General features: G+C 42.2%; 1 protein-coding gene across 1 annotated transcript; it reads right to left on the bottom strand.

Annotated features, from left to right (window-relative positions):
- Nucleotides 1-31,371: 31,371 nt before the first annotated feature.
- On the bottom strand, nucleotides 31,372-139,782 carry GFRA1 (GDNF family receptor alpha 1). Its single transcript, XM_075215601.1, has 9 exons — nucleotides 139,425-139,782; nucleotides 133,205-133,507; nucleotides 123,163-123,246; nucleotides 58,610-58,946; nucleotides 44,071-44,180; nucleotides 43,573-43,707; nucleotides 40,604-40,797; nucleotides 35,414-35,467; nucleotides 31,372-33,991 (listed from the first exon to the last, which is right to left on the bottom strand). The coding sequence occupies exons 1-9, from the start codon at nucleotides 139,462-139,464 to the stop codon at nucleotides 33,842-33,844; spliced, it is 1,407 nt and encodes a 468-aa protein (XP_075071702.1). The 5' UTR covers nucleotides 139,465-139,782; the 3' UTR covers nucleotides 31,372-33,841.
- Nucleotides 139,783-144,179: the final 4,397 nt, after the last annotated feature.

Raw genomic sequence — 144,179 nt, 5'->3', positions numbered from 1 at the left:
GGCAGTAGTGATGGACAGAGGGCAGTAATGATGGACGGAGGGCAGTAATGATGGACGGAGGGCAGTAATGATGGGCGGAGGGCAGTAATGATGGACGGAGGGCAGTAATGATGGACGGAGGGCAGTAGTGATGGACAGAGGGCAGTAATGATGGACGGTCGGCAGTAATGATGGACGGAGGGCAGTAATGATGGACGGAGGGCAGTAATGATGGACGGAGGGCAGTAGTGATGGACGGAGGGCAGTAATGATGGACTGAGGGCAGTAATAATGGATGGAGGGGACTGGATTCAGGGATCTGGGTGCTCGAGAGAAGGTGAAATTTTCTTTGTTGCACATTCATCTATGATACATAAATACTATAAAAAGCAAGAACAATAATTTATTAAATTTAGTTATAAAAACTAAATTGCTAATATATTCAGAAGGCGGTGATGTCTTTTTTAGCAATAATAATCTATTATATGTGGTGAAGCTATTTCAAGTTAATTTAATTTTGGGGTTCCTGGAGAAATAGGTTTGTTATTAAATAGGATACTATTAAGTTCATGTTGGACTGGTTAGGGGGTCTATTTATTTAACATGGTTGATTTTAATTTAATGTTGGGGCTGTAGGGAGGCAATTTTATTAAATGTGAGTGCTATTAATTAAATTCTGGGGGTGGATGGAGGTCTGTTTATTAGAACACTACTGATTTAATGTCCGGCTGATTGGGGTGGGGAGCTATAGTGTTCACTCATTGCTCGGCTTTCCAGAAGGTGAATAGTAACTATCTCTTTTCCAAACAGGACCCAACATTCCAGGACCCGACCAAGCAGCAACTCAGCTTAAGACACCGGCAGCCGCACCAGGTAGGAGAGTGCAGCACAGGGCTGGAGAATGGTCTTGCGCTTGTAGAGGGCTAGGCATATCTCCACCTTGGCATGGCTCCCACCAAGATGCAGGTGGAGAAGAGGGGGGGGGGGGGCACCAGCATTCTTGCTAGTCCATGGCATTAAAAGTTATGGCACTGGTATAGATGCATAAATAATATGTTTGTAACAAGTGTATTAAGATTTATATAGCATAATTCAGAGTTATACAGGAGTTCAACATGAGGTAGAGCAGTGGAGAACACTGTACTTGAAATCACCTCTACAAGAGGGCAAAAACCAAGATTCTCCTGCGAGTTCCTGGGTAATTTAATCAAGCTCCGAAAAGCTTAGTTTTTTGGAACTTTACCCCATTGACCAATGTCATCTTAAGATGGCGTTAGCCACTTAATCCTACGGGGAAAGTATCGCAGGAGAGGGATCTTCAGATACCTCTCCGTTATCGCTGCTGCTCTCCCCTGTGCAGTAAAGACTCCGCCTTTAGTAGTAAAACATCATCCCCGGGAATGACTTGGGTAGTAAATTTCTACAAAAGGTCATCTGTCATTGTTATGATGACAGGTGACAATTATCTGGGGTCAAAAACCTGTTACTTTGCAAATAGGCCGCATAGAATTTTCAAAACATTGACAATTGCACTTTTTGTCTGTGAATTATTCCACAGTACAATAAACTCTTCCAATTTACATCTGTAATTTAGAGTTAATTTTGCGGTTCTTGGAGTAAAATGTTTTCCAATTTGATGCAGCGTTGTCGTGTGTCGTCCTCATTCCTAGGGGTGGATTTAATTCCAGACGAAGTTCCGTCGCAGTCTCGTGTGATGACAATTTGCGTTATTTTACCCAAAACATCACTGATTTTTGCTCGCACCTCTTACAGAGTTATTTTAGTTATTGGATTACCTAGAGATGGGCGCAGACACCTGAGTCTCTTACAGAACCTCCGATGCATTGAATCACCACCTCCGTTGTCTCATATTTGTGTAAATGTTAAAGTGATGTAATTACTATACAGTCCTGTGTGTTACTCCGTACAGCTCTGTGAAAGAGAATATTGCTCTAAATGTTAATGATATTTCCCATCATGCGTGCAGTGGATGACAATGTGCTCAGCACTTACAGATTTATAAGAATAGCTGCTTAAGAACAGGTATACCGCCTGCATGAACACAGGTGATTATACCGCACTTTTCTCATGGAGCAGCTGTCAGATGTCCCCAGATGGAATTGTGGATAAATTGGTTCAATAGAAGAGGGAAATATTAATCTTCCTCTCAGGACCTCACATGTCAACGTGCCGCTTGGTCTAAGCACAGAGAACCTCGTGAGATCCGTGTTGTTGACTCATTTTCTCGGTGATAAAACTGGTCTGTGAGCAGCTCGCAGAGAAGCCGACAATCTGCTTATTCTCATTGCAATTTCACCTGAAATGTCAGAGGACTGACCTGTTTATCCACCGCGCCATCAAATGCCATAAATGCTCCGAGTCGCGGATACAGCACCTGACCCAGATAAATCACTCTCAATTATTTGATAGCACCGTTCAGGGAGTCTGTATTGCAGGTCGCGTCATCTCTGCGGCTCTCTGCTAATGAAAATCTCTAGAAAAACGTGCCAGCACCATGGGGGTGTGAATTTGGGGACATAAGGAGCGGAATCCTTTCTGTTATATGCAAACAGCGGCCTGATATTAGACTGTAAACACGACTGGTGCATTAAAATAATTTACTAGGTTGTACTAAACGTCCCCGTGTTCCACTAACGCCCAAGACACGAGCTTCTGTCATCAAGCTGAGAGCTTCTGGTAAGTTTGAAAAGTGGAGATGTTGCCTATAGCAACCAATCAGATTCTAGCTGTCATTTTGTAGAATGTTCTAAATAAATGACAGCTAGAATCTGAATGGTTGCTATAGGCAACATCCCCACTTTTCAAACCCGCCAGAAACTCTTTTACGGTAAGTGAAATCACTGCCAGGACAGCCTCCTAACATCCTGTTCTGGGATGATTTTAAACAAATGATGCAGGAAAAATCATCTGTCGTTGCGATGAGACATGAAAATTAATAGGGCAAAAACCCATTCATTAAAAAATATGCCCCATTGTGTCTCCTATATCAATATACATGCAAAATATTGGATTGATATTTGGATAAATCACTGATTTAGCAACTTGAGAATTGTCAGAGAGTAAAATGATCAGAATACTCCGGGTGACACTAGATAGGTGCTGTCAGTCTGCCCCCTCTACCAGGTGCAGACGCAATACAGATAAATATTCACCCCCATATGTCATCCCGCTCCCTGCAGAGGTCTCAGTGAGCACCGAGCAGGAGACCGCGGCACATCAGGGATATTCTCACAGCTATCCAATCACAGCCATACTAGGCGGATACTGTCCCATACAAATGTTACAAATTTTGTAGCCCAGATGAAAACAAACCACCAACATCACATCACATTCAACAATTAGACAGATTAATTATGTCAGTTCAGCTAGTTTTGAGCTGAGAATTTTAATTAGTGGATCTCATTGCTAAGCTCCAGCGATTTTCCAGCTCTAACGACAAAAACGCAGAGATGAAATCACTGTGACACAGGCCTAGGGGCCTCATTTTCATTCTTCTTTCCATCCATTCTTGGGTGACTTTTATAGTTGCTAAAAGCTGCAAAATCTGCAACGTTGTCAGTATAATACGGAGCAATTGTCACATAACTTTCAGGGATGACTTGTCCGAGATACAGGCCAGTACTGGGGGCATCGTTCCAACAGCACTACAGCTTATTTTATGGGAAACACAGAGAAGCATTTATACAGGCAACTATCTAGCTGCAATGTGCCATTGTTTTTATAGGGATGGAAGAAAGAAGTTATATTTAGCAAAAAGACCACAAAAGAACAAAGTTGCATTAATTTGTCAGAATGGGGAATGAATTCCTGGATATTACATTTTTTCTTGTAAAAACAACAACATAATCCACGGCGATGAGCAGGAGGAGATCCCCCGGGAGCGATGAAGTGTGTTTGTTAAACAAAAGAGCAAAGTACTGTAAGGTGTCAGCAGGAATTAGTAAAGGATAAAGTCTGTCGTCTGCAGCGGTAGATAGGACACTAGTAATACATGAAGATACTCTGTTATTGTAGGGCTTAGTCAATAGACTTATTAATAACACAGAGGATAATCAATGATTAGGAGGTGTCACAGAATGAGCTGTTTGTTGAACCAGTAAGGCTGGGTACACACTACAGGGTTTCAGCTAATTATCGGCCCAATCACACGATCAACGACTGTTTGGCCCGATATCGCATTACGGTGTACGCTCCAACGCTTAATGATTATTAATCCAAAGCTCATTGCATCGTTTCATTTGATTTTTAAACCGGACTAATAATCTTGTTCAGCGATGGAACCAGGTCTGTCCAATCCTGCAGTGTGTAAGTATTCAGGACCAGCAGTGTCCATAGATCTCTATGCAGTGTGCAGTGTACTCAGGACCAGCAGTGTCTATAGATCTCTATGCAGTGTGCAGTGTACTCAGGACCGGCAGTGTCCATAGATCTCTATGCAGTGTGTATGCACTCAGGACCGGCAGTGTCCATAGATCTCTATGCAGTGTGCAGTGTACTCAGGACCAGCAGTGTCTATAGATCTCTATGCAGTGTGTACGCACTCAGGACCGGCAGTGTCCATAGATCTCTATGCAGTGTGTACGTACTCAGGACCAGCAGTGTCCATAGATCTCTATGCAGTGTGCAGTGTACTCAGGACCAGCAGTGTCTATAGATCTCTATGAAGTTTACAGAGTAACGATCTTTTCAGCCGATGGTTATGACAGATGAAGATCACAGATGAAGACGGTAAATTGTGTAAAATGTGTATAGTGTGTACACATGAAATGGAAAGCTTATCGGGACTTTATTTTTTTAATCATTGGTAAAATCGTTATAGATGTCACATTGGGATAAAATTTCTGTTTTGTGTCCCCAGCCTAAGTCATGAACATCATCTAATATATTGCAGACTGAGGGGCAGATTCAACTGTCTGCGTGACTGTAAAAAGTAATGTGGCCTGTGCACTATTACCCACGTTATGGTAATAGTGCGTGTAATTACCGTTAATACGATAATTTCAACGCCGGCTTTTTGCTTGCGTAAAATGACCGTATTAACGGTATTAGCTTTAACACCACGTTAGTCACGATTGAATTGAAACTGCCCCTGAGGGTCTTGGATTGCAGCATCCAATGTTGGTGCAGATATCGGTTATCAGTATAAAACTTTATAACACACCAGCAGGGGGGTGGGGGGGTGGGGACAGAAGTCACCAGTGTGATACTAATTACTACACAGCCTCTTATCATAGATCAGATCACAGATTGCTACATTGTGTCCGACCTCAGTTCCTATCTGAACATTCCATCTTTATTATTGAAATTGAAATGTTGGATGCAATTTATTTTATATAGTGCTGGAATTCTGTTCTCTGAAACTATATTCCTGGGAGGAGGTACCACATGTTCTCAAGTAAATATTATATACGTGTCCTCCGGTATATATTATATACGCATTCTCCGGTATATATTATATACGCGTTCTCCGGTATATATTATATACGCGTTCTCCGGTATATATTATATACGCGTTCTCCGGTATATATCATATACGTGTTCTCCGGTATATGTTATATACTTATTCTTCGGTATATATTATATACGTGTTCTCCGGTATATATTATATACATGTCCTCCGTTATATATTATATATGTGTCCTCCGGTATATATTATATACGTGTTGTCCGGTATATATTATATACGCTTTCTCCGGTATATATTATATACGCGTTCTTTGGTATATATTATATACGCGTCCTCCGGTATATATTATATACGCGTCCTCCGGTATATATTATATACGCGTTCTCCGGTATATATCATATACGTGTTCTCCGATATATATTATATACGTGTTCTCCAGTATATATCATATACGTGTTCTCCGGTATATATTATATACGTGTTCTCCGGTATATATTATATACGTGTTCTCCGGTATATATTATATACGTGTCCTCCGGTATATATTATATACGTGTTCTCCGGTATATATTATATACTCGTTCTCCGGTATATATCATATACGTGTTCTCCGGTATATATTATATACTTGTTCTTCTGTATATATTATATACGTGTTCTCCGGTATATATTATATACATGTCCTCCGGTATATATTATATACGTGTCCTCCGGTATATATTATATACGTGTTCTCCGGTATATATTATATACGTGTTCTCCGGTATATATTATATACGCGTTCTTTGGTATATATTATATACGCGCCCTCCGATATATATTATATACGCGTCCTCCGGTATATATTATATACGCGTCCTCCGGTATATATCATATACGCGTTCTCCGGTATATATCATATACGCGTTCTCCGGTATATATCATATACGCGTTCTCCGGTATATATTATATACGCGTTCGCCGGTATATATTATATACGTGTTCTCCGGTATATATTATATACTTGTTCACCAGTATATATTATATATATATATATGTGTTCTCCGGTATATATTATATAAGTGTTCTTCAGTATATATTATATAAGTGTTCTCCAGTATATATTATATACTTGTTCTCCAGTATATATTATATACATGTTCTCCAGTATATATTATATACATGTTCTCCAGTATATATTATATACGTGTTCTCCGGTATATATTATATAAGTGTTCTCCAGTATATATTATATACTTGTTCTCCAGTATATATTATATACATGTTCTCCAGTATATATTATATACGTGTTCTCCAGTATATATTATATAAGTGTTCTCCAGTATATATTATATACATGTTCTCCAGTATATATTATATACGTGTTCTCCAGTATATATTATATAAGTGTTCTCCAGTATATATTATATAAGTGTTCTCCAGTATATATTATATACGTGTTCTCCGGTATATATTATATAAGTGTTCTCCAGTATATATTATATAAGTGTTCTCCAGTATATATTATATACGTGTTCTCCAGTATATATTATATACTTGTTCTCCAGTATATATTATATACGTGTTCTCCGGTATATATTATATAAGTGTTCTCCAGTATATATTATATAGGTGTTCTCCAGTATATATTATATAAGTGTTCTCCAGTATATATTATATACGTGTTCTCCGGTATATATTATATAAGTGTTCTCCAGTATATATTATATACATGTTCTCCAGTATATATTATATACGTGTTCTCCAGTATATATTATATAAGTGTTCTCCAGTATATATTATATACATGTTCTCCAGTATATATTATATACGTGTTCTCCAGTATATATTATATAAGTGTTCTCCAGTATATATTATATAAGTGTTCTCCAGTATATATTATATACGTGTTCTCCGGTATATATTATATAAGTGTTCTCCAGTATATATTATATAAGTGTTCTCCAGTATATATTATATACGTGTTCTCCAGTATATATTATATACTTGTTCTCCAGTATATATTATATACATGTTCTCCAGTATATATTATATACGTGTTCTCCGGTATATATTATATAAGTGTTCTCCAGTATATATTATATACTTGTTCTCCAGTATATATTATATATTTGTTCTCCAGTATATATTATATACATGTTCTCCAGTATATATTATATACGTGTTCTCCAGTATATATTATATAAGTGTTCTCCAGTATATATTATATAAGTGTTCTCCAGTATATATTATATACGTGTTCTCCAGTATATATTATATAGGTGTTCTCCGGTATATATTATATAAGTGTTCTCCAGTATATATTATATACGTGTTCTCCGGTATATATTATATACATGTTCTCCAGTATATATTATATACGTGTTCTCCAGTATATATTATATAAGTGTTCTCCAGTATATATTATATAGGTGTTCTCCAGTATATATTATATAAGTGTTCTCCAGTATATATTATATAAATGTTCTCCAGTATATATTATATACGTGTTCTCCGGTATATATTATATAAGTGTTCTCCAGTATATATTATATACGTGTTCTCCAGTATATATTATATACGTGTTGTTCACTATGCAGGTTTTTCTGCGGTCCCTTATTTCTTGCCCTATAGGTGATGAAGTTACAAAGGATAAAAGAGCAGAGAATGATTGACAGGTCTCCTTCCCAAGAGGGTCTCTAACAGTCATCATTACTAAAACTGCTCCATGTAAATATGTTTATATTCATGTTTCATATATAGTATGTACTGTACACATGCAATAAAAAAATATGACTCAATACATTGTGTGAGCTGTCAGTGTGTCCAAACCATGTATGGGAATTAAATATTTGGTGTGTGCACTGTATGACCCACTGTCTAATAATCTCTAGCCCCCTCCTCATCTTTCCTCGCCTCCTCTCATCCAACATCCCTGCATGACCGTCTGTTTTGATTATGGAGCTGTGCACTATCCCTAAATAATCACAAGATTACAAGGCACCAGGATATTCCATAACTACATTACAGGAATATAACATGAGACAAATCGTCTGAGGGCCTTGCTCACAAGAGCTTACAATCTAATAGGGAATAAAGAAACCAGTACAGTAATGAGTGAACCAAACACAGACGATTTCTCTTGGAGCATAGAATTTAGTGAGTAACAAAAACAACTAATAATAATTAGACAATTATACATATACAATCCTCCTTCTTATTTTGTTTATTGAACCTACACTAGATATTGACACATCAGTCAATGACAGGTGCATCACATGGTTAATAAAACTTGTCATATTTTAGACGGATGAAGCCCCTCAGATGAGATATCTTTATTTACTTTCTGTGTTAATTGTGAAAAATAAACCATCACACTGAAAGGTCATTGTCTCACTCATTGTTCTTCCCCAAACTGGGAAGACCGTGTCATCCCGCTGCCAGATACATTAAATCTTCCTGCAAATGTAATACAGAGAATGAAGCAAATTTGTTCCTATATTGAGGTCAATATAATTTCCTGCTTGAAAAACGTAGGAGCCCCAGTATTAGAAGTCAGGTCTGGACAAATGTCAGAAACCAGACAGCATCATACACTCTATGTCTGGTATCTAACTTTCCAGGATACTTTATGGCTCCTACATTTCTCTGCCCAACATATATATTACTTTATTTTGTTCACCTGTGTTATAAACCATTTGATGCCTGGATGTATTTATAAGTTCTCCTTACACGTTAAGGACTAATGCCGCTATTGTCCTAACAGTTACTAGAAAACTGATGTTGGAAATTGTGTCACTTAGATCAGTGACCCAGAGCTGTGTGGGATGAACAGATACATATACATGAATTATAGTTATTTAGCCATCCTGACCCACAAACAAAATGTATACAACCAGGAATAAAATCACTTTATAAATAAAGACTGAGTATTACCTCATTTCTCTATAAAGGACAGAATATTGTCCCCAGTAAAGCCTGGCATTACCAAGCAGTGCCCACAATATCCCCAGTAATGCCAGCTTGTCGCAGCAATAAACCAATCACTAATCTCTGCAGTATGTGGGTGCAGTATATAGTAGCATGGAGTATTTCCCCGGCATGCCAGAAGATTTGCCCCAGCTGCTGCTCACCGTGGTTTTCTCTGCAGCAAATTCTGCACCCAGACAAAATGTGCAATAAATTCTAAACCAGCTCCTATGTGAGGCTTTATCAGGGAATCTCTGTCATGGAAAGTCTTCACAATATATGAGCTCTGTGGGGCAGGCTGGGGTCATCATCATCATCATCATTTAATTACATAGCGTCAGCAGATTCCGTAGCACTTTACAATTGTGAACAAACAGTAATAAGACAATACTGGGTAATACATACAGACAGAGAGGTAAGAGGGCCCTGCTCACAGCTTACACTCTATGGGTAACAGCTCTTAGAATTCACTAGGTGCCCCCCCCCCCCCACACACACACACACCCCACAGCATAAGACAGAGTCACTTAGTGTTGTATGGAAGATAATTTTGGGGCCATAAATAAGATATATTGATTATTGTTTAATATCACATGTTTGTAGTGGAGTTTGTGAGACTTCCAGGAGAAACGATATAGATATATATATATATATATATATATATATATATATATGGCTCTATCATGGCTCCAGGTCTGTGCTCTGGAGCCAGCTCCTTACAGTCACCCTGCAGCCCAGCCAGGGTAGGACTGCACAGCGGATTAGGCACACTCCTTCGCCATGATTGGTAATGAGGCCGCTGCTGAAGTTGTTTGATAAAATCCAACTTGAAAGCTCAGAATAATTCATCATTGTGTCTCTGATATTCCAGTAACAGTTCATCGTAATCCATTAATAATCCCACATTTTAGAATCTAGAGATATCCCTCAAGTCCCCCAACAACTGCAGGACATGATCACACGGAGCCGCCGCTTCCCTACCATGAACCACAGCGCTGAAGACGCTGGAACACGAGGAGCCGTGTGGGAGGGGAACAGGCCTGAGACGGGAATAAGCGGGAAAAGGTTGAGGGGCCGGATTATTAAGGACGAAAAGCCCAATGGGATTTTTTACTGCTTTGTCCTAAACAATAACGTTTCTATCGCCAGCAGCAAGATTCACGTAATCACCACCGGGGCCCAGGTACCCTCCTGCCACCCCTACTGGAATATGCAGCTAAGAGCAAGCGAGCACTCCTGATGAAGCCTGGAAGAGGCTGCTCAATTACAGAGTCATATTTAGTAAATTAACATAAAAACATATTCAATTAAGACACAGCGAGAGAAAACAAATCACCAATATCATCATTTCCATGACAAGGGCGTCCTTCTTGTGTGTGATAACGCTTAGATCTCGTCAAGCAACGCATCATAATATCATATTATATTATATTATATCACATTATATTATATCACATTACATTATATTATATCACATTATATTATGTATTACATTATATTATATCACATTATATTATATTATATCACATTATATTATATCACATTATATTATATTATATCACATTATATTATATAATACATTATATTATATTATATCACATTATATTATATATTACATTATATTATATTATATCACATTATATTATATATTACATTATATTATATTATATCACATTATATTATATATTACATTATATTATATTATATCACATTATATTATATATTACATTATATTATATTATATCACATTATATTATATATTACATTATATTATATTATATCACATTATATTATATATCACATTATATTATATATTACATTATATTATATTATATCACATTATATTATATCACATTATATTATATTATATCACATTATATTATATATTACATTATATTATATTATATCACATTATATTATATATTACATTATATTATATATTACATTATATTATATTATATCACATTATATTATATATTACATTATATTATATTATATCACATTATATTATATATTACATTATATTATATTATATCACATTATATTATATATTACATTATATTATATTATATCACATTATATTATATATCACATTATATTATATATTACATTATATTATATTATATCACATTATATTATATCACATTATATTATATCACATTATATTATATCACATTATATTATATTATATCACATTATATTATATATTATATTATATTATATTATATCACATTATATTATATATTACATTATATTATATCACATTATATTATATATCACATTATATTATATTATATCACATTATATTATATATCACATTATATTATATATTACATTATATTATATCACATTATATTATATCACATTATATTATATTATATCACATTATATTATATTATATCACATTATATTATATATTACATTATATTATATATTACATTATATTATATTATATCACATTATATTATATCACATCACATTATATTATATCACATTATATTATATATTACATTATATTATATTATATCACATTATATTATATCACATTATATTATATTATATCACATTATATTATATATTACATTATATTATATATTACATTATATTATATTATATCACATTATATTATATCACATCACATTATATTATATCACATTATATTATATATCACATTATATTATATCACATTATATTATATATTACATTATATTCCCCTCCTCATTTATTTTTACTTTGTAGATTTTTCCAAAAATATTGCTAATTTCACCCTCTTTTCGGTATGACATAACCTATGGAGGGGCTGCCTCTACATCATGATAAATTATATATATCACAAGAATTAAAGCAACTTTAACTTATCGTCCTAAGAAATACAGACATTTGCTGATGTAACCAACATCCAGCAAAAACCTTGATAGGGGTCTCGTCATTGATAAAGTCTCTCCAGTCATTAAAGAGTTAATCGATCCCTACTGTATTCCCAACAAACATCACTCCACTGCTGACGCTCCTTATAGGAAGAGATCAGACACTACTTACGCACAGAACTACTCCGGCCATGAGAGTGACAACATTTGCAGTTCTTTCTCCTTGGCAATCAGACCCCAGTGATTGTCTCTTGAGCTGATTGATTGCTCTGTCCGGTAAGTGCCGTCTGCTGGGGATCTTTTTTTGGATGACTACACTCATTTATTAATGCAAATCTGTCACATCTGATGCATATTTCTGTCACACAGTAAATAAAACACTTCAACGACATGAACGGTGTCTCTGGTTCACCCATCATCTATCACTTATGTTGGGAGAACATGGAGCATTTGTGGGAATAAGAACCTATTACTGCTCCGAGCTGGGTGCTGGTCGCACTCGTGTCAATACCTCTGACATAATGCTTAGAGGAAGCAAATCGCCTCTGTCACCACATTTAGTTTATAATTGGCTGTATCAGAGCAGGAACCTTGGTCTGCCGGGTGAGTGTGCCGTCCTGTATAACCAGAAAGTGCCTTGTCACACAACAGCGATGGGAATCAGGCCGGACAGTTCCTTCCCTGCTGCCACCGACCTTGAAAATTGCAATTTAGAGGATCTCACTTAAATTAATTCAGGCTGCTTTGAATTTTGGGCATTTAGATTCCCAGCCAACGTTTTTACAGAAAGTGACAAGATTCTCCTTGGGCGGCGGAGACATATTTATTCTTATAAGTCTTTACTGTAAATGTGAGTAGAAAGAGGACGTGATTAATCCAGAGACACAATGTAACACTCGCGGTGTCAGGTTGTCAGAGCTCTATAATAAGTCGCAGCTAAATGGTCCAAACTGACCTGTTTCCCAGAGGCCACTTATTACACTGCATTATATCAAGGCCAATGTGCCTTATACAAGGTGACTAATAGCAAAAGGTTTAACATTCACAAACTACACGTGGGGGTCATTGTCTTATTTATTATTCTTCTCCAGTGCTCGTCCTTAGTTGGTTTTAGTTTTGACAAAATCACCCTTGTGTGTTTTGGTTTTGGATCCCTATTTTATAATTTGGCTCTTTTTTTGTTCCTATATTATTATTAACCTCAATAACATTAATTTCCAGTCAGTTTTTGTCAAGTGACAAGAACACTGCTACAACTCCTGTTTCTGTGTGAGCAATGGCACTGAGCAATGTCACTGGAGAATGGAGAGTGACAAGAACACTGCTACCCCTGTTTCTGTGTGAGCAATGGCACTGAGCAATGTCACTGGAGACTGGAGAGTGACAAGAACACTGCTACCCCTGTTTCTGTGTGAGCAATGGCACTGAGCAATGTCACAGGAGACTGGAGAGTGACAAGGACACTGCTACCCCTGTTTCTGTGTGAGCAATGGCACTGAGCAATGTCACTGGAGACTGGAGAGTGACAAGAACACTGCTACCCCTGTTTCTGTGTGAGCAATGGTGCTGGATCTCCTGACGAGGGAGGTACTTACAGAATCCAAAACCTGTGAGATCCGACAAAGCAATGATTACATTTTCCTCGATTCAGACCCGAGGACGCGTGAAAGTACCAAACCGGCTCACAAGTCTACTCGGATCCCCTAAGTTTGGGTGGGTTCAGTTTTCAGAAAACCGAGCCCGAGCGTCTCTATCTGAAAGCAATTTCTGGGGCTTATACATCTATTAATACCTTGTAATAAAATGATTTTCCCCTTAAGATATATAATATATATAAATAAATTGGGAGCAGGGGAAATAGAGGACACTCAGTAAATTCATGCTGAAAACAGGGAAACACCAAACACCACGGAGCAATGTGATGTTTCCTGGGATCTTTCTGTAGATTTCTTCCACTTGTTACAGTGTTATAAATGTGGAAGAACAGACAAAATGGACCTAGGTTTTCTTTGGGACAGATCTATCACAATCGGTGAAATGGGTCGATTGGGTTTTTATTTCTCTTCATTTTGTACAACAAAGGGTTACAGCGGGGAATACTGCGGCGTTAAGATTCGCTGGCATTCGCCGGTGATGGTGGCCGCTTGTCTTTGTATGGGAAATCCTAGGGGACAGGTATTGTGGAGGTACTTGTACTGTCGCAATACACGTTCTGTGGGCTCCCGTGTGCGCAGATCTCCAGAGACTGACTATGAAGCGAACGGTTAATCCTTACGGCTCTGGGCCGAAGTTGAACGTAAAATGTTGACTTTTGCGTCTGTGCACTCAGGTTCCTTAAGATACGTGTAGCTGTAAATATACCGTATAAATACGTCTGACATCATCATCAACCGCTTCCACCAGGCCCCCTAAATGACGTATCGTAAATATGTGCCTAAGTCGATATTAAACGCACCTCTAAGGGGCATGGCTTAGTGGCGCCCGCACATCCTTACCATACTGAACGTACACGAGAAAGGCACTGATCCCCCTATTCAAGTGAAATTGGACTCAAGTGCAACATACACAAGTTGTGCGACACATTTTACCCAGGTCACAGGTTTATATGGAGCAAGTGGATGGGCATCTAACGCTACATGACACCCATGGGGTCAGCTCCATCTGTACAATAAAGATGGCTCCCCCACACCTGATGAGACAGGATGGAGAGGACTTGTATATCCCAGGCTGTGGAATGTGACGGTCTTTAATAAATCATTATCACAGACCAAAACACCAGGGAGGAAGTAAATACAAAATAATATATAATGTACGTTATTATCAGACTCTCTGCTTTACCTCCGTTCTCTGGATCACGAGATATCAGCGTATACAGCCCCCAATCACCAACCTCATGTTTATGGAATTTCCTGTCACTTTCCGTCATATTTTGAAAAATATATTTTTAATCCTCCAGGTCCTGCGAGAGCTGGACGCCATGAAACTGTCGTTAATTTCTCTGACTGGATGTTTTAAAGTGTTCTGAGCATTTCAAATGGTTTCAGAAGTTTCCATAAATCTGGCACCTAAACGATTTCTCTCCTCACCGGGGAAATTACGGGAAGGTCAGGAAGGGGAGAGTAACGCACTTTGGGGGTCAGTGAATTTATCATCCCTCTACCAGAGAGACAACCGTTCAGCTCCTGTCTCGTAAACACTGAAACAAATACAAAACCAACATCAAATTCATTTCAATTTGGTTCAGAATTTTGTTTTAATTAACAATAAAATCTGAACTCCTGATTGCAAATTGTGGTAAATAAGAAACAATATTGTGCTACAAATATGGGATTCAGATACCAGAAGAGGGTCACACATAGATATAGTAGAGATAACGAGTGTCCGGATCTGATTGCTATAGTATTATGTGGGGTCCGTTAGAGTATTTATAATTTCAACTGAGATAAAAATAAAGTATTGATCCTCCCCAAACCTACAACGTCAGAGGCTTCCCCTATAAATTGCTGACCCCCCCCCTCTCCTATCTGTATACATTGTAACAGCACAGAAATTCAGCATGTCAAGAAATGACAGTGAATATGATTAACAGATAGATTGTGATTTACTAATGTTACATCTTGGTACTGGTGACTTTATCCATGGGTTGGTCAATTAAAACATTATAGAAAACATGACTGAAGTAGTAACGGTGGGTGTGTTAGTACTATTCACTAGTGCAAGCTCAGCAAGCTGTGGCCCTCATGTAACTGTAGAACTACAAGTCCAAGCATGTCTTGCTGCCACTTCAGTGGCTTTGCCTGGTTCATGAAGTTAGAATAATTGTGATGACCGCACCCACCGCTGTGGAGGAGGGGTCAGGTGACCGGACCCACCGCTGTGGAGGAGGGGTCAGGTTACCGCACCCACCGCTGTGGAGGAGGGGTCAGGTGACCGCACCCACCGCTGTGGTGTCCGGTGGAGGAGGGGTCAGGCGAGCGCACAGCGCACGCTGCTGCTCCATGTGGGCGGTCTCTTCAGAGCGCTGGTGACATCATCAGTGTTAATCCCCCGCGCTCCGCACAGTTTTCTCCCACATGGGTTTATGCTGTTTGTGGTTTTGGGGTAAGAAAACTTATCGGTCAGCAACTGTTGGGCGCACCGGACTATGTCAGAACAAAAGAGAAATGCTGGGCACTGCCTATAGTGGGCAAGCTGTATTGTAGACATGACACCCTGGGCATAATGCTGGACATAGTCAGCATATTGTCTGCATAGAGCTGGTACGCTGGCACAGACTGTTGTGGGCATGGGACTGTTATGCATGGCACAGTCTGAATATATTAGGGATAAGACTGTGAGCATATGCCATGGATGCCGGGCATAATGATAATATTGGGTACAGTATATATATTATTGCGTCCCTCATTAAGCTTAAGACGTAAGGTGTGCAGGAGATGGCATCTCTCTGCATGGCTAAATATTACATTAATAGGGGAACAGGAGCCTCGAGCACCACAATATTCCCATTTTTCCAGCAGACAGCATGCGCTAAGTGTTATTATACCTCTCCAGTAAATGTTTTCAGCTCGGCGGAAGAACAAAAGCTACAAGCCATTTGTTGTGTGTTGACGTGGCAACTCTTCCACCCTCGGCTTGTTAGCAGCACTTAATGAACTCCTTGACGAGTCATTGACAGGTTTTAAATGAGTTCAGAAACTCCTAATTAATAGCCTGTATCGCCACCATATAATTATGTTATGTTGTACTAATATGGAAATGTGGTCCCACTGAGGCGTGTAGGCTGGGAACAAGCTTTGATGTGACTGCAAACACAAATACAACATTTTGGAAGAGCTCCAGAGTCGAGTGTGTAATATTAGCAGGATATGGAGGAAAAACGTTGCATTAAAGTTTCTTTATTCGTTTAATCTTTATTCGTTTCCTGCCTGTTTACCATTTCACTACCAAATTATTTTGCCATACACAGCGGCCTGTACCATGAGAGCCTGTAGGCAGCCCGTCCCATCTGTTTTTAAGGGAGATCTGTGGCCAGGGCAGACCTCTTTGGCTCATTCATTTATTTTGGCTAACCAAGACTGCTGTAGAATTCACTTTTCCTGAGGATCCAAACTGTCCCACAAGGAAAGGGTTAAATTGCTATAGAAAAGAATTTGTCTGTGAAAAAAAAATCACTAGTGGGGTATAAGATAATACTATAGTAAAAGAGGCAGCCAGATATAAGCGGAAACTATTAGATAATGTTTAATACATTAGCAGAGCCGTAACTAGAAATTTTAGTGCCCTGAGCGAGGGGTGCAACCCCCACCCTTCCAAGCTTGGTTGGAGTAGATGCTATCCTACCGTGGGGACGTGCCGAGCCCTTCTCCAATTCTGTGCTGCGCTCTCCTACCTGTTGTTGCAGCTTTGACTACCTGGTGCTGGTGCTGATGGTGTCTTAAGTTCAGTTGCTGCTTGGTCAGATCCTGGAATGTTGGGTCCTGTTTGGAAAAGACAGTTATTATTCACCTCAAGGAGAGCCAAGCAACTAGTGAACACTCTAGACCTCCCTCCCCTAATAACCCCCGACATTAAAACAATAACACCCATGTTTGATAATCAGGCCTCCTCCCAGAGATTAAATTAATATTATTCACATTCCATAAAAAGTCCTTCCTCTATCACAACTTAGTCAAAAATTCAATTAACAGCACCCAAACCTCTCCAGTATGAAAAATAAAATAGTCTAGTCATCCTACGATAAATTATTAGGCTCCACCACCACAATCACCCCACAATCAAATGAATAGCCCCCACTAATAAATAAATAGCCCCCACCAATGAATGAATAGTCTCCAACAAATGAATTGCTATTACACCCATTACATTAATAGCACCCACAAATAAATTAATAGCCCTTACCCCTTGTTAAATAAGTGAGGGAGGGGAAGAGTCTCACAGGCTGAGGGAGAGAAATAAGGGATGGTATTAGAACGATACTTACCACATAGCTGGAGAACAGACAGCTCTAATACGGAGGTTGTAGTTGTCCGTCCTGCAGCTTTGTGAGCTGGAGAAGATGGAAGGAGGCTGTCAAGGGGGATGCGGGCATCTTGTCAAGATGGCTCCTTTTACGCCTGACAGTAGAACAATGTTGCAGGACGGACAGTCCGGCCTCAGGGGGGGTGTACTGGACTGCACTGCACATGCCCTCTTTAGTCCACTTTCAGTAGGTTGTTTGAGTGTTGAAATAGTATAAGTGTAAGTGTGTGAATTGCGTATATGTAAGGATGCCCCTGGAGGGGCTGAAGATGTGCCCGGTGCCCGAGAAGCGGGCGAAGATGCCCGCGATCGCCGTGTCCCTGGAGGGACAGAAGATGTCGCCAGCTCCTGTGCCCAGCAAGAGGGTGAAGAAGGAAGAAAAAAGTGACTTACCCGTCCAGCGCTCCAGCGGCTTTAAGTATGGCTTCTCTCCTGCAGGTCCCATGCGCAGAGGAAGGATGAGCCAATCAGGGCTCATCTTTCCCCGCTGGCCAATCAGCGGCCGGATGCGCGAGCCAATCGCGGCTCGCGCACGGCCGTTCAAAAGATTGGCGCCGATGCGAGCCGATCAGCGCTCGCGCCGGCTAATGACGTAACACCGGCGACTATATAAGTCGCTGGGTGGCGCCATTTTGTCAGAAGAGAGTCGGCGGCGGAGAGAGAAGGAAGTCGTGGGACGTCCAGAGCGGCGAGTCAAGAACAGAAGCCGGCGCAGCGGAGATCGTCGGCGGGGAGCCCTTGTAAGGGCTAAGAGCGCCCCCGCCCCAGCAGCAACAGCAGACCCAGCACCGAAGAGGAGAAGAGGCGCCGCCGGCTGGAGGGTCTGGAAGACCCAGAGAAGGAAGAAGACGGCGTGGCAAGTTGAGTATCCTGCGCAGAGCAGGTAAGTATACTCAACGTTAAATTCGGGCACTAGGCCCGGGGCCACGGTCGGGCACAAGGCCCGTTGGCACGGAAAATTAGGGGCACTAGGCCCCGATAAAAATAGTGGGCCAGTAGGCCGTATTGAGTCGGGAAGGTGCAGGAGAACCGGATCGGAAGTGGGAGTGTCCCAGTGAGTATCACGCTCGATTCCCCCTTTCGATTAGGCCCTCACCGGCAGGTGTGTGAGGTACTTGAGGCGGGATTAGTCCTCGGACCAGTCTTGGTCTTAAGTGCCTGTAGTCCCTCGCATCTTGGCAAGAGCAAAGCGAGGAGGCGGCAAGTGGGCTTGGACTTAGAGTGTCCTTGTTCGTTGCCGTATTCTCGGACAGCCCTTACCTGGTAGGCACGGCCGTAATCTTTGTCTCTTTCCTAGAGGGACGTGGTTGGAGGTGACAAGGGTTGCGGCTGCGGATCTGCTGGGATCGGATCGCAGCTGGGATATCGGAGGCGGACTGAAGGTGACTATCGTTCATAAGGTAAGTTTGTTTGTGTTGCGTCTGTCCCTGTTTCCCCGCAGGGGGGCGTTACATTTAGAGGGGTAATTGGAAAGAATATTTTAGGGGGCTTGAGAAGGTAGAATTGATAAGCTGTCGGAAAGGTGAGTTATCTGCTAACGCTTGAGGGTTTGGCGGCTGAGGAAAGTCTTGTTATACAGGGGAGGGGTCCCACAGATAGGCTGCGTACCACAAAATGTCAAGAGAAATGAGTATAGTTGAGTGTTTCACATCTTTGCCAGTGTGGAGGGATCAAGTTGGGAGATACAGACGACCAGACAGATTGGAGCAGCCGTAGAAGAATGTTTGGCAAGTAAAATTTGTCTAGCTAAATGGATTGTCATCATCATCATCATCTATTTAATAATATAGCTCCACTAATTCCGCAGCACTGTGCAGAGAACTCATTCACATAAGTCCCTGCCCCATTGGAGCTTAAAATCTAAATCCCCTATCTTACACATACAAAGACTGAGAGAGACTAAGGGTAATTTTGATAGCAGCCAATTAACCTATCAGTATGCTTTTGGAGTGTGGGAGGAAACCGGAGCACCCGGAGGAAACCCACGCAAACACAGGGAGAACATACAAACTCCACACAGATAAGACCATGGTCGGGAATCGAACTCATGAACCCAGTGCTGTGAGGCAGAAGTGCTAACCACTGAGCCACCGTGCTGCTCATTGTGCTGTGAATGTCTGGTTAGGGAAAGATAGGTAAAGACCAGTTACACCGAAATTGTAATAGTTAAGGCAGACGAGAACACAGTAATTTATAAATGCTTGAATAATGATGGGAAGGTACCAGTGGTAAGGGAGAGATTATAAATATTAATTAAGGCACAGATAAACAGAAGAGACAAGTGACTGATTTGTGAGGAGCCGAGTGGACTGGTCGTAGAGAGGAGAAGAAGAGGGCAGACATTTCCTCTTTATTTGTGGGGTCACCAGAGGGTGCAGTGAAGCATCTGAGCAGGTTGTTTTCAGGGAAGAAGATCCCATTCCATATCAGATCTTGTCAACGATGTCCCGGAACCAGAACGTACGGTGAGGGTTAGTAGACTGGGCAGAGATGAGATATTGGGTGGATATTTGGTAATGTTCAAAGCATTTCAGTAGGCGTGATAAATAGAATATTTGAGGAAGTCATCAAGCCACGGTCATCACTGAGAGGAAAGAGGCGCTGGAGCCTCTCGCTCTTTCAGATTTGGTACTACCAGATCAGGACTAGAGAATGCAGAAATTGGGGAGAAAAGTTGACTGGGAAGGATAGAAAGTTATTGAAATTTCTGCAGGTTTGGTGGCGTTAGAAAGCAAAGAGGTACAAGTGGATTAGGAGAGATTGCATGTGATCAGGTCATGGTCTGAGAGAGGGGAAAGAGTGTTAAAGATAATCAGAAACTGAACAAATAACCAAAGAACACAAGATGAAGGCAGAGCCCATCACAGTGACTGATGTCCTGGAACGGTTCATCTGGGTGGTACTGGAGAAAGGTCCTCACAAAAGAGCAATAAGTTATTGGCTACATTTAGTCATTAGTTACTAATAATGGAATTCATGTCACCATAGAGGTTTCAGCACAGACTCATATTGCCAGGAACCTGTCTCTATAATGATTGATAAAAGCAGATTTTAAGTCTCAGCAGAGAGTTAAGGACTCTGCAAGTCCAAAACAAACACACAAGAAATCGGATCTCCAGCACTCAGCGGCGAGACCCAACCTTGGATTATACAAATGTATTCAATGAAGACTTCTGCTTTCTTGCTTAAAGATAGATTTTACACTGAATGCTGTTTGCTGGTCGGCAGGTAAGGTCAGGGGGATTGTGTTCCATGTTGGGGGCTTTTTGGGATGTTGGACTTGAAGTTTCTTTGCACCGTTTGCAAATTATAAATTGATTGAGAAACTATTTCTCCTTTTTGAGACTCTCCACATAAAATCCTAAGGGAATTTATCAATTTATCAAGCGGTGGGATCCGATGGGACAGCTCGTGTGAGTGTTCTGTAGCTACAAATAAATGGTCTCTTCTCAACGGTTTCTAAAGACCGTGGACTACATTGACTTTACGTCTTGGCAAATGATCAGCAAATCACATTGGTATAAGTCAACCTGAAAACAGAACCTTTAAATTCTCTTCTTGTTTATTTGGCAAAAATAAACTGAATTATTGTCCATACACCCTCCAGTAGTCAAATAAATGTGAACAATAGAAAAACAACCTTTTTTTCAGTCCTCCTCCGCCATCCTCTCTCCTATACTTGACAGAAGATATATATGTATATATATATATATATATATATATATATATATATATACACAATAGTTTGTACTCTGCTATGCAGGAAGTATAATAACCTTTATATTATCTTATTCTGCCAAGTTATGAGATTATCTATATTATATGTCATTGTAGTGGCAGGTTTGTAACCCTTTACAAGGACAGTGGTTGGGATCAGAGACTAGAACGTAGACCGAGGAGGGTCCTGATGGATTCCTGTCTAAACTTTCTATCTTTGAGGATACCCCAGGAGGTTCTGATTGGCTGGAAAGGTTCTGGCGGTCGCTGGAGTCCTGGATTATTGTACTTTTATTTTTAGAAATCCTTTGCTGTGGTGTAAAACTAGAACCAAATGAAGACAATAGGCCCAAATCTGACGTTTATACAAATGTGAGCATATTATTATCATGTTATAATATGAGAGCGTTCTGAGAATAAGTAACGAGGGTCTGGGGAAGCAGGTGCGGAGTTTGCAACAGATCACTAAAATATCAGCATAGAACTCCCACCTGAGAGCCCAATATAACAGCTGGAGGTGCAGCGGTTTATATTCAGGGATTTATACCACTCTCATCTTTTGCTATCAGAAGCATTTAGAATATTGTATCTTAGAAGCTTCTCCCCCCTCAGCATTATAGTCCCCTGGACTGGGCAATGAAGCCGGCAGATCTATTGCACTGTGACCAGTGTCGGACAACGCACGGGGCCTCTAGGCTGGGAGTCAATGCATAGAGGCTACAAGGGTCCCGCTGACTCAAGATACATCCAGTGAGCGAGAGGATTCTCCTTATCTGGGACTAGAATACACTGTTCACATGTCTCTATCCCTTCATATTTCTGTGCTCAGGATGTACAGCCGCAGCCAGCAATGTTATTATAGCTCCAGAGACTGCAGCTAGCATAGATACAAAGAGTCCTCCCACGCGTTTCTCTCTCAAAGGACCTGTGAGAACTACCACTGCCAGCATTGCATAATTTCTGGATGGGATTATAACTTACAATTTTGCATTGCAAATATCAGTAAACATGATCTTACAATCTAACAAGCAGGAAATTAATAATGACATTTTCCAGTAGGTCAAAATTAAAAAATACAGACAGTACCAGGGGCACATCTTTAAAACCTGAGAGAATCCCTGCAAAATAGGGACAGTTGGCAGTGATCCATTATGTCTGACCTGAGACACTGCAATCTGCCCCAGGCCTCTTACCCACTGACGTTGGAACGTTGCGTCTGACTTGTAATGTATGTGGCTGCATGTGGACATAAAACCCATTCTATCCTATGTGCCCATACACGTTTGCGTTCATAGTTGTCTACGTGTGGTCACGGCGCAGGTTTTTGGACACCGTTTGCTCCGTTTCAGTGAGTTCACATCCTGTAAACGTTCATTCATCTGTATGGAAGCTCATCTATAGGGTAACAAGACGCTTAGACCAGTGTTTTGGCTGCACAGCATGTTAAGCACCATTTAAATGAATGGGCCATTTAAATAAATGGAATTGTCCAACATTGTTAATTGTTTTCCCCTCCACATCAATAAAGATTAAATAAATATCTATTGATGTGGGATCAAAGCCTGGAGCCCCCAGGACCCCCCTCCCTGCCAGCAAATCACAAGCCGACATTGTTGGAAACTGCTTGTCATTGGCTGTCGGGGAGACTTTGTTTATTTAGTGGTGGACAGTTGTAGAGTGCGGATGCCCCATCTTCATGCTGTCTGATCTGTAGATTATAAATAAGCTGCGCTTTCCCATGCAAGTCAATGGGTTTCTTTGTAGTGTCTCAACTGGAAACCCCATTGAAATTAAATGGAAAAGCGCCACACTGATGTATTTGCAGGAACATATAAACCACATAACACACGTTTATAGGCTACATACACAGTATATCTGCGTTATCACATCTGGGTGGCACTCATATATAATATGATGTACAAATATATATATATATATGTTATAAAGACATTTGGCACCTGACGCTGTTATATTGGGGAGAGGATTTATATGTTCCTGTCCCTCTTATAACACAGTCATTATAGACAAATCCCTGTCTGATGTTTAATAGACTGCAGGAGATTTTATAGGGGGGCTGTTGGCCCCACGGCAGACAGAATATCTTGCATTACTTGTACTTCAATGCAAAGATCAGGACTGGAGGAGAAGACGATGGTCGCTGGGATATTTGTGGAATTCTCGAGCAGCCAGTTTCTGCCGTGAAAGAGTTAATGAAATAAAATTGTGCAGAATTGCTGTCCCTGCCAACAGCTATTGGTTTTATAACTGAATATTTTAACGTTAAATATTAAAGCTGAAATAAACCTTTAGAGGGGAGGGAAAAAAAAGTGAAATCTGCCTCAGCCAAAAAATGCTGAGTTCATTCTGTAAACTGGGAGGGATGAGCAGGCTTCTTGCTTCCAGGTTTTAATTAGAATTTAGGAGCAGAGGAGTCAGCATCTCCTTGTCTGCCGGTAGCTGCGGCTGATCCCTTTTTTCTGTGTCCGAATCAGCAACTCTAAGAAGTGGCCAAGTCTGATGTAAACACACGCTACGCCGGTCCCCCGGCAAACCCAATCTAGTTAGATAACAGAAGTCAACAAATTAACCAGACTAATGACTCTCGCTGTCAGTCCGCAGAGTTTAGATTAGTCGCCGTTGTGAGGAAAGGCGCTTTAGGAATAACACAGACAACAATCTCTAAAACTAATTCTTTTACTGGGAAACTGGGTATCTAAGACCGCGCTGGAACACAAAGTATTTATTATAGTAACATTATAAAGCACTTGGCGCTGGTTTGCTTGTTTACCCAGAATGCTTTGTTGCTAAGCAAATATCTAGTATCAGTCTACTGTTCCTGACGCCTACAATCAGTGGATGCCGCCATATGTTTGGCCTGAGACAATAGTCAGGCAATGAATTTACCATGAACTACTGATATCACTGAGGGACGAGGCTGCCCAAGCCCTGGACATGGCGTTCATCGGTGCATTGTGAATACTTCTGGATTTGAAGGGAAGTTGTCTGTTGTTGGTAAATCCTGATCTGATGTCCTGCGGCTCCTGTCCTGGAGATTCTGACATCTCTGAACACAGTTTATTAAATAGCAGTAAATGCATTTTTTTGACATTTTTCCAATTTCAGAAACATAAAGTGGAATCTGTTATAATCGGGTTTCAGCATTGTCCGATATATTAATGCACCTCTGTATAAACAAACAATTATGAATAATTATACAGCTGTCTGTATAATCCTCTCGCAAAACTAGGACGTAGTGACAAAACAATCTGTGGATCTACTGCTCACTTCTGTTGTCAGCAAACACTAATTTGCTGCATTTTATAAATTACCCTTCTGTGCAATTATTTTTGTGCTGAACTATTATCTGCTTCCAATTATAAGAGTGTTATGAATAGCAATTAACAGTCTATATTTAACCGGCTTTTTCCCAAACAATTTGCACTTACCTGTCAGTCATCTGGTAGCATACAGGTGACCTCATCCCAGGTAATTGCTTGCTGAATACCGAGCCCATGCTGAGGGGCGACAGACTGCACCCAGGGGTATTATACAAATGTAGTCTGTTTACTTTCTATATAAAACATAAGAACAACGAAAGTTGGTGGAATATATTTATGGGACCTGATTCATCAAGAAATGCAAATGCTGCAAATTAAATCTGCACATGCCCAGAAAGGATCATATGCAACTAAACGCAGCAACGGTCAAGTAAAGGACACTTACTACAGCTTATGACTTCTGGGAGGGAACGGCCCATAGTGAGTGTACAGTAAGGGCGTGCCAGGCTCAAGCCCACGCAGCCACGTCTAGTTCCAGCTTTGGGCATCTCGCAGTTACTTGTCTTTCTGCCGTATGTCTTGCTCCAGCTACAGGTTTAGTCTAAGTCCAGATCAGCAGTGATGACGGCTGTATACAGCTAGGACATGTGTGTGCACCGTGTGAGCAACTGTAACAATGTATTTTATGTTCAGCAGACAGTATGAACATCCTGAAAAATGTATTTCATGGGGGGGGACAAACTTTTTTTTAACGTTTATTTTTAATAAATGTATGGGGAAAAATAAAAATAAAACAAAACTCTTTTTAAAAACTGTTTTATCATTAATGACTATATTATTAACAGATAACATTAATTGAATAGTTTTTTTGAGTGTGTTCTTTTACAAATTTATATTCCACATATTCCTGCAGTAGAACAGAGCAGACCTACACCTGAATTTATCAGTGCTCGTATCTTCAGATCCGCTCCTTGTTGAATTTGGGGGCGTATGTATGTCCAAATTCTGTGCGCTTTAAACCAAACCACATTGTGCTCAGTGTCCGTACCTCGGTGAATCAGGCCCACGGTTGACAGTGAGGCACAGACCTAAACTTTCCATCTACTGGCCAATTGGTTTGTTATATTAGAGGATGGACAGCTTCCCCATGAAGGGGCATTTTACCAATGCTGAGGGGGGAATTCAATTCCCCCCGAAGTACCGCCGCGCTAAAACTATTATCGTTATTACGGTAATAGTGCGTGTAATTACCGTTATTAGCTAGTTCTAACGCCGTCTTTTTGCTGAATGCCGGGTTAACATTATCGTAATAACGGTAATAACTATAACGCGCCGATACTTCGGGGGAATTGAATTCCCCCCTGAGCGTGGGATTGCTGCATACACAGAACCACTTCTGGGGCAGATTTATCAAAGGGCGAACGTAGGAGTATTTGTTGCTGATAGAGCTTTTTTTTGCTGTGTCCTATACACATTATTATTATTATTAATAATTTTTATTTATAAGGCGCAACAAGGTGTTTGTAGCGTCGTACAGGGACAAACAAATTACAATACAATGGGAGACAGCACAGTACAGTAAACAGTAAGCACGGTAACTCAGTAAGCTCAATGCACAGCTAGAGAGGGCGGGGAAGGGGGAGGGAGGATCCGCAAACGACGGGGCCCAAGAAGGAGGGCGCGGAAGACAGGGAGACCCCCAGGGGGGAGGAGGGAGCGAGAGTGGACGTGGAGTGGAGCCTCGAGGAGGAGGGCTAAGTAGCTGGAGAGCAGAGTTAGAAGTGGTGGAAACAGGAGGAGAGATGACCCTGCTCAGAGGAGCGTACAATCTAAGGGGAGGGGTGGACAGACAGAGAGACGCAGGGGAGAGAGGGAGAGTAGGGGGACGGAGGCAGAAGATAAGGTAGGAAGTTAAGTGGGAGACAGAAAGGCTTTAAGAAAAAGGTGGGTTTTTAGGGCCCGTTTGAAACTGGACAGATTAGGGGAAGTTCTGATGGAGAGGGAGCTTGTTCCAGTGGAGGGGGGCAGCGCGGGCGAAGTCTTGGATACGCTTGGGAGGAGGTAATAAGGGGGGAAGAGAGGCGACGGTCAGAGGCAGTTCACCTGTTCTCCTCTCATCACACCTGTTCTCTCTCATCACACCTGTTCTCCTCTCATCACACCTGTTCTCTCTCATCACACCTGTACTCCTCTCCTCACACCTGTTCTCCTCTCATCAGACCTGTACTCTTGTCCTCACACCTGTTCTCCTCTCATCACACCTGTTCTCCTCTCATCACACCTGTACTCCTCTCCTCACAGCTGTTCTCCTCTCATCACACCTGTTCTCCTCTCATCACACCTGTTCTCCTCTCATCACACCTGTTCTGCTCTCCTCACACCTGTTCTCCTCTCATCACACCTGTTCTGCTCTTCTCACACCTGTTCTCCTCTCATCAGACCTGTACTCCTGTCCTCACACCTTTTCTCCTCTCATCACACCTGTTCTCCTCTCATCACACCTGTTCTGCTCTCCTCACACCTGTTCTGCTCTCCTCACACCTGTTCTCCTCTCATCAGACCTGTACTCCTGTCCTCACACCTTTTCTCCTCTCATCACACCTGTTCTCCTCTCATCACACCTGTTCTGCTCTCCTCACACCTGTTCTCCTCTCATCACACCTGTTCTGCTCTCTTCACACCTGTTCTCCTCTCATCCACCTGTTCTGCTCTCCTCACACCTGTTCTCCTCTCCTCACACCTGATCTCTCCTCACACCTGTTCTCCTCTCATCACACCTGTTCTGCTCTCCTCACACCTGTTCTCCTCTCCTCACACCTGATCTCTCCTCACACCTGTTCTCCTCTCATCACACCTGTTCTCCTCTCCTCACACCTGTTCTCCTCTCCTCACTTTTTCTTCTTTCATCACACCTGTTCTCCTCTCCTCACACCTGTTCTCCTCTCATCAGACCTGTTCTCCTCTCCTCACACCTGTTCTCCTCTCATCACACCTGTTCTCCTGTCATCACACCTGTTCTGCTCTCATCACACCTGTTCTGCTCTCCTCACACCTGTTATCCTCTCCTCACACCTGTTCTCCTCTCATCAGACCTGTTCTCCTCTCCTCACACCTGTTCTCCTCTTCTCACACCTGTTCTCCTCTCATCAGACCTGTTCTCCTCACACCTGTTCTGCTCTCCTCACACCTGTTCTCCTCTCATCAGACCTGTACTCCTGTCCTCACACCTGTTCTCCTCTCCTCACACCTGTTCTCCTCTCCTCACACCTGTTCTCCTCTCCTCACACCTGTTCTCCTCTCATCACACCTGTTCTGCTCTCCTCACACCTGTTATCCTCTCCTCACACCTGTTCTCCTCTCATCACACCTACACCTGCGGGGAAACCTGTTTGCCAGCTTTAAGCCACAGAAACCTGAGGTGGGAGAGACTGAGCCAAATGCGGGTGGTTGACACAATGCTACTACAAGGTAGGAGTGGGCAGAACACTATACTACAATGCAAACAGGGTTACACATCACTAATATATTGTAACCAGGGATAATTACGGTTGCAGTAACTTTTTCCTCCAAATATGATCCCCTCAATCTTTCTTGTGTAGGTTTCAGGTACTGTAGACACTGTGTAACTGTGTAGGGGTTCTACATAGCTCCCCCTTATTGTTAGGAGAAACTTCATCCTTCTTCATGCGTCTGTGCATTCATGTCGTGTGTATGAATTTTCCTGTATAAAGTGCAAAACAGCATCGAAAGTACTATGATAAAAAGGGCATATGTGATGAGACAGCCCCATATCACGAAATACATTGAGCAAGAAAAGAAGCAATGCTTGTGCCAGTGATAATGAAGTAAAGAAAAGTAGTGTAAATGACTGCTTATCCAACTAGCTTAGAATACAAAATTTAATGGGTGGCAAATATGTGCCAGTTGTGCATAATACAAACCAATCTGAGTTTGTAGATTCTGGTAACACAATGAAACATCAGACAACCTATTTCCAGAAATTGCTTGCAAATTTGTATCAAATGATGATAATAATGAAAAAGATGCAGTTACACAGCTAGATGCAGTTGCCAGTTAACAGGCACAAAAAATTTACCTGCCCCACCAACTGCATCTGAAATGCACAACTCCCACCATCATACCCACAATAAAATAAAAGATACTGGGCCTGATTCATTAAGGAAAGTTAAGCAAAAAATTGAGTAAGTTTTCTTACTCAAGTTTTTTGAACAAAACCATGTTGCAATACAAGGGGTGCAAATTAGTTTCTTTTTTGTACATAAGGAAAATACTGGCTGCTATTTCATGTAACACAAATACTTGATAGCTTATTTGTACACTGAAATTTAAAGTTGATCTAGGACATGTCCTACCCCAACTATAAATCTACCAGCACATTTTAAAGTTACCTCCTCCTCCAATGCAACATGGTTTTGCCTTACTTACTTAATTTTGCTTAACTTTCCTTAATGAATCAAGCCCACACTGTGAGGAATTAATTTCAGGCTAAACATCTTATGTGGTGTATAAAGGCTCCTGTCATTTCCCCGACATCACTTCATCTGAATTCCTATAATCTCGGACATACAGATAATTCTATTTTCGCTTAGTGTATTTGCAGCTCATTACATTTGCAAAATTCCAGGAAAACTCAAGTGTGAAAACATTGTAAAATCCTCATACAAACTTCCCAATGACTTCAATATAAATCAATGTCTGTAGTTAATTTTATTATTCTGTAATGCTGTTATGTCGCAGAGAGATGTTACACCCTGTAGTGAATAAGCTCCATCTAATGGCTTTATAATGTCTGGGGTGTCTCGGTTGGCTGTTGATTAAACACTGACTAGTGAGCCTGTCAGACCTGAAATAAAACATACAATACTATAACTCCTATAGAGAGACAAACTGTGTATTACAGTCACGCCAACTTTTTATTTATTATTTTTCTGTATTTGATGGAAATATTTAGAGATGAACAAATAATAATTTACTTATTCTAGTACTTTTACCTATTTCCTAAATTGTTGCCAAGATTTTACCTGTTACTTTAAGTCCCATAATCCTTCATAAATGAGGGTGGGGTCTGACAACTTTGGAGGTGTGGCCTAGCCCCAGCAAAGAATAAGGGGCCTGATTCATTAAGGATCTTAACTTGAGAAACTTCTTATTTCAGTCTCCTGGGCAAAACCATGTTACAATACAAGGGGTGCAAATTAGATTTTGTTTTGCACATAAGTTAAATAATGACTGTTTTTTCATGTAGCACACTGAAATTTAAAGTTGATATTTGTGTGCTACATGAAAAAACAGTCATTATTTAACTTATGTGCAAAACAAAATCTAATTTGCACCCCTTGTATTGTAACATGGTTTTGCCCAGGAGACTGAAATAAGAAGTTTCTCAAGTTAAGATCCTTAATGAATCAGGCCCAAGGAGAGAGAGGTGTCAATCAGAACTTCATATGGTGACTCTCAGCCCCTGTACAGATTGACTCCAAACATTTAGAATCACAAAATCGTGACAAAATCCCCCCCAACCCTGCTGACTTAAACTCTACCCACAATTGGATAAATTTGGGTAAAATTTGACTCATGTTTTGCTAAACCCCTCCTCTTTTGCGGCCCAAGAATCGCGATGTCCCACCAAAATCGGGACAGTAAGGAGGTATGCTTTAGAGGAGTAGCAGACATAGTTGACTACTCTCCCGGAATGTCCGGGAGACTCCCGAATTTCTGGGAGTTCTCCCACACTCCCGGGAGAGTAGGCAAACCTCCCGATTACCAAACAGCTCAAGAGTAAAGTGACAGGGTTGGGGCTTAGGACATGAATAGCACTGTCATTGTGGCCCTGCCCCCTGCTGTATGTAATTGGTCCAAACAATTGATTGATGTTAATGAGGCAGGGCCAAATGACACAACCCGCCTGGCCCTGCCCCCAACACGCCTACCTCCCCCCCATCTCCCGGAACACTAATTGCCAATGTTGGCAATGATGGTAGCAGACATCTAAATGATGCATATCGATTATACTGCATGAGGCACAGTATTGACAAGAAAAACCTGAGGTTAGAGCAAATGTTAATGTTATTCAGTTGTTCTCTCCAGAAAGTAAGAAGTCGGACAAGCAGAGGGGTGAATTTTGTACACTTTTATTAAAAATAAGTAACATCATCATAGTAATCACTAATAAGAAAAAATAAGTGAATGATTTTGGAGAATGATTTAAGTGCTCCCGTTACAATATGTCCCATTTCCAGCAGACAGCTCAGTGGAGAAGACATTGGGGACTATTCCTACTAGGCTGTAATACCTCAGAAGACCTGGAGGGGACTATCACAGCGCCATACTACAAATTTATCTTCCCAAGTGACCCTAGTCTTAAATATAATGACAACAACTGATATTTGGGGACATCGTCATAGAGCTCAGCAAACATTGTATCCGCAGTATTACTGGCAAATGAGCAGATAGCTGTTCTGCCCCTATCATTACGCTATCTATAGGGCATCGAATCCTATTCCTTCCAACGCTAAATATATACTAAAATATGGTGCAGATTTTTCTGTCCTACAAATCTGTCCTCAAACAATCACTAAATTAGAGATGTGACACTAGATTATAAAATAAGCCTAAAACAGAAATATGTCACTTTTACTAAGAGGAGAAGTTTTTATTGACTAGAACTTCAGAAGGGAAAATGGATCACGTGAAATCCGGAGATCTGCGCTGTGACGTGTGCGTCACATTGTGGCGGCATTGATGGAGAACCATTGCAACATTTGGTGGCTGCAAATAGAAGCCCCAGACATGGAATAATCCGCTGTCCCTTGAAGTCCTTTATAATACATGTAACAGAGTCATGTGACTGCAGAGCACCAGGCTGCGGATTTCACACCTGGTATTATACTAAATAACCCTTAAGGGTGTAAAGAAACCTTTATCTTGATGGATCATTAGAATGTTTGTAATACAGGACGGTGTCCACAAGCCGTGCGGAGGCCGGGAACATACATTGAGTACAATCTGCAGGTCAGACACCCTCTGTACATAGACAGCTCACTGTTCCAGGGTCACTAACATGAGGCCCCTCTCATTCCTCATGTTATGCCTCAGTGAGTAAAGGACGATGGTCAGATGAGATCTATTACCATGAAGGTAACGGTTCTGATTCCTGTTTATTCCGCTCTACTAATCAATCACAATCTCAGAACTGACTCTTAATCTATAAAAACTGAGAAAAGCATAAACAAGTGAAATCTTTTCGCTCCGGCTAGACGGAGAATATAAACTAATTTTGTTCAGAAAATCAAGCGCAGCCCAGATCCAGCGTCGCTTGTGCCAAATTCTCTTCTTCTTATTATGTGCAAAGTATTAATCTGTATATGCAGGATTATGAGCCCATGCTTCATTAAGGCAAACACAGCGCTCGTTGTTTCTTCAATGTGCACACGCATTGTTTTAAATTAAATGCAGCTGTAATTAAGCTCTGGGTATGTTACTCAGTTACGGAGAGATTCTAGACACACTTAATATAAGTCCAGTTATTTGGTAGCCGATATATGAATATGAATAAGCTGAAATGAATACAGAGAGGCAGAATCTTTGTATTAGACTCTGTCAGCGGACGCCTTGTGTGATCATCTCCATATCTACATTTTCAGGACATATGGCGGCTTCGCAATTTCAGCGCAGGGCTGGCAGGTGGCACAGGTACCAGGACACATTCCGGAGAGCCAGCGCAGAAAGCAGAGGAGCTCGCTATCTATGCGCTATAAGCCACATGAATATCCCTGCTAACTTTGCACGGGAAATACAATTTTTTAAAATGGAAACTAATTAAAATACTAAAATCATAGTTGTCTACTATCACCTGGTGCCAACCAGGCATTACCAAAATAGGATCTTTTCCTTAATAGCGCTGAAGTGCCAATTTTGTCCTTCTACGTCATGTTTATCTCTCTACCTTTGTATTGTAAAATCATCCCCAGACCTACAGATACGAGAGGCCGCCAGCCTTCATCCCTTCTAATACGCTCTAATGTTCAGGAACACATTTTTCAACAAAATATAATTTCGTTTCCCAAAACAAGCCTTGGTGAGTATGAGTGCTGGGCACACTTCAGGACCACTCAACAATATAACAGACGTGGAACGGAAACATTAAAAGAGAAATAAGACGAAGGAATAATAACCGTATACAAGCACTGGAAGAGACAGGAACCCACATCTCCACTGGTAGCAACGTACAGCCACTGGGATATCTACATTTGGCCTCGCTGAAGAAATAAAATGAATGAAAACAACTGGTATAAATGTATATAGGAGGTTTCCTTTTCCAGGGGTGCAAATAAAAAAAAAAACAGTTTCTCAACAACCAAATGTACAAACTGTATAGAACACAAGGCATGCCCAGAACGCAGCGGGATTGACACAGCCCCCTAGATACCACAAAAGCGCTTAGCGTTCCTCTGCTAGATTCCAGAATGCTTCATTCTCGTTCTGGAACGACAAGTTCAGATGAACGAGAGGGTAGGAGAGAGTGAATAATACTAATCATATGTAATATATATATATTTTTTATAAGTCCGTGGGTTGATGTTTGGCTATAAAGTCAGTGAGGTGAAGAACAGCAAGTGTAACGTGGTTACTATGAGGAGCGCTGTACACAGCTTGGATGACGTGACGGAGGAACTGTCCGTGGACGTGTGGTCGCTGGAGGATCGGCCGACCATGTTGTCTTTTCCAAGTGATCGCTGCAAGAGAAAGAGACGGAGACGTGAGGCATCAGTTACTGTATCAATTCAGGGATCAGAGGACTCTCAGTGGCTCAGTGAGCACTCAGGATTAGTACAATATATAGGATTAGATCAGCTGGATATTAACCTGATTATACCGTGATGTTAGGGGCAGGATCGGGGGTCTCTATGGATCACCAGTATATAGCTCAGAATACATGTCAGTCCTTCTTACCGCCCAGCTGGCCTGATGCGCTACAGTCCTGAATTTTGGAATTTGAAAGGGGCAGAGCTTACATAAAATTGGGAGGAGTTTTGTTGAAAATGTAGTGTGGGAATCTGTGACAGCGCAAGGTCTGTAATACATACTTGCCAACTCTCCCAGAATGTCCGGGAGACTCCCGAAATCTGGGTTGGTCTCCCGGACTCCCGGGAGAGCAGGCAAGTCTCCCACATCCGGCAAATACCTGGCAAAAATAATGCGATTCGCAGTGAATCGCGTCATTTTGACCCCACCCCCTGCATCAAAACATCATTTTCAATACGGTGGGAGGGACCAAAATGACGAAACTCACCGGGCCCCGCCCCCTTCCGCCCTCTAGTCACGCCCCCTGTCCGGGATCTCTCGGACTTCAGTGCCTAAAAGTAGGCATGTATGCTGTAATATCAATTCATTTTTCCCTTTTATATTTCGCTCTGTCCTTTGCGTACATTATAATCATCCTTCTGGGCGGGGATGGAGGGTGTGGGAGGAGTTTATGTCATGTGACAACCCGGGGGTCAATGTGGCAATTGGGCTGGGAAAAGTTTCAGTCCCCTTACTCTGCAGTGCCCCCTCCTTATACCATCTAATACAATATATTAATAAATATGTACAGAAATAAACCTACTCTACATCTTTCAGCCTCTTTCACCTCCCTGGGTACCGGTACAACCATTGCGTTTTGGTAACAAGAACAAAATTATCTAAAAAAATTAATAAATAAAGGTTTGAGCCCACTAAGATTCAGGGACCCGGGGCAATTGTCCCCATGATAATTCTCTGGGTATATAAAAGCCCTGGACAGGACATAGAGTCGCTTCCACGGGGCTAAAATAAAGATTATTCATATTCACCCCTCAGATTAACACTAATTTGGCTTTCAAAGTAATTTGGCTTAAACTTTTGAAAGAGCGTCCACTCCTGGCCGCATCCTAAAAATATATAAATATGAATATGAATAGAATTGTTTAGGTGTAAAATGTAATAACATATTATTGCCTTATTTATTATCTCCAATGTATAATCTTATTCTACCTCATTGCTCTTTATATATGGATGTACCCCATCAGCAGGCCACGCCCACTCACATCACATGACTACAGTGTTCCATGACAGAGGGTATACAGCACATCTAGGTATACATGTAGACATGGAAACGTGATGATATAAACTCTTACCTCAGCCAGACAGAGCTGATTGTCTACAGAGTCGTTTGATTTCAGTTTTTGTGCCTAAAAAAAATAAAAAATAAAAATAAAAAGACTAATTGAGACATTTCATCCTTTTCATTAGCGGCAGCGTCAGCTGCTCGCACAGAATGAAGAACGTTCCTTAGGAGATATACAAAGCTTTACTTGGTTAAAGGATTTTCATTTTAGCTGGTGGAATTAATTACATAGCAAGACACCAGGAATAAGCTACATGATCACTGGTATTAATTAGTTGGAGCAGACTCCTGGCAGCTCATTACAACAACTGGCTGGTAGATTGATGTTGGACGGACAGTTTCTCTTTGTTCTTATAATAATTGCTGGTGGTCCTGGAAAATGTATTTTAATGAAGCTTTCAGATAAATATCTGTGCAGTAAATGTAGATTTTCTGATCACTGTTTGTTTAGAGGACAATTCAACATATAAATATATGTCTACAATCCTGGTCCCCAGCGGTCAGTGCTTGTTGTCCCCACCGCGGATCCTGAGCTCTCTGCGCCAGTGACATTGGTGAGGTTGATGGGATGATGGGGGTAGCTGGTGTCATACATGCAACAGTAGAGATGGATGAAGGTTTCACTAACACGTCTAAGACGAGACTACGAGGAACCAGCTCAACACAAACAACTAAGGTGGAGAATTTACTAAAACATGTGATGGGGGATTGTGGTGTAAAACGTTTTATGTCGTTGCCTTGTCCAGTAATCTGTGTCCTCTATCAGTGATATATAGAATAATGTGAGCGCTTCACGACCCCTAATTCAGTTTTGAATGAATAATCTGTTTCTGTTTAATCACTTTAATGTTTCTGCTGTTACCAAACTATAACTGGTGATAATAACACGAACCTCAGAGCCTCCCGCTTGTGGCGGATGAGGGAGGCGCACACTGGATAATATGGCAGCTACTCCTGGTCTGGCTGATAAGGGTAGAAGACATATTCTGGTTCTGAGTGAACTTCTGCACAGAATTACCCTTTAAATTGTGACCATGTTGTGAACAAAAAACTGCTCTTCAATGTTATGTAGTTTCACGTTGGATGTATTCTATCACTGGATATATAACGCAGGGTGCTTAGTCCAAAAGAGAAATTAGACATATATTTATAAAAAGGAGAGAATGAAGTTCTCTTATTATGGGGGCACTCTGTAATACAAGAGCTTCGTATTCTCCTCTTTATAAGAGACTCTGGGATATTAGGTTTAACAGCAGACTCACATATTACAGTCTCAGTATGCATGTGTAATGTCATATATATACCATACATACATTATACATACACATATCATACATCATATACATGCATCACATATACATCACATGTATATTGTATATCATACATCACATACATGTATCATTCACATACATCACATGTATATTGTATATCATACATCACATACATGTATCATTCACATACATCACATGCATATTGTATATCATACATCACATACATCACATGTATATTGTATATCATACATCACATACATCACATGTATATTGTATATCATACATCACATACATGCATCATTCACATACATCACATGTATATTGTATATCATACATCACATACACGCATCATTCACATACATCACATGTATATTGTATATCATACATCACATGTATATTGTATATCATACATCACATACACGCATCATTCACATACATCACATGTATATTGTATATCATACATCACATACATGTATCATTCACATACATCACATGTATATTGTATATCATACATCACATACATGTATCATTCACATACATCACATGTATATTGTATATCATACATCACATACACGCATCATTCACATACATCACAGGTATATTGTATATCATACATCACATACATACAATTAGAACCAGGGCTGTCCAACATGCTTCACTGGGACTTTTGTTCGGCTCTCAGAGACCCTGATGTGTGATATTATCCTGCCCAGATCAAGTGTACAGAACAAGAATCATCCATACTACAAAATAATACTGAGACCTACAGCCAGCATCCAGGACTAGAGCTGACATACATAACTGTAAGCTCAGTGAATTCCATGGCGCTGTTATAATTATTATTACAGAGGCATTAGTGATATAAGTTCTGTACATACAGAGGCAGTAAATCTGCCTCTATCTCCTTTCCCGTTACGGGATCCGCAGCTCTTTGTCTTGTTACAACTCAATGTCCTCTCATCCTGTCTCTTCTCATTTCTAGAGGAAGTGAAGCCTCCGAATATTGGGGCTGTTTGTTCTGTAAAAAGTTTCTTTTACGGTTTAGTTGGCAATTAATGTCTATTTTTCACATGGCTTAGTACAAGTCACGAAAGATTTATGTCAGCGGCCGCTCAGCTTGTCCATGTTGCGGATATCAACCAATGATGAATACAGACACAATGGCGAGGCTGGCATCCCTGGCTGTCCGCACAGCACCCCTGGGGGGCCAGTACATGGCTGGAACTCTGAACCTGCTATCCGTTTGGTCTCCATGTAATGTAAAAGCTGCAGGGTGACGGACGCGGAGGAGTCGCCTTCAGACACACAGTTGTGGATTGAGCACATTTAGTTCCATCTGCTGTAATGTTGCAGAATCAGCCGATCCAGCTCCCAACATGATCCCCTCCGGCAGCACAATATGCCAACCGCTCTGCACTGGGTCCACCGTGAGATAAACTAAATGGTTAAGCGGGATCTGAGCTCTGCTTCCCAATTATTCCAATAACTCGGAGAGACGCTGAGTCCTCATCCTCTGTGACAGATGTTAGGTCGCTGAGCTCAGGATGTGTCACTAATATTATACTTTATTATTGTGTCTTTATGTGCGTTACATTGGGGATGGCTGGAGATAGCAGCAGAAGTCGGACTATATTGTCACTGCCTCGTGTCTTCTCTGTACGTCGTTGTATTTATAGTAATAATACAATTTATTGTGCGCAACCTGATTTGCAATATTATTCTATATTATTGCCAATATACATATTGTTTATTGAAGAATTGCTCATAAACTACTATGACAAGATTAGGAACTACTTGACCTCAAAATAGCTGCTGCACATGTAGAGAAAGAAGATCCGTGAAGTGTATGCTGAGTCAGTGTAAACTGCTCAGGTGACCTCTGTGATGACATCATTCTGTAAACACACCCACTATTGTTAAAAGTTTATAAATTACCTTCCTTCCATTCCACACACTGTCTGCAGGACCATGAAGGGACAGGTTGTATGAGAACTGTGCTATGTCTTTGTACCTCTGTAACTTACATTGTAACAAGTAAATACCTTTGTGCTACATCTACCGGTTGGAATGGACAATATTCATTTATTTGGAAAAGGAATTCAGCAGTGGTGTCATGAGACGTCATCTACAGGTCTGGTCAATGTATTATGAACAGATAACTCTGTGACAACACATGACAATGACAGCTCTCTGTATTGGGCATACTTATAGAGGAGGAAAAGACCCATTGCAAGGATTCACAGGGTGTGGCTGGTACCTGCCCTAATCACCTTTACCTGTCAGACTCAGGGGGAGGAAGACATTGGGTATGACACCTGTCAATGAAGCTAGAGTACACACACACAGTAATACACACATGTATACACACACACACACACACACACACACACACACACACACACAGTCATATACACATGTACACACACACATACAGACATGTACACATACACACACACAGTCATACACACATGTACACACACACACAGTCATACACACATGTACACACACACAGTCATATACACATGTACACATACATACACACACACACAGTCATATACACATGTACACACACACACACACACAGTCATATACACATGTACACATACACACACAGTCATATACACATGTACACACACAGTCATATACACATACACACACAGTCATACACACATGTACACACTCAATCATACATGTACACACACATACAGTCATACACACACATGTACACACACAGATACAGTAATATACACATGTACACATACACACACAGTCATACACACACACGTACAGTCGTATACACATACACACACAGTCATATACACATACACATAGTCATATACACATGTACACACACACACATACAGTCATATACACATGTACACATACACACAGTCATACACATGTACACACACAGTCATACACATATGTACACACACACAGTCACACACATACAGTCATACACACATGTAACACATACATAGTCATTTAAACATGTACACACACATACAGTCATACACACATGTACAAACACATACAGTCATACACACATGTACACACACACATACAGTCATACACACATGTACAAACACATACAGTCATACACACATGTACACACGCATACGGACACCCACCCCCGACACTGCACTGAATGCCCCCCAGGGTTTTCCCTGCTAGGTGAGCTCCTATTTATAAACGTGTTGATGTTCAGTGACGGGAAGCAGACTCCCTCCCGGCAGCGCACAAAGTATCTCAATGACAGATGAGTGGAAGACGCAGAGATTAATGAGGCACTTTCAGGACCATTCATTATCTAAGTGTCCTATCAAGAGCAGGAAACTTATTTCTAGCAGAGAGGTTGTATTTTGTGTCCTGCCGAGATGTTGGCACAAGACCCCGATATTACATGATGTGGGGGCTGGATCTCTACTGACCGTAATTCCTGTACAGAGCGGAGACATTTCTTATATCACACTCTACGGGGTGCGAGGGAAAATCAGTGGAGATTTCTGTAAGAATCCTGGGGCGCGATGTTCTGAGGAACATGGCGGCTAATCCCCCCTTTGTGTCCTCCAGCGCAGCGTCACGTACTCTGTGCTTGTGAATACTCACAGATACTGAATCGTCTTCCACTTTTACATGACTTTAATACTTCTGCTTCCCTCTGTGCTTCGTACCATGTATCGATATTATCAGGCAGAGTTTTTATCATTGTCTGGTGTACATTATAATATTCAGGACACAGAGGAGAACTGTGTCGTACCCAAGTGCAACAATGGAGGTGGCCATTATTAAATCGCTAGGAATTAATGACATGATTGAGGCATGAGACAAAAAGTGTCTCAAGCCTCAGTGATATCACGTATTGGTTCAGTCCCCACCGTGTGCAGGTGACAGAGCTGCCATCGTACACACCTGACTCCCCTGCTTACCTGTATAAGGTTGGCGCAGGCGGACAGGCCATTGTGTGTAGGGATCTCATTAGTGATGTGCATGGTGTCTGGGAAGCCGGAGTCCTTGATTTTGGTCTTGGAGAGGACTGAGGACGCTGATGTTGAGGTGTGAATGGCAGGATCAGGCTGCTGCCTCACGTCTGTACCGTTCCCGAAGGCCTGGATAGAGTTTCCTGCACACAGTAATAACCAAAAAGCAAAATAACTACACTGATACATTTCAAACACAACGTATAGGGCAGAGAGTGCGAAGAGACTACATGTAACCTATACATTGCTCTGGAAACATTGCTGGGACTTGTAGTTCCCCTACAGTGTGGAGAGATTCAGACTGTGTAAACCTGACAGCGGCAGTTCCCAGTGTGATTAGTGTGAATACAGAAACTGGCTCTGGCAGAATCACAGTAATTATACGTAATTCTCTTTGCAAGTATCTTACGAGAAAACCTCCTCACATGATCAGAAATGGACATTACACCAATTACCCACAATTCATGTCTGGACATAAGTGACACTTACCACAGCAGAACGGGGGGTAGTAGGGGGCAGACTAACGTAGGCCGTGTGCAGCAGGGTTAAAGTAGTCATTAGCTGTATCATCAGGACAGACTGATAGTGATGACTGTCACAGCATCATATCTGTGTTACCTACTACACGTATGTGTGCCACTAGGTAACATAACATTTGTATGCAAGTATAACAATATAAAAATGTATTGTATGTAGAGTACGCGTTAAGACCACCCTGATCTATGTAATCTAGAACACATTTTATTAATGATTATAGTATTATGAGTTTTACATTTATTTGATAGAATATTATTTTTGTATGCGTCCTGGTGGGACTATATTGCACATACACATGTGTGTTCTGTCTGTCTACATACAGCAAGTAACGTTCAGGAATAGAGCACTTACACCCAAATAGAAATTAAAACATATCTTGAGATTCACTTTTTTTTTTTTTTTTAAATCAAGTTGTGCAGGTTACAGCCAAACATGACTCAGCCCAAAGTGTCCAGAAGACATTGTAGTGTGACTCAGAGAGACTGCGCTTGTTCTGTACATACTAATGCTCCTTATGGTGAAAGATTTCTGTAATCACTGAGCAGATATAATCTCACTCTGGAGCCCCCTGTCCCATCCATGAACTTTCTGCTGATAATCAGGTGTAAAGAAAAATGGACGGACGCTGAGAATCACTTTGTCACTTCCGAACCATCTGCATAATTATAGCAACAAAGCAAATGATAAAAGTTTACAATGCAAAAGTTTAAAGTATTACTGCAATTTCAAAGGGACTGTATTCATAGCAGGAGTAAATGACCTGCGCTCACTTTTTTATTTTCCTCCTTCCGCAGTAAATGAATAGAAAACAATTTTAATCAGGTCTTCAGGGAATCCCGGGGATTTCAGATTTATAGTACAGGAAATCAAAACAGAATGTGCTGTGCGTTAATGTGCTATTTCTGCTAGTCAGACGGACAGCGCTTCACCTCTGTGTCTTGTGGAGTAGACAGGAGACCATACAGCGTTCTTCTACCTGAAGAGTGTAAGCTCTGCGGGACAGCAACATCTAACCTATTATGTCATGATGTATCCTACTGCAATAATATGTAACCGTGGGTTGCTCATATAATTGGATCTGATGATGACCTTCCCATTATAAGGTTACAGGCTTTCCCTATAACTTCTAAAATCCATGATAATATACGGTATATATACCCTATATATCATCAGCTATTTATGTAGCGCCACTAATTCCGCATTCGCTGTACAGAGAACTCATATCAGTCCCTGCCCCATTGGCGCTTACAGTCTAAATTCCCTAACACAGACAGAGATCAATATAATAGCAGCCAATTAACCTACTAGTATGTATTTTAAGTGTGGGAGGAAAACCACGCAAACACGGGAAGAACATACAAACTCCACACAGATAAGACCATTGTCAGGAATCAGAATCATGACCCCAGTAAACCTACCTTGTTTCTGCCTATATATGTTTTACCTTCACTACCTAGTGCCCTGTTTATTGGCATAATTTACTCTGAATTATTACAGAAGGACTTGTAATAATTGGATATTTTCAGCTCTGTAGTTTATGAAACTCACTGGTGTCTATCCAGGGTGTGTGGTACCGTTAATGAACCAATGCACTTTAATCCTTTCACAGATCGACTTGGAACGTACAATTCCAAGACTTTAATGTTTTCTTTACAAGAGAAAGGTTAATGACATTTATATTTATTTATTGCATTATTTTCTCTGATATATGAACAAATTTACAATAATGTTGCAGTCTAAATTTAAGATAACGTCTTCTATGCAGTAATAGCATAGACCATTTATATTCTTCTCTGTGATCCATTCCTCTCCCACCTAAGAGGAGTCCAAAACTTCACTCAACACAATTCAGTACAGCAGAGGTGGGAGGGGCTAATAGAATGGGGGCGGGTCTACAACGAGCAGTCTAGAACAGGAATATGAACCCTATCATAGAGCGTGTGGGAGAGTATGTGTAACTGCTGTCTATTATTATGCTCTCTCTTTGCACACAGCAGGCAGCCATGAGGGGCCCTCAGGGGCCCCTTGTCCTGCCCTTCCTCCTCCCCAAGCTCTGTATTATCTATAAAGACAAGCACAGTGTTGCTGCTTCAAAGCTTTTCTGCATCAATATATTTCTTTATAACTCCATTAGATAAATTATATAGGGTGGTTTAAAAATTGTTTTTAGTTTTAGTGAACCTCTTAGTAACCATGACAATAACGTTAGTGGTCTTATAACCATTCTGCACAGAACAGTTGGAACTGATCTCTATTAGATACAATGTGTCTGTCATGTAGATTAGCGATAGGGCTGTAATTAGTAACACAGTAGCTGTAGCAGTCTCCAGTGCTGGGAGCAGTGTGTGGTCAGTGACACAGTAACTCCTGCAGGTACTTACTAAGACAAGTGTTGTCCTTGAAGAAGTTTAAGAATTTCAGGCAGTCGTCAATGTAGTTTCCGCTGTTGCTGCAGTCACACCAGGGGGAAACGCTGAGGCTGGTGGACTCAATGTAATTTGGGGTGATACCTGTACCTGTAATTATAACAACAACAAAACTTAATGATTGTAAGCAGCACATTGTTACACTTAGTACAAGACTATGTGCCACCTTCTCTGGCCCTCCTATATTGTTCTATACCTGTCCTATTAATACAATTGGAGCCAGGTACATTTCACCTGCCAGGGCGGTAAAATAATGCCCAGGGCAGCCATAACCTCTCTTCTATTTGGTTCCAAATAAAAGAGAGAATTAGCCACATAATCAGACAACATACAATAATGACACTGAGGATCTTGTAATAACATAACATTTATACCGTCTCCCGATCTAGAGCGTTACAGGAGGACCGACCTTTAATACTCAGTGGTACTAGTATATAAATAGAGGATTCTTACCGATCAGCCCGGAATAGGCCAATAGGCATTCAGCGTAGTTCTCCTTCAGACATCCGCTGACAGAGCGCGGGTCGGACTGACAGTCAGTGAAGAAATGAGCCAGCCGGGATCTGTTATAGAGAAGGGGAAATATCTGTAGAAAATCTGTTGGGTGTTGCGGTAAATATATTGTAACAGACATCTGTAATAGACGGCACGATGTGATATCGTTGCTCAGCGTTAGCGCTAAGCTATGAGTGAGAATGGACTATTGGTGGACGCGCAGAGCATTTCAGTTGATGCAGAGGACCCTAATTGTCCACCTCACTCATAACACAAGCGCGCCCAGATTACAGATTTTTAAACTGTCCCCAAAATATCAGTCTACCCCGACTATTGCAGGACTCTGGGTCCAGCTGGAAATGGGCAGGGTGGATACAGTAAAAATGTTACGTAAACCCCTCCATTAATTAAAAGTTTTACATTTCTCCTCATTAAATGAATCATAATAAGAGTGAGGGGACATTACATGTTATTGTAGATTGGTGACGTGTTATTACATGTCCCCACTGTACATCTAAGGGCCTGGTGCATTAAGGCACGTAAATGCCAATACGTGCCATATTTTGCACAAAATCACACTGTGCAGGCCCAGAAACAAACCACACACCAGAGAACGCAGCAACGTCCAATTCATTTTCGAGTGTAAAGGACCCATACTACAGCCTACGATTCCATGGGCAAAACTGGGCGTATGTATGTAATCAATGTACAGTAAGGGCGTTGCCAAGCTGGAGCGCACACAGCAGCGTCTGATTCAAGCATTGGGCATCTCTCAGGTACGTGTTTTCTGTCGTATCACTGGCACCAGCTACAGGTCAGGTGTAAGTGCTGATTACTGGTGATGACGGCTGTGTATACAGCTACATGTGTTTGTAATCAGGAACAACTGTATAAATGCAATTTATTTACATCAGACATTAATAACATCATAATAAACGTATTGTATGGAGAAAAAATGAATAAAAAACAATTTTTTTATTTTTTAATGTTTTGTCATTAATGACTATATTATTAACTGGTGACGTTAATCGTTTTTTCTGTGCGTACTTTTGTGAGTTTATATTACTCATTTGTACTGGACGTATCCTGCAGTGTGATGTCTGTTAGTGCAGAGCGGACCTAGACCCGTAATCATCATCAGACGTTTCTTTATATCCGTTCCTTGTTGAATATGGACGTGTATATACTCGATGTATGTGCTATATTTAAAAAACTAAACAAAATGAATAATAGGTCCATTTTTGTTTATTTCTGCATTGATAGAAATGTGCATTGTTATATAAAGGCGTCTGCAACTACGTCCCCAGTATTGTCTAAGATCTGGTTTCACCACTTCCAAAGACATGTAAAAAACAAGTCATTTTGCAGCAAGAAAAAAATTCTATTGCCTCCTGCAGAGTGCAGCTTTCCAATCCTTGAATGTTATTAATTCTAGCAGTGGGTTAATAATTAGGCTGTCAGTAAGGACGCCTCTAATCCGGCTATCTCCCTCCATCAGAGAGAGATAAATGTTGCACCCCCAAATCCATCTGCTTTCCCGCTGGCATTACTGTCTCCCCAATGTAAACCCCCAATATCTACATTATATTACACCTGAATGATTCTCATCATTGGGAGTCACATACTCATCTACGTACCGGGACATAGGACCATGTGATATAAGGGATACTTGTTCCTCCGCCTCACTATATGTATATCTGCATTTTGCTGGATGAATCGGGACGATGAGGCTCACATAATTCTGCGGGGTGGTGGGATGAGTCCGAATTCCTCTCTAAGGGGCATATTGAACAAACTATCGTGCACTTACAGTAAAATCCATGTGTCTTGCATATATAAGAAAGGTGCATCGCTGCAGATATCGTGGATATCTGCTGCTTTGCATTCCTTTTAGTTTTTGGGAGCAATCACAATTCTACAGTATGGTGACTGCTCCTGGCCGCAATCTAACAAGTTCGGAAAAAGTTTTTTCGGTAACATTTTTCTTCACACTGGAATTGCACATGTGCAATTCCAGTGTGAAGAAAAATGAAGAGGACCAGGAGGAGATCTGTAGACATCGTGTTCCGAAGAGGGGGGAAGTGTGATTTTTTTTTATCACAGAGGCAGCAGTTTATTGGAACTGCTGTTTTTGTGATGCGTTTTTCATAAATTTGAGAAATAGTTCAATCCTTATCAATGCAATAAGGATTGAAAACTATTTTTCACTTTATGATAAGATTGATAAATGTGCCCTAATTCTGACCAATTTCCTTGACTTTTATTTATAATCTAAAGCCCGATATTGTGGTAAAATAGTCATCTTTGTTCCAGTGTAGTATTAAAGTAATTACACTGACAGACGACCGCTCTCTGAGTAACATGAACAGAAGAGGACCCAGAAGGTCCCTAATTTATTCTATAAAGTGTCTTTTTATACACCCACTGTCCACAACAGCAAACGGTGACTTATATAAAGGGGGTGAGGTGACTACTAATATCCTTGACATCTACAGTAAAGGCCATGGTATTACATTAATAAGCATTGGCTATTGTTAATATTTTTGTTGATTTCTACGGAGCCAAAAGGCTCCACAGTGCCGGTTATAAGTAACATCACAACCGGAGATCGCTCATATGCTAAATGTTACTTTTATATTACGTCAGAAGTTATCAGAGATGTAATATCATGGCCGTTCACCAAATAAAGGTGACGAAGACCTGATGCGTTTCCTGTTCATCCAGTACACAAGATACACTCATAGAACATGATACCGTATTAACGTTCTGCAGATAAATCAGGCACTGAGTGCCATGTGCACAGCATGGCACTAACTGCCCCCGAGGGAACATACAGATGTCTCACCCACTATGTATGAGACCCACTAACTGGCGCTGCCCAGATCTGAGCGCTGCTAGTAGGAAATCCTGGACCCATTCGCTATTGAATTTGCAAATTGCTGAAATTCGTCCACATTTCAGAATGGATTCCTCCATCTCTACCTGAAAACTGATTGAACTAATGAACTTTTGATTTTTGTATATTACACAGGTTCTAGAACTACCAGACACCATTTAATCAACATGATGGAGAAGTTATTACTGAGAGGAATAGAAAATAGCCCAAAAAGTTTTAATAAAAACCAGAGGTTTTCCAGTTGTAAAACATCACCTGAATGTTTGTGATCCTCCATAAACAGACCTACATAACGGGGCGCTACACTTACATAATGGGGTACTACACCTACATGATGGGGCACTACACCTACATAACGGGGTGCTACACTTACATAACAGGGTGCTACACTTACATGATGGGGCACTACACCTACATAACGGGGTACTTCACCTACATAACGGGGTACTACACCAACATAACGGGGTACTACACCTACATAACGGGGTACTACCCCTACATGACGGGGTACTACACCTACATAACGGGGCGCTACACTTACATAACGGGGTACTACACCTACATGACGGGGCACTACACCTACATAACGGGGTACTACAACAACATAACGGGGTACTACACCTACATGATGGGGCACTACACCTACATACCGGGGTACTACACCTAGATAACGGGGTACTACACCTACATAACGGGGTACTACACCAACATAATGGGGTACTACACCTACATGATGGGGCACTACACCTACATAACGGGGTACTACACCTAGATAACAGGGTACTACACCTAGATAACGGGGCACTACACTTAGATAACGGGGTACTACACCTACATAATGGGGTACTACACCTACATGACGGGGCACTACACATACATAACGGGGTACTACACCTACATAATGGGGTACTACACCTACATAATGGGGTACTACACGCAATCTAACTGGTTTAGGGAGCCGCTGAGTTGATGCAGGAAACTGGAGCAACCTGTTCCAGACAAGTGGAGAAGTGGAAACATGGATTTATTGATTTATCGATACCAACATAACCTTTGGCACCATCAGGAACATTTCAGGGGGTTATGGATTTATCCCATCCCTACAGATTAAAGAGAAGCTCCACACACTGATTTAACAACTATTCCCCAAGCTGATCAATGAGAGTGTTGCTGTTTTTAACTGCCTCCTGCTGGGAAATAAGTATTAAATGAGGTTTCCACCTTATATAATAAGGTTACTAAATCTGCTTCCTTTTCATCATTAGTACAAGCACCATTTGATCACATAAAGCGAGAACTGCACAGGCTTCTTGTGTGCTGCAGAATTCAGCTCAAATGTATCAAGTGAGTGCGAAGAGATCGTACACTGTTAGCTTTTGTTAGTAATGTATAAATAGCACAGTTCTTACCACAACCCAGCAACATAAACCTACATTTATCTATGTAAAATTTAGTCTGCTATGTCGGGGCCCAGTTTGTTATTCTGTGTAAATGTTTCTGTAACAAGTCACTATCCTGCTCTGTATTAATAACCCTACGTAACTTAGTGTCCTCAGCTGGTATGGATGCCTAGACCACCTACAAGGTCATTCATAGAAAGGACACTGCCCAATACTGATCCCTGTGATACCCCAGTAATATCTTTCGCCCAGTCCGAATATGTTCCATTTATAACTACTTATGTCTTCTCTCCTTCAACCAGTTCTCTCCCTATTCTCCCAGGACCTGGTGATCTCTGTGTTGAACCGTATTGAATGCTTTTGCAGTCTCCAAATATATCCTATTAAATACACAACGATGAAGTGTACAAGTCCACCCCCATTGCGAACCTAATGCTGAGGACAAGTACCATTTATTCAGGATTTCATTCTATCTACACTCTCTCTCCCACTTGACCTGGTGTTCTGAAGAGAGCAGCGAGGGGGTTAACTATGGGCTGTGAGAGATGTAATGAGCTGGGAATATATGTGATATGGAATGAGCTTTAAAGACCCTGGTGTAAAAAGTTTCTTAACATGAGCAAATGGTTCTAAATTGATTTGAAAGCTTTCATGGCCATTAGCTCTGAGGACGGCACATGATCAATGGTCGGCTCCAAGATCTGGAATCTGAGGAGCTTTGAGAGGTCACAAGAGAAGGAAAGACTCCTTTATATTTCTATTGATCAGTATACGCGTTAATGATCAAAGATGGGGGCATAGATTCCAAGTTCTTGGACAATTCTTCCCTCAAATATCATAGTTGGCCACAATTTGCCTAAACCTGCTCCAATATCGATCTCCTACTGATATAACTGGTACCACTGCCTTAAACTCCTGTATATTCAAATATTAAAAAATGTCACTAAAAACATATTCTTTAGATAGCGGGCCTTACAAAAAATCTGCCATCTATTGGTGCCAATATCCTGGAACCAGTTCTGTTATATAATACTTATTATCCTGTTCGATGAGGCAAGTAGGTGGTCTTCCCTGTACAGTAATGAAGATTCCTCCAGGACTAGGTTGGGAAGGGACAGGTTGGTTGGAAAGAGGGAGGTCTTGTTTGTGGTGGACAGGCTGGTGTTGGCAGTGGATGGGTTGGGTTGTGAATGGACAGACCAGGACTGGTTAGTGGATAGTGGGGTCTGGGGAGTGGTGAAGGCAAGGTTGGTAGTGGACAGGCTGGACTGGGAAGGACAGGCTAAGGCTGTGGAGCTGACAGACCAGGGTTGGTAGTGGACAGGCTGGACTGGGAAGGAGAGGCTAAGGCTGTGGAGCTGACAGACCAGGGTTGGTAGTGGACAGGTTGGACTGGGAAGGAGAGGCTTAGGCTGTGGAGCTGACAGACCAGGGTTGGTAGTGGACAGGCTGGACTGGGAAGGAGAGGCTAAGGCTGTGGAGCTGACAGACCAGGGTTGGTAGTGGACAGGTTGGACTGGGAAGGAGAGGCTTAGGCTGTGGAGCTGACAGACCAGGGTTGGTAGTGGACAGGTTGGACTGGAAAGGAGAGGCTAAGGCTATGGTGCTGACAGACCAGAGTTGGTAGTGGACAGGTTGGACTGGGAAGGACAGGCTAAGGCTGTGGAGCTGACAGACTAGGGTTGGTAGTGGACAGGTTGGACTGGGAAGGACAGGCTAAGGCTGTGGAGCTGACAGACCAGGGTTGGTAGTGGACAGGTTGGACTGGGAAGGACAGACTGAGGTTGGGGATAAATGTGCCAGGGTAACAGGCTGCAAGCTAGACAGCAAAATTAAGGAAATATTATCATGATATTTTTGAAGTTTTACTGTCCATATTCCAGCCTAATCAACAAACACCAAAGGAAGCAGGCGTGACATTTAAATGTATGAATATTCATTCCCCACTTATGTAATGTATAACAATGGTACCACTAATCAGGAAACTAGTGAGATGGGACACAGTGTGTCAGTCACTTTTATTTGTGTGTTATTCAGGAACTTTGTTGAAATGTTTTCAGTGACCTAATGTGCTGGAAAATGAAGTTTATACAGCTAATAGTTCCAATTTATCATTATCCAGAGTCACTATCGTACAGATAATACATCATCATCATCATTCTGCAGCGTCAGGCAGTCTGAGTTACAAATCACACAAAATACAATTGCACATAAAAGAGAACCAGTACATATAAGCCTGAGGATGGAGGTGCAGGCGTGAGACAGAGGGTAGAGAGGGCATCTGTCGTAAGAGCTTGCAGTCTAGAGGGAGAGGCCAATACTGAGACAACTGGAGCTAGTGGGTCTCGGAGTGGACTTGGGTCAGGAGCTGGTAGTACATGCAGAAGTAGTGGTGTCAGGTTGGGGAAGGACAGGCTGTAGAGAAGAGGTGAGTTTTGAGTGATTGAAAGATTGAAGGTTGGGGGAGTGTCTGGTCAGGCAGAGTAGGGCATACCATAGTGGCGATCAGCATGGGAGAAGACTTGGAGGTGGCAATGAGAGTTTTTTTTACCAGAGAGGAATAAGACAGATTGCACAGGGTGAGGGAAGTGTATCTTGTGACCAGGTCAGAAATGAATGATCGGGAGATGTTGGTGAGGGTTTTGAAGGTGATAAGCTGCTATTGAATGCTGGAGGAAATAGGCAACCGGTACAGGGATTTGCAGAGTGGCGCCGTGATTGTGAAGCAGTGAGAAAGAATGCCGTGGCATGTATGATAGAGTGTAGAGGGTCAAGATCGGTGAGAAAAAAGACAGACAGGTGGTTGAGGTGGTCAAGGCTGGAGATAATGAGAGAATGAATAACTCTGTACATTGTAACATCCTGAATATTCTGGCAATGTTTCGAAGCAGAAGACTAGAAAACAGCGCAAGGGACTGGATATGTGGAGTGGAGCTGTGGCCAGAGACAGTGATGACATAAGGGGCTGTAACAGTAGTTAGAGTCACACATGGAATAAGAGAGACAGAGGGAGGTCAGTGGAGCAGAGACAGATCTGTGGACAGCAACAAAACCATTCCTTGAACGGGATGATTTTGAGTCCTGATTCTAGGAGAAATCTCTCATAATTTGTTGCGAATATTAAGATTAATGACAGTTCTCTATCACGTGTGAGTACGACTATTACTACATATCTGTAATTGTAACGTGTGAGTATGTCTATTACAGCATATCTGTAATTGTAACGTGTGAGTACGACTATTAGTGCATATCTGTAATTGTAACGTGTGAGTATGTCTATTACAGCGTATCTCTAATTGTAACGTGTGAGTATGTCTATTAGAGCGTATCTGTAATTGTCACGTGTGAGTATGTCTATTACTGCATATCTGTAATTGCCACGTGTAATATATGAAACGTATAAGAAAGCTCGCTGTCACAATGTCCTTGGGATTTTGGCATTATGTCTGGAATCCAATTTCCTAATGTAAGTTTTGATAAAGCGAATACCATCTGCTAAAAAGGAAGACTTCATTTACTTTTGTCAAGGAGCCATGCACTTAGCCCAGAGTGTAATGTGAATTTCCTCCAGTCTATGTTGGACCAGGAACAGACGTGGAGCTGGCGCTGTGTCAGGGGCTGGGGGCTCTGAAGGTCACACAGAGATCTGGGCAGAATTCAGATTTTCTGTTGGATCTCTTCCATGTGCTTGTACTAGATAAGGAAAGTTTCATCATAAACATGACCCAGATAATGTCACTGTACGGGCTGTACAGTAACAGCAGAGATGATCTATCTTATTAACCTGCTCAGGAAGGTACAGGAGCACATTACACAGAGCCAATCACTGTACATGTTACTGTATGACATAGATAGATAGATAGATAGATAGATAGATAGATAGATAGATAGGAGATAGATGGATGGATAGATAGATAGATAGGAGATAGATGGATGGATAGATAGATAGATAGGAGATAGATAGATAGATAGATAGATAGATAGATAGATAGATAGGAGATAGATAGATAGATAGATAGATAGATAGATATGAGATAGATAGATAGATAGATAGATAGATAGATAGATAGATAGATATGACATAGATAGATAGATAGATAGATAGATAGATAGGAGATAGATAGATAGATATGAGATAGATAGATAGATAGATAGATAGATAGATAGATAGATAGATAGATAGATAGATAGGAGATAGATAGATAGATAGATAGATAGATATGAGATAGATAGATAGATAGATAGATAGATAGATAGATAGATAGATAGATAGGAGATAGATAGATAGATAGATAGATAGATAGATAGATAGATAGATAGGAGATAGATGGATGGATAGATAGATAGATAGATAGATAGGAGATAGATGGATGGATAGATAAATAGATAGGAGATAGATTGATGGATAGATAGATAGATAGGAGATAGATGGATAGATAGATAGACAGATAGATAGATAGATATGAGTTAGATGGTTAGATAGATAGATAGACAGATAGATAGATAGGAGATAGATAGATAGATAGACAGATAGATAGATAGGAGATAGATGGATGGATAGATAGATAAATAGATAGGAGATAAGATAGATAGATAGACAGATAGATAGATAGGAGATAGATAGGAGATAGATGGATGGATAGATAGAAGATAGATAGTTTGGAGATAGATGGATAAATAGATAGAGAAATATGAGATAGATAGATAGATAGATAATAAAGGATTGGTGTGTGGAGGGGGAGATAGATAGATAGAAGATAGATAGACAGATAGAGAGAGATATGAGATAGATAGATAGAGAGATAGATATATAGATAGATAGATACGAACTAGATAGATAGATAGATAGATATGAGATAGATAGATACATAGATCGATAGATAGATAGTTAGATAGGTAGATAGATACGAGATAGATAGATAGATAGTTAGATAGGTAGATAGATACGAGATAGATAGATAGATAGATATGAGATAGATATGAGATAGATAGATATTAGATAGATAGATAGATAGATAGATAGATATGAGATAGATATGAGATAGATATGAGATAGATAGATAGATAGATAGATAGATAAATAGATAGATAGATAATAAAGGATTGGTGTGTGGAGGGGGAGAGAGAGAGATAGAGAGACATGAGATAGATAGCTACGAGATAGATAGATAGATAGCTAGATAGATAGATACAAGATAGATAGATAGATATTAGATAGATATGAGATAGATAGATAGATAGATAGATAAATAGGTGATAAGATAGATATGAACTAGATAGATAGATAGATAGATAGATAGATAGATAGATAGATATTAGATAGATATGAGATAGATAGATAGATAGATAAATAGGAGATAAGATAGATATGAACTAGATAGATAGATAGATAGATAGATAGATAGATAGATAGATAGATAGATACTAGATCGTTAGATAGATATTAGATAGATAGATAGATATGAGATAGATAGATAGATAACAAAGGATTGGTGTGTGTGTATGGGGGGGGGGGGCAGATTACAATGGGAGGGGTCTGATTAGGGCTGTATGTCACAGATGACAACATCCCGTATGGCTGAATGAATTAATCCTTGCACTTGGGCTGTTATTTATGACATTTCAGTGCATTTTATAATATATGACCAAATTAAGCTCCTGCCTTATATAGTTAGAGACAAATAACTAGTTTATAGGACTTCACTGAAGTAATGTATTGAAGTTACTCTCTAGGACCACTGTATATAAGTTAATAGGATAAATAAAGTAACTCTAGCACTTCCTGGACATTATGGGTTACAGGTACACACACAGTGGAGGCTGACATTTTGTGGCGTATTAGATCATTAGTGGGTTCATCTGGATGACGGGTGCAAGAAGACGCTGCGTCCTCACGTCTCGTATAAATTGAATCTCTCTAATATGAAGGATGTGACTAATCCCAGATGAAGCAAACAGTCAGGTTATCGGAAATGCCGCGTGTCATCATGTTCCAGATTGGGAATTGTACAAGTCAAAATAATAAATCATTATTTCAGCATTATAGAGCGCTGGACAGCAAATTAATACAGAGCGTGGCATATGGAATGTAACAGTACCGCTAGGATACAGAGTCCTGGGAGGGGGTTAAAGAGGACGGGGAACAATCTGATACAACCCCCTTAGTAATATGGGTCATACTTGCCAGTCTCCCTCCCAGAGGACCCTCACTATTCAGGTGGGTGGTGAGAAATGCTCTAACCCCATTCATACAATGCACATAATGCAGGTAAGAGATATATTGATGCTGTGGGTTTAATCTTGGGCAGCACGGTGGCTCAGTGGTTAGCACTTCTGCCTCACAGCACTGGGGTCATGAGTTCAATTCCCGACCATGGCCTTATCTGTGAGGAGTTTGTATGTTCTCCCCGTGTTTGCGTGGGTTTCCTCCGGTTGCCTCCCACACTCCAAAAACATACTGGTAGGTTAATTGACTGCTATCAAAATTGACCTTTCTCTCTGTCTGTGTGTGTTAAGGGGCAGGGACTGATGTGAATGAGTTCTCTGTACAGCGCTGCGGAATCAGTGGTGATATATAAATAAATGGTGATGAATCTTGTGCTTTTCTAGTGCTCCACATTTTGCTTTCTATTAGTAACATTGTTTTTCTTTCATCTGCAACACAGATTTTATATCCTTTAACACATTCCAACAAATGTTGTCTATATGCGGAGGATGGCTGACATACGTACGTAACTGAACAGGCCATGGAGCCTGCTTATCATAAGATAAGTAGGAGTGATAGTAACAGTGCTTATCACCGCTATTTATCAAAACTATATGGCTGAGACAGGTGGGAGACAGTCAGCAGGTAGGTGATACTGACATGGTGCAGTGAACCCTAACAGTGCAGGTTTTCCAGGTGATAAGTGACACAATTATACTGCGGATCTGTTACAATGTGTCAGTCAGCAATAAATGCACCTGTGCTCCACAAAGGAGATATGGAAAATATGAACAAAAAAAGTAACTAGCATATATGTATATTTGTTAAAATAATGATTATATAAAATCTTGCAATTGTATTGTAATCTAGGCACACCTGCACAAACTGAGGATATCACGCTGCGTCTTGGCCAATGAGCCCAATATGACTGATATACAGTATATTAGAAGACAACAGCTGAAAACCGTATTGTGGTATAACTGAACTAAATGGTAACGTGTCACCTCTCATCTCCAGCAGAAAATACGTCTTTTGCCCTAATTATGGAGTCACAGATCTTTCCTCTGCACGCCTGGCTACTTAATGCTTAATTCACATAGATAATGAATCAGGAGATAATTAGATTAATTGCTTTGTTGTTCCGGTGATCTGGTTTTGATTTTGTTCTGAACTCTGTGACATAATTATTAGCTGATGGAACCTTTGTCCTCCTCCATCTATCACCATCTCCTGGGGGACAGGCTGCTCCTACTAGATATGTATGTAGAAGGTGGATACAGTTGCACCAAGCTGCAGCTAAATTTTATGCAAATCTAATTTGGCATTGGAGCAGGTCATGTCGTAAGGTGCGACCTTCCGGCAAAACAGCCGAGTTTGAGTTCTGCTTTTGCTTCTCCATTCTACACCGTATTTATAAGTTTGTACAGATGTGTAATGAAACCCAGCTGCAGATTGTGACATTCCTGAATTGTCTGCATGGTATATCTAGCACATTACAGCTCACGTAATGATAATCAGAATATATTTGTATTTACTTGTTACTGTATTTATGTATTATTTATTAGTGATGTATACACACATGTACACACGTAGTACTGCTTTGATGTGCTCAGCCCACCCCTCACTGACAGCCCATGACAGTGTGCCCTGCACTGTACCATCCATATTCCGCCATCTATTTTCCAACAGATCCCATGTGCACTGAGCCCTTTCTTTCCTTAGCGCTCTTCTCACTAAAAGCTGAGGGCATTAATGATAGGACTGGCGAGTATAGCTTTGTACTAAAGAGGGCAGTGTCATCTCCAAAAGAAATTCAATTGGTAAAGCGTCTACAAAATTAGTCTCCCTGGACAGCCAATGTGTATTTCTAGAGTTGGGTTCTGGAGCCCAGAGTGGAGTTCTAGAGCCCATAATCCAAAAATTGTTGACAGATCCCAGAGACTGGATAAAGTTATGTTCTAGACCTCAGAACCCATAAAGGGGTAATAGAATCCAAAGACAGAACTGAGCAAGGTTCTAGAGCCTAGAACCCAGAGATGGGTAACATTCCAGGACAGAAGATTAATTCCCAAGCTTCATGTTCCGGGCAAGATGTCCCAGTCTGAGCGTCTTGTGTCTGCTGTATTCACGGGATCTGCCCTGTTCCAGGTTCTGTGACTCTTTATATCCATGTGTCCTGCCTCCAAGCAGCATAAATAGTACTATACAGCAACTATTCATTTTCTGTGGTCTTACATGGAAACCCGGAGGGCAGGAACACAGGAGACGCTGACACAAAATGACATTTCAATTACCCTAATCTGCAGAAAATATATGCATGCAATCATCATTGACTGAGGTCCGCGCTGCCTGACGTGTGCACACTGGGACCTGTCAGCCACATGCAGACATGTTTTCATTTATGTGGCAGAATCAATAAACTATATCACAATAACATCATCTGCTAATCATAAGAACGACGGGAACTGCAACAAAGTCTCTAACTAGGGTAAAATATGCTCTTGGCTTCAGTTTATGTCTGTGCTGCCACTGAAGATGTAATTTCTTATTTGCTGAATGACGGAGGACTCTATATATCTGCATCGCTAATATCACAAACTTTATATTTCCATTTTGATACTAATATATGATACCCTGTAATAGTGTCATAGTGCAGAGTTATCACTGAGACGTGTCCAGAACACACCCCAGGTACAGGTCATTAGTGAAGGTCTGACAGGGTAACATCTGTCTGCAGAAGTCCTAGTCCTGTGAACAGCACCGTCACCATATCCAGGGGCGACAGGCCTTACGCTGTCTACAGAGGGGACACAGAGACGGCCCTGGATCCGGACCTTCAAGTTCTAAAGTATAGCAGAATATTTGATGTAAAGGTTTATGGTGGGTGGACTAATATGAATTGGCTGAATAACCATTATATGATCCTGTGTCATTACTATGTCTAATGACATAATGATATAATAATAATTAATGACACAGAAAAGGTATTTGTATGGAAAATTAATGAAGATGGGAAGATCTCGCATTATAAGCAGAAATGAGACAAAGCTTAAAAGTGTTCTGCGTTATATTTGCATCATGTGCACAAGTTCTCCTTCATTATATTTATTATATCCCAACCGCATCACCGCGCAGATTCCCAGCTCTACCACTATAAATTCCAATAAATGCACAATGTACAGAACCAGTGCAGGAAGTGGGTCTGTGTAACACACACCTTCCTACTGGCCTATCCTTGGAACTGGGACATTGGCTGCGGACTGTGTACAAGGAAGGGGGCGTGGTCATGCTGCACAGGGCGTGGCACCTCACCCAAGAGTGTGTCCAGCTCTTCCGAAGCAATGGAGTGTCCCAACACCCCTTCTCCTCCCCTAAAAACACCCCTACAGTGCTAGACAGAACTGCCACTGGTGAGCACAGTGTTGAAGGGTATCTGGCTGTGGGGCACACCTCCCAACTGTCCTCGAATTAGAACAAAACTTTTAATCTGTGGGACCGCAGAGCAGTCCCCTCAAATCAGGGCTGTTACCATTAAGTTGGGACAATTGGGAGGTATGGCAGAGGTCATGCTCAAGGAATGTGTCAAAGGAATCTAAAATGTTCTAATCCCAGACGAAACTGACTGTGTATGAGATTCTGCTACAAGTATGGCGTCATCTAAACAGATTATTCCACAGCAATATACATGGCATGTATTATTTACTCAACACCACTAATTCTGACATCTTTACCATACAATATACAAGAACAATACATAGTATAACATGTTTAGGCTCTGTTTAACACCTTCAGTGGCAGATAAAACACCTTGCTAGGCAGCAAAGCCCAGCGTGGAATTCAAGAGCTCCCAGTGGGGTTTTAGAGCCTAGGTAGATTAATGGTAATTGGCTGAGTGTCCTATGGTAATACTAAACATATCCATCTGTAATATGGTGGGGAGGAAATGTATCTGATATATACACTGTACCCAGGTAAAGGAGGGGGGGGGATATTTACCTGCAGATGTAATTTGTCTTACAGGCTTCCTGCAGGTTCAGACAGTTCTGTTTCTCCTTCTCCTCATATGAACATGCGGGAACGATGGTCTGACGCCGTCGCTCGGAGCAGGCCGTGTTCTTGCAGGAACAGAACAGCATGCCGTAGCTGTGCTTAGCTGGGACCTTGTCGAAGAACTGCCGCAGGGCCTTGTGGCATTTCCGCCGGTTGCAGACCTCGCCGGATACGCTGCTGGTACAGGGGGTTATGTAGGCCGAGCGGTACTTCTTACACGTATCGTCCAGGTTACAGGCCTTCGCTGCATCTAAACAGTCGTTTACCTTTGAGATCATAGGCTCTGCAAAGACAGAACAATAACAGAATTATTCTCTCTGACAACTAGCTAGGATTGGGTGCTTTTCGCCCCATTGTACTATATGTATATTGATCATTGTATTTTTCGGACACACGGTCACAATAAGATGTGATATATTTTAGTGCGGCAACATACAGGACACAGCGGGGCTCAAGCTAAGTTGAATACACAATGCGCTATTTAACTTCTGCGCAAGCACACAAAGCGCTAGTTCCGAAACCAGTGGTCTGTGCGCATGCTCACGTGTGAAAAAGCGCGTTATACGCCAAACACGCAACTTGCGTTTAACTTAGCATGAGCCCCAGTAGAGTCAGGAGCAGAGGAGGGAAGACAGGTAGACGTTCTATAATACCTGCACGTTCTGTAAGCAGTAAGCCTAGCAGTATTTATAAGATTAATTTTACACACAGGACAAGAGAATGGGCCCAGTGACATTACATACAGAATAACAACATGAGAAGGATATCCACCGGGAGAAGTGGTACTGTGCAATGCCCCTGACATTCAGAGAACAGCGTACAGGAGAAGTGGTACTGTGCAATGCCCCTCACATTCAGAGAACAGCGTACAGGAGAAGTGGTACTGTGCAACGCCTCTGACATTCAGAGAACAGCATACAGGAGAAGTGGTACTGTGCAATGCCCCTGACATTCAGAGAACAGCATACAGGAGAAGTGGTACTGTGCAATGCCCCTGACATTCAGAGAACAGCATACAGGAGAAGTGGTACTGTGCAATGCCCCTCACATTCAGAGAACAGCGTACAGGAGAAGTGGTACTGTGCAACGCCTCTGACATTCAGAGAACAGCATACAGGAGAAGTGGTACTGTGCAATGCCCCTGACATTCAGAGAACAGCATACAGAACAGGAGAAATAATGTTGTAGCGTTATCCTTATATACAGAAGCCTGAGAACTTCATACAGGAGAAGTGGTACTAGTTTTAAATTCCAAGTGCGCGAGATAGTACTGAGGCGGCTCAGCTCGGTACTCAGATCTGCTAAGTTCGGGTGTGTTCGGTTCTGAGCCTAAGCATCTGTAATAATCACATAATAAAATACACATATCCTCACCTAATACCAATGTCACACCGGGCATATAAGGTACTGTGCAGATATATACACTATGTAGATTAAGAATAGATCTTGAAAATTACAATTAGCATAAACCGTATTTCCATACATATGTTCAGTGGAACCAGGGGAGGGCTGGCCGATTTTAGCTCGGGGGGAGGGGGGGCAAAACTCGACTCAGCAGCCTATTAGGAATATTTTAAAAGAAAAAAAATGCAGGTGACCCAGTGACCCAGCCCAAGGTAACGCACTAAGGGACCAGCCCGGGGGGCAGATTTCTCCCTGCCCCTGAGTGGGACGCATCTCAAGATACTTTCATCTGAAACACAGCAGCACTTGTGCCAGCGTGCGCCAGGAGTACAAGTGGGTATACATACGCCCTGCAAGAGCGTAGAGATGCAGCGTGACAGTGTTAGTAATAAACGCTTAAATGACACGACACAATGTAATATAATGAAGTGTCATACACACGAGAGGGAACAGAGTCTTGACAGTTATTAATAAATGTGAAAGTGGCATTTTCAATTTAAAATGTAATTAAATACAAACACCAATACAAAACTCAAATACAAATTAGATTAAATTTAATTAAACACAAACATCTGTTGTTTTCCCCTTAAAAAAATCTAATGAGTATCTTCGCTCCTGCAGTAGTCGAAATGAAACTGTCAATAAAGTAACGCGTATAGACGGACGTGACTCCATATAATATAGCCGCAACGCTAATTAATTTTAAATACTATAAGCTGGAGGGGTCACTACATAATCAGCCAATCAGACGCGGGCAGTGCTGCTGATTGTCATCATCATCATGTATGTCTGCGCATACGCGGTACAGAAATGCGCATCTTACACAACAAAACAGACGTACATCCACCTCCTACTGAGCCCCATTGTCTTTCCATCTTAATTGTATTACTATATTTTACTTAAATGATCTTACAATAATGTATTTGTTACGTTCGTACCAGCTGCTGCAGCTGTCTCCTGGCTGATGAGAGGTAACACAGTGTTACAATGTATTCTGGGCCTCCCATGAAATAAAACGAGAACAGTCCGTGCAGAGAGTTTCCCTAAACAGGTATAAAATGAATCACAATTTGCTCTGTCAGCAGTTCCAGAAATTCCTTCCCCAAAACGCCAAAATCTCTCTAATTACTGTGTAATCTGCAGGGCATGTAATCTAGGATATGCGCTGAGCGCTCTCATTAGTGGCTAATTTGAGTAATTACTTGATTACTTGTGCCAGTTAGGAAAATAATATACAGAGCATTTGGAGGGGTGCATGGGAGGATGCCTGGAGGGGTGATTAGGGCCCCCACGGATATCGTCTGACGTCTCACCCACACTATGAGGAATGATATCACTGCAGATAGTTTATCACAGACACAATGTTCATTTATCATGGAATAAATACATTTATCGTGACATGGTGAGCAGTTACTTCCATCATTCATCACAACCTGACTAATAACACTCTCATCGTATCCTACTCTAATGCACTGTCCTGAACTGTGACATCAGTCCTCTGACAGCCGACAAATGGAGAAACAATGTATCAGTGTCACTGGTGAAAGGACTGATGTTATCTGATATTGGGACGTCATCTTTAATTGGTCAGTGGTTCAGTGCACAGAACGGAAAACCCAACAGATACAAATACAGGGTAACTCAGTAACTTTATCAGGATGCAACATTAATGCAAGATCGCAAGATTAATGATATGTGTATATATATATATATATATATATATATATATATATATATATATATATATATATTATATTATATATTATAAGAGATGTGCACTGACCCCCGTGTCTTGGTTTTGGTTTTAAAACATCCTTGTGTTTTGGTTTTGTTACAGGTTTTGCCCCAAAATATGAAAGGTTTTGGTTTTAGATTTAATGAAAAATAGGTAAAATGTTATTTTGAGCTATTTTTGCTCCCATATTACTAACAGTCCTTTACAATCTATTTTCTAATGATCTCTTCACAACTGGCCAAATTTACACAAATTTTGGCCAAAGTCTGCAGTGTGCCGGCTACAATTAGTGACAGTATCGGCAAACATACGAGGCAGTTTACTGACAGATACAATCACCGTTCCTGCTTTCATTTTCTCTTCATTCAATTCCATATCTCACATTATAAGTAGATGTTTTGGTCCTATATTTGGACCTTTGTCAAGACAACCACAAAGAATAGAAAAGACCGATATTAAAATAAACCTCATGTTTTGCAAATGTTCTGATATGGACATTGTCTAGCTGCTCACTAGAAGGTATCGTGTCAGATGACATCTGTTATCATATGCCTTTAATGCTTTCTATGTAACTTTGTATCCATTTTGTTGATTCTGTATTCAGACATTTTTTCTCACTAATTAAAGAGTTTATAAACAAGCAAAAACAAAAAAACATGTAGTTATTGACTTCATATGTAATCCTAGATTGTCTTCATCTGCAGCTCATGATTCATCAAAAGGTGATAGTCTGCAGATCACTGCAGAATATCTGAGGAACTTCTCTATGAGGCACGCCAAACAACATGCATTCCACCTTGGAACGCATAAACAGGGAGTGCCAAACCCAGAAGTGCCAAACCCAGAGGTACATAAAAAGGTTTTCAGTATAACAACCAAACACAGTGATTCCTAGGTGAGTCACTGGGACACCTACCTAGTAGGTGTGTATTCCCCATGAGTACCTAAGATATGTACGGAGGAGATACAATAACGCACCTCCACTATCACATGCACACTCCGGCGGTACGCGGTCCAGCTTGGAACACATTAAACAGAAGTGCAATGAAGCATTTCCTGTATAACAATGCGCTTTCGTTCCGTATTTTCCTGGAAACAACATTTTGCCTTGTTTTCAGATCTGATTTAGGAGCGAAGAATCAAGTAGTGTTTTGTATCTACTCGGAAGCCCAAATATCAGATCTGTCGGATTTCTCAGAATCCGAACCACACATCTCTAATAAATATATAGAGAGATATTCTACGTTCGCTGGTGTCTGCCCCACATCATCTCAATAACAGCCCGTTGCCTGCAAAACAAGGTAAGCTTGTACTAGAAGGAAAAATATGAAGATTATACTCGTGTTTCTTAAATTAAAAAATGATATATATATATATATATATATATTATTACAGCCCCTCTCAGACAACTTAATACCCAGTATAGCAGCCCCCTCCTCTCCAGGTACTAATTGCTGTAGGAGTAATTGGAGCTCAGAAGAGAACAGAGCTCATTTAACCTCCCTAATGGATTCAGTTCAAGGTCAGACCGCTGGCACAATACAACAGGCCAGAGAATGTGCACAGGAAAAAGCCCAATCAGCCTTCAGCCGGCACATTGGTCGCACTAAAGCTGGGTACACACTACACAGTTTTCGTCCAATAATCAGCTCAATCAGCCGCCATACGACCGCTCGTTCAAAAGACGGGTCAGTGTGTGTAGTGACACGATGGTCGAAAGTCTGCCCAAATGGAGGATTGTCGCCTCATTTGGTTGGTCGTACCGTTTAATATTTTCGTTCCAATCTCGTTTCCGTTGTGCAGTGTGTATAAACTTCCGACCGTTCAGGACAATCCTCCGATACTTCCTCAACCTGGGGGGCGTGTGTATGTAAATTTGTGATGCCTGTACCAGTCCCACGTGGTGCGGAATCCGCACATCACTGACTAGTGTTTTGTATCGATGTGTATTGCACCTGTCTGGCTGCAGATCATTACACGTGTATAAAGCACGAGTGTTATTACCCTTTGTTTCTATGTTGGCAATCAATTCACATTTAACCTTTATAAACTATTAAAGTTATAAAGTTATAAAGTACTGTAGCCATTGTAGGTTTACAAATAGGAATGAATGAAGAGACAGTGTTGCCTTCTGTTTTTTTGCCTTTTTGGGAGTTAACTATAGTGAAAGCTCTGCCCCTTTAGCCTAATGTCTTTGGTATATCGTTACATGCCCTGCAAATGTTGCTTCAGTGTGTACGAAATTGCAAACATTGCTCACGACAACATGGCTGTAAAAAGTCGCTAAAGGGACGTCCGCTCTTCCCTTTATCGTCCCAAACAAGGCTAGTGTGTATGCAGTCCATGGACTGAGCGATCGGACCATCGATCGCATGTAAAATCGCTCGGCATAAAAAGTTGGTGGAAATTTCTGTAGTGTGTAACCAGCTTAAGGGGTCTATGTACAACACTACGACCAGCCATAAACCGAGAATGGCCATGACAGCGACCTACACGATCTAGTAAGATATTAATGCAAGAGAAATCTCTTTCTCCTGTAATAAACTACTTTTTGTGGATTACCTCATAACACTGTACGGGGACAGCGATGCTATTTATGAAGCAGTAAAAAGCATCTGAGGATGGTGCTGCCTCACCCCGTCTTATGGGGTCCAGCGTAGTTGGAAAAGCCCCCTGCTGGGTCAGATCACGGTGTGCTGACTTTAGCCTCACATGCAGATTTCACATTCTGCATTCACTGGCAGTGTTCGGTGAAGGGTATAAGCAGTTAGTGTAGGAGGAGGTGAAGGGGGGGGGGGGGGGGGTATCCATGATCAGCCCCAGCACAGTAAATAGCAGTGGTACTGCACTATATAGCTCTGTGGATTATATGTGAGTGTTACCCCTGCTCTATAGAACTAGACGCCTAAATATGTTGTCTGTGGGGTATCAATAAAAGGAGGAGTATGCCATTGTATCGGTAATTCAGCTAAAACAAGATGGCCTTTATATTATTAACATTTATATTTATAGCACCTGCATACACCTTAGCTCTGTACACAGAATCATTTGCATCAGTCCCTGCCCCAATTGCGCTTACAAAATACAATCTTGTATTTTGATGGGGAAGGTGTGTAGTCCATCATTGCACCTACCCCGCAGTGGTGAGGATCAACGTCGTCCATCCACTTTACATGTTAATCCATCTGGTGGTCTGTAGACATAGGTGCATAGATACATTATACACCTGTGATAGTATAATGGCACTTGTGGGAACGAGCCTCTAATTCCTGACCCTGAGGAAGGCTGGTAACACCAAACTAGACTATAACTAACATCATCTTCAAAGTTCGGTGATGTTGGTAAAGTTTACAAATAACCAAGAAGTGCTGGAGGACAGAACGACTACCGTCTGGATTCATAACTCTGCACAGAGCCCTCCCAAAGACAGTGATTAAAATAAAATATTTTATATTTGATGCCCAGGTAAGTAAAAGGCTACTGGCCAAGGTCAAGGGGATATCAATAATGGCCGCTGAGGTTCTGACCACAATGTATTTACTCCCTCGCTCTCCTGGTCTCTCTATAAAGTCTTTTCTCCGCTCAGATGTGGCCGATGATCAAACCTCTTCATTTCAAGGTAACTCCATTACACAGTAATGAATGTTCTCTGCAGCTATCCAGAGGATTGTGGCGGCTGTGCATTAACTCTGGGTGTAGCCCTCAAAGGGGGGGTCTGTGCAGAGCTTAAGCTAAACATTAGACACAGCTTCTTGTTAATATTTCAAATGAAAAGCTTTCATGCCAGATAGATCACACACTAGGTTACTTATTGGGCGTCAGTCTTGTTTGCGCTGTTCTATACAAGTCCCTGGTGTGGCCACTTCCAGTATAATGTATAGGACTGGTGACAGACTGCGGATACTCTGGAACTGATTATATAGTTGAACGTAAGAGCATTGAGGTGTAGTAACTAGGTGCCTCATGCAAACTTTATCACACTGTGCAAACACACAACTAGCTCCAGAATTATTAGCTACACGTATCCGACACTGCGCTTAGAGAGGTGAGTCAGGGGCTTCTTCATGAACGTGGAGTACAGTAATAACGCAGAGGCGTACTTTACCCACACCATTTCAGCAGTGTTAATATTGTGGTTTCCACAGAATATTACAAACTACAAAGAGTGATCATATTACTACACAAGATAAAGCCTGGTACAAAGTATACAGCTTCCATATGACAAGAACAAAGCGTGCATCTAAGCACAATATTTACAGGTATTGTCATCTTACTCTTCTGGGCCTATATCAGAGATCCACGTATATGGAACATATCTACAAGTGAAATTAATTATTTCTTCTCTAAGAAAATGTTACAGATCAGAATCACTATATTTATAAAGTTCCAACGTTAATTTGCTCTTATTAAATGTTACTTTTGAAACGTGACACAATAGGATCCTGCATATCAATGTGATGTTCTGACTTTACTGTATGTTATAAATCTTGGTATCTCATACTCCACTCTTATTATTCTTCCATCGCAACCAGAAAACATTGCAGTGTGAGGTTACTGGATAATGGGGCAGAATATAATACAGTTTATTATTAGTAAGTGACTGGATTTGGCTTGTTCTCCCACACCCTGCTTGCAGGATCCAGGCCCCCTGATAGATCAGCAACAAAGGCCATTGTTTGCTGCAGAGATGTAAGCTGTAATTACACACATATGGTCGGCAGCCTGGAAACAGGTAGGCAAAGAGGGAAGAAAAATAAGAGCAGACTGCACTCGGCATGGTGCAGCAGCGACCAGAGATGGGAATGTTTGCCAAGGCCGGAGACAGCCTGTGGCATGTAATACCTGGGGTGCAGTAGCAAAGCTGCAGAGCAGTGGCAGGAATCATTAATCATCCGCACAGATAGTTTATATTAATGTCTCCGAATAACAAATAAACAGAGACGAATGGAGAAAAAACACAATTTAACCCGCTCATTGCAGTAACCAGAGGCTGCAGGATACAGACGTAGGTTGTTATCTGTACCTTGGTATACACAGGGTCATGCTGTCCCAATCTAGGCATTAGAGTAGCCATGTTCTGGATAGTCTCTGAAATGAGTATTATGAAGAAAGTATCAAGGTCAATTCTCCAATGTGGATTAGCGTCTCACATTACACATTTCATGCACTGACCACAATCATGAACATAATACAATTCTATTGTGTTTTATATACTCTCAGTCATTCCGTTATATATAGATTCTATAGCATGAGAAGATGCAGTGACGTACAGAGACTAGTAGAAGTGGTACTGTGCAGTTATCCAGACATAACACATAATAACACATACATACTGGTAGTTACACCTATCGTACAGGCCATGCAGAGAAGTGGTACTGTGCGTATGACCATACATATAGAATAAAAGAATAGGAACAGATATTAAGGATTGCACCCGGCATATTACACAAGAGAAGTTGCACTGTGCCGTTTTACTTACATACACAACTAGAACTAATATTAAAAGCTGTAGAAAAACAAGACAAGTGGGACTGTGCAGTCATTTTAAAAAAGCAACACTGTGAATGGCACTTGGAAGACACTCAGAATTCAGTATACATCTCTTGTATGTATAACTTGCAGTATCTCTGCCGCTTTCTATGCAGCCAATACAAGGCCGCTCTAACACAGTCACTTGGCCTCTGCCAATCTCCAGTGTCACTGATGTAGGTAAACAGATTATTTGCTAATAACTTTGACTTTGCAGGTCCCCTCCTCAGGCTCAGGTACCAATCGGAATGAAACTGACTTCTGTGGAGCGGAAAATCGCTGGAACACAATTAATAGAGCGGTTTGAGCAGGTGCTATCATTAGGTTTTCAATTAACCTTTGCCACACTCTACACCCAGATAACAGCCGCAGCTGAGCTGACTCCCATGTGCATGTTTACAAACAGCCTCCATCACAGGGGCAGGAGGAGGTAACACAGGTGTGAATCAGGCTACAACGTCCCATGACACTACACAGGAAACAGGCTTTCTCAACATGCAATATCAATTTATTTTTGTCTAACCATAACTCAGTGTACACTTGTCCCATGGTACTAAGCGTTGGAAAATATAGAAGAGGCAAATAAGGCCCCAGAAGTCTTCTTAATAATCAGTAATGATGTCAGCGCTACACTGTTGTCTGGAAAAAAATATTCAGGCAATCTTAATCACCTTCCGCCTCCTATAACTAATATCCTTGTCTGCTCTCTCTTATATAGAACTTTCCCTCCTTCTTACATCCTGCATTATATCCCTGTCCTTTTCTCTCCTACATCCTGTATTATATCTCTATCCTTCTCTCTCCTACATCCTGCATTATATCCCTGCCCTTCTCTCTCCTACATCCTGCATTATATCCCTGTCCTTCTCTCTCCTACATCCTGCATTATATCCCTGCCCTTCTCTCTCCTACATCCTGCATTATATCCCTGTCCTTCTCTCTCCTACATCCTGCATTATATCCCTGTCCTTCTCTCTCCTACATTCTGCATTATATCCCTGTCCATTTCTCTCCTACATCCTGCATTATATCCCTGCCCTTCTCTCTCCTACATTCTGCATTATATCCCTGTCCTTCTATCTCCTACATCCTGCATTATATCCCTGTCCTTTTCTCTCCTACATCCTGCATTATATCCCTGCCCTTCCCTCTCCTACATCCTACATTATATCCCTGCCCTTCTCTCTCCTACATCCTACATTATATCCCTGCCCTTCTCTCTCCTACATTCTGCATTATATCCCTGTCCTTCTATCTCCTACATCCTGCATTATATCCCTGTCCTTTTATCTCCTACATCCTGTATTATATCTCTATCCTTCTCTCTCCTACATCCTGCATTATATCCCTGCCCTTCTCTCTTCTACATCCTGCATTATATCCCTGTCCTTCTCTCTCCTACATCCTACATTATATTCCTGCCCTTCTCTCTCATACATCCTGCATTATATCCCTGCCCTTCTCTCTCCCACATCCTGCATTATATCCCTGCCCTTCTCTCTCCTACATCCTGCATTATATCCCTGTCCTTCTCTCTCCTACATCCTGCATTATATCCCTGCCCTTCTCTCTCCTACATCCTACATTATATCCCTGCCCTTCTCTCTCCTACATCCTACATTATATCCCTGTCCTTCTCTCTCCTACATTATATCCCTGTCCTTCTCTCCTACATCCTGCATTATATACCTGCCCTTCTCTCCTACATTCTGCATTATATCCCTGCCCTTCTCTCTCCTACATTCTGCATTATATCCCTGCCCTTCTCTCTCCTACATCCTGCATTATATCCCTGCCCTTCTCTCTCCTACATCCTGCATTATATCCCTGCCCTTCTCTCTCCTACATCCTGCATTATATCCCTGCCCTTCTCTCTCCTACATCCTACATTATATCCCTGCCCTTCTCTCTCCTACATTCTGCATTATATCCCTGTCCTTCTATCTCCTACATCCTGCATTATATCCCTGTCCTTTTCTCTCCTACATCCTGTATTATATCTCTATCCTTCTCTCTCCTACATCCTGCATTATATCCCTGCGCTACTCTCTCCTACATCCTGCATTATATCCCTGTCCTTTTCTCTCCTACATCCTGTATTATATCTCTATCCTTCTCTCTCCTACATCCTGCATTATATCCCTGTCCTTCTCTCTCCTACATTCTGCATTATATCCCTGCCCTTCTCTCTCCTACATTCTGCATTATATCCCTGCCCTTCTCTCTCCTACATTCTGCATTATATCCCTGCCCTTCTCTCTCCTACATCCTGCATTATATCCCTGCCCTTCTCTCTCCTACATCCTGCATTATATTCCTGCCCTCCTCTCTCCTACATTCTGCATTATATCCCTGTCCTTCTATCTCCTACATTCTGCATTATATCCCTGCCCTTCTCTCTCCTGCATCATATCCCTGCCCTTCTCTCTCCTACATCCTGCATTATATCCCTGCCCTTCTCTCTCCTACATCCTGCATTATATCCCTGCCCTTCTCTCTCCTACATCCTACATTATATCCCTGCCCTTCTCTCTCCTACATTCTGCATTATATCCCTGTCCTTCTATCTCCTACATCCTGCATTATATCCCTGTCCTTTTCTCTCCTACATCCTGTATTATATCTCTATCCTTCTCTCTCCTACATCCTGCATTATATCCCTGCGCTACTCTCTCCTACATCCTGCATTATATCCCTGTCCTTTTCTCTCCTACATCCTGTATTATATCTCTATCCTTCTCGCTCCTACATCCTGCATTATATCCCTGTCCTTCTCTCTCCTACATCCTACATTATATCCCTGCCCTTCTCTCTCCTACATTCTGCATTATATTCCTGTCCTTCTATCTCCTACATCCTGCATTATATTCCTGCCCTCCTCTCTCCTACATTCTGCATTATATCCCTGCCCTTCTCTCTCCTACATCCTGCATTATATCCCTGCCCTTCTCTCTCCTACATCCTGCATTATATCCCTGCCCTTCTCTCTCCTACATCCTACATTATATCCCTGCCCTTCTCTCTCCTACATTCTGCATTATATCCCTGTCCTTCTATCTCCTACATCCTGCATTATATCCCTGTCCTTTTCTCTCCTACATCCTGTATTATATCTCTATCCTTCTCTCTCCTACATCCTGCATTATATCCCTGCGCTACTCTCTCCTACATCCTGCATTATATCCCTGTCCTTTTCTCTCCTACATCCTGTATTATATCTCTATCCTTCTCTCTCCTACATCCTGCATTATATCCCTGTCCTTCTCTCTCCTACATTCTGCATTATATCCCTGCCCTTCTCTCTCCTACATTCTGCATTATATCCCTGCCCTTCTCTCTCCTACATTCTGCATTATATCCCTGCCCTTCTCTCTCCTACATCCTGCATTATATCCCTGCCCTTCTCTCTCCTACATCCTGCATTATATTCCTGCCCTCCTCTCTCCTACATTCTGCATTATATCCCTGTCCTTCTATCTCCTACATTCTGCATTATATCCCTGCCCTTCTCTCTCCTGCATCATATCCCTGCCCTTCTCTCTCCTACATCCTGCATTATATCCCTGCCCTTCTCTCTCCTACATCCTGCATTATATCCCTGCCCTTCTCTCTCCTACATCCTACATTATATCCCTGCCCTTCTCTCTCCTACATTCTGCATTATATCCCTGTCCTTCTATCTCCTACATCCTGCATTATATCCCTGTCCTTTTCTCTCCTACATCCTGTATTATATCTCTATCCTTCTCTCTCCTACATCCTGCATTATATCCCTGCGCTACTCTCTCCTACATCCTGCATTATATCCCTGTCCTTTTCTCTCCTACATCCTGTATTATATCTCTATCCTTCTCGCTCCTACATCCTGCATTATATCCCTGTCCTTCTCTCTCCTACATTCTGCATTATATCCCTGCCCTTCTCTCTCCTACATTCTGCATTATATCCCTGCCCTTCTCTCTCCTACATCCTGCATTATATCCCTGCCCTTCTCTCTCCTACATCCTGCATTATATTCCTGCCCTCCTCTCTCCTACATTCTGCATTATATCCCTGTCCTTCTATCTCCTACATTCTGCATTATATTCCTGCCCTTCTCTCTCCTACATCCTGCATTATATTCCTGCCCTCCTCTCTCCTACATTCTGCATTATATCCCTGCCCTTCTCTCTCCTGCATCATATCCCTGCCCTTCTCTCTCCTACATCCTGCATTATATTCCTGCCCTTCTCTCTCCTACATCCTGCATTATATCCCTGCCCTTCTCTCTCCTACATCCTACATTATATCCCTGCCCTTCTCTCTCCTACATTCTGCATTATATCCCTGTCCTTCTATCTCCTACATCCTGCATTATATCCCTGTCCTTTTCTCTCCTACATCCTGTATTATATCTCTATCCTTCTCTCTCCTACATCCTGCATTATATCCCTGCGCTACTCTCTCCTACATCCTGCATTATATCCCTGTCCTTTTCTCTCCTACATCCTGTATTATATCTCTATCCTTCTCGCTCCTACATCCTGCATTATATCCCTGTCCTTTTCTCTCCTACATTCTGCATTATATCCCTGCCCTTCTCTCTCCTACATTCTGCATTATATCCCTGCCCTTCTCTCTCCTACATCCTGCATTATATCCCTGCCCTTCTCTCTCCTACATCCTGCATTATATTCCTGCCCTCCTCTCTCCTACATTCTGCATTATATCCCTGTCCTTCTATCTCCTACATTCTGCATTATATCCCTGCCCTTCTCTCTCCTGCATCCTGCATTATATCCCTGCCCTTCTCTCTCCTACATCCTGCATTATATCCCTGCCCTTCTCTCTCCTACATCCTGCATTATATCCCTGCCCTTCTCTCTCCTACATCCTACATTATATCCCTGCCCTTCTCTCTCCTACATTCTGCATTATATTCCTGTCCTTCTATCTCCTACATCCTGCATTATATTCCTGCCCTCCTCTCTCCTACATTCTGCATTATATCCCTGCCCTTCTCTCTCCTACATCCTGTTTTATATCCCTGCCCTTCTCTCTCCTACATCCTGCATTATATCCCTGCCCTTCTCTCTCCTACATTCTGCATTATATCCCTGTCCTTCTCTTTCCTACATCCTGCATTATATCCCTGCCCTTCTCTCTCCTACATTCTGCATTATATTCCTGTCCTTCTATCTCCTACATCCTGCATTATATTCCTGCCCTCCTCTCTCCTACATTCTGCATTATATCCCTGTCCTTCTATCTCCTACATTCTGCATTATATCCCTGCCCTTCTCTCTCCTGCATCCTGCATTATATCCCTGCCCTTCTCTCTCCTACATCCTGCATTATATCCCTGCCCTTCTCTCTCCTACATCCTGCATTATATCCCTGCCCTTCTCTCTCCTACATCCTACATTATATCCCTGCCCTTCTCTCTCCTACATTCTGCATTATATCCCTGTCCTTCTATCTCCTACATCCTGTATTATATCCCTGTTCTTCTCTCTCATACATCTTGCATTATATCCCTGCCCTTCTCTCTCCTACATCCTGCATTATATCCCTGCCCTTTTCTCTCCTACATACTGCATTATATCCCTGCCCTTCTCTCTACTGCATCCTGCATTATATCCCTGCCCTTCTCTCTCCTACATCCTGCATTATATCCCTGCCCTTCTCTCTCCTACATTCTGCATTATATCCCTGCCCTTCTCTCTCCTACATCCTGTATTATATCCCTGTCCTTTTCTCTCCTACATCCTGCATTATATCCCTGTCCTTCTCTCTCATACATTCTGCATTATATCCCTGCCCTTCTCTCTCCTACATCCTGTATTATATCCCTGTCCTTTTCTCTCCTACATCCTGCATTATATCCCTGTCCTTCTCTCTCCTACATCCTGCATTATATCCCTGCCCTTCTCTCTCCTACATTCTGCATTATATCCCTGTCCTTCTCTCTCCTACATCCTGTATTATATCCCTGTCCTTTTCTCTCCTACATCCTGCATTATATCCCTGTCCTTCTCTCTCCTACATCCTGCATTATATCCCTGCCCTTCTCTCTCATACATTCTGCATTATATCCCTGCCATTCTCTCTCCTACATCCTGTATTATATCCCTGTCCTTTTCTCTCCTACATCCTGCATTATATCCCTGTCCTTCTCTCTCATACATTCTGCATTATATCCCTGCCCTTCTCTCTCCTACATCCTGTATTATATCCCTGTCCTTTTCTCTCCTACATCCTACATTATATCCCTGCCCTTCTCTCTCCTACATTCTGCATTTCATTCATATGCTACATACACAGACAGATACATTCATTTCAGTTTGTTAGATTTTCATGCAAGAACTAAAATTATATAACCCACAGTAACGCTCAGAGTCAGTATAATTATTATCTACCTAACTTACATATAGACAGATTATGTTTATTAATGCCACTATAACCCAATATTCACCTTGTTAGTAAAAGCAAATACTGCTTAGAGACACGTTACTCAGTTTCTGCAGAACGATGGATTATATTGAGCGCACTAGTAGCTCCTGTCAGTGTCAATATTAGATTATTGGAGCCCTTTGGATATTGGGCTGACAATTAAGGAGAAATCTTGAGAACAACTTGTAGTGCAGTGTATTCCATGTAATATTATATTCCTTGTAGTAACAGCATCTCTGTACTCCACAAAGGTTCTGTATACTTGATGTGATACATCTTAAGACACTTGAGCCAATATCTGTCAGGAATGATTGACACTGGAGAAAATTCAGCCTGAAAATAACATTGCATGGAGCAGAATCTCCAGAACAACTATGGTTAATCGGGTGGGGAAGGCAGAAGCTTAATGTTGGCTTGTACCACGGATGATACATCAATTTGATAGGACAGGCACACTAAACGGAGTGGCTGCAATCCCAACTCATTTCTGTTTTGGCAGCAGAGGAGAGCTTAATGATTCTGTCTACAGGATGCGGCCTCCTTCAAATGCTTTCTCCCACCTGATTACAATTACTTGGTATAAATCTCTCAATGATCAATTAGAGCAATAGCGGGCTCATGTATTATGTAATATAACCTTTGAGCTCAGATGGAATCTGTGTAGCGTCTGCAGTTCATTTACTTCCAACGTTCTGATCTAGCAACTGGCGAGACAGCGGATACTGCACTGCTGCCGTTTTGTGCTGTGCACAAGGCATCCTGTGCAGTCTGGGTTTTGTGTTTGTTTGCACTTGTGGTTTCCATTGGAGATATATTTTCTCTCGGAGACGACAGACCCGTCATTGTGATGACAAACATTTAATGGAAACAAATCTGGGTGAAGTCTGATTGATTCATTGCAGTATTTGTACCAAGTAGAGCAAACACCAGAGGGAATGGAAGCAATAGCGGATCATAAAAATTAGATGCACAAGTGTGAAAACTATGAAATCCTGGCTCCACTATTTTTAATAACAGATCCCAACATTTAAAAGTACAAAACTAGGACAAATTAGATGCAAACTCAGCAGCAATCGGTCACGCCATGTCCATAGCCGCTCGAGGCCTTGTCTCTTGTTTCTATCACTTCTGGCGAGTGCTGCTAAAGTCAGGACTGGTAGGAAGAGTTTAGAAGTACAAGATTTGCACTACACCACAGTGACCAGACACTGCTTGCAATGTATAACTTGCAGTAGACAGACATGAGCTGATTACAGAATGGTTGCTGTGCTTCAGCGAACATTTTGCACCTAAGTACCATGTTAGTAAATGTGGCCTTTATTTTGTAGTTTGGGCTGCACTGAAAAATGGACCTAACTAATAACGCCCCCAGCCTGATCACTCACTGTCCTGCTGAACGAAGTGCCACTTCCCATACAGAGCCGGGGGCATGAAAATAGTCACAATATTATATACAAAAGTGGCTTTTTTCCTGCACTTCTTTCCTAGATGACAAATGACCAGCACAGTATTACAGATATAGACCAATTATCCACTTCTTCTGTTTATTGTTGTGATTTATTGTTTTCCAACATTAATGCGCAAGTTGTTTTAATTCCCTTATTGTAGAAAATACAATAAGTTTTATCTCTAGATTGTGGTGTAATTAGAAGTCACTGGTCCTCGTAGCATAAGAAAACAATACCACTATAAATAAGTAACTGTATTGTTCATGATCTGAACGGCTGATCTATATAATATTCTGCTGCTGCTGATTTCTACTTCTGTCTCAATAAATCAATATACAGCCAGAATGAGGGGGGACATGACATATCAGACCCTAGATACCGCCCAGGCCACAGAGCAGTCATATAGGCTGTGGAAGATCCATTGTTTCCTGGTTGAAGGGTTGTAACAACCTAACACCTACATATACAACCATTTCCCACAAACCATGCAATCTATAACATGTATGAATTGTGCAGTGTGGACACTCTGGAAGCATTGTATAACAGACATCTCAGATTATCTGTTAATTTTGCCCTTTACAAAACCTCATGAGGCTCTAATTTAATGAAAAGTAACACTCTGCTTTGTTTAATTCATAGACAAGTCAAACTCTATAAGACGTACAAATCACATCAGACAATCCATTCTTTTCGTCCAGGCATTTCTAGCAGAGAACCGGCGAGTCATATTAGAAATTGGAATGGAATGAATGCCGGGACATTAAGATGATATGATCAGTTAGTAAGTCATTACCCTGCAGAGAAAATAGGGATCCAGAACAGATTACAGCCCCTGTAAATATATCATGTTTTCAAGTTCCAGGTATTTGACATCTGAAGAACAAAGTAATCCATCAACGCTCAGTCGCGGATCCATCAAACGCCGGTGCTGAAAACCTTAATAGTATGACGGTAATAATGTAGCTATAAAACCTGCAACCGATAATTGACTACTTTCACTTCAAGCTAACATGTCTGGAGCGGTGATTAATGTTCACCGTAACGTTGTGCTGGCGCTGAAGGACAATAAGTTTCCGCGCACGCTGTTCTCGGTGGATTGCTTATATTGGATAGGGCCCAGGAACAAACTACCGCAGCACAGGCAGAAGATTGAAAACGGAAAATGTCCAGAGGGCCTGACGGATGTGGGTCCCCGGGTCTGTATATGGCTGTAATTTTATGTGACCACAGGATCGTTTCACCTCTAGTCCAGGGACTTATGGCCAACACGAAGTGCGGTATACGAGAGACTGTCATAGTGACCAGTGCAAACTCTCTACTGTTACACACAAACATTATTATTATTATTATTGTTTTGTATAGCGCCACCATATTATGTAGCGCTGTATGGAGAATATTACATCACCCACATCAGTTCCTGCCCCATTGGAGCTTATAGTCTAAATTCTCTAGCACACACAAACTCATGACCCAAGTGCTGTGAGACAGAAGTGATATCTACTAAGCCACCGTGCAGATCCCCTCCAGTCTGATCTTTTACGTGTTTTGTTTTGTTTTTACTTGCAAGTTAATATTTTGTCTTAAGAGAAGACCTAAGAAGTCTTAAGAGAATATATTTGTTCCACATATTCTTCAATTCTTTTACTGTAAAACAGAGTCTTCACCACAACTATGCCAAGGACTTCCCTTTCTGTTCAGTGCGTCTTCCAGAGACTTCTTCTCTCTTCATCGTAACTGGTCCAGAAACCAGTCGGAAGACATAGTTTTCGTCTTTTGTCGTCTTGGTGAGTTTGTGCCTAAAGTTTGGAGATACCACTGGTACTGTGACATCTTGGAGCTGCCCCTGCAGCTCACCCCATCATTCCAGAAAGCACTGCATGAGATGACACTCTCTACCGCCGCCCTACAGTCGGGAAGGAGAAGATCTGTGGAAACCTTCATCTATTAAATATGGTATATAGATATGTAGAAATATCCACCACCAAGTCTGCCAGCAAAGCCAGAGCCATCTAACACAGGTCAGATAATTTAGAGTGAGGGGTTCACGTTCCCATTATGATGAGATATTTACAGAGAATAATGAGAGCATCATGAGACCAGTTCCACACAGATGTGGGGTTGACAATGTTCTCCTAGTGTTGTAATATAATAAATACAATGTATATGATAGGATACCGTTGTAATACAATTCCCTTGTACAGTAAATATGCACCTTTAATAACTATTAACTTACACAGACTAAGAACAGTGCAACTGAAATAGTCTCATGTATAATTGTAGATTGGCAGAAGAGAATCTGGATTTAATTAATAACCATCTGAAAGGAGGAATAATATGACTGTGCTCAGACATTCTTAGTACATAATGAACTGCCAGACACAAAGTCCCAACCACAAATCAGACATTTAACAAAAAGAAATTCCACAGCTTGACTACTGTTACAGTAAAGAACCCTTTCTATGCTGAATGTGTCCTGTTTCCAATCTAAGTGGATGTCCCATTGTCATTTGAACTGTCCTTGATATAGCTCATTAAACAAATCTTCGGGTCTTACTTACAATTCGCAGTGGTAGTGTGGCGAGAGCAGGGTTAAGTCAGCTTAGCATCCCCTCTCACCAGTATAAGTTATAGTATATGTCTCTGCTTATGTGTGTTTCAATGGCAAATCAAAGCAACTGTTCTTAAATGTTGCCAGATGGTTATTACCAGGCACCATCGTAATCTGGTCCATGCCAACTAAAAGACATACTCAGGGCCGTAACAAGGGCTGTGCGATAGGGGCCAGGGCTCAACTCTGAAGGGGGCGCAATTTAGGAATGTTTTAGGTTCATTTGGTTAAAATTGATGGCTAGGGGGGCGGCATTTGTCTTTCTTGCCCCAGGCGCTAGAATTCTAAGTTACGGCTCTGGACGTACTGTCACTTGAGTCCACTGTTGGTCTCCAGGCTGCTGGCACCACAGAGAATATTAGCATATTTCACAGGAAGTGTCAGTCAGCTGGTTTCATAATTTCACCCACAAAAAGACTGTAAATGGTTAAATGAGGAGGTGACTGTAGATGTCTGGATACAGGGGTAATCAGATACAGGGGTAATCACGCGCCATTGTGTGGACAAGTGACATTCCTTTTAGTTTAACACCTCTGCCAAGCAGACTTCCCACAGTCCAGTACTGCGAAGTGTCTGCTGACTACATCTGGGATGAGAGAGAATTGTGACAGCCCCTCTAGTGAGCAGGTCCCATTCCAGTGAGACTTTGTTATGTAAGTTCCGGCTTGTGGAAAGCCATACACTGTGGGAACCAGATAAGTGATAAATAAGGCTTTTCACAGGTAAAAGGAGTCTCCTACTTTTCACAGTACTGACTTGGGGATACGGGTCATCTCAGACTGGTCATGAATCATTGCTGGTACCCTGGATCTTTAAGCCTCTGCAGACATGTCACTTTGTAAGCCTGCAAAAAGAAGGGAGACATAGTGCTTTGTCTCTAACTTGCTGGTAGAGGAGTAAGTTGTGTGGCTCAGCAGTTGAATCGCTGCTTTGGGAGAAGGGTTACTATATGCTTCTTTATTATTGGGTTTATTATTATTATGATAGGGATATGTTTAGTAATCTTGCTCTGTAATTAAAATCTAATATTTGGACTGCTCCACAAATTTAGGTACACTTGCCTACTCCATACTTTGCAAGCAAAGCCGTCTCCTCCCTTTGGCCTGTGCAATCTTCAGCTTCTTGGCAAATTACACCACCTTGCTCTGTGCCTTCTCGCAATTCCAAAGAGGGACCTTGAGCTGCGTCTCGGACAGGTTTTGCAGCTGGTAGCTGATGCCCACTATATTGTGCTGGGATATATTTATATATACTAATCAATAGTGACCGCAGATATAGTTATACATATTAATTAGATCACCTCCAGCGGTGACCGTACACACTGCAATATGACAAATAATATATGCCAATTGTCTAATATCCAAGAGTGACAACAGCAATCCCTGATAATGATCTGGGTATCTAGAAATGATGAGGATCATTACAGGGCATGTAGGATAATGTGGTCAGACGAGCTCAAGTTTACCCAAATTAACCTAAAATATTTATTTCTCTGCACCCTGGGCAGTTGCCCCTCTTACTTAGCCCTTGTTACAGCCTTGATGGAGCCAGAAGTTGATCGGCTACACAGCCCATGGGTCATCTGCTTCCAATGAACACTCCGCTTTCTCGAGACAGTGTCTATAGACAGATCCCTCCATTACTTTCCCACCTCTGTTCTGCCTGGTTCTGATGTTATCAGGGATACGGAAGCTTTGCATGCAAACTTCATATCAAAATTTGTTGTTTTTTTCTTTCCCATAAAATGTTAATGGTGTTTTTTCAACAAAGTTTACTCTATTAAATTTCCTGTCTTTTTCTCAAAGTAATTTACATTGGAGCCTATTACCCTGAGAGTCATTGTAATTACTGAAGGAGTCTATGTGAAAGCAACACTGGAATTGTATTACAATAATTCTACCAAGGGGAGTCGCGGGGGCAGCAGCAGCAAGCGCTGATATGTGGGAAGAAATGCTCAGCGTGTGTACAGCACAGCGGAAGGAGGTCCTGAGAAATACCATGTAGGCAACAAAGAGCAAATATACACCTTGACAAAAATCATGTTATCTGCATGGGGGGTGTATGAAAAATGTACATGTGTGTACAGACATATGTTATATGTTGCCTGTAGTTACAATGTTACATGTCAGTTTAAGTTGTAATGTTACATATTAGTTACAATGTTACATGTCAATTTCAGTTACAATGTTACATGTCAGTTACAATATTCCAAGTCAGTTACAATGTAACATGTACGTTAGAGTCATAATTTTACATGTCAGTTACAGTCAGAATGTTACATGTCTGTTACAGCTACTATGCTACATGTCAGTTTCAGTTACATTGGGCCTGATTCATCAAGGTACGCAAACGCATACGCATCTGTGTTTCATACTTTGAGTGACGCAAACCGTTATATTTGCGTTGGAGTTTGAGTTGACTTTGAGTGCCGTATCTGCTCTGTTTGCGCTGCGTATGTGGTGTTCTACGTAGCTCAAGTCCCGCTTAGCAGATGCGTATGCATTTGCGTACCTTGATGAATCAGGCCCACTGTTACTTATCAGTTATAATATTACACATCAGTTTCAGTTACAATGGTCCATATCAGTTGCAATGTTATATGTCAGTTACAGTTTACAATGTTACATATTGGTTACAATGCTGCTTGTCAGTTTCATTTATAATGTCACATCAGTTTCAGTAACAATCTTATGTGTCAGTTACAATTACAAGGAAATGTCACGGCCCCATTTCTTACTATGGGCAAGAGACATTTGAGTATTGATAAAGGGCACAGCATACACGCTAAATATAAAACACAGCAAAAGATCATGGCCCTTTGTAATGATTCCAATTCTGAAAGTTTCATCCATACAGGAGATTTTTCTATGGTCATCAGATAGGATTTTTGCTAATGAAGATACCCATTCTTTTAAAATTGCTTTTAGATTGGCTGGACAGATCATTCACTGGTTATAATAGTCTGCAGTGTGTCAGAGGAGACACTAGGTTAGTGGGTGTAATACAATGATACTTCTCTACACCAGCGGAAGCGATATCCTGGGTCTCTAGGCGCTATGTGACTTATAAACAATAACGCCAGCCTGGCCTCTCCTGCAGCTGATTAATCTGGAGTCTTTATTAATATACACAGACTTCTTCATGATGAGAGATTAGTCATTTTATGAAACACCCAGGCAATATTCATTATAAAGACACAAGAGGACACCACAAACACCCATTACATACTGACACACTGGATTAGACAGTATGTAAACAGCAAAATTATTATACAATCTCGTCACACAAATGTAATAATAATTATAAATAAAATGTGTTAGTGAAGTACAAGCTGATTGATATGAAAGAGGATGCTGTGGCGTTTACATTCACACCCAATAAATAGATGTTTCCACTGATATGTAGCATAGTATAAGCTCTGTCATATAAGAAACATTTATACTTATTAATATTGTGCCTGCATACTCTGTAGCTCTGTACTATAAAGGCTTACACAAGATGAGAAATATAGAGAGGGTTCTGCTCACAAGAACGTGCAATCTATTTGTTAGCTGAACTAAAGCTTCTATACACACCTCTACTCAGAATGGAGGGAGGTTGTACCCACCTCTACTCAGAATGGAGGGAGGTTGTACCCACCTCTACTCAGAATGGAGGGAGGTTGTACCCACCTCTACTCAGAATGGAGGGAGGTTGTACCCACCTCTACTAAGAATGGAGGGAAGTTGTACCCACCTCTACTCAGAATGGAGGGAGGTTGTACCCACCTCTACTCAGAATGGAGGGAGGTTGTACCCACCTCTACTCAGAATGGAGGGAGGTTGTACCCACCTCTACTCAGAATGGAGGGAGGTTGTACCCACCTCTACTAAGAATGGAGGGAGGTTGTACCAACCTCTACTTACAATGGAGGGAGGTTGTACCCACCTCTACTTAGAATGAAGAGAGGCTGTACAGTACAGCCTGTACTCACCTCTACTTAGAATAGAGGGAGGTTGTACTCGCCTCTACTTAGAATGGAGGGAGGTTGTACGGTACAGCCTGTACTCACCTCTACTTAGAATAGAGGGAGGTTGTACTCGCCTCTACTTACAATGGAGGGAGGTTGTACGGTACAGCTTGTACCCACCTCTAGTTAGAATGGAGGGGGGTTGTACCCACCTCTACTTACAATGGAGGGAGGTTGTACGGTATAGCTTGTACCCACCTCTAGTTAGAATGGAGGGAGGTTGTACCCACTTCTACTTACAATGGAGGGAGGTTGTACCCAACTCTACTTAGAATGGTGGGAGGTTGTACCCACCTCTACTTAGAATGGAGGGAGGCTGTACCCACCTCTTCTTAAAATGGAGGGAGGTTGTACGGTACAGCTTGTACCCACCTCTAGTTAGAATGGAGGGGGGTTGTACCCACCTCTACTTACAATGGAGGGAGGTTGTACGGTATAGCTTGTACCCACCTCTAGTTAGAATGGAGGGAGGTTGTACCCACCTCTACTTACAATGGAGGGAGGCTGTACCCACCTCTACTTACAATGGAGGGAGGTTGTACGGTACAGCTTGTACCCACCTCTAGTTAGAATGGAGGGAGGTTGTACCCACCTCTACTTAGAATGGAGAGAGGCTGTACCTGCCTCTACTTAAAATGGAGGGAGGTTGTACCCACCTCTACTTACAATGGAGGGAGGTTGTACCCAACTCTACTTAGAATGGTGGGAGGTTGTACCCACCTCTACTTACAATGGAGGGAGGTTGTACCCAACTCTACTTAGAATGGTGGGAGGTTGTACCCACCTCTACTTAGAATGGAGGGAGGCTGTACCCACCTCTTCTTAAAATGGAGGGAGGTTGTACGGTACAGCTTGTACCCACCTCTAGTTAGAATGGAGGGAGGCTGTACCCACCTCTACTTACAATGGAGGGAGGTTGTACCCAACTCTACTTCAAATGGAGGGAGGCTGTACCCACCTCTTCTTAAAATGGAGGGAGGTTGTACGGTACAGCTTGTACCCACCTCTAGTTAGAATGGAGGGAGGTTGTACCCACCTCTACTTAGAATGGAGGGAGGTTGTACCCACCTCTACTTAGAATGAAGAGAGGCTGTACCCACCTCTACTTACAATGGAGGGAGGTTGTACCCAACTCTACTTAGAATGGAGGGAGGCTGTACCCACTTCTACTTACAATGGAGGGAGGTTGTACGATACAGCTTGTACCCACCTCCAATTAGAATAGAGGGAGGTTGTACCCACCTCTACTTACAATGGAGGGAGGCTGTGCACATATTAAGGTACTGTGCAATAATCTTTTCTATGTAACACTTGTCTGTAAGAGTATGCAGTGTCTCCAATGGATTTTGCTTCTGGCCAGGTTTTTATTTTCAGTGCTAGTTTTAAGTGGACATCTTTCATGCCTCCTTGTCTATAATTTGCTGGGGGTGATTGCTTTGGATGATGAGCAAACAGAGCAAGCATATTACAGCTCCAGCGACGGTTCTTCCAGAAATGTGGTTACTGTGGCTGAGATCTAGGGCACCGTGCGTCCCAGATAACACCGCCAGGCAGGTATCTGTAATATTAAATGTTAGAATCATTTATTTCAATTCCCTTTTGTACATTTAACTTCAGAATAGATGAGAAACCCTTCTAACCACAAATGAGCGTAGAGTGTCCGCAGAGGGCCCAGCTTCCCTCTCACAGATACTTAGATGCAATTGGCCGCTGTGTTGATGTATCTTAAAAGAAGTTTCTATTGATTTATTATGCTGCTTTAATAATAAAACCACTCTGGATTCAGGTCTCAGCCTGTGTGTGTCGTCCACTTCTCCAAAACACATTATCTCTGCACTGTAATCATCAAGGGGTAGCCTCACACTGAGATCCACCAGATTAGTATTGAACAGAAGACTCCTAAGTGGAACCTCTTTAACCTTCTGCGCCCAGTAATTGCTTCTGCCTGAGTTCACCGTAGACGCGCGGCAGATAAGCCAGTCCTGGTGGCTGCTTTCTGCATTACAGGCCTGATGCCGGGCAGAGAGGGCGCAGTATAGAGGAATAAATAGATATCTACACTCTGACATCAGAAACATTGTGTCCATCTCGTCTGCCTAAAACAGGGCAGCAGCACCGCGGTCCTGTGCCTACAGCTGGCAAAGAATCCATATCCAATGGTCATAAGAACTAAGCAGCAACCACAGGCCCGCGTTAGAAAGACCACATAGGGCATAGTCTAGGATGGCATTCTTCACCTTGAGTTTACGTTTGCTTCTCCCTGCCATCCTACATCTTGTGCTGTATCCATGTTGGGTTTCTTCTCGGTAGGGATGGGGGTATTGGGCAGTTTATAGGGAGAAAAGAATTGATGATTGGTGTGAATTGTGAGCAGACTATTCTGTAGAGGCTGTACTCTCATGAATAGGGGGGTAGCCCCCAAAAATGGCTGCTGGAAGTCATTTATTGCAACATAGAGGTACAAAATGTTCCCATTGTTCGGTATCAGACAACAATTCAGGTCACTGCATATTTCACAACTGTCCCTACTTAGGCAGGACATCCTGATTCGCAGCACCTCAAATGGGCGGCCTTTAACATGAAAGTGGGTGGCGTTGTACCATAATATGGATGATTGTGGGCGGATAAGGGCGTGGTTTATTATGTCCCACATTCGGGATTCTAAATGTTGGGACGTATGCATTGTGAGGAGTAGGACTGGCCGCATTCCCCTCCGTGCAGCAAGGAAAGCCCCTAAAGATGCTCCCATCGCTATTAACTAAATCTCGTTGTTGCCCTGCTCCGCATAACTAGGAGCAGCGTGCGCTGCCTCCGTATTTTGCCGGGAACGCCCTCACTATACTTTTTCCCTTCAGCATGTGCAAACTTCTGCTTTGTGCACACTGCCCCACTACTCAGGAATAAATCAACCAGAAGCAAGTGAGGTGCGCGGTGGGTCCAAATCTGAGTTTGCTCAGCAAATAGAGGATATTCTCTGTCTCATAAACGACCTGCACTGTATGTTGGTGAGTGGTACAATTAGTAACACTGGACATATAGAATGATTTTCCTGTAGAAACCAACCAGACATTGGGCTACATTATCAAGGAATGTAAAAAGGCGATTTTGTGCATACAATTCGCAATATCGTTCTGCACATTCCCAGATGCCACAGAACACAGCAACGTTCAATTCATCTTCAAGAGCAAAGGACACTTACTACAGCCTATGATTTCAGGGAGGGAACAGGGCATTAAAGGGGAGTTTGCCCATAGTCAATGTACAGTAAGGAGGTGCCAAGCTCAAGCGCACACAGCAGCGTCTGATCCAAGTTTTTGGCATCTCTCAGGTACGTGATTTTCTCTCGTATCACTTGCTTCAGCTACAGGTCGGGTGTAAGTGCTGATTACTAGTGATTATTATCATTAATGCCTATATTATAGCAGGTGACATTAACTGAATGTTTATTTTTTCTGTGCGTTGTTTTTGTGATTTTATATTATAATAGGTGTCCAGCAGTATTTATCAGTGTATTGTCTAGCAGAGCAGAGTGGACCTAGACTTGAATTCTTCACAACACATCCGTTCCTTATTGAATACGTATACCCAATTTACGTGCACTTTAAAACAAATGCACATTGGCCCTGATTCATTAAGGAAAGTAAAGCAAAGAAATGAGTAACTTTGAACTTGGCAAAGCCATGTTGCAATGCTAGGGGTGCATATTAGTTTATTATTTTGCACATAAAGAAAATACTGGCTGTTTTTTCACGTAGGATGCAAATACTTGATAGCTTTATTTTTATACTGACATTAAAAGCTGATCTAGGACATGCTCCCAATTATAAATCTGTCCCCACATTTTAAATTTACCTCCCTCTCCAATACAACATGGTTTTGGCAAGGTTCAAAGTTACTAATTTTTTTGCTTTACTTTCGTTGATGAATCAGGCCCATTACATTAATCAGTCTAGTACAAAGAGAGCTATTACGTGATTGGCTACTATGGGTTAGAGCACACTATATATACTATATACAACCTCTGGGCTCTCATCACACTGAGCAGGAAAGGGTTACGTGGGATATACAGCATGATACCAGAGCAGCCGTGAACCAACCTCCCAGCTACAAATCTTTTACAGAAGGAAGGGAACAGCCGATTTAACGCACACTTCAAACAGATCTGATGAGATGACACTTTATTCCTTCTGTGCCAATTAAAACCAGCCTCAGAGAGTTCCCATCCTCCGTCCTGCCAAGTCAAGTGTAGCCTCTTCCCAAATGTATTTTTCTTAGTGAGAAACCCATCGCCAGTCAGAAAACTTACATTAGAATATAGTCGTCCGCTGCCCGTCTGTACAGACATAATTACATATGTGGATTCTGAGTCACATTACTGCATTTATGATAAAAACACTATTAAATCACTTGAAATGTTCGGCATGCGATGTGTCCGCCCGCACAATCACGCTCAGGCATCACTATTTTACACCATGAAATGTATAGCAGTGTCCATTTCTACTCCCCAAAATACACTCAAAAGGGAGCTGAGCGAGTATGACAACAACATGAATTGCAGCAAGGCTGATGTAGCTGCGGAGACTCATCTCTGACTGCTAGGGGCCGCGCCCCGGCTTGTTGCCCTGACAGTCGAGATGTCACTTCCGGGTTCTGTGTCCCGGTTTTCACCAGGGCAGCAGCCAGGATGCGTTCTTCTTCAACACCGCGGCTCGGCTGATCTGACAGGGCACGTGTGCGCCTTGGTCAAGTAATTAATTACTGTGCGTCCTGTGGACCTCCGCATTGACTGGTCAACCCATGTATTTAAGGCAGGAGGGCAGGAGGGCTTAGCCTCCCTGCCGGTTATAGTGTTAGTGTGATTGCTGACCTGCACCGTACGGGCAGATGCCTTGCTGTCCTAGACCTGTTAACTTGCTGTGACCTGTTAGCTTTCTGGATATTCGAGTCTGCAACCTGCCCTGACCTTAGGCCTGTCCCTGCTCACCATTGACCCACAAACTTTGGCCTGTCCCTGGTCCTGCCTCGAGTATTTCGGTAGCGTAAACCCTGCACTGCGGCTATATTGATATGCTTCTACTACCTTAGAGTTTAAGTCCTAGTGGCTTCCAAGTACCTACAAACAAATTCTAGTTCTACGGGAAAGGCGGCTGCTAAAGGTGAACACCTCTATTAGCTTGGATCTAAAAGTTTATCTAATTAGCCGTAGTCCCAACATCACATTGACATTTAATAATAAACTTAACAAATGGTGTACAGATAGAAGACTCAGCTCACCCAAGAAGATGTATCGGGTTATTAACTAGTCAGATGTCTTCTCTATGATACACTGTAACAGCTTTGTAAAGTGACAGTAACGGATGTTTTTGTGTAAAATACCTTTACATTGTTGCCATCTATTACATCACTGAATGGTAATTGTAGTTGAATCACTGAGTAACATAGTAACAACATTGTAAAATCATTTCGTAGTCACCAATATTTCCAGGGGCAGTAGCGGCTTCAAAGATTTATCCCTTGAAATCTTCATCTGTGGAAATGCTCCGATTGTTCTTGTTCCTTGTGCTTTATATAGTTCATATTTATTGAAGAGGAGTAACTAAAAGCAAAACAAATATGTTGGGTAGAATACAATTCAGTAAACAGGACATGATGGGATCTTAGTGCCCTGTGGTCCATAGAGAATCGCAGGTGACGTGGTTAGATTCACTGGCTCAGTAGCAAAATGTCCCTGAAAATGATTTTGAAATGTTAGATGGACACTGTAAAAACATGCAAGACTATTTCTATAGCACCCGATGTGTCCTCATCTTCACAGCTAGCCGCCTCTAATATATCAGGAGAAAAAGATTTAGGAGCCCAGTAACACTCTCTCTCCCCCGGCTTCCCATGACTGCGAACACGCTGGTTTGGCCTTATATAAGAAGTACGTAAGGCTGAGCACAAGGAACCCTAATGAGAGGAGAAGTCATCTCACCATTTCAAGAAAGAACTTAAGGCCACTAATTAGCTGTTATTTTAGATGCAAGTTCTCAGCCACACAATTAACGTTTGTAAAACATTGTACTTTCAGCCTCTTAATGCAGTTTCCACGACCTTCAGCGGTGTTCCGCTCAGTGTAGACTGGTGTTATGACTGCTCCATGGTGTGAGGGTAACGGGCTATAACAGAATCACCCAGTGTCCAGGCTGCCTTATCTACATGATGTGCTCTCCCTCAGTGCGGCTTCTACTAAAACTACAAATATATAATGTTCTAATGACTTTATTAGAAGACGTCAAGACCCCCCACATACCTCTAATATCCAGGCCACATGCTGGAGGATTATGTTGATTCTCTTCTGGGGGACTGGAGGAAATATAGTTATGTAAGACTCCATATTTCAAGTTGGGGAATGGAGAGAGAATTGGGAATTGGCCACGTCATGTTAGGGCGTCAAGTCCTCTGGGAGCGTGCCTAAGGACTCTGACATGCTAGGCTACAATTCCCCCCTCTTTACCCCTAAAACATCCACATAATAAATGCAGATTGGACACTTGGGGCTAGATTTACTAAACTGCGGGTTTAAAAAAGTGGAGATGTTGTTTATAGCAACCAGATTCTAGCTGTTATTTGTATAGTACATTCTGCAAAATGACAGCTTTTATCTGATTGGTTGCTATAGGCAACATCTCCACTTTTTCAAACCCGCAATTTAGTAAATATACCCCTTGGTGTTAACATGTGTTTGACCTTAATTATCTCCTGGTTTGGGCAGCAATCACTCTTCATATTTCTGTCCTTACTGTCCATGTTTTGGCTTAAATATATCTTAAATAAATCTCTACACAAAAGGAGCACACATTTACTATAAAAAGTGGGATAATGTGATTTATTTTATCTTATTATTTTCTAAAAGGATCAGACACTACCACCAGGAGAGTTAGAAAGCCATCTGGACCACCAAAGTTTTAAGGACAATTTTTATGTTCCCTGAGCGCAGGGAATTAAATGGTAAAATGTAACTTCCACTGGGCTGGGTAAGTCTCTGTAGTGAATGCGTGAGCCGGCTAGCCAGATTTGGGCTGTCTGGTCCATTAATATATATTTTTAAATAGATTAAAAATATACAAAATTTATTGAACATTGAAAAAATGCTTAATTCAAAGAATAAAGCATTTTCAATAATATTAATCTGTAATGGTCATCCTGACATGGCAATATCACAACAAGTTTGCGACAGCGCATGTACAGCAACGATACTTGTTAAATAAGTTTCCCCATAATAAATATCCCCTGTTTAGTCCTGACAGATCCTCGGGCGTTACGTCCCATTTCATGCTGCTTTACAAATCTATCGGAAAACAAAGCGGATAATAAGGCTTATTCACAAAGATGCAATACAGAAATGTGTCTTTGAACAATTGTGCTGTTAGCGCACACTTGTGTACATGACTCCGCTGAGCAGAATCATAGCGATGACAACGGCCCATCTGAGAAGTTTTGTGACCCATAAATGCTGATGAAACATAGATAACAAGGTGCATTGCACAATGGTGCATATGTGACCCCGTGCTATGGTAAAAGTCCTTACAGTATTAGCAGCTGAACCCACAGATCGGCTGTCTTTCCTGTCTGTAAGCCGCAGTTGTAGAATTAATGACAGGCGCTGTCTGGGCCCTTGAGCGCTGTTGCGCGGGGTCAGTCACTGGCTGTTGGACTGCACAGGCCAGCGATTTCACAAGCTGGAAGCGCTAGATGGTTATCACCTGTCTGAGGTCTGCCGGGGGGAGGGGGTTTCACAACAGTCTAACGCTTAGATTATCTGCCTGTCACTGAGAACCATTTCCACAAGAGCAAATAAATCAACATGACACAGAGGAAGCAGAATGAACACACAATACTAGCAGAGAATGTGGTTTTTGAATCCTGGTTTGCAAATCATAAATAGAGAAACCCAAATTGTAATTTGATTGTAATTATTACATAATTAATTTTATGTAAATCTGCCAACTACCAAATATCTCTGCATACGGATATTTATTGAGCAATTCCATGTACCTAGTTTATGAGGCGAGCTGCTCGTGCCCAGCAAAACGCCATCTGTGACTTGACCGTTCGCCCAGCGCACACAAAGAACCACCGCGTTTCTCCACTCTCATTATACCAGACGTTTCCATTTTTCTTTTAATATGCTGCTCACTTTCACCTCATATACTATGTGGGAGGGGACATAGGGACTGTCTAGATTACATGCGGCACAGTCCATCTAAAAGCAGAATTGGAAGGTGCAACATCCATCCCACTTAATGTACAGGATGAGATAGTGAAGATTTCCGCACTGCAAGGAACGCTGTTCGAGATTCACCCTCTTCACCCTTCATCTTATTTCTCTTGTCCTACAGAATGAAATCTCTGGCACTATTCTGCAGAACTCGGTGTAACACTGCGTTTTCTCCGTAGTTTGCAAGGGACCCCCTCAATCTGCCCACCGCTTCCATAAACCAGTGCAAACCTCCGCTTTTCAGCAAAACCACCATCCTGTTCTACAAACCTAGGGCCTATGGCGATAATGTAGGCAAAACTACAAAAGTCAAAGAGCACAGCGCCGCCAACGAGGATTCTGGGCTGCACCTTGCTCTTTGTGTGGTTTGTGAATGAGGCCCAGTATATTGTAAAGATCAGTGATTCTTGGACGGGTAATTAAGGAAGCTGTAACAGAGAAATACCACAGATATCCCTTGTACTCATGAAGATAAGAGTTATATGTTCAGTATATGATCCATTTCAGAGACTCATTGAAGACTGGTCTGAGAATCACTGCATTAGGTAGAGAAACGTTTTGCCAATATATATGACTCATAGATCTATGACTGTAACAATGTAACAAGAACAGTCTGCATATTGCACAGCTTTTCTCTAAAATAACAATAATGTTAAATAACAGGACAGAGCTACAAATACTTCTGATAATAAGGGAACATTTCCTGAAGATCTTCTCTTGGTGAATGCAGCATTTTTCCTAAGCATCAGTAAGAGGGAGGTGAAATCACCCCAGTTATAGCCGTGCATGAATATCAGGTAAGACAATGTCAGTACTGAGAGGGTACAATCTGTACACTAGTTACTCTGTGATGGAGAATGAGTAGTGACACACTCGCCCTCCGCTCCTCCCGCTATGGACCCTCTTCCTTTCAGTGGCTGAGGGTCAGATAACCGGACACTATGATAAAACATTTGGAATGATGGTTTATCTGTCCACTCTATTACGTATGTTTATCACTGAAACGTTTTTCCTTCTGTACTGTCATCTTCCTTTGTAGGGAATAATACTGGTTATGAACATTGGGGGTCAGGAATTAACTGGATGGAATGTTGTTGATAAAGTTTTGTTTGTTTTACCATCCTCATAAACATTCCCAGGGTTATAGAATACACATAATATAGACTTTTTACAGACAGGATCAGCACTTCCTATTAAAGCTGTCGGGTGAGACTAGTGAACAGGTATTTTACATCCTAAAAACCTTGTATTGGAATATGGAGTGAGATGATGTATTCCTTCTGCCACAGATCCGCATTTATATAACTTCCAACATTTAGAATCCAGAAAACGGAACACAATAAGACCCAGCTCCAATATGCCCAAAACTCATGGACAGATTTGGACAAACCTCCACCCAATTTCCTGTTAAGCCTCGCACCTGTCAGCGAATGGGTATGTCCCTCCAAAATCTGGACTGTTGGGGGCTATGTATTTATAAAACATGACACACTCTAGTCCACTGAGGAACTTGGGTAATGAAATGAATTCTCCTAATCTGCCGGGAATTGGAGGTGTGTCGTGAGGAGCCCCATGCAATAGCAGTCAGACATGTGGTAGATATGACCACCTGGGCAGTGAGCTCCCAATACCCTTAGGGGACTATTTATGAAAGTCCACAATATAATTATGGTAAAATCATACTTGCCTATTCTCCCTGAATTCCCAGGAGGCTCCCGAATTTTGGGTAATCCTCCCAGACTCCCAGAATAGTAGGCAAGCCTCCCGGATTCTCTGAAATTCACGGAATTGAATGGCGGGGGCGGCTCTTAATAGCATAATTAAGCCCCACCCCCACTATTCAATGCCGTGAATTTCAGCATTATGTAGTGGGGGCCTCCTACCCCCTGTCACATGACTTCTACCACGGGATCTCCTGGGTAAGAAGTTTTGAAAGTTGGCATGTATGGGTGAAATAGAGTATCAGACCTATTTATTAACACCCTCCAGTGCTCACTATATGTGTGAGTACTACAGCCGACCCCATAGTTCTCTCTGGGGATGACCAGACAGGATAATTTATCAAGCTCTGAAAAATCTGAGCCTGCCGGTCAAGCCCTGCAAAAGGACTGTCGGATGCGCAGCCTTTGAGCGTGCATGGGCAATGTATACAGCGGGGGTAGATAACCTGGAAATAGCGTTTCACCACTGCGGTTACTTTTACAGTCTTTGCCGGAAAAGCCACTTATCTGAGGCGCTGTCCCGGCATCACTATGTTGGTATATCAGTCCGAATTTACATCTCTTACCACTGCGAAAAGTGTCAATATTAATTAATGGCACTAAATTGCAGATAAATATACCCCTATGTCAGATAGGCAACCTGTGGATCTCCAACTTTTAAGGAACTACAAATCCCAGCATGTACTACCAGCCTCTGGATGAAAAGGAACGTTGGGAATTGTAATTCCCGATTAGTGACCTCCTGATACAATAAATCAGTAATGCAGGCTGTGTCTCTCTGGCTGTTGTGGAACTACAACTTCCAGCATGCCCTGTGATTGTACAGCAGTTGGAGAAGTCTAGATTGCCTCCCTGCAGTACTAGATATGTAGAGTTACAGCATAACCTCGATCATCTCATCTTCCTAAAGAAGGAATTACAGACAACACACTTTATAGGTCAACACTACACACTTATATCTGGCAAGGAATATGTAATTAGGTCTGCAAATAACACAGTTTACAAGCTGTTCCCCATTATAAGCATTTGACTTCCTTACAAGCTGGGTGATGAGAGCCGCAGACAGATAAGTGAAGCCAGGGCCTAACCACACAGCCTAATTAACGCCGCGATCTGCGGAGAGACTGACGGCTGGTAGGATTCCCAGTGACTGCACTAACCACACATCACACTTCTGTCTAGTTACATGAACGCAGCATGTAGGTGGCCTGAGAGGCCGGCTGGGGCCACAAGTTACTTATAATAATGTCAACAGACCAAAATCTGGGAGCACTTAGTCTAATTATAAATATAAGAAAGATCTAGGGGTCTACGCATCAAGCAAAAACTTACTTAAAAGATGCGGAAATGGCTGTTTCTGCATCTTTTAAGCAAGTTTGCTATGTACTAACTGCCTAACGGAGGAGATTTCTATGAAATCATGACAACAACATGAGAGGTGCGGATACAGAAAGGAAATAGTGAGCAATTAACCTTTATATTAAGGAGCGTACATAACCTCAAGATGCTCACAAGGCAACATACACAGACAAACATATAGGCAGTAACGTCAGGGTCATCCGGGTGGTCTATGGTCAGTGCTCCACTATTAGGAACAGGTGGTCATGACCTGAGTTGCCAAAAAGATTCAGTGGTTGAGTCCTTAGAAATCTGCATCCTGTTTGGATTCTCTAAGGGGGGGAGCAGTAGGGAAGAGCGACGGGGATGGGGGGGATTTCGGGCGCTGGTGAGAGGGGGGGACGGGGGGGGACGGGGAGAAGATAGTAAAGAAGCGTCCGGGGAGGGACGTGATCCGCACAACCAATATAAAACATTTTTTATGTGTTCTTTTTTGGGAGTTATTATTTTTATTCCATTTTTAACTGTAATTTGTCTTGTAGCAGCCAAGTCCGGGCTTCCAGGTCCAGTGCGTACGCCCGAGCCGGCATTACGGGGGTCAAGCATGCGCAGAGGGTGCCAGGACAGGCAATAAATAGACATCTATGTGTGGGAACGTTCACCTACTGATGTGCTGCCTCCACACAAACCATCATAGGCAGATCCTGAGCCCCCCTCCACCCCCTCCACTAATAAAGCTTAAAATATTTCCCATAATTTGTACATTTAATATTTTATAACTCAAAATGCAAATAAGCAGACGCAGTATAGAGGAGCGGTGGAGTATGAAAAAACAAACACAGATATATGCGAGGTTATTAAGTGTTCATTAAATAGAAGAGTGCAGATAATTATCTAATCACCTTTATTTATGCATATCACTTAAACGGAGTTTAACGCACATAACTAACAGCCATTATCTGTCCATTGTGCACTTATTGTACAGAAACACAATAGAATATAACATAATATAAACAGAAAGCCCAATCTTCTCCCCCGTCAATGCTGAATTTACTAGGTACTAGCCTAGATGTATTGTGCAATATAATTATACCATCCCACATCTGCAGACATACAAATACAGACAGGTGACAGACCCCTGACACAGCGCTGGTTCTACCTGAACGCAGGTCCAGGTCACTTCATTCACCATTACTGATTATAACTCTGGATAGTCTTTTGGGCATTTTGCATTAATACCAGTTCATTACCCAGGGACAACCAACCTCGCACCCACCACAGCCAGATGGGCGCTGTTTTGAGCCTTCCACCCCTACCTCAGTACAGTCCATATGTTTGGACTCCTAGGGGTAAATGTAACAAAGTGGAGATCTGATTGGTTGCTATAGGCAACATCTCCACTTTTCAAACCCACCGAAACACACACAGCTTGAGGGTGTGACTTATTACAAAGTGGGCGTGGTGTTGCACAAACATGAGTGTGACTTGGAATGACCATAAGTAATGTTTATTTTGCTCAATTTTGCTTTACCAAAGCTTGGGAGGAAAAATTTGCACAGAGACCCAATGAGGCCGTTCCAACCTCCCTCTCTGTTCTACCATATTACCAGAAGAGACGTCCTCTCTATGGAGAACAGAGCGGAGGCATCAGTGGGGAGCAGGATGTGGGGGTGTCAGCTCCCATACCCTCCAGGCCCCCTAGCTGCTCCCATGCACCCACAATAGTTAAGCCCCTGGTGGGAGGTATGTACAGTGACAGGATGCCCCCTCAACGGCGACTTTCACAAGGACACTTGTTCAAAGCCTATCAGGGCAGGGCTTGTTTGCAGCAAATTGGGGGGTGGCTGAGTCAATAGCAGTTTTGAGCCACTTATGTTATACAGGAATCTTAGGAGAATTGTGGAATATGTGGCAGCATATAAATAAATGCCAATAATAATATTATGATATGATTAAACAGAGGGTTGGGACTAGATAAATATAGACATCAGTTATATCACTTATATCACCAACAGATGAGCATTGGATACATAGGGCCTGATTCATTAAGGGAAGTAAGACAGTACGTTTTCTCCTGGATAAAACCATGGTACAATGAACGGGATGGATATTAGTTTATTATTTTACACGTACGTTAAATACTGGCTGTTTTTTCATGTAGCACACAAATACTTGATAGCTTATTTGTACACTGAAATTTAAAGTTGATCTAGTACATGCCCTACCCCAACTATAAATCTGCCATCATGTTTTAAATTTACCCCCCTCCTCCAATGCCACATGGTTTTGCCAAGTTGTAAAGGTACTCATTTTTTTTGCTTTATTTTCCTTAATGAATCAGGCTCATTGTATCTACACAGCAGATACATATAGTAGTGAGATACATTTGCATCACCTTCCACACTGTATAAGCTGCTGTGTTGAGAGAGCGGCTTCTGTATCATCGGCTACACAAAATGCTGGAGCAGTAACAGAAATATGTATTATGTGATTTATAGCTGAACGGGGGAACACACACATATTCAATAACACCTCGTCTCAGACTCATATGCAATGTACAACCAGAGCGAGATCTCTGCGGATAGAGAACCTCAGACCTTGCGCTTGAGCAATTAACTGGAACACTGGAGAAATCTGCTGAGTGTCCGTTTTATACTCTGCGTTCGTCATTACTTTAATCACAGGTTATTTCCATTATAACGGTGTGACTGGATTACTTATAAATAACTTATGGTATGAATTTATTTAAAGGAAATAGTGCAGGACGCTTATAGGTATATAATTGCCAATGCACTTATTTTCCGGTATCACCGCTCTGCCTGCTACCCAGTAGCTCTGGTCAGTGTGATAGGCCAGGGGGGGATCCATCCACAGCAACCCGGATCCATAGGAAGAGGTCAGGAGTACCAGCCCAGGTACACCAGCAACGGGGTACCCCAGCAGTGACAGTTACCCGGAAGGAACCCGGTAATGGATGCTGGTTAAGGAGTCCAATGGTGGCAGCATTGTAAGCCCCTCCTACTGCGGCAAGAGGGCGCACTTGGAATAACGTAAGGGAACGGTAGCAAAGTAAGCCCAGCCAGTTCCCAGCAGCAACAGACAGGGTGGCATAGGCGGTCCATCCTGTCACAACCGGAGTTAAGTAAACAGCGGCTCTGCGGCGATTGTGGAACTGCAAGTCCCTGGTCATCCTGGCCATGGCTGTCAGGGAATGATGGGACTTGTAGTTCCACAATAGCTGCAGAGCCACAGGTTGCCCGAGCCTGGATCAGACCTCTACCCACTAAAATACATGTACACCAGGGAACACAGCAACAGGCAATTCATTTTTCTACAGCCTATGCTTTCAGGGAAGGAACATGGTGTGGACTGGGCTTATGCACTATGTCAATGTACAGTCAGGGCGTGCCAAGCTCTAAGGTACGTGACTTTCTGTCGTATCTCTTCCACCAGCTACAGGTCAGGTGTAAGTGCTGATTACTAGTGATGACGGCTGTGTATACAGCTACAACATGTGTTTGTAATCAGGAGCAACTGTAACAATGTATTATATGTACAGTAGTCATTCATAACATGATATATATATTTTATGGTGAGAAAAAAATGGAAAAACCCTCTTTTTTTTTTTCATATTTTGTCATTAATGACTATATTATTAACAGGAGACATTAACTGAATAATTAATTATTTTCTGTGTGTTCTTATAGAACTTTATATCCCACATATGTACTGGACGTATCCTGCAGTGTGATGTCTGTTAGAGCAGAGCGGACCTAGACCCGTATTCATCACCAGACGTATCTTTATATCTGCTCCTTGTTGAAACCAAAAGCCCCAGACCTGATAGTTCAGCCAGTTTCTGTTTGACAAATTGGAAAAACAAAGCTTAATTGCTGTTGAATAAATAAAAGGAGCCAGCACATAAGAATAATAATTAGTTTGTCCTATGAGATTTCCTGTGCTGATCACACAGATTATCAGAACAATAGCCGCATGGAATTACCTTATAAACTACAAACAATGGCCGACCACCAACAACAGCCAGGAACTGACCAAATCTGTCAGGAATATTATTATTCCTGGCTGACAATTGAGTTGGTCGGTGACAGTGATGCTTATGTGTGTGCAGACATTGGCTGCTCATTCCAAGGAAACCCTAAGGGATGTTAGACTTTGCAATCCGTCTACCCGAATGTGAAGCCATATTGAACACAGACATAAAACAGGAAAATACACACAAACATTGCTGGACGTTATCGGAAGTGGAGTATTTGAGATTAAGGCGCATAAAATGTCACATGTAATAAAGCTTATTTAACAAAATGCTGATTTGTGCACAAAGTGGTGTTACCCATAGCAACCATTTAGAGGTTTACTTTTAATTGTGAGGACAGATTTAATTAGTCTATTTACTAATCTTCACTGGTAATATGACTGACTGGATTTCTGTGACTCTACAACATATTTATCCCTTTTCATTACATATGCATACACATTTGTGAATGTTACAACAGACATTTCAGGTTTAATTTAGTTTAACAGGCTCTCACTGCACTACTTCTGCATGCGCAGAAGTAGCACGATCCCCCCTCCCCGGCCTGGATCTGGGAGCGGACTATTCATCAGTGAGTTGTTATGTCCTGAGGCAGAGATTCCGCAATATCATACAATAGGAACAATCTTTGTGACCCACTGTGCGATGGGTAAACATCCTTTCTATATTAATAATGCACAAATTCTTCCCCGTTTTGTGTATGAAGGAAGACAGATCAGCATTAAAAATGTATCACAACATGGAACTGAGTGGGCTGTTTGTAATTACTGCATTTGATCGCCTGCAATAAGTGTAATGAATGTTGTATAATTCTGGCTAATGATAGTGTTGTGCTCAGTCTCCTGGTCCTGTGTCTGGGTTGTCAGACAGTAGGATGTGCAGTGGTTCAGAGAGAAGACCAGGGCAGGGAGGTCAAAGGTCACTAAGGCCACATAGACACAAGTGTACCTTATTAGAGCAATGCTGGAAGTACCCTCATGGGTACCCCTGTCCCTAAGTTGTCTGAGGCTCCCTCCTTCTCGGGGGAGTTGAAGAGCCAGTCCCCCGGGGAAAGCTTCAGCCGACCTCGGGGTAAAGGGGACTGCCCGAGCCTTGCAGCGGAGCTAGTCCTGAAGACACTTTTGGCTCAGGGGGTCGGGGTTGTAAAGGGGCCCACCCTAGCTTTGGTGAAGGGGGTCCGAAGACCCTTATCTCCCTATGGGGCATTTTGGCTCTGGGGGATGTGGAGTAACGGGGCCCTTTCCCTTTTGGGAGGGGTCCAAAGCCCCAAGCCCCCAGCACTGGATGATTTGGAGCACCGCACCTCGGGCTTCAATATAAAAAAAAATATGCTGGAAGCCAGATGCCCCATCGGATGTAACACTCTCTTCTGCTCTGCTTTCCTAAATACAAAGCAGTACAGATAATGGAAAAATAAATTATTTAATAGTCTCTTCCATAACATATGTGGCCTGATTATATAGACTTGTAACAGCGCCACATTTTATTTTTTTGCACGAATTCTATATCACTCTGTGAGGTTTATTTAATTGAAGGAAACAACACTGCAGCCGCAGTCTGTCATTCGGCCGTACACAGAGCCTGCGACCAGAGCACAGGTCACCCAACACCGTCCATGCAGAACAATGTCAGGTGAAAATAAACACACTAAACATATTACAGATGCAATGTTCTGCATATACGTCAATTTGATGAGTGCATAGTATAAGATTTTATCAGCGTCCATATTTTGACAGGATGTCCCGACTTGTAGCCACAAAATGGGCTACAAGGGAAAGTAGGAGGATTTTGAATAAATTTGGTCATTTGTGAGTGGTGTTTGAGCACAAATGGGCAGAGTTTGGGTGGGGGCATGGCTTATTTTGCATCGCTTTCGGGATTCTGAATGTTGGGAGCTATGCTGATTGTCAGTAATTCAGTGCAGAAAAGCATGCAGACATGGTCAAGAGGTTCAGTTGTTGTTCAGACCAAACAGCAGAATGGGGAAGAAATGTGATGGAAGTGGAATGATACTGGTGCAAGTATCTCAGAAACTGCCGATCTCCTGGGAATTTCACACACAACAGTCTCTAGAGTTTACAGAGAACAGTGCAAAACAAACAAACATCCAGTGAACGGTATTTCTGTGGCTGAAAAGTCCTTGTTAATGAGAGAGGTCAGAAGAGAATGGTCAGACTGGTTGAAGCTGATAGGAAGGTGACAGTAACACAAATAACCAGGAGATACATCAGTGGTATGCAGAAAAGCGTCTCTGAACGCACAGCACAGCACAGCTTGTTGTGGATGGGCTACAGCAGCAGAAGACCACACTGGGCTCCGCTCCTGTCAGCTAAGTACAGGAACTGAGAATACAGTGGGCACAGGATCATCAGAACTGACAAAGATTGGAAAAACGTCTGGTTTGATGAATCCCGATTTCTGCTATGACATGCAGATAGTAGGGTCACAAGTTGGCGTAAACAACATGAATCCATGGATCCATTCTGATTTGCATCAACAGTGCAGGCTGCTGGTGGTGTAATGATGGGGAATGTTTTCTTGGCTCACATCAGGCCCCTTAATACCAACAGAGCATCGCTTTATGCCACAGCCTGGCTGAGTATTGTTGCTGACCATGTGCATCCCTGGCAACAGTCTGCCCATCTATTAGCTGCTTCCGGCAGGATAACGCATCATGTCACATAGCACATGTCACCCAGGGGCGACGATTGGGGGCGATCCCCCCACCAATGTGGAAGTTCACAACTGGAAAGGATACAAGAACGTACACTTACACCTTACCCTTTGTGCTATAGAAAAGTCTGCACTGTTTTTATATTGGCAAATGTGCAACTTTAATCATATATTAAATGGTTACCTAATTACCAGGGCCAAACGCAGGATTTGTAGAGGGGGGTTTCCACCTATGGGTGTGACCAGCATGCATGGGAGTATGGCTATAATATTAGACAGTGCTTGGCTACTCTCCAAGAAGATGGCGCAGTGTGATGAAGATGGTGTAATGTAATGAAGATGGCGCAGTGTGATGAAGGGGGAGCAGTGTGATGAAGGTGGAGCAGTGTGATAAAGGGGGAGCAGTGTGATGAAGGGGGAGCAGTGTGATGAAGGTGGAGCAGTGTGATAAAGGGGGAGCAGTGTGATGAAGGGGGAGCAGTGTGATGAAGGGGGAGCAGTGTGATGAAGGTGGAGCAGTGTGATAAAGGGGGAGCAGTGTGATGAAGGGGGAACAGTGTGATGAAGGGGGAACAGTGTGATGAAGGGGTAGCAGTGTGATGAAGGGGGAACAGTGTGATGAAGGGGGAGCAGTGTGATGAAGGGGGAACAGTGTGATGAAGGGGTAGCAGTGTGATGAAGGGGGAACAGTGTGATAAAGGGGGAGCAGTGTGATGAAGGGGGAGCAGTGTGATGAAGGGGGAACAGTGTGATGAAGGGGGAGCAGTGTGATGAAGGTGGAAGCAGTGTGATGAAGGTGGAGCAGTGTGATAAAGGGGGAGCAGTGTGATGAAGGTGGGAGCAGTGTGATGAAGGGGGAACAGTGTGATGAAGGGGGAACAGTGTGATGAAGGGGGAGCAGTGTGATGAAGGGGGAACAGTGTGATGAAGGGGCAGCAGTGTGATGAAGGGGGAGCAGTGTGATGAAGGTGGAGCAGTGTGATGAAGGGGGAGCAGTGTGATGAAGGGGGAGCAGTGTGATGAAGGGGTAGCAGTGTGATAAAGGGGGAGCAGTGTGATGAAGGGGCAGCAGTGTGATAAAGGGGCAGACATATCTGTTATTTGTTGCTCTCATTGTTGTGATTTTATAGCTATATAGTGTTTTGCTTAAAATAAAGCAAAGAACAAACCTTACCAACTTGTATTCTAAAATACATTAAATTGTGATACACAGAGTGTTGTGAGGCACAGGGCCTACAGGAGTCAAGACTGGAAAGGTGGAGGAGTCTGAAGAGGGGAGGAGCCATGACTGGAGAGAGGGAGGGGTCAGGATTTATCTATAAACCAATCCCCCTAAAAGAAATGTCTAGATCCGCCCCTGACGTCATCTCAAGCTGGTTCCACGAACATGACAATGAGGTCAGTGTACTCCAATCTCCGCCATGGTCACCAGATCTCAGCCCAATAGAGCACCGTTGGGACGTGGTGGAAGGGGAGATTGGCAGCATGAATGTGCAGCCGAAAAATCTGCAGCATCTGTGTGATGCTATCATGGCACCATGGACCAGAATCTCTATGGAAAGATTCCAGCCATTACTGCAGTGTGTATGGACACTTTAAAGAACATAAACTCATTATAAATCGCTTCAGAAACAGCAGCAGCCTCATTCCATGTAAGTCCGCTGATAACGAGATACATTTCATGGTGGGCGGATAAATGAGGACATGATTCACAACACCCAGGTCCCTTGTGAAAAGGTTATTAACGCCCTCGGGAAACGCACAGCGTCGTCTCCTGTTACAAAAAGTGGCTTCAAATCTTGTAAGGACAACTTTGGCTGCTGACTGTGATAAATGTGTAGGTGAACCCTGTAATGTCAGCCGTCGCAGGCGCTAAACACTTCCTCACCATATAAAATACTGTAAATGGTGCATGAAGTGCATTCTGCAGTCACTGCCCATTATCTCTAATGGGAGCTGAACTCTTGCGTTATATAGCAGGGACCTAGCGGGGAGTTGTGTCTGATGGGATCCCTGTCCACAAACAAGCAGCGATCCGGATACTCCTCTCTATATCCCGGTGACCCCAGTGTGATGTTGGTGTGATACTGGCTATACCTGACCTCTGACCTTTTATTCACTCTGCTCTGAAATAATTACATTCTGCCCCTCTGTGTTCCATTTCATTCCCTGAAAGTCTCTGGTCACCGTATCTGAGCTCCTTAACTTTAGGAAACCAGTCAATTTGTATTAATCCCATAGATTGCAAGCTTGCGGGCCGGGCCCTCTTACCTCTCTGTCTGTCTGTATTGTTTCATTGCTGTGTTTGTTCCCAATTGTAAAGCGCTATGGAATATGCTGGCAATATATAAATAAATATTGATTCATCTCTTTTCACCTGTTACTATGATACATTTGGGAGAAGAATCTCTGCTGTGTATTTCTCTATAACTCTGTATTATGTCCATTCTATAGCAGGTATTATATTGTGTATCCAATGTGTGAACATACCCAGAAGTGTCATAATACACCCTAATGATCCTACACTATGTCCGGCAGTAAAAGCTCATCTCTGTTTAGCACGGCAAAGGGCAATGCATTATGGGCAATGTTAAGCCCCCTCTAAGTAACTAACTTGTCCATTTTAATCTCAGTGTCTCGCTTCACCCTATACATCAAGCGGCTATTGCTGGAGGTAAGATACAATCTCTAAAGGATTGTTAAATATTTATTTCAAAATTTTGTATCTATTTTTTACCATTAGCCGGATCATGATTGTGCATATCTAAAGAAAGTGGTAACTTCATCCTTAACGTCCTGGTAAAAATCCTCCTTATCGCTGCAAGATGATACGTAGGCCCCAATATTACAAATATAATATCAGTACTAGTAATTATTCATACTCCTGTATTATGTACATAAAGACAGACTGATCATGTCAGGGATAAGACCTCTTACCTGTGGCCTCTCACACTTACTATGACCGTGACAGTGATTGATGACGGACGAAAAGTAAAATAGTTCATGAGATGATTATTATTCACTTTAACGTTCATGTAAAGAATGAAATCTGTTTTGATTCTATCTACTGGAGATTTCTGGTGACATATAACAAGGGAGTGTGAAAATACAACGGTCTGAGCTCCCCCCCCCTCCCCCCCATCACTACATTATAACTTAGCAGTCAACTTTATTGTAGTTTTTTAACTTTTGCAGCTTTCTGTAAAACAGCTGATGAGATAAGGGGAGTCCACGTTGACTTTTTTTGATCTATTTGAAGTCCTTTAACCCTTAAGAAAGACTTTTAAAAGAAAAAGGAAAACCCCAAAACACCTATTAGTGTTTCCTTTAGGAAATGTCAGGTACAGGTATAGGAAATGAGGAATTCTGTATTTCCAATTCTCCTGTACACAGAACCAGCACAAAGGAAAAAATCCCCATCTGGATGTAGCCTAAATGTTGTTTAAACGATAAGGCAGCAGAAAAACGCCAATTATCTTATAATCAACCAGAAATGGATTGAAATAAAAGTAACTGGAAACAACATGAAACTACACTGAGAATTGTGGATATTAACTTTGTTGTGGGGTCAGAGGAGAACATTGCGGCCCCCAGTTTGTATATCTCAGATTTATCTCCTGAGGTGAACAAAGCCTCTAGTGAATATATTTTTGCCATTGCAGCAAATGTTATTGTCTGAGAGGAGGAAATGGGCTGTGTTTGTCTATTCGCACATTTGGCTTTTGGGGGGACAGACCTAATATGGATGGGTGCTCGGCTCGCCCCCTCTCTTCCCTGCTACTTTCCAAAACACACCCACCTCCATTACAATCATTTCTGGATGGCTGCCAACACAAAGTTAAGAAGCAATATCACAATCCTTCTTTCATGACAGCCCATTGGGAAGCGTTTTGTTGAAAATTGCTTTGCAATCATTAATTCTGCAAAAGGAAAGGAAAAAAAAAGAGCTGAATCTATTTCTTCTGACCTCTATTGAGTGAGGGTCTTTAAATGATTCAAATTGCAGGAACAAAGAAAGCCCTCCTACAGCTGCAATCATTGTGAGCGCAGAAATACTCCGCTCCTTCCTGCTTTGCAAACGATTTGGGGTAATTTCTTCGAGGGGAAGAGAGTTGATGTTAACTTATTACAGAAATATAAATGGATACATATTTGTATTCCTGTTTGCATGCTGTTTTCATAGTAAGATTTAGTCATTTTCCTGAAAACAATGGAGGGAGTGAGAGGGTTACTATTGTTGTAGATTCCTTGCGCTGTTTTATCTTCAGTTGATATTTCTTCACTGTGTTTCAAATACAATAGACCCATAAGATGTCTGTCTGCCGCAGAGTGACCTTTCCTAGGTAAACATGGAGATATTCCTGCTTCTAGGAGGATTAGAAATGCAGGAAATTGAGGAAAATTTTGCAGGAATTCAGTTTTGCACTGGAACAGGCTGGTGCAGAGATGAGCGAAGTTCTAGCGATACAATCTTCGAGTTTTGCTGCACTATTCTGCGCTGTTTTGGTAGTTTACGCATTTCGCTCTATTTATAGTCTATAAATGTGCTGGGGTTGGGATAAATAAGGAAGAATTTGGTATAGAACAATTAGGGGCATAATTAATTAGGTTTCCTGTCCGTGGTAACGAGTGTTACCGTGGATCCTGCGCAATATTGCCGGTAATACGGTACCGCAATAATGCAAATTTTCCTACGCAACCCTATGGAGTGTGCACGAAAATCCACGTTATTGCGGTAACGTGGATTGACTTCGCGGCCCATTCCAGCGCGTTCCCGCGAACCGGAAACTTAATTGAATATTCCCCTTAGGGACAAATTCTGGCATTGAAATTTTTGAATTGCGTCACTCTGAGGCCAGTCTTCCACAGGACAGGTTTGCACAGTTTGCTTATCTCTAGTAATAATTGTGATGCGCTCACAGTATTTTCCATCTGAGAACGTCAGTTTATTGATGTGTAGATGACAACCCAAAATTCATCTCCTGACTCTCTATCCTAACTGTGCATCAGTACAGCATATGGAAGCTAACAAGTGTTATAGTGATACAAAAACTAGACTCTACCACATAACGCGTACCCCCCAATGTACCCCCAACGTACCTCCCAATGTACCTCACAGCGTACCTCCAAGCATACCTCCCAACTTTCCTCCCAACGTACCTCCGAGCATACCTCCCAACATTCCTCTCAACTTACCTCTCAACATTCCTCCCAACATACCTCCCAACCTTCCTTCCAAAGTACCTCCTAGCGTACCTCCCAGCACACTTCTCAACATTCCTCCCAATGTACATCACAACATACCTCCCAACATTCCTCTCAACGTACCGCCCAGCATAACTCCCAATGTTCCCCCTAACATACCTCCCAATGTACCTAACAACATATCTCCCAACATATCTTCCAATATACCTCCCAAAGTACCTTCCAACATTCCTCCCAACATAACTCCCAAAACTCGTCCCAACATACCTCTAAATGTACATCCCAACATTCCTCCCAACATACCTCCCAACATATCTCCTACATAACTCCCAACAAATCTCCCAACACTGTGTGAAGGTAATTGTTAGTGTCAGGTAATGCACAGCTCCCAACTGTTCCAATTTTGGATGGACAGACCATTTTTTGGACCCAAATTCCTCGGTCCTACCCCCTTTCCTCCCATATTGTCTCTCATTTTAGTTTGATATTTATATCTATATAATTAACAATGTTCCATATATGCCTAAACACTGTGTTACCATTCCCCTATATAATAATATGTGTTGTGTGGAGGGATTTTGTAGTATGCTCAGTCTGATGGCAGCTACGTTGGGAGGAATGTAGGGTGATATGTTGAGAGTTATGTTGGGGGATAAATTAGGAGATATGTTAGGAGGTACATTGGGAAGTATATTGGGGGATATGTTGGGAGCTATGTTAAATCTTTTGTTCACATACATGTAGGCTGAACTCTTCAGTTTACAAGTAGATAGGTTAGGAAAATCTGTATTACTGTATATGATTATTTTTCAACAAAAAAGAAAAGAAAAAGAAAAGCTTACAACAAATTTGCAGAAATAAGCCCATTCTTAATTGAGGAAAAATTCTTCTTTTCTTTAGAATTATGAGTCTGTTCCAGTCTTTCCTTCCTCTGCTATCTCTCTGAGGTTTCAGAGGAAGGCTTTAGAGAGTGGTGAAACTTTACGTCACATAGATTAATTATACCTCATCCATGGATCAATATTGTGTTACCATTTCCCACATCTCTTTGAAAAGTCAGTTAATTATGTTTTTTTTTGTATTCCTGTGAGAATAATCTTATTAAACCCTTTTGCAGTTAGAGTCTGTAAGCAGAAGAGCGTTAAGGATTAAACTTGGTGACTTCCTAATGAGTAAAGTGACTTCCTCAGACTGACAGGAGAAAAGATCTCTCAGCAAACAGCAACTGCCCGGGAGACCGGCCGCCCAGGCTGGGCTATCATGTAACCGCGAGAAAGTAACTATAGCACTAGCGCAGTAACCACTGTATTAAGTTACCTTGTTAGTCACCTCCGGAGGCTGCAGATGTTTACACTTTATGTAACCTGCGGCTCCCGCACAGGAAAAGGCTAATTACAAAGGATGGAGAAAAAACAAAAACAAAAAAACCTGTAATGTCTCCATTATACGCAGCTGCCAGACACATGTTCAGGGCCTCCGACGGACAGACGTATATTGGGGAAGCTTACACACAGTCCTTGTGCATACATTAAAAATGATAAATCTGTATTTGCCCTAAAATGTGATAGTTTTAGCTGAATGATGTAAAAATGTGCAATCTCGTCTATAGCAACTAAAGTACAAAACCCTCTTCAATGCGGCCTGTTATTGGCCAGTATTCTACGCAGCACGTATACGAGGACTGGTACTCTTCCCCTGCACGTAGTGGTATATAATCCCAGCAGAACTGTAAAACAGTTATTGTGCAATATTGTTACACAATGATGGGCAATAGGCGGCCCCCCGAGCCTTCACCTGCGGCCCCCAGTGTCTCCTGCATTATTGTCACGTGTTAGTTATAGCGTGTAACACACTGATATGTTATTACATAACATATTACTGACATTAAGGGTAATGTGTGACCCCTTAGAGGGACATGTATGTGGTATCTGAAGTGTATCAGGTTACCACCGAATATTGTTACTATTAAGCATTGTTTCTAATACTTAGTATTATTACTATCAGTCAGCATTATTAACACTACACAGCATTGTCGTCAACAACACCACCATCTCCTCTGTCACCCAACTTCGCTGCCTGGGTGTCACCTTCGACTCCTCTCCCTTTTTTGCCCCCCACATTCATTCCCTTGCCCAAGCCTGCCGCTTCCAACTACGCAACATCGCCCGCATCCGTCCTTTTCTCTCTCAGGATGCCACCAAAACTATCATCCACGCACTAATCATCTCCCGCCTTGATTATTGTAACCTCCTCCTCACTGGCCTCCCCCACTCCCGTCTCTCCCCCCTCCGCTCTATACTCAATGCGGCCGCAAGACTCATCTTCCTCTCACGCCGATCCTCCTCTGCCTTCCCTCTCTGCCTCGCCTTACACTGGCTCCCCTTCCCCTACAGAATCCCTTTCAAACTCCTCACCACCACTTACAAGGCTCTCCCACTCTACTGCCCCTACATCTCTAACCTCCTCTCCATACACACTCCTGCCCGCTCCCTGCGCTCAGCCAATGAACATCGCCTCTCCTCCACTCTGATCACCTCTTCCTACTCCAGAATCCAAGACTTTTCCCGTGCAGCCCCCCTTCTCTGGAACGACCTCCCTCGTTCCATCCGTCTCTCTCCTACTCTGTGCTCCTTCAAACGTGCACTCAAAACTCACCTCTTCCTCAAAGCCTACCAACCATCTACTTAACCCCATCTCCTCCCTTTGCTCGTCCTCCCTTCTCTCCTCTTGCCTCAACTGGCTCCTCTTGTGCCTGGTCTGTTTACCCTCCCTTAGGATGTAAGCTCGTATGAGCAGGGCCCCCTCCCCTCCTGTCTACATACCTGTTCTTCCGCTCCGTCTTTACTGCATATGACTGGCCGGAGTTTCTGAAGTATTGGTACTTTTTGTTCATTGTTCTGTATGGTTTCACCCTGTATAGTCTACTATTAGTACTGTGTGCGGCGCTGCGGATACCTTGTGGCGCCTAACAAATAAATGATAATAATAATAATAATAAAATAATAATTGTTACTATTGCTAAGGATTGTTACTAAAAAGCATTATAATATTAGTACTGGGTATTGTTACTACTAAGGGGTCTATGTATTATCATTAGACAATACTGAAGTTTTTGGTATCGCTGTGATAAGCAGAGATAGATGCTGGGGCGGCTGAGTGATGTAATACTGGCTAGCGGCGGTCAGAGTACTCTGGAGTCACCACTACTAGTATGTAGAAGCCGGGGCTTGGGCTGCCAGTTCCCCAGTCAATAAAATGAATATTAAAGGTTTTTTTTAAAGAACTGCAAAATAGAAAACGAAAAATATAATAAAATAACAACAAAAAAATAAAAAAATCCTTTATTATATGAAATGGGTTAGATATGGGGAATAAGTCACTGGCTGAGGATTATGTGAACAATCACAAGTCAACTAGTCTCATAGAAGGTCCTCTGACATGGGTGTAAGTAGACATTTGTGGGCTCCATAGCAAAGTTTATAAGGGCCCCCATGTACTTGAAAAACAAACACACATAGACGTGAGGCTTTGCCAGGATAGATTCCCCTCCATGGCAGCTGCACCTCTTGTTACTGTAGTAGTCTTTGTCCTCTGATGCACCAGCCTCTCCATAGACCAGGGGTGAATGCATCATCTGGTGTACAGACAATCCCCCCTCGCCGTCCTGTACATTGTAGACCTGGGAGTAGCCTCTCTGATAAATCTCAGCTTTTATGGGTTTGGGAGTTAAAGTGCTTTAAACATCTGATAAGTCTCCGCTATTACTGGTTTGTTCACATGAACTAAAATGTGAATTACCAGTGAATATTCATGCACTGAGTATGTGTGTTATGCTAATGTCCCCCCCGCCCCCCCAACCCGTGAGCACCCCAAGGCAAAACACTCAACGTCTCAGCCCGGCATCCTCGCAGCAGATTAATGAAGTGCAGGGCGCATGGTACATGCATCATCCTTGTACAGTTCTGTAATTGAGTCTTGTATTTAAATGAGCACTATCAATTATTAACATTATTTAAACCCAAAGATAAAAGCTGGGCTTGCTCCATTCATCAGCCCTGAACAGTTCCACGAGTGAGCGGAGCGTAAGACCAGAACGGCGCTGGGTAACGAGAGGCGGAGAGTCGGCACAGAGCTCCTTATTAATTCATGTCCTGGCCCTCAGCCGCTCCCATTAGTGTGAGCACTACACACCATCCTTCCTTCATGCCTAATTATGTTGTATGTTTTCAGCCGCTTGGAGGGGATTATATTAAAAAGTGCTGCATTAATATCTGTAATGTGCTCATGGTTCCAATGTCATCTGTTTCCCAGCTCCGTGGACAATTACAGATGATGGCGTGAGTGATTAATACTCAGAGAGGTAACATTACTCTCTCCAGGAAGTAGCACTCAGTGTGTTACAGTTTATGGTCCCAGACTAATATACCCCGGTCATCTCCTTTCTTCCCAGTACTTGGGGAGGTAATAAGACCCTCCGAGGTCCACCCACCACCCGGAAGCAAGATATTTTGAACAAATAAAAAGTTACTGCGAAACAATTGCTCTCCAGAACACAGTAGCTCTAAAAAATAAAATCTTTGGGCCTGATTAAAGTAAGAACGCAGCTTGAATGTGTTTTAACAAAGAGCACAGAACTTGAGCGTAGATTCGATCGTATCCAAGTGTATGTCACGATACGTCTCTATTTCATCTGGGTGTAAGTGCGCTCTGTGTGCGCAACGCTTGCTGCGTGTAGACACACAGACCGCAGTATAAACACATCTGTATGTACAATATAAGGTGACATCAGAAAGTAGGAAACAAAAAATTATATTCTAAAGTAAAAGAACATTAATGAAAATATGGATTTAAAAAAGTTATCATTTTTTAACATTAAATACATAAAGATGCTTTTAATGTGTACTGTACATACAATGCCTTTATCTAGCCTATCTTCCTTGTATACACATGTTCCATGCTATCTAGTTACACACATATGTGTAGTTTGTCATACAAAGACTATGCCGTGTCAGTTATCACTATCAGTCGACGCCTGTCCTGTAGCGGGTGCTAACGATGCGGCTGAAACAAGCGCACTGAAGAGCAACGCAGGTTTGAATTGGCCGCCTCTGCGTTGGAACACATCGGAAACGACTTATTGTAAATGGCTTCCGCTAATCAGCCCCTTTAACCCTGATCCGCCTCTCAAGTCAGAGGCGGTCGTAGGTGTCATTTGTGTTCAGACATGTATTAGGTCCAATTTTGAGCAGCGTCGTCACGCAGGATACGCTACGCAAATGGACATACGTCCCAATGTGTAATACAAAGGATGAAGGTGAGCAAATATAAGTGATTTGGAGACAATTATTATGGTGTGTAGATTCATTTTATAGCAAGAGAAAGAATACAGCACATCTTACGTGGGGCGATGAGAAATCATCCTCTAGCCCCTCACCTCGTCACCCATCACCCCGCTGTCTGCTGACACAATCTCTGCTGTACTCTGAATCCACTTTCCTCCAATTTCCAGTTATCTCATGAATGAATATCCCACAACGCACTAATGACTGGCTGGGAGGTTCTTGTATCCTCATATGATACCCATGAACAATATAGATTTGTGTGTGTAACTTAAAACCAGACAAGTATTAAGTTATTAAGTATTTGGAGTTATTGATTGTTCTTGTAGGGCAAGGTCACAGCGTCCTTGGCTCCTGTCCTAGCCGGGATACAATGTGATCCCACCATATCTCTCTGTGCGCTCCAATGTAACGACCCCCAGGAAGAGCAGACCTCCCTTATATATCGTCTCAGATACAGATCACTCTTTGCCTCATATCCTATACAATAAACACATATTACAAATGAAATATTCATAGAGCCCAAACTGTATGTTGAGTCTTTCTGTACATCAAACCCTTTAATCTGATGTTACAATGCAAAACACTTCAGGCACCAATGTAAAACGAGCAACTGACTGAGAATCGGCTGTTCCTCTACGGATTAGCACTATGGGGTGAGTAGACCCCTTGCTGTGCAGCCATGTGAGACAAGAGGGATTTGTCTATAGAATATATTCCAAGTATTTACATAACTTCCACCCGCCGCAGTGAATGTGCTCATACATAACGGACAGGATCGTCTCTCGGGATAGATGCCATACAGTGCAGTCCCAATGGAGGTTGTTAGAGAAGGCGCATTTAGCAAGCGGACCACCAGTAACATTAACAGTTACTACAGTGACTGCTAGAGGACCAATAAACATTAAATACAAGTTGCCAGATTAAAAATTACTAATGACGTTCACAGATAAATATGTAAAAGTTTGCACACATTGACATAACATGTGTGACAGTCTATTTACATTCATTATACAGCTGAGTACAAGTTATTATAATAAGTTATCACCTATTTCCTGCAAAACGAAAAAATAGAGCATAGCTGGGCTGCTCTCCCGAAATGTTTGGGAGACCCCCAAATTTGTGGGAGTTCTCCCGGACTCCTGGGAGAGCAGGGCAACCTCCCGCATCCTCACTTTGTTAGTGAAGTGGGTGGGGGTGGCGCTTAGCGACGCTATTCACAGCGAAACGAGTCATCGTGGCCCTGCCACCTGCTGTAATATGCTGAAAACGGCGGTGTTTCACTGAGGGGGTGGGGCCTAATGACGCAAATCACTTGGTCACAACCCCAGGACACAGCGCAAGATCTCCACTCCCGGGAGGGGAGATCTCAGAAGTTGTGTAGTATGAAATAGAGATTGTTAAAATACAATACCAATTTTATTAAAACATATAAAAAATGTATCTCAACAATTATCCGACAGTCCTGATGGATTTGTATGATTCAATATAAGCCTTATATATTATTTTGAAACATATAGTATATTAACTTTGTTGCTTCTCTCTAACAATAGGTTCACAGTCCTTGTATCCACGAATGAATCTGATAGAATTCTATTAAAGTAACCCAAAGTCTGAGAATATAAATGTTTTCAACAGATCCTGGAATCATATGAGTATCAAAAAGATTTGTTTAGAGCATGCGTGCTAGTGATATATTTCTAACTATGTCTTATTAGTGGATCAACTCCTCCAAACTTAGTTAGTATGTTTGTTTATAATTAGTTGCTTTAGAATTGCCTTATCAAATGTTAAATCACCAGGTTTCCGTAATATGCTTAGCTGCATTAACTCCTCGGAAGTAACAGAACTCTGTCGCATTATTTCCTGCAAAAGGTGGGTAATAAGATTACTGACAGGAAGTCTGTTGTGTGCTGGAAAATATCTCCCCCCCATGATCACAACATCTTCACAAATTCCTTCAATTCTGATAAACCCCTGACACGCATCACCAAGACCCACCTAGTGACACTAGGGAGATGGGAGGATGCAGGAGGATAAAATTCGGGAGTCTCCCAGGCATTCTGGGAGAGTAGGAAACAATGGCCAAAGGTTGACCACAGAACACATGACTACAAATAGCTAGAAAGAGAAATAGCATTTAACAGACTGAGTGTGAGCTGGAAGCAGACGCTAATTGCACAGTATTGTGAATGAAGAAAACATCAAGTGTCAATTGATCATGTGTCACGGTATAAAAATGTGGGTACCATGATACAGACTGCAGAAGGTAGACTACAATTTGCCATGGAGTGTGTTTTACAGCTGCAAGAAGCTGGCAGCAGAATATAAAGTAATGGAAATAAATATGGATGAGAAAATGGAAAATGAAACGTCAGCTGAAAAGTAGCAGTATTATGGCATGATGACAACTGCATTGTCACCGCACACAATGAACAGCCAATCAGGGGACAGACAACTGAGGTATCAGCAGACTGACATATACCAGCACTCAGTGACAACTGAGAGATACTTACACAATGTGACAACTCAAAGATTCTGTACTAGAACAATGTGACAACTGATAGACACTAAAATAATGTTACAACTGAACTGACAGATTATAGCACAGTGATAAAACGGATAAACATTTGTACAGTGTGACAACTCGTAGACACCAGCACATTAACATCTGAGACATACTAGCACTGGACAAAAATAGGTGGTACAGACTAGCTCAGGAAAAGAATAGGAGAATACAAGCTAATTATAGGAAACAATTGAAGGTGCAGACAAGTTATTAATAGGAATAGATGGGTATAGACAAGATCTGAAATGGAATAGGGGGATACAGACTCTAGGAAATAAGTGGGAGTACAGACTAGTTCTGGATAGGAATAGATGAGTACAGACTAGTTCTGGATAGGAATACATGAGTGCAGGCTAGTTCTGGATAGGAATACATGAGTGCAGGCTAGTTCTGGACAAGAATAGATGAGTACAGACTAGTTCTGGATAGGAATACATGAGTGCAGGCTAGTTCTGGACAAGAATAGGTGGTACAGACTAGCTGTGGAAAAAAAATAGAAAGATACATGTTAGCTCTCAGAAGTAAGTGGAAGTAAATATTAGTTATGTCTAGGAATAGATGGTACAGGCTAGCTGTAGGAAATAATTGGAGGTGGATAAGATTAGAGGGGTACAGACTAGCTGTATGAATTAATTGGAGGTCCAGTCTAGTCCTGGATAGGAAAAAGGGGTACAGATAGAGGGGTACAAGCTAGCTCTGTAGAATAATAATAGAGACTAGCTGTAGTTAGTAATAGATGGTACAGGCTAGCTGTAGGTAATAATCGGAGGTGGATAAGATTAGAGGGGCACAGATAGAGGGGTACAAGCTAGCTCTAGAGAATAATAATAGAGACTAGCTGTAGTTATGAATAGGGTTGTACAGGCTAGCTGTATATAATAATCGGAGGTGGATAAGATTAGAGGGGTACAGGCTAGCTGTATATAATAATCGGAGGTGGATAGGATTAGAGGGGCACAGATAGAGGGGTACAGGCTAGCTCTGTAGATAAGAAGTGAGCTGAGATAAGAGGGCACAGGTAAGCTGAGGATAGCAGTAACACGGCAGGTGTACACTTAGGCACAGTGATACAGATCTTGCAGTAATAAACCTTCTACTGTTCTAGGAGTTATCTGCAGGATAAGGGCCATCAGGAAATGTTCTCACATTGTTCCAGTCACACCTATATTGTAAATGCTTCTTTTATCTCCCTGTAACAATCACTGATAAAACCTAATTAGTAGATTATATGACTCTAAATAAAGAGTAGAACAGAGGTATGTATTTGGGAGTGATAAAACCCTGGACATGATCTGGGATGATATTACAAGCTCCCCTCCAGGAGACTCTTTATCTTATCTGTGTTTGGCAGGCATCGGTGCCCCTCCGGACTTTAAGGCATTGCCAAAGCCGCCTGGTTGACAGTTGTAGCATAGACTCTACGAATGTGTTACTGTCACCCAAAGAATCCTTTACTTTGGCTCTGAGTCTCGCTGCGCTGCCAAAACTAATCCCTCGCACACAGCAACAATTAAATAACTTCTGGGCACACAAAGGCAATAAAACAATTATTCTGCAGAAGGACAAACACACAGGATCCATTTCTATTACCAGCCATGTACCTCCATGACTGTACACTTACCTCCATGACTGTATAATTTCCTCTATGACTGTACACTTACCTCTATGACTGTACACTTACCTCTATGACTGTATACTTACCTCATGACTGTACACTTACCTCTATGACTGTATACTTACCTCCATGACTGTACACTTACCTCCATGACTGTATACTTACCTCTATGACTGTACACTTACCTCTATGACTGTATACTTATCACTATGACTGCATACTTACCTCTATGACTGTACACTTACTTCTATGACTGTATACTTACCACTATGACTGTACACTTACCTCTATGACTGTACACTTACCTCTATGACTGTATACTTTCCACTATGACTGTACACTTACCTCTATGACTGTATACTTACCACTTTGACTGTACACTTACTTCTATGACTGTATACTTACCACTATGACTGTATACTTACCACTATGACTGTACACTTACCTCTATGACTGTATACTTACCACTATGACTGTACACTTACTTCTATGACTGTATACTTACCACTATGACTGTACACTTACCTCTATGGGCTAGATTTACTAATCTGCGGGTTTGAAAAAGTGGGGATGTTGCCTATGGCAACCAATCAGATTCTAGCTGTCATTTTGTAGAAGGTACTAAATAAATGAAAGCTAGAATCTGATAGGTTGCTATAGGCAACATCTCCACTTTTTCAAACCCACAGCTTAGTAAATCTAGCCCTATGACTCTAAACTTATCAATATGGCTTTACATGTGTCTCTATGATTCCACATTTACGCCTATGACTCTACGTGTGCTTCTATCATTACACACTTACCTCTATGACTCCACAAAAGAGCAGTACAGATCAGCGCTTCTGAGTATGTGTGTTTGAGCGCTAGTGACCACACTGCATGCGCTGCTCAGAATAGGCCTCCAATATGCTCTTTTGAGTACTGAGCAAGGTGCCCAGGGTGTGCATGGCTGGATCAATTATAAATAACTTCTTGTATAAACAAATTGAAACTATTAGCGCAGTGCACTAATGTATATCATTGCAAATATACTGATTTTGATACTATGTTATCTTTCTGTATTAGAAATGTACTGATTGCTGATGCAATAGGCATGTGTGTGACGGAAATGTGTTTTTGCAACTGTCTGATATAGTCCCATCCCTGTTTGGAGGTACGTAATCATTATCAGCAAGAGCCAAGCACCCTGCCCAAATATTATAGTCTTTCCTGTGACAGACACCTCTGCAGGTAACACTGCGCTTCTAGTACCTCTCTCATATGTAACGCATTGCACCCATACACTAATACACTCATACCCCATACACCTATGCACCCATAAACTAATACCCTCATACACCCATACAGTCATACACCCATACACTAATACACTCATACAGTCATACCCCATACACCTATACACCCATACACTAATACACTCATACACCCATACAGTCATACACCCATACACTTATACACTCATACAGTCATACCCCATACACCTATACACCCAAAAACTAATACACTCATACACCCATACAGTCATACACCCGTACACTAATACACTCATACAGTCATACCCCATACACCTATGCACCCATAAACTAATACACTCATACACCCATACACTAATACACTCATACAGTCATACCCCATACACCCATACACTAATACACCCATACAGTCATACACCCATACACTAATACACTCATACCCCATACACCAATACACTAATACACTCATACACCCATACAGTCATACACCCATACACTAATACACCCATACAGTCATACACCCATACACTCATACAGTCATACACCCATACAGTCATACACACATACAGCCATACAGTCATACACCCATACTCCCATACACTCATACACCCATACTCCCATACAGTCATACACACATACAGCCATACAGTCATACACCCATACTCCCATACACTCATACAGCCATACATTCATACCCCATACACCCATACAGTCATACCCCATACACCTATACACCCATACACTAATACACTCATACAGTCATACACCCATACACTCATACAGTCATACCCCATACACCCATAAACCCATACATCCATAGACTCATACACCCATACACTAATACACCCATACACCCATACACTCATACACCCATACTCCCATACACTCATACACCCATACAGTCATACACCCATACTCCCATACAGCCATACATTCATACACTCATACACCCATACACTCATACTCCCATACATCCATACAGTCATACACCCATACTCCCATACAGCCATACACTTGTACACCCATACAGTCATACACCCATACATCCATACAGTCATACACCCATACACTCATACACCCATACTCCCATACACCCATATAGCCATACACTCATACACCCATACATCCATACTCCCATACAGCCATACACCCATACAGTCATACACCCATACTCCCATACAGCCATACCTCCATACACCCATACAGTCATACACCCATACAGTCATACACCCATACAGCCATACACCCATACTCCCATACAGTCATACACCCATACACTCATACACCTATACTCCCATACATCCATACACCCATACTCCCATACAGTCATACACCCATACAGCCATACATCCATACACTCATACACCCATACACCCATACAGTCATACTTCCATACAGCCATACACTCATACACTTATACACCCATACAGTCATACACCCATACAGTCATACAGCCATACACCCATACTCCCATACAGCCATACACTCATACAGCCATACACTCATACTCCCATACAGTCATACACCCATACAGCCATACACCCATACACTCATACACCCATACCCCCATACATCCATACACTCATACACCCATACAGTCATACACCCATACAGTCATACACCCATACAGTCATACACCCATACACTCAAACACTCATACAGTCATACACCCATACAGCCATACATCCATACTCCCATACATCCATACTCCCATACATCCATACACTCATACACCCATACAGTCATACACCCATACTTCCATACAGCCATACAGTCATACAGCCATACATCCATACACTCATACATCCATACACTCATACACCCATACAGCTATACACCCATACTCCCATACAGTCATACACCCATACTCCCATACAGTCAAACACCCATACTGCCATACACCCATATAGTCATACACCCATACAGTCATACACCCATACTCCCATACAGCCATACACCCATACAGTCATACACCCATACACCTATACATCCATACACTCATACAGCCATACACTCAAACACTCATACACCCATACATTCATACACCCATACATTCATACACCCATACATACATCCATACACTTATACATTTATACACCCATACATCTATATAGCCATATACCTATACTCCCATTCAGGGGTCTTTTTGTGTCTTGTTTTATTTCTCGCTTATCTTCCAGTAAAGAGTTACCAATAAATGAAAGTAATGTGGAACAATACAAAATCTTCCCAGCTATAAAGTCACAATACAATACTAAGGGATTTTAATAATGCACAACTGTCAGGAAATCTACTACAAGGACAAATATTGTTTTCTGATTTTTTCCCAGCAAAACTACGATCCTGGCCTGTAAGCTAAATGTGATTAAACCGTCTCAGCCTCATATCTCTGCATCTGATCTTATTACTTGTAGAAATGTATCTTTCATATGAAATATTAAGCCATCATGTTCCATACAAATTCCATTACAGGATTCTGACATTGGTAGAGATTCAGAAACGTTGTACGCCTGGGATTTATTCACCATACGGGAAGCGCAGTAATATTTCCATATTGAATTCTCTTGCAGGTGTCAGACTATAAATAACGTGGTTTTATATAGATTAAATATTACAACACAAACAGCTGTGAGCACAATATTGAAGTGATTAACGAGTCGTAATACATCAATTATTAGCATTGATTGCAGACAATGCACAGTCTTTTCTGGTGATTATTCAATTAGGCCCGAGACAGACAATAGTACGATGGTAAACATTTCATATTAATCCATAAAACGACAATTTAAAAACAGAAAGTTACACGTCTCTCCAACAAAAATTGTACCAGGATGCAGAATGTGAACGTCTAGAACAATAACCTATGACGACATGTATGACGTCATCAGCACAAGGTCATCTACTAAAGACTAGAGCTGGAACGGAGAGGGACAAGGAAGAGATGTTGGTTATAGAATAAAGAGCTGGGTGCAGTATATCAGACAACTCTTATGTACCTATACATGGGCATATGGTGGCACAGTGGTTAGCATTACGCCTCCCAGCACATTGATACTGACCAGGGCTCTATCGGTGTGGAGTTTGTATGTTCTCCACGTGTTTGTATGTTCTAACACTTGTAAAAAATCCTCCACTCATGGATTTCCACTTAGTGTACCCCAGGGTTACATTTATTAATCATGTTCAAAACACCCTTCTCATCAATGAATCCAATGTGTGCAGTAACTGCACTAGGACCATAAGAGGGAGGTTGGAGGGGTTGGATGGGATCCTATCAGAGGGTCTCTCTGCAGAATAGAACCTCAACACGGGACGGATCTCCTGCATGTCACCCCCGTGCCACATGTACATGAGAAGCCCCAGGATGCAGAGCTGTATTCCAGATATACACAAAGAACACACAACATGCAGTCACAGTGAGCACACTAACACAATAATACACAGGCGGGATATGATTATTATCACATTCTAGAACAAGTCAGGCAGGTTAGTGAGAGAGGGGAATGGACAGTAATAAGTGACTAAAAAAATAGGGGTAAGGGAGGAGGACAAATCAGAGGAAGGAGAATATTAATCAATTCACAAAACTCCACCTTGAGAAAGTTTTTAAAATCAGACTTGAGGCAGCCTTATCCAATAATCGCCATAATTCACAAACAGTGGTAGAATACACTACATTATTTTACCAGTGGATGGATTGCACCTTACAGGCTAAAGCAGCTGAGCTTCATCAGTAATGCAAAAATAAATGGTGATGATGATGATGATGATGATGATGAAAGGGCTTAATGACAATATCAAAGATGAACCAGAATGGGTCCAAGAGAGAGTCCAGAGGACGTCACGCGATGTCTATCCTAAGGAAGTCCTTGTAGACACAGAGACCAAGGAGAACCTATGTATTAGGAATGTTATGGGTCCCCTCAATGAGACAGAATGGTAATGCTGACAAGATAGGGATTGTATGTGTACCATGCTAGCTTTATGTGCAGGTATGCCCAGTACGTAAGACCAGAAGATATTGATGAATTGTTCCCTCTATGGATCAACAGTCTCCGATCATGATACCCAAGTCTCAGAAGAGTCATGTGTCACAACTGACCTAATAGCCGGGGGAAACTGAACAGCCGGGGGTTTAAGGTCCATCACTCCACATTCCAAAAACAAAACTGTAACAAAATTGCAACGCCCCATTCTGATAGGACGTGATCCTTTTCCACAGAGGAAACTGGAATTTCCCCAAGAAATACTGAACTGTTGGATGCTATGTCTGAGGGGCAACAGCTCAGACCCAGTTTACAAAATATGCAGAAGTGTACCCCTGGGTATATAGCTCCATATTTACCACCAATCAGAGACTAGGTTGGTTCATCACAGCAATGGAAAATAACAAGGACCCATTTCACATCACACATTACACACTGTCCCTCAGGCCCCTACCCAATCGGTCCCCACAGGATCCCTCTGAATCTTGTTGTGCAAATAGAGGGTTCTGAGTACAATGCATGGGAAATTATATTTTTATAAATGTTATATTCAAATTATGATTACTCTCACTATGCAAATTAGTAACATTACGTCCATTGCAGTGAGGTATAAATGAGGAATGATTAGTGTATAATCCGATGGCAGGTAAAACTGATTTACTGAGGGTTGGAGCCTATTAATCACTGTGCCAGGTTCCTGGCAGTTTTAGCGCCGTGCTTTGCATTTGCATCGGCCGAGAGCTTTTCATCAACATAACCAATATCACATTTACATGTAAATGCAATCCTTTTAATTTAATTGGTTTTCATAAAGCCGACTGAGTCTTGGATCCCTGAGGATAACGGGGAGATGTACTGTTCTTCTGAACCGAGTTCAAAGATTTGTGTTCTGCCACCCAACGTGAAAATAAATGGATTGTGAGGAGACAATCTCCCACTCGCCTCCTACCATCACCGCCAGTCTTTGAAATATCTCAAACAAAAGCGGAGAAATCCTTGGCTGATTTCAACCTCAAGTTCTGCAAGACAAGGTCTTAACATTGGGAGGGACAGAAGGACAAAAGAGATGAAGAATGTGTCTTCTCATGAGAGGCAGAGGGACAAACACCAGATCTTGCTGAATTCCATCCTCCGGACAACGGGTGGATCTAGCCCTTTGTAGCAAAGATAGCTGGACAGAAGGTCAGAGGATGGAGGGATTAACACTGCCACCTACAGGCTTCCCTAGTAATATTACATCAGAATGGTAGTCAGAAGACATCTGTATAATTCTGCATCCAGGAAAACTTTTCCAACTACTGACTATTTCCCTGAATATTGACCACAATAATTGCGACACTGCTTCTCCTTTTTTTCTTTTTTTTGCCTAATTGTCTGTCAAACGCATTTCAGTTGCCTGCCCTCTGTGAAACCAGCAAAGTAAAAGGGGGTTCCTGGTTTGTAGACAGCCTGGAAAATGTGCATTAAGGAAACAGTAAAATGGTTATTATAAAGTCCATCCGAACCTCAGATCTACCCCCTTCATTCATTTACAGTTTTACGTTTTTCCTAAAACACTGTTTGGTTTATCCTCAGTTATGTCATAAAAGAAAACGCCACACAAATGTTTTATGAATATGCATATACTCCATTTGATAATGCGATGATGTGCAAATTATTGCTATAAACATTTCGGCCTCATTCTGGTAGAACAATAAGAATATATTAAAGTTATTTTCTGGCCTGTGAGCTGGAGAATTCAGCTGACCAGTATGAAGTGAGGGTAGTAGTCTGAGCTCCAACACCCTTCCCTCCCCCCCCTCCCTCTCTCTCACTACAGCAGCCAGGAATACTGCTACTCTCTGACATTGTTGCAGTGTGGTCAGTTTCTGCATCTACTTAACCCTTTAATGCTGCAGAGAAGCTGACAATGTTTTCAACTGTAAAGGAGCAGAGATATGTAAAATATGCAAATCAAACGATCAACTGGAGAATATAAATGTACACAATCAAACTTAAGTATTATATGAATCATGAGACCGAGGGATATTGGGACAGTCTTTATTAGATGTATAATGTTTGTGTGTTTGCAGGTTTTTATTACAAGGTTGAATTGTGCCTATACATCACCTCCAAGAATCAAAAGCAAATCGGGTTCTTTTATTGGGAAAAAATGATGTGTGCTCACCCATAAAACTAAGCACCGCCCCAGATGCACTAAATAATACCCTCCTGCAAAGAGGAAATATTGTTTTTCCAGTTGCAAAAACTAGCGTTAGTGCACCTACTAACTACAGTCAGAAAGCTTCCAAATCAGCCTAATTCCTAAATGTGTTCACACTGTCAGACAGCGCCACGCTCCCATATATCCATGTGGATTGTTGTAACACTGGCACACAATGTCATAACACAGTAATTGTGATGTGGATTTCCAGCTTTGCGTAGCTGCAGATGAGTCTGGCTGTGTGTAGGTGGTGTTACACTTTGTATTATGGAACATTTCTAGACAGACATTGTTACATTTATTGCTTTACAGCAGCAGTCTTCAATCTTTTTTTGGGACCTAAAAGAATCAGTGTGTGCTTGTTCTGTGACCTCTAGCGTCAGCCTTTCATTCTTCTGTGACTTCAAAAGAGATTCACTGCAAATTTGGCAATCAAGGGACCCCGATAACTGATTCTGGGACCCCACTTTTGCATCTCTGATTTAAGGCACAAAAACAGCTCAACACACAGAGCTGCCAGGTCAGATCTCAGATCGTGGTGATCGGGGTCTAGAAACAACTGACCTTTGTTATGTAGGATCAGCAATTTATGTCCAGATTTCCCAGCATGCACAGCTTCAACATTATCACAGGGGGTGAAAATTTATAGTATAATGTATAATATTTACAGTTGTTCCAGGCAGTTGTTTTACAAGTATATGCAAAATACACCACACAGATAATAGTACACAAAACAATGCAGAGATGCTAAGATGTCTTCACCTGAAACCTCCAGCAAACTATATAGATGACACACGTGGTAGCATGACACACAAGGTAACATGGAAAGCAGTTTGACCATAAGATAATACAGAACCAGATTAGCTAAACTGCTATTTCCTACCAATCTGCAGCACAAGATTGCTTAATCACCAGAGTAGCATTGGGGGATTCAAAGGTCAAAGGTCAGAGCCCCTAGGCACTGGGTATAATAGGAAAACAAATCTCAGGTCCCACTGATCAAACACAACAAGATTCCATCAGAATCACATAACTGAACAACAAGAATAAAGAATATTTCACTAAAGGGACGGAATCTAATAACGCATTTAACAATATCCGGCGTTACAACGCCTTACCTGATAGGCTGGAATCCATTTTAAAGATGTCAGTGAGTCGGTTATTAACTGGTTCATATGGCGAATCCTCCAGCAGCTCGTTCCCTACAGGAGACACAAAGGAGAAATTAGTATCCTGATCGCATTACAATTGGACACAAAGGGCTAGATTTACTAAGCTGCGGGTTTGAAAAAGTGGGGATGTTGCCTATAGCAACCAATCAGATTCTAGCTTTCATTTATTAAGTACCTTCTACAAAATGATAGCTAGAATCTGATTGGTTGCTATAGGCAACATCCCCCCTTTTTCAAACCCGCAGCTTAGTAAATCTAGCCCAAAGTATCAAAATGGAGCATTAGTCAGAGATGTGGTGGAGACAATGGGCGCAAATGTAAATAACAGATTTGTGAAGATAAATTATTCCACTGTTTTGTCAGCACTTTATAACGTGATCTGGGAACAAGACACTGAAGAGAGAATCACCCCTCTGGGGTAAAGGGTATTGTTCAGCAGCTTGATGAACAGACACTAAATACAGATATTGTTCAGCAGCTTAATGAACAGACAGTAAATACAGGGAACTCATTGGTTGCCACTAGTATATCTCAGGCCAATTAGCACTCACTTAAGGATTGCTTGGACACCAGAGCGTGTGATTACTGAGGAAATCTAATAATGATGTCAATTCACATATAGGGGCTAATTTATCAAAGGGCAAAAGCCCAATTTTTGTGTGTTTATGCCGCATCCTGATAAAATGTGGTGCTAGGGGATTTTTATTCCCTTCATAAGTGTTGATATAAATCAGCCATACTGCCAAAGAAAGGAGTCTAATGATAAATATTTCCCATGTTATCTAGCAACATTTATATAATAAAAAATAAAAATACATTATCAGAGGCTGATTATAGATATATCTGGATATATCCTTTTGTTTCAAGTGTGAACACCGAGCAAGCAAATATCTCATAGATTAGAACTATCATTATCCTATGGAACAATTTAACACAACACTGCTTCAAATTTCCGTAAACTCGTTAAAGCGCCAATCGCACAGGGGGAAAAACACTGGACTTTCCTCCAACACTCAAGGCTTTGCTTGGACACATTTATATAGGTATGTATACGTATTATTACAGAAGATGTGACACTTGGTACCAGGCTCCATTGACAGGCTGCAGGCGGCGTTTCATCCTTTGTTTGTTGTGTTGATATAGGATAGATTGAATGGGATGACGGTACAGTATCTTGTATCGCTGCATGTTATACAAGGTAAAGATGTCAGCTTTAGCCTCTATAAAGAAGATGTATTGATCTGAAATCTATCCTCTATGGAGAGGTGTTACCTGAGGATGCTTCTTGATCAATCCTGTGAGTTCAGGCTCAGGGGAGATAAACACACCAGGATCTGCTGCTTTCAGCTTTAACAGACGTGACTTGTACACAGTAGAAGCCTGCCACATGAAAACTTTATTCCAAAGATAAAGCTAGGAATATGGATGTAATCTCTGGATTCCCATACATCTCAATGCAGTGTCTCATTGTGACTGGATCACTGATAAATAACTTCTTGTATAAATTTATTTAAAGGAAATAGCGCAGTGCGCTAAATTATATAATTGCACACGCACTTATTTTTGATATTGTGTATATTTTGGTAAGGGATATCTTTAATTTCTGAGACATGGGGAAGAAATTTGTTTCTTGTTTAACCTTGCTAGAGGGGATACACTATTTCTTAAGGTATATATCCAGGGCCGGATTAACCATAGGGCTAACTGGGTTACAGCCCAGGGGCCTATGGCATCCAGGAGGCCCTTGAAAGTGCTCAGCAGCAGTATTGATCGGTCAGGGGCGGGGACGCCCCCGGCGCGATCAGTGCTGCTGAGCACTTTCACTGCAGTACTTCCCTGGCGAGCTGTAGTCTCCTTACTGAGGAGATCTCGTGAGTCTCACTCTCACGAGACCTCCTCAGTAAAGAGCGTACAGCGAGCCGGGGAAGGAGGTAAGTGCCGGGGCGTTCAGCTCGGATCACGGGGGGGCCCTCACGGGGGAATGGAGGCCCCCTTAGCCCAGGGGTCTCCATTCCCTTAATCCGGCACTGTATATATCTGATTCAATAAGCCTTTGTGGACGGAAGTCTTCTGTGTGTTGTGATGTGGGGAAGTGACTTGTTTGGGGTTGTACCTTTCTTTGGGAATGTGTATTCTGGACTGTCTGAAGAGGAGCGCCATTCTAATTAGATCTATTGATGTGTGAAGGTCCAACATTGAAGACAGGAAGGTTTAATATTATTCTTAATTAAGACTGGCTCCTAGATTCTCTGCATCTGAAAACCAGCTGCAGGACATCACAGCATCTATAGAATTTCATAGATAAGCGTAAATATTGTTAGCTTTGCAATGCATGTAAATCCATGTTTGTGTAAGCACATTGTATCCTGATTCTAAAAATAGCCTATTTCCAAATCAGTATAAAAGCACTGTCTTGTACACTGAAATGTACCATTCTGATGTTCCATCTGACCTGGTACCTTCAACCAGTGTGAGAGCAAATAAACATAACTCTTTGCTTCAAGACCCTGCTTGACAACTTCTTCAATATTGCTGTAATCCTGTGACCTGCAGATTAGATCCTAAATCTAATCCGTTCACCGGCTGTTCCTGAGGTTGGACCCAGCTCTCCAGTACCAATGCTCTGCCTACTTTGGTCAGTGTGATATGCCTGGGGGGATCCATCCACAGCAATCCTGATCCATAGTAAGAGGTCTGGAGTACCAACCCAGATACACCAGCAAGGGGGTACCCCAGCAGTGACAGTTACCCAGAAGGAACATGGTTGTGGGTGCCATAAAGGAGCCCAGTGGTGGCAGCAGGCTCCTCCTACTGCGGCAGGAGGGGCGTATTTGGATCAACGAAAAGGGACGGTGGCAAAGTAAGCCCAGTCGGTTCCCAGCAACAACAGACAGGGTGGCAAAGACGGTCCATCCTGTCACACTCATTCTTCATGTTCTAAGCCTGACTCGTACAAAATGATGGATCCAATTGGCTGAGTTATTATTGATTCCACACATACAAGTAAATCACACAAATTCATGATGTAACTCCCATTAGGAGCACTTAGCACTAGTTCGCTAGATTGTAGTATCTCTGGTGGGAATGGATCTGATCTGATAATGGAAAATTCTGGGATTACTGATAATTCTCAATGTCAGGCTGTGGCAGTAAATCTAGTAATCCCAGTCTAAACTATGTAACAGATTGCTGAGTCTATTTATTAACAGATGAAAAGCCAGAGAGACAGCAAAAATCTGCGTTTTCGCCAGACTTAGGGTTTCTTGCAATTTAACTAAAGCCCTAGGCCTGTGATATCACCGGCTATCACCGACAGTGGCTTCCAGTGAAGATGCATCTACAGCCGTCTTACCACTGCCAGACTGTATCGCCAGGGAGCTGAACATCAGTTTTAGTGGTAAATTGGAAGTTTCCTTATGAAAGACAATGTAAGGGAGCCTCTGTAGGCCAGGGGCCACTAGTGTAACCCAAGGGAATTCTATGGACTACTCAAAATCCTCATCATATGGGCAGGATTGTTACACGTCTGGATACTGCTGTAACACTGATGGTGAATGCAGCATCTCAGACCCCCTTAGACACAAGCCTAGTGTGGCAGAACATAAGACCCATCATGTTAGAGCCATCTGTGGTATTATTGCAGAATGTAACTCCCCAAACAATCTACGTCTCAGGTACTGCTCAGTAATACAGCCCAACATGACACTATCCACATCCAGCACAAAATAATTCAAGAAAACATTTGGAATTAGAACATTTCTGTCCTGTGTTTGTTGCCTGGGATTTAAAACTGAGTTAAAGTCTATTCTTTTTATGTGCTGGGGCAATTTGACAAATTAACCTGTCACTTGCCAGGGAATTAGCAGCGTACAATGATAACCGTTAAGCCAGCTGTCTGACACAACACATGTGGCCCCTGGGTGCACAGAGCCCGTATCCCCCTCCTTCCCCCAGAAAAGCTGAAACAAAGCAGAGAGATTAGACGTCTTCCTCCAGGAGCTGGGGGAGACTGAATGACTTGCAGGAGGGTGGATAACACAAAGGAGGACTTTACAGCCATGATCGATGGAGTAACAGGGGGCTGGCTGCTGGCAAACTTTCTTCAATGCTCTTTTTGTTAAAAAAAACCAAAAAACCTGAAAACAAAATTGACTGTACCCAGAGCTGGGTTTAAAGAGTGACTTCATTGAGTAATGACACAAATAAGGAGAGATAATTGAAAACCTGTTTTTTGAGGAAATGGATTTTCCATGGAGTTTTGCACTTACAAAAGCACAGATGCAGCCGAGGCCTTTGGCACAATCTCCTGTGGTAGATCAGTGAGGGGAGCGGCGGTCTCTCCCTGCGCTGTGCATGGCTCATTGTCCTAACACAGACACCAGTTCTTCCACAAGTGGAATACCTCAAGCGCTGATCTTCTCCCAGGAGAGGTTCCGAGAGACCAGGGTATGAAGAGTTAATAGGGAGAAACAACACAGGGAATGTACAGATGTTCATGGATATGTTCCAAGTCAATGAAACATTTCTCTGGAAACGTATCACGTTGGGTGTAAGCGTGGCATAGGTTACAGCTTTTATCAATATTTTATTTGTGTAACTAGAAAAACACCAAATAGACCAGAAAGAGCATCCGTAATATAGAAAGACAATGTACAGTAGATAACATGAGCTCCAGGGAAAAGGGATTTTCCATTAGTCTCTGCCCGAGGAAGATTTTTTTATACTTCAAAACATGTTTCAGGAATCATATCCACTTAGGTCAACCTCATCACTGTTCAGCGCGGGGCCTCCAAAGGTTCCCAATATAATATACTTGTACCTCACTCTAAGGGCATATATTTATGTCTTTATTATCATAAATAATTCCCCACCTAATCTACTGGCAGCTTGGACCTGGAACTGAGGGAGAGTATAGACTGTGATGAGGCCTGGTACTGAGGGGGTTATAGGCTGTGATGAGGCCTGGTACTGAGGGGGGTATAGGCTGTGATGAGGCCTGGTACTGAGGGGGGTATAGGCTGTGATGAGGCCTGGTACTGAGTGGGGTATAGGCTGTGATGAGGCCTGGTACTGAGGGGGGTATAGACTGTGATGAGGCCTGGTACTGAGTGGGGTATAGGCTGTGATGAGGCCTGGTACTGAGGGGGGTATAGGCTGTGATGAGGCCTGGTACTGAGGGGGGTATAGGCTGTGATGAGGCCTGGTACTGAGGGGGGTATAGGCTGTGATGAGGCTTGGTACTGAGGGGGGTATAGGCTGTGATGAGGCCTGGTACTGAGGGGGGTATAGACTGTGATGAGGCTTGGTACTGAGTGGGGTATAGGCTGTGATGAGGCCTGGTACTGAGGGGGGTATAGACTGTGATGAGGCCTGGTACTGAGGGGGGTATAGGCTGTGATGAGGCCTGGTACTGAGGGGGGTATAGGCTGTGATGAGGCCTGGTACTGAGGGGGGTATAGGCTGTGATGAGGCCTGGTACTGAGGGGGGTATAGGCTGTGATGAGGCCTGGTACTGAGGGGGGTATAGGCTGTGATGAGGCCTGGTACTGAGGGAGAGTATAGACTGTGATGAGGCCTGGTACTGAGGGGGGTATAGGCTGTGATGAGGCCTGGTACTGAGGGGGGTATAGGCTGTGATGAGGCCTGGTACTGAGGGGGGTATAGACTGTGATGAGGCTTGGTACTGAGTGGGGTATAGGCTGTGATGAGGCCTGGTACTGAGGGGGGTATAGACTGTGATGAGGCCTGGTACTGAGGGGGGTATAGGCTGTGATGAGGCCTGGTACTGAGGGGGGTATAGGCTGTGATGAGGCCTGGTACTGAGGGGGGTATAGGCTGTGATGAGGCCTGGTACTGAGGGGGGTATAGGCTGTGATGAGGCCTGGTACTGAGGGGGGTATAGGCTGTGATGAGGCCTGGTACTGAGGGAGAGTATAGACTGTGATGAGGCCTGGTACTGAGGGGGGTATAGGCTGTGATGAGGCCTGGTACTGAGGGGGGTATAGGCTGTGATGAGGCCTGATACTGAGGGGGGTATAGGCTGTGGAGAAGCCAACCAATCAGATTCTAGTTATAATTTATTTAGTACATTCGACAAAAGCCATAATTTGATTGGTTGCTATAGGCAACATCTCCACTTTTTCAAACCTGCAGCTTAGTAAATATACCCCAGAGTGTTTAGAAATGTGGCTAGGGTTAACATTAGCTGGAAATAGTATGATTAACCAGCTCCAACTGTACTAACAAGATGAATTAGGCTCAGAGCTGCCAACATTCTTCACTCCAGTCCCCTCTATAACCTGTGACATCCGTAGGGTTTATGATGTCTTTGTGGCTTCTGTAGAACAGGTCTTGGTACCTTCCAGCTGTCTCCACCCAAAAATCTCCCATTATGTTCCAGAGTCGTCCTTTTGTAGTGGGAATTACATGTCACAGTGACGGAATGATCTGACATCTACATTATTTTGCTGCCCCTCGCATTGTGCGGACCTCCTGTACTCTACTCAGATAGAACACACGGCTGTAACTTACTCTGAGTGGAAACAGTTTCATTTCAATCCTTCAATTGTTGTGGCCCCTCCATGGGGGCTCGGCTGAGGTTTATAATGAACGCGTGTGTCCAGCACTTTCTACAGGCGCCGGCTGCTCAATACAATTGATTTTCTCTATGGATACAAAAGACAGTTGGATATAATGGGCTGACAATTTATGCCCTCTGTCGATATGTTCATGAAATCAGATTCAGTTCCAAGTGGTAGAGCTGAAATCCTGAAGGGGTTAAATGCAATCGAGGTTTTCATAGCCAGTGAAACATTATTTACTCTTAGCAACAGTACAGCAAAATGAAACCGCACATCTGCTGTTTATGATCCTCTTAATGCACTAACTGCAGAGGATGTTAACGATGATGGTGCACACGTTCAGTTATACTCCCAGCGCTGCATCAGACATAAATCACATTCACTACAGACCTAACAATCACCAGTGCTGCCTGCCCGTGAAGTAGGCAAACCATGCTGCTGTAGAACTACAAGTCCCAGTATATGCCCTGAGAGCCACGGATTGCCTTAGCCTGCCGTAAACCAATATAAATGCATTATTAATTAAGCTGCAATTCTCTCATCCAGAAATCCCCACATTCACCGGGGGCTGGGGGGCCCCTCAAGCCGGCCCCATAGTGGGCTACCTGGGACTGGGCCACCTGCATCTTTTTCCTTTAAAATGTTCCTAATAGGCTGCTGAGCCGAGTCACACCCCCCCCCCCTCCCCCCCACCCCAGGCCTAAAACTTGTCAGCCAGCCTCTGATGTTCACCTACCACAAATAAAAAGCAATAATTGTTTGTCGGTCGACTTATAAGTTGTGACTGGTATAACTCAGCGATGGTGGAGCTACAGATCTGTATTAAATGGCATTATATAGAGATGGAGGAACACAAGAAGTGACCCCAATAAAGAACCATATTGTCCATGCCTGCGAGGCACAGGCTGATTGTTCTGTTACAGGGTAATCTATTGACATCTGCTTAGAAAGGTCACCCCCCCTCCCCCGGGACCCCTTTCTTAGAGAGTTCTGGTCAGCAGCAGCCATCTGTTCTGTGGGCTGAAGAATAGACCCAGATCTTACACATGGGAGCGAGCACATGGCTGAATTGAATCATGAGGTCAAACCCTCGTTTAGTATCACAAAACGCAGCTTGAGTAGGATCAGCCATCCGAGAGACGCAGTGAGCGTGGGGCCCCCAAAGATCTGATGGGTCAGGGACCGTCCTCAATGAACAATGTCACGGGTCTTCATTGACAACGAGCTTTCAAAATGCGATTGTTTTCTTAGGGAGTCCACCCACCCCTCTCTGACAGACAGAACACAGCACACAATTACTGACAGGAGCTGGGTATTGCTGGAGATGACAAATGTTTCTATATTACAACAGTACAAACAGGAGAGGATAGAACATATACACCCATCCACCAGCGGCAGACATACTATTTGTATCCTAAATGGACTCACAGAGACTTCATACAGAACAGGAACGTGTTCTGAAAATATTTGTTTTCTTTGTTTTATTACATTACAGTAAAACATTAGTACTCCCAAGCCTGAGAATTATTGTGCTCAGCATTTATGTGTAGGGACTTGCAGCCATATTGTTTTTAATTATAACTATACCACAAGGTGGCAATGATCTACTGCTTACATTGCAATTAGATGCAAAATTTGCATTAAACCACAACAACCAATCAAACTCCTGCTTTCACTATATTAGATGAAAGCTAATTGCTGATAGGCTGGGTGGGTTAAGGCACACTTGCATCCTTGGGCAATGTCAGTAAATGAGAAGTGTTGTGTTTTTTTTCTCAGAGCAATAAATCAACTCAGTCTCATGTCAATGAGTAAAAACATCACAGATACAAAAGACTTTCTGTGCAGAGTAAAGCTGGGCACACACTACAGGTTCTTCACCGGATTATCGGGTTAATCACAGGATAAACGACCGGTAGGGCAAATATTGCATTAGTTTGTCTGCTCTCATGATCATGTTTTATCGTTCCAAAGCACATTGTGTCCGTTGATTTGAATTTATAACTGGACTAAAAATCTCTGTAAACGATGGAACGATGTTGGGCAAATCCTGCAGTGTGTACAGTGTAGGAGATCTCCATAGAGTTTACAGAGTTAAGACCTTTTCAGCAGATGGTTATGACAGATGAAGCACAGATCTGAAGGTAAGTTGTGTAAAACGTGTGTAGTGTGTACACATGAATGGGCTGCTGATCGGGACTGTCAGTCATCGGTAAAATCATTAACAATATCACAATGGGAGAAATTTTCTGTAGTGTGTACTCTTTAAATGCAGAAACTGTAGGGATTTCATACAGCAGTATATAGAGATCACAGATCAGTATAAAGCAGTATATAGAGATCACAGATCAGATACAGCAGTATATAGGATATCACAGGTCAGTATACAGCAGTATATAGAGATCACAGATCAGATACAGCAGTATATAGAGATCAGGATGTATCGGTAAATAACGGTGAATTGCAGCAGCTCTACCTCTCCTTTCAATGCTGTCAATTTTCTTTTTACTTTGTTGAAACAATGTTGCAGCTTCTCTGCAAAACAATTAACCCTCTGTGATAATTTTTAAAGGGTGATTTTATTCAATCAGGAGGATGCAAAAAATGTGAATAATAACAATTTAAACCCACCTTATCATCAATATGAGTTCATACCTCCAGCTCCTGTGGTATTTACAGCTGACCAATCAAACGGAGTTGGTCATTTTGTGGGCTAAACCATGACGCAGCCTATCAATCCAATAGGAAATATTATCATCATCATCTATTTATTTATATAGCGCCACTAATTCCGCAGCGCTATACAGAGAACTCACTCACATCAGTCCCTGCCCCATTGGAGCTTACAATCTAAAACCCCTAACATACACATAGACAGACCGAGAGAGACTAAGAGCAATTTTAATAGCAGCCAATTAACTTACTAATATCATCATCATCATCTAATTATATAGCGCCACTAATTCCGCAGCTCTGTACAGAGAACTCATTCACATCAGTCCCTGCCCCATTGGAGCTTACAGTCTAAATTCCCTAATATAGACACACACTCACACACACAGACAGAGAGGGAGACAGACAGAGAGGGAGAGACTAGGGTCAATTTTTGATAGCAGCCAATTAACCTACCAGTATGTTTTGGTAGTGTGGGAGGAAACCGGAGCACCCGGATGAAACCCACGAAAACACAGGGAGAACATACAAACGCAACACAGATAAGGCCATGGTCGGGAATCGAACTCATGACCCCAGTGCTGTGAGGCAGAAGTGCTAACCACTGAGCCACCATGCTATTATGAACACTGAGACACTTTTTGCCTCATGCCTCAGTGATCATGCAGGGAAATGAATGCTGATTATTGGTTTAGCCTGGGCTAGGCGCAGGTATTTAGGGAATCAGTACCTACCTTGCAGGCTCTGGTACACGCTCCAGTATATCCTCAGACAGTTCTTCTCTTTCTTCATCCCCCGCTTACAGCGGCAGTTGTACAGCGACTTCTGTTTCAGCGCCTCGGTGGCGTTCTTGCACTCGTCCTTGGCCTCCAGCCCAGTGACTTTGCTGAAGTTGGTCTCTTTGCCAGCCACACACTGGCGGAGAGTCCTGTACTTTGTGCTACATTCCTGGTCTTTCAGGCACTGCTCATTGGCTCTCACACAGTCCAGCTTGTCCCCAGCTGGCGGCCGCCTCACCTCCGCAGACAGAAAGGAGTCTGGAGAAAGAAACATTGGGTGATTTTAGTACCACTGGTATTGTCATATATGCTGACATATTACACAGCAATGTACACTGATCAAATAACATACAATGACATGAAAAAGGAGGTAAAGATGGCACTGGACACATGAGCTTACAATCTAAGAGGTGTGGGGGACACATGATATATATGATAACTGCATTGTACTATGCACTGCCTTACGAAGTTCTGGGTAAATATCAGTGTATGCATCAGTCTTGTATGTTTCGCCTTTTACATAAATAAAGTGAAATTGTCATGGGAAATAATGTATCGCTTCGCTTCCAATTAATATCTATAATAGTTACCGCAACAATAACAAATTGTATCCTAGCTTTTCTCCCAATGTTACTCTGAAACAATAAAACAAGCATGTAATGGGCACATATGGAATATATATATATATATATATATTTGGCAACATTTGACTCAGCATTGGTGTAGGATGTAGATGCAGCAAGTACACAGAACGACTGGACACCACTTTAATAAAGCAAAACCCTAAATCTAATGACTGCTTTTGAATTGAATGATCTAATTGATAAACAAATATTTCACTGAAGGACTTGTACAGACACCGAATGATTTACATATCACATGCTAAATATTTTGTGCATGTACAAACACGACAACACCCCCGCTCAGAGAGTGATACAATTGTTTACAAGTAGCAGGCAATGATCAGAGTTACTATAATTATTATATTACTAATCACACTGTATTGTTATATATTGTCTGTGCTGCACTTGTAGAGGTAACTGCATCTCATGTGTGACAAGTTTAGCGATGAGACAAGAGGTTTTTGTGGATGTTCATGTTGAATATTGTTACATTATTACGTTGTTACATTAAGGCCACTTGAAAAGACACTTCTAACCTACAACTGAGTCATTGGAGAGGATGTGGTGGGATACCAGGAAAATTAGGAAGTCGACACCCCAAAAATCTCCCTAACCAACCGGCCGATGTCTTCACTGAGCTCCGGAGACATCTGTCACACATTTGTACTACACTATCTCTGTCCATTCTTTGGACTATCTATAATAGTGAACAATGTGCAAATAGATCTCACATTATTCTGGAATTACAGAAAGGATGACCCACACGCTGCCCCTATAGAGGCATCGGGTAAACTACACTGGTCTAGAGCTCCCTCTAGCTGCAGAATTAGGAATCTATTGTTACATATATTATATCTGTTTTACTGCAAACACTACAATGGAAACAAAGCTTCCTAAACGGTGAAGAATTCCTGGGTATCTCCTCACACCGTAGATGGTGCAGTTGGAAAACAAGAGCTGTTAATTACAGCACTGGCTAATGAAGATGAAAGGGCTCAGTGATTGATAGTTCTGAGTCTCAGGAGATTTTTCAGCAGCTGAGATCCTTCAGTTCCTTGGACTGTTGTGTCTGAATACAGAGGCACTTTCCTGGTCCTGTCTTCATATATGGTGGGAGACGTCTTGTTATACTAACTTACTCCATCGATATATCAGCTGCTGTGTCTATAATCATAGGGTTCAGACACTCATACTGGAATGGACCTTCTGTCTTCTAGTCAGTGGTGGAACTACCATTGGTGCCATGTACTGGGGCCCATGGAGATAATGGGGCCCCTGCAAGGCAGATGTAGAGGGTCGGGGGCCCCGGTTCCCTCCTCCCCGCCACTGCTCACTAGTTCTGCCTATGCCTCTAGTGTTACTGAAACACTGAGCAAATAGTCTCTAGGATAGACTGCAGTATGCCCAGGAAGATAACACTGTGTCCTGGAGTATTTTTCGGTTGTATGCAGGGAAAAAAAAGAGGGTCATATATTGGCTGGAATTCTGACCAATGGGAAATCATCTCCCACTGCTGTTCTGAAGCTGTCCTGGCAGGTAGACACATGGATTAGTCTCCTACATCCGTATAATCCAAAGATGAACATTCCCAAAGTCGGGTTTACCAATTGTGCCCTCCATCTTTTTAGAGACATGTTTACCTATGGTGCTCTAAATCTTCCTAGACACTGGTTTGTCAATGGTGACTGCCATCTTCCCATAGACTCATCTACCTATGAAGCCCACCATCTTCCCTTAGACTTTTTTTTTTACAAATAATGCCAACCGTTTCTCCATAGACTCATTCACCAATAGTGTTCTCTGTTTCCTCAGAGACGTAATTTCCAATGGTGCTCTCTATACTCTGAAAACTTCAATACTGTTCATATTCCCAAGACACATCCTGATTTTGGAATATATAAGCAAGTAAGTGGAGCCTGCTCTTAGGGTGCATATATGCAGACACACAAACTAAGCAGAAATATACGCACATAATATGACAATTCTTTATTGGCCTCCCCAGCAGTGTCTGTGGGTTATCAGACATTGCACAGAAATGTATTGTAGGTCTGCCCAGACTGAATAGAGGATGAGAGCTTCCTAGTAAACCTCTCAAACCCATCAATGTATTTTACAAATTCTGGGAGCACCATGGTGTTTACCTGCCATGTATATACATTTCATTTCAGATCCTGACATATAAAATCCATATAATATGATATATTTTTCTGTGTATCACATACAGTTTGTAAATCGCCTATCAGATTGACCCTAGTCTCTGTGTGTGTGTATGTGTTAGGGAATTTAGACTGTAAGCTCCAATGGTGCAGGGACTGATGTGAGTTCTCTGTACAGCGCTGCCGAAATAGTGGCGCTACATAAATAGCTGATGATGAAATGGTTACAGATACATGTATCCATATATATATACACTATGTATAACAATCAGAAAGCAGCAGATGTGACTGACAGTGACCCCTGCAGGTTAATGATGTATTTACATGTGTATCCTCTGTGTAGATATCACATAAACTTGTCTACAGTATGGCAGGCTATGGCAGGCTGGGCTGAGGGGCAGGGGGCATCTGCCCCCATGGGCCGGTCTCATAGTGGGCTACCTTGGGCTGGGTCGCTGGGCCACCTGCATTGCTTTCCTTTAAAATAGCTGCTGAATAGAGTCTAGCGCTCCAGCTAAAATGTTCTTGCCCTCCCCTGCCCTCGTGGTATAATGTGTGTATGGGACAGAGCTGGGTTTAAAAAGAAGTACAGATATTTATTGTACTTATTTAAGTGACAAATATCACTTTATTCAGTATTCGATTCATCATCAGAGAAATTACTAATTCAGGCCGAAGTCATCTACTTCTGTATTTACACGCAGATGCTCACTGGTTACATTGCGCCCCTGGGGTGAATAGAACGCGCTCAGGGTCTACGTGCACCGCGATACACGGAACAACCCCTAGGTGCAGTCCGACGTGAAGGTAACAATATATCTTCACTATTCTAAATATTTAATTTTGCATAACAAGTCCTATGCGTGCTTCCAGTAGTATTGCAGTTATACATTATATAAACATACTTATTTCTGTATCAATCAAAGTCCTGTTTGTAAATGCTGTGGCCCCACGCAGCTCAGTGCAACAAACATTGGTGCTAAATAAAGCAGATGTCGCTGTTTGTCGGTAGGTTCCTAAATAATGCGAAGATCAGTTTGGGGTAATAAGACTGCAATGCTGGGTTCACCCATCAACATGTGAAGAACTCCGGATCTCTACCAATCACATGTAGAGCACCCCCGGATCTCTACCAATCAATATGTGAAGAACCCCGGATCTCTACCCATCACACGTAGAGCACCCCCGGATCTCTACCGATCACATGTAGAGCACCCCCGGATCTCTACCCATCAACATGTAGAGCACCCCAGGATCTCTACCCATCACATGTAGAGCACCCCCTGATCTCCATCTAAAGGTACTGCCTCCATTATCCTCAGCAGAAGGAACTTGTGAAGTTATGTGGGACATAACATATAGTTCACAGATCATGTGTATATGTGTGTATGTATATATATATATATATATATATATATATATATATATATATATATATATATATATATTTATTATATAAATAGATGAAGTTTATGATACAAAAAGTACCTCCAGAAAAGTTAGGTATGACGCTGTGCACATTGTAGTTGGCCCTGACTCCTGGCCATTATCCAGACTACGGTCTGTATCTCACTCCCGTATTGAGTAGGGCTCAGTAACGGGGAGCGGGCAGTCTGCGTCCTGCTGGGGACATCCCAGTCAGTATTATCTATATGTTTTCTACAGCCCCATGCTGGGTTTGCTGTGGGGTCTGAACCCTAGGAAGTCCTAACTACCCCCCCATACAACGCTTATTCCAGTCACAATCACAAGTCAGACCCAATAAGCCAGTGAGGCAGATCTGTATAATGTCACATCATGTAGGACTTGTACCCGTAATACAATAACTCCATGTATTACAGACACCGTGACAGCTATATAATACAGCACTGGTCACACTATCCTCTAATAACCCAGTAACAGTATCCCCCAAGTAGCCATGCACCAGATACGCATAGTACTCTATTACTAGCCAAACGGAACCCCAAAATACCTCATTACTGGTCAGGTATTACCCCCGAACACACTGAGTACCACAATACTCTACAGAAAATACACTGCCCCCTCCTAACACACCTGTACCTCCAGAATACTCCGGTACTATTCTCCCCATCACTACAATACTCTTTATTTACACACACAATGAACACATATGTGATGAATGAACATGTTCTATGTGAAAAAGTTCTATTCATTCTTCTACAGAGTCTGGAGCATATCATCCATATATACACACAGTGTATAATATATACACTGGATATACCCCCAGCTGTCCGGGCTGAGTCTATACAGGGATATTCTGTAATCTGTCTCTGTCCGGGCTCAGTCTATACAGGGATATTCTGTAATCTGTAATTTTCCGGGCTCAGTCTATACAGGGATATTCTGTAACCAGTCACTGTCCGGGCTCAGTCTATACAGGGATATTCTGGAATCTGTCACTGCCCGAGCTCAGTCTATACAGGGATATTCTGTATCCTGGCACTGTCCGGGCAGAGTCTATACAGGGATCTTCTGTAACCAGTCACTGTCCGGGATCAGTCTATACAGGGATATTCTGTAATCTGTCTCTGTCCGGGCTCAGTCTATACAGGGGCATCCTGTATCCTGGCACTGTCCGGTCTGAGTCTATACAGGGATATTCTGTAATCTGTCTCTGTCCGGGCTCAGTCTATACATGGATATTCTGTAATCTGCCACTGTCCGGGATCAGTCTATACAGGAATATTCTGTAATCTGTCTCTGTCCGGGATCAGTCTATACAGGGATATTCTGTAATCTGTCACTGACCGGGCTCAGTCTATACAGGGACATCCTGTATCCTGGCACTGTCCGGGCTGAGTCTATACAGGAATATTCTGTAATCTGTCAATGTCCGGGATCAGTCTATACAGGGATATTCTGTAATCTGTCACTGACCGGGCTAAATCTATACAGGGGCATCCTGTATCCTGGCACTGTCCGGGCTGAGTCTATACAGGAATATTCTGTAATCCGTCTCTGTCCGGGCTCAGTCTATACAGGGGCATCCTGTATCCTGGCACTGTCCAGGCTGAGTCTATACAGGAAAATTCTGTAATCTGTCAATGTCCGGGCTCAGTCTATACAGGGATATTCTGTATCCTGGCACTGTCCGGGCAGAGTCTATACAGGGATATTCTGTAACCAGTCACTGTCCGGGATCAGTCTATACAGGGATATTCTGTAATCTGTCTCTGTCCGGGCTCAGTCTATACAGGGATATTCTGTAATCTGTCTCTGTCCGGGCTCAGTCTATACAGGGATATTCTGTAACCAGTCACTGTCCGGGATCAGTCTATACAGGGATATTCTGTAATCTGTCTCTGTCCGGGATCAGTCTATACAGGGTCATCCTGTATCCTGGCACGCACAAAGCTGTAGGACCAGGGCACTTACCCATCAGAGGCAGCACGAAGTACAAGGTGATATAGAACATTGTGTATCCGGCTCAGTTACAGCTCCAGGAACGGGTTACAGCGCCGCTCAGCAGGTAGGTGTCCCGGGGGTAACACCATCCACATCCCACAAGTTCACATCCATAGAGAGAGGAGCCAGATCCAGAGAGCCCAGACAGGGGCCCGGGGCCAGTGAGGTGGGTGACCAGATCCAGAGCCTACTGCAAACTCTCCACAAGCCAAATATCCAAATAAACCCGAATCCAGAAGCCAAATTCCAGCGCTAGAGCCGCACAAGTCAGGAGAAGCTGCCGTCACTGATCCCAGTCAGGGAGTGTGATCACCCACAGCCTCATGTGAGGAGCCCCGGACACAGGGGGAGGAGACAGGAGGGGAGGGGGCAGCGCAGGTTGGGGGACGGGTGTGAGTCCAGGGCGCAGGGGAGGGGGAGGCAGAGGTTTGGTGGGGGTGTGAGACCCTGGAAAAAAGAGATGGGTGGGGGGGATTATAAGATTGGGGTGTGTAACCCCTGACCAAAGAGTTCACTGGGAGTCATGAATAGGGTAAATCCCAGAAAAAGGGACACAGCAGAGTCACAAGTTTGGGTTGTTTGATCTCTGGGCTCAGTACTATTGGGGGGAATGAGAATTAAAGACGGACAGAATGGGATAGAGACAGGTGGACGGAAGAGGGGGAACAGTTTTGTACATATTACTTCTCCTATCGCGGATTTGGAGTGTAGTCTGGGGTAATGGGGAGCTATAGTATTAGGGTACAGTATGCGGAATTCTGTAGAATATGTAGAACATTATTTATGAGCCTGCCCTCAGTCCTAGAGTGTATTTACCAGGTAGGGGGTATGTTACAGCCCCCCTATAATAGATCAATGCTGTCAGCAGCACCCCGGAGCAGAGGGGTGTGAGTCCCAGTAAATCACTCTTCCCAGCTCCCCTGGTGTGAGTGTCAGTGAGTGAGTAATTGCCCCTGGCACAGATGAAAGGGAGGGTGGGGTGATTGGCAGCCATCCTGGTTAATCAGTATTTGTTGTAGTCTCTGATCAGTGCAGCCAGGAGAGCAGCTGGCCAGCAGGGAAAGGGTTATAGTGAATGCCTGCAGCTCCCAGTACAGCACTGATTATACTGGGAGGCGGCACACTGCTCTCTCTCTGGCTGGCTGGCATAGTATTTATTAGACTTACACTCTATGGCATCACCAGAGAATTCAACTAAACACTGTATGAGCGACACTAGCAACGCCTGGACAGCAGTGACTCTCTAACTTGACAGATAGCGGGTCAATAAAGCCGCAATGGTGACCGACAGGTTGGTAGTGGATGCGGAGTGTGACATGATTACCAGTTTGTGCAGGTACATAAGAAGTACCGAGGAATCATTCAGCTGTGTCAGCCGGACTGGTCAGTAAACGGTCTTGTCCTCCTTAACACTACAACTACCAAGAAACACAATGTCCCATTATCAGAAGATGCTCTATGCTCTGTGTTGTGTAAGGTCTGTAGCTGTGGGATAGGTCCAAACCTTGCTGCACAGGGAAAGTTTTATATAGAAAATGATTAAGTAATATTTATTATTTGGGAACTTTGGCAAGAAAATTCTGATACCTGCTGGTCTACAGTTTGTATGCAGAAGTTTATTGATTCACCATGTACACAGACATTAGGAGAATAAAGCAGGGATCATTTATTGCAACTAAAAAAGGATTCAGTAAACAATGTAACCAATAAGCTTATGGTCTAAATATTGCTGCCCATTATTGCGATTTACACCATTTATAAATAGTACAAGAATTTGTGATTACTAAATATTATTAGTGTTAGTATTATAATTATTAATATTGATATTACTGTTATTATTTTTGTTACATTTACTGATATTATTAGTTTGCTAGTAATAATTAATACAATATAAAAAAATTCTCTGCAGAACTATGAAAAACAGGCAGATAATTCCAGCACTATTGATAGCTCGTTCCTCCTCCAAAATGCTGTCACTTATCGCCCCACAAGGCCAGTCTACCAATATATTGAGCCCTTGGCTGCCTGAATCTCTCACTGCCTATCCACTGATCTAACCTCTCTTTTCTAGTTGATCTCAACTTCCCCATCAACAACCTTACTGACACTGCCGTATCTAATAATATTTCACTTACTCTTTTGGTCTCTCCCATTTAATGTCACCTCTCCCCTATTGAGATGGACAATCCCTGGAACTCATTTTCTCCCTTTTCTGCTACAGGTCAATCTTTTCCAGTTTGACCATCAACCCTTCAACCTTCTTTCTGTCTGACCCTCCCTGCCTATCACCGAAAATCTGTGCACTCATCATCATCAACATTTATTTATATAGCGCCAACATTTTCCGTAGCGCTTTACAATTGGGAGTGCACTCATAGAAACAACTAAACAACACTGACCCAATCCTCTTCTCAGCGTCACTTATACCTTCATATTAGCACCGTTCTGAACTGATGCAACGGTCACTTTCTATATCCCTCACTGAAGCCGTAGACGAGGAAACTCCAGCCACAACCTATCCTCTCTGGCCATCCAAACCCCGGCACACTAAACAGACCCTGCAAATGTGCTCACCCACTGCTGAGTGCCAATGGAGAAATTCTCACTCCCAACGCTGGCTTCCTCTGCTACAAGTCTAACCAGTCTTCCCTTTATTGCCAAGTAGACATACTATATGTCTATAAAATCCAACCAGTTGGCTTCTCTACCCACCTCTACCAGCCTCCCCTTCTTCCCTCACTGCTCAGAACGTTTTCACCTATTTCAAAGGCAAAATCAACACCATCCTCCAAGAAATCTCCTTTCACCAGAACTAGCGCCACCCACCCACCTTCTTCTCCACTCCCCTGTCCAACTTCAGTTCTTTGTCAGCCGTTATTAAGGATGATGTCTTCACATTCATACTCTTCCTCTTCAACCTGGGGTCTAGTAAACACCATTCGCTTCCAACTGCTGTCCCTCTCATCCAATGCCTGCAGTTATCTCATCTGTATAACCAGTCCATGTTCACTGGCACTTTGGTCTCCAAACACGCACTCATCTCTCCTGTCCTCAAGAAACCACCTGTCTATCAGAACACTCTCTCCAACTACCACTCGTTTTTTTCTACTTACATTTGCTTCCACACTACTTTAAAGGCTTTTGGACACGTGGCTATCTCACATTCTCTTCTCTCCTCCCTCCATGAACCTCTGCCATTGGGCTTCCAAGCTCTACACTCCACTGAGAATGCCATCAACGATTTACTCACAGCAAAGTCTAAGAATCACTTCTCTCTATTCAACCTCCTTGACCTCTCTGATGCTCTCGATACAGTCAACCACCCTCTTCTCGTAACACCAATCACTTTCTTGACCTTCAAACCTTCCTAAATGCTCCTTCAGTGTCTCTAAGTTTGGTAGATCATCCCCTCCACACCCTCTATCTGTTGGGGTCCTTCAAGACTCTGTTCTCTGCCCTATATTTATTTCTCTTTATACCTCTTCTCTCAGTGAACTAATACGACCCTTCATCCACTACTACCACCTCTATACAGATCACACCAAATATTAACTCTCCTCCCATTACCTTTCTCTTTTCTTATCCTTATATATGTCTGACTGTCTCTCAACCATCTCCATTTGGATGTCCCAATGTTATCAACATGTCCAAAATTGAGCACATATTCTTTCCCAGTAACTGTTCCTCTGCCCCCTCTCTAGTTTCATTTACCATTGAACAACACCATGCTCTGCCCAATCCCCTGTCAGCTGCCTGTGTCATCTTGACTCTGCCCTCAGCTTCACTACACACATACAGTCCTTACTATGTCCTTTTGCCTCCTCCTTCAAAACATTGCTGGAATATGCCCCTTTATTACTCTTGACATTACCAAAACCCTTACTCATTCTCAGATTATTTCTTGCTTTCACTACTGCTACCTCCTCCTCCAAGGCCTTCCTCTCATCCATCTTACCCCATTGCAATTTGTCCTAAGTGAAGAGGCAAGACGAATTGTCCTCCTTTCCTGCTCCACATACATAGTAACATTCTGCAAATCCCTCCAATGACTTCCCATAACCTCCAGAAAACAATTCCAGCTACTCACCCTTACCTTCAGACCCTCACCAACACCTCTCCTCATACATCTCTGACCTCACCACAAAATACTCACCCTCACACCTTCTTAGAGCATCTTCTGACATGGGTGTCGCCTCCTGATTACGATTCAGGTGCTGTTCCCCACTTATGTAGCATCCTGCTCTGATTGACCAGACTTCTGCTTTTCAGGCACTCACTGAAAATGACCTCTTCATTATACCTTATATTAAACAGAGCTGATACTCCACTATCGGGGTACTACCAGATACTGTCCCAAACTCCACTGTGTCCCCTAGCACCTATGCTCTCAGCATTTCATCTGCCTCTGGACTAAGCTCTCACAAGTAGGGTCCCCTCTGCCCTCTGTCATGTGCAATTCCTTCGACAGCCTCATATGTATTTGTTCTGCTTTTATGTATAATTTGTTTTTTGCATTATTTGTTATACCAACTGTCCAGCACTACAGAATTTGTGGCGACTTACAAATAAACAATGATGATGATGAGATTGTTATGGTCACCTGTAGAGAAACAGAATGAAAAACGGACAAGATGCAGCACAAGCTGGCGTTGTATACGGAAGAGCAGAAGTTTGCACAGGCTGATGGGGGTTGTTCAGAATGAGGCTGTTCCTTGAAAAGTATAT

The sequence above is a fragment of the Mixophyes fleayi genome, chromosome 6, assembly GCF_038048845.1.
Source record: "Mixophyes fleayi isolate aMixFle1 chromosome 6, aMixFle1.hap1, whole genome shotgun sequence".
Lineage (NCBI taxonomy): Eukaryota > Metazoa > Chordata > Amphibia > Anura > Limnodynastidae > Mixophyes > Mixophyes fleayi.
This window is presented reverse-complemented; position numbering and strand designations above follow the sequence as displayed.

Excerpts from the sequence above, each read along its gene's own strand:
- GFRA1 (XM_075215601.1), bottom strand. The coding sequence starts at position 139,464 with ATGTTCTATATCACCTTGTACTTCGTGCTGCCTCTGATGG. Across the intron at positions 123,247-133,204 it reads CGTGTACCAGAGCCTGCAAG|GGAACGAGCTGCTGGAGGAT; the intron begins GTAGGTACTGAT and ends TGTCTCCTGTAG. Across the intron at positions 58,947-123,162 it reads AATGGATTCCAGCCTATCAG|AGCCTATGATCTCAAAGGTA; the intron begins GTAAGGCGTTGT and ends CTGTCTTTGCAG.